Source organism: Rattus norvegicus, chromosome 5, assembly GCF_021556685.1.
Source record: "Rattus norvegicus strain SHRSP/BbbUtx chromosome 5, alternate assembly SHRSP_T2T, whole genome shotgun sequence".
Classification (NCBI taxonomy): domain Eukaryota; kingdom Metazoa; phylum Chordata; class Mammalia; order Rodentia; family Muridae; genus Rattus; species Rattus norvegicus.
In genome coordinates this window covers 148,384,417-148,525,124 of record NC_141538.1, presented here as the reverse complement: position 1 = coordinate 148,525,124, position 140,708 = coordinate 148,384,417, and the positions used below count along the sequence as shown (strand labels likewise).

General features: G+C 51.6%; 3 protein-coding genes and 3 long non-coding RNA genes across 29 annotated transcripts; 4 read left to right on the top strand and 2 right to left on the bottom strand.

The window, feature by feature from the left end:
- Positions 1 to 26,799: 26,799 nt before the first annotated feature.
- Hcrtr1 (hypocretin receptor 1) lies at positions 26,800 to 36,579 on the top strand. 11 transcript variants are annotated; one of them, XM_087660488.1, is made up of 10 exons: positions 27,207 to 27,331; positions 28,191 to 28,308; positions 28,646 to 28,875; positions 29,036 to 29,214; positions 30,260 to 30,312; positions 30,437 to 30,680; positions 30,965 to 31,080; positions 31,960 to 32,186; positions 33,146 to 33,267; positions 36,283 to 36,579. In XM_087660488.1, the coding sequence occupies exons 6-10, from the start codon at positions 30,584 to 30,586 to the stop codon at positions 36,393 to 36,395; spliced, it is 675 nt and encodes a 224-aa protein (XP_087516614.1). In that variant the 5' UTR covers positions 27,207 to 27,331; positions 28,191 to 28,308; positions 28,646 to 28,875; positions 29,036 to 29,214; positions 30,260 to 30,312; positions 30,437 to 30,583; the 3' UTR covers positions 36,396 to 36,579.
- A 164-nt stretch (positions 36,580 to 36,743) lies between these two features.
- On the top strand, positions 36,744 to 37,795 carry LOC148006069 (uncharacterized). The gene is made up of 2 exons (XR_015620503.1): positions 36,744 to 36,821; positions 36,917 to 37,795. It is a non-coding gene; the product is annotated as an uncharacterized LOC148006069 (long non-coding RNA).
- Positions 37,796 to 38,737: 942 nt separating this feature from the next.
- Pef1 (penta-EF hand domain containing 1) lies at positions 38,738 to 62,004 on the bottom strand. Its single transcript, NM_001007651.1, is given in 5 exon segments — positions 38,738 to 39,601; positions 40,989 to 41,132; positions 41,560 to 41,715; positions 45,284 to 45,581; positions 61,969 to 62,004. Coding segments are annotated over 5 exon segments (852 nt in total). The 5' UTR covers positions 61,993 to 62,004; the 3' UTR covers positions 38,738 to 39,371.
- Positions 62,005 to 70,978: 8,974 nt separating this feature from the next.
- Col16a1 (collagen type XVI alpha 1 chain) lies at positions 70,979 to 124,353 on the bottom strand. Of its 12 annotated transcripts, none has more exons than XM_087550224.1 (71): positions 124,150 to 124,342; positions 122,510 to 122,616; positions 120,425 to 120,517; positions 120,224 to 120,341; positions 119,229 to 119,352; positions 118,694 to 118,960; positions 117,673 to 117,753; positions 117,423 to 117,548; positions 116,681 to 116,734; positions 116,361 to 116,387; positions 115,846 to 115,881; positions 114,905 to 114,931; positions 113,883 to 113,945; positions 113,610 to 113,651; positions 113,484 to 113,528; positions 113,368 to 113,403; positions 112,953 to 113,015; positions 112,605 to 112,649; positions 112,422 to 112,517; positions 112,050 to 112,088; positions 111,545 to 111,589; positions 111,348 to 111,383; positions 110,772 to 110,882; positions 110,387 to 110,422; positions 110,120 to 110,155; positions 109,934 to 110,044; positions 109,655 to 109,699; positions 106,377 to 106,412; positions 106,245 to 106,289; positions 105,834 to 105,965; positions 105,137 to 105,172; positions 104,677 to 104,784; positions 104,293 to 104,415; positions 104,139 to 104,192; positions 103,558 to 103,599; positions 103,045 to 103,080; positions 102,908 to 102,961; positions 102,695 to 102,763; positions 98,793 to 98,819; positions 98,130 to 98,189; positions 97,943 to 97,990; positions 97,759 to 97,812; positions 93,729 to 93,782; positions 93,517 to 93,549; positions 91,433 to 91,549; positions 91,200 to 91,241; positions 91,019 to 91,105; positions 90,154 to 90,198; positions 89,359 to 89,403; positions 87,616 to 87,669; positions 87,067 to 87,120; positions 86,509 to 86,562; positions 85,048 to 85,092; positions 84,891 to 84,944; positions 84,688 to 84,723; positions 84,368 to 84,430; positions 82,210 to 82,281; positions 81,998 to 82,051; positions 81,343 to 81,387; positions 81,153 to 81,197; positions 80,805 to 80,858; positions 80,396 to 80,449; positions 78,603 to 78,653; positions 78,195 to 78,284; positions 76,347 to 76,382; positions 75,027 to 75,071; positions 74,089 to 74,277; positions 73,552 to 73,618; positions 72,779 to 72,955; positions 72,064 to 72,141; positions 70,979 to 71,376 (listed from the first exon to the last, which is right to left on the bottom strand). In XM_087550224.1, exons 2-71 carry the CDS (start codon positions 122,580 to 122,582, stop codon positions 71,174 to 71,176), a joined length of 4,842 nt encoding a protein of 1,613 aa, XP_087406350.1. In that variant the 5' UTR covers positions 122,583 to 122,616; positions 124,150 to 124,342; the 3' UTR covers positions 70,979 to 71,173.
- On the top strand, positions 77,079 to 86,441 carry LOC120102987 (uncharacterized). 2 transcript variants are annotated; one of them, XR_015620499.1, is made up of 4 exons: positions 77,079 to 77,196; positions 79,055 to 79,168; positions 80,109 to 80,212; positions 86,281 to 86,441. It is a non-coding gene; the product is annotated as an uncharacterized LOC120102987 (long non-coding RNA). The 2 variants fall into 2 exon arrangements; XR_015620500.1 differs by lacking the exon at positions 79,055 to 79,168 and having other exon boundaries at positions 77,091 to 77,196.
- On the top strand, positions 112,057 to 113,653 carry LOC148006068 (uncharacterized). 2 transcript variants are annotated; one of them, XR_015620502.1, is made up of 3 exons: positions 112,057 to 112,133; positions 113,133 to 113,212; positions 113,538 to 113,653. It is a non-coding gene; the product is annotated as an uncharacterized LOC148006068 (long non-coding RNA). The 2 variants fall into 2 exon arrangements; XR_015620501.1 differs by lacking the exon at positions 112,057 to 112,133 and adding an exon at positions 112,633 to 112,713.
- Positions 124,354 to 140,708: the final 16,355 nt, after the last annotated feature.

Sequence of the window (140,708 nt, the reverse complement as noted above, 5' to 3'; positions counted from 1 at the left end):
CTAAGAACAAGGGTACAAGCTTGCACTCCCAGCGCTTGGGTGGTGGAAGCACAGGGATCTGAGTTCTAGGTTATCATTGGATGAGGTAGCAAACTTGAGGACAGCCTTGGGGTGTGTGAGACCCTGACAGAAAGGGAAGGGGAGAGGTGGGAGAGAAGTGCATATCACTGGGTGGCAGGCAGGGGTGGGTAAACAAGAAATCTTAGTGTCCCTCCCATTACAATCCTCAGTGCCCAGGCACTTGCAGCAGGGACATGGATGGCATGACCTTTGACCTCCGGAGAATGTCTGCCCTGGCTTGGACCTCTCAGATGCTGAGTCAGCACTGCAGTCACACACACACACACACACACACACACACACACACACACACACACACACACAAAATGAGAAAGTGTGGCTCAGCCTTACAATTAACAGAAGTAATCCAGTAGGCAGAGACTGACCCTGGCCTTTCCCTACTCCTGAGACATACTGGCCTGCCTGACAGCCCTCTCTCTACTGTACATCCCCAGGTTCCCAGTGCCTAATAGATGGTGGTAGGCAACCCTTCCCTCCCCTCCCCCTTCCCGCCTCTCCCCTTTTCCCCTTCCCTTCCCCTCCCCATTCCTCCCTTCTCCCTTCCCTTCCTCTTCCCCTTCCCTCCTCTCCCCCTTCCTTTCCCTCCCCTCCCCCCCTTCTCTTGTCCTTCTTAACCTCTCTCCTCTTTCTGTCAGGGTCTCCTATGATCAGAGCTGTTCTCCTGTCCCCAGTCCCAGCCCAATTTCAAGGACCCAGGGACCTGCGTGACCAGCCTCCTACCCTGTGCCTCAGTGGTACACACCTGCAATCACAGTACTTGGTGGATACATGAGGCCACAGAGCAAATTCAAGGCCAGCCTGGCCTATGTGAAACTGTCAGAATATGACAGCCCCAGGTCCTCTCTGCTCCTCAAATGATGAGTTTGTACCCTGGTTTATAGGAGATTTCTCTGGGGTCCTCCCAGGGACCTAGCCATTGAGGCTACTAACTGTGACCAGCAGGTATGGGTGACAAAAATGTAAAAGAACTGTTCTCCGTGGCCACGCCAGATGGCTCTCTCTCGTCCTCTCTGTTCCCACATCTCCCTGCCTGGTTCACCCCCACCCCCATTTTCTGTCTGTCCTTTCCTTCCTTCTCCGTCCCCACTTCTCTGCCCGCATGGCTCTGCTCCCTCTGTGCCTCTGCCCCTTCTCCAGGCCTGCACTCCCCTCCCTTCCCCCAAATAAACCTCGTTTATACCAGGTCTGCTGCATGGAGTGGCTTCTCAGAGAACACCTTAGCATGGGCCTGCCAGGCACCCACACCCCATCATATTTCAAGACACAGACTACAGTCACTGTCTGGTCCCCAGTCCAGACCCCTCTCCTGCCACTTACCTCTGCCCTACTCTTACTTCAGAGCCAGGTCCTGGATTTTTTATTCACATGGTACCTATAAAGGTTGACTGACTGACAGGGTGCTGCTGAGCAAGGGAAAACACCCGTCCAACACACGGGTTAGACACCACCTCCCACAGCTCTTCTCTGCCTGTCCTTTCACTGAATACTTGCCTGTGTGTCTGCACTAGAAGCCCCAAGACTAGGCCCTAGAGGGAGGCCAGGCCTGGATAGTGAGTTGGGTCCTTGTTCTTCCACGGGTAGGGTCTCACGTAGCAAGTACCCCAGGCAAGTACCCCATGAACTCTCTGTGGATATTGACTTTGAACAGATCCTCCTGCCTCTCCTCCCAAATACTAAAATCAGCGTCAAGCACCACTGCACCCTTCTGACTTTCTAGTTTGCTCTTTCACCCCGCCCCTTTCCTTTTCAAAAAAACGAGCCTTGGGTCCCTCTGAGTTTTGACGCATGGAGCTGTCTGGAGGACGGGGAAAGGAGTCCCCGAATCACCCACGAGGTCCTCATAGGGGTCCTGGCAGGCCCAGGCCCAGGTCTTCCAGGCATCACCTGAAAGGAATGCTGCGGGGCAGCCCGATAAGCGGTTGCCTTTGTCTCATTTCCTGTTTGCTAGGACGTCCCGAACCCTGGCCCTGGCCGGTTAGCTGAACTCAAGGCCCAGGGCAACCTTGGAACAGCACAAGTCGGGAGTCCCAAGGGGGCGAGCAGGCCTTGTCCTCCTGTCTGCAGCCGCAGCCCAAGAGGCACCCCGATGGAAAAACCCCTGTCCGGGGAGAGGCTGGAAATTTCTGCCAAAGGTCCTTTTGGCGGAAACCGCGGGGGGGGGGGGGGGTAGGGAAGGAAAGGGGACCCGAGAGGGAAATCGGATGTGGCCTGGTCTGCAGGCTGAGGCTCTGGTTGTGCCCCACGAACCCCTGAGAATTCGACCCAGCCCTACTTGAACCTCTTTTGAACTGCAGGAGGGCGTGGGGGCTGGAGGTATGGATGAGGGAGACCTCGCCAGGTGTCCTGTGCCCACCAGTCCAAAGTTACCCCTGTTCTCTGCACTACTGATGGGTGTATTGCTACGCTGAGGCAAGCCTTGTCCCCCACCCCCACCCCATGCCCCCTGGACCTCTGTCCTTAAGTCTAAAGAATCCCTTCCAACCCCATCCCCCACCCTTCACTGTGTATTCTGAGGCTAATCACACCCTCTCTGTTCTGGCCAACACTCTTTAAACAAAGAGTCTAAAAAGTCTGTATCTGATCCACATAGCTGGGTGTAACTTACGTCAGGTTTGTCTGACGTAAGAAAACAGTGGACGGACAGACTGCTCAGTGCTTAGAATTTTTGGTTTTGATCAGGGTCTCACAAAGCCCGGGCTGGCCTCAAACTCTCTCTATTGCTAAGAATGACCGCAACTTCCTCCTACCCAGTTGATGAGGTGTTGAGGATCAAACCTTGAGCTGTGCCTGCACGTGTGCTCTGTGAATGCTTGACTAACCGAGCTTCGAAGCTCAGGAAAGAGTAACAGCCACAATCACTCGAAGGACTCGGACGTGACCATGTAAAAGATTCTCATAATGAGCTATACATTTGCTGAGTGCTTTGCCCACAGATGTCTGCAAACAGGCTGTTTGGGATATTTTACATATATTACCTCATTTAAGTCTTTAAAATAAACAGTTTCTGGGGCTGGGTAGATGGCTTAGTACTTAAGAGCGAAGTGACTCGTGCTCTCGCAGACGCCCGGGTTCTGTTCCCAGCATCCTCGTTAGAGCAGCTCGCAACCACCTGTAACTCTAGCTCCAGAGGACCCAATATCCTCTTCTTACGTTGGGCACCCACACACTTGTGGCATATACAACACACACACACACACACACACACACACACACACACACACACGCACTCTAAATAAATTTTAGAGTTTCTTTTGCATTTAAACAGAGAGTGGAGGTTAGTGACGGCCTTGAGCTTAGTAAGTCGGGGAGGAAGGGTGGTGGGGAGGCAGGATCCAATCGGGGTGGGTGTGGTCTCAATCCTCAGACCAAATTAGGTCTGGACTAATTTGTAGCTAAGATGGGTAGAGAGGCTGGGGAAGATGGCTTAGTTCATAAAGCCCTTACCACACAAACATAAAGACTGGAACTCTGGGGGCTGGAGAGTTGGCTCAGCGGTTAAGAGCACTGTCTGCTCTTCCAGCGGTCCTGAGTTCAATTCCCAGCAACCACATGGTGGCTCACAACCATCTGAAATGGGATCCGATGCTCTCTTCTGGTGTGTCTGAAGACAGCTACAGTGTACTCATATAAATAAAATAAATCTTAAAAAAAAAAAAAAGACTGGAACTCTGATGCCAGGCACCCACATAAGAGCCAGGAAGCATGATGGCCTGCCTGGGACCCCAGCTCTCCAGGGGTGCAGGCAGAGACAGGGATCCCAGAGGGCTAACTGGCTAGCATTAGGGAAATCATTGAGTTTCTGAGCTTAGGGCTCAGCACGAGTCCTTGCCTCCAGAAAGTGGGGAGTGCTGGAGTAACACACCCTATGTCAGCCTCTGGCCACACACACCACACACATGTAAACACACATACACATGTGCATAGAGATATGCACGCGCGCGCGCACACACACACACACACACACACACACACACACACACGAGTACACACTGCATATACACAGAGTATCAAGAGTCCAACAGCCTTTCCCAGTCTCTTTATGTGCCTGGAACATTCTTGCTCATCCTTGAAAACCTAGCTTACATGTCCCTCCTCTTCCCTCTTCAGCAACACCTGTCCTGACTGCCCCCTTCTGGGTCACATCTGAGTCCCCTTCTGGGTCACATCTGATATAAGCTGCCAGACACGGAGGATGCACTTTCTGACAACACCAACGACACATGGAACAAGATCTCTAAGATCTCATCTCTAACCTCTGCAGCTCCCAGTATGGTGCTTGGGTTTCATTCTGGTCTCCTGAGGGACTTGGCAGGGTTCGGGGCACCTGACTCTAATCCCAGCATCCTTTGTAAGGCTCTGTCTCTTCAAGGGAAGGGAAGCTCCGTACCCCCCTGATAACTTGCCAAACCCTATCCCTGCCCCGTGCCCATTTAGGGAAAGGAATTCGTGTGGCCTGAGCTGCAGTGCGGGCCAGTCCTTGGGACTAAGCACTGGCTCATTAGCTCTCCGGGTCCTGTCCATGCTGGGGAGGAAGCATAGCTCTTGAAATCCAAAGCCAACCAGTGAGGGACTCCAGGAACCAACATCCCAATACTATTGGATGATTCTCATTCTCTCTCTTTCCCTCTAGCTTTTAATTTACATTTATCTAACTGTGTGTGTGTGTGTGTGTGTGTGTGTGTGTGTGTGTGTGTGTGTGTGTCCCCATATGCAGGGCAGAGGACATCCTGTGAGACTTGATTCCTTGTTCCTGTGTGGGTCCTGGAATTCATATTAGCAGGTTTGGTGGCGATCAGCAAGCACCTTTACCTGCTGAGCCATTTTGCAATTAGCTGCCTTCTCCTTTCTAAGTTTTTTTTTTTTTCTTTTTTTTTCGGAGCTGGGGACCAAACCCAGGGCCTTGCGCTTGCTAGGCAAGAACTCTACCACTGAGCTAAATCCCCAACCCCTCTCCTTTCTCTTTAGAACAGTCTTCCAAGAAGAAGAGCAAGGGGCCAGGGACCATTCCTGAGCCTCTAGCCCAAAGCCATTCTCTTTGGATTCGTTTAGCTCTAGCCCAGTGTCTGCTGATAGTCCCATCACATAGCACAAAGGACCAGGTCACAGACCCTTAGAGAATCACCACGATCAGGGGAGAGCTCCAGGGACAGAGAAGTCTATTGTCCCCTGGAGTACTGCACAAAGGGCAGAGTGTGTCCACAACAGTCATGAACGACTCTTGTGATGCCATAACTCGATGGGAGATGAAATGGAGACTCAGGAGAATGTGGCTTGGCAAACATTGCCAGGAGTGGACCACGCTGACTTCTGCTGAACTTGAAGTTCAATTCAGAGAGATGATTCCTGCCTGATGATTCCTGCCTCAGTTTCTCCCAGACAATCCCCCAGGCCCATGATGGGTCCACATGGTGAAATCACTGTGCTGAGAGAGAGAGAGAGAGAGAGAGAGAGAGAGAGAGAGAGGCTTTATCGGGAGCGTCCGTCCACTTTCTTCTCCGTGATCCTCCGCCGTGAGGTGAGGTGGTTATCAGGCTATAGAATGTCCACCATACCTTCCTGAGGACATGTGTGCTATAGATAGGACTATTGGTCCTTTCTGTACGCGGAGGAAACTGAGGCAGGGGTGGAAATAGGGGACGGTGAAGTGATGTGCCAAGGCCACAGAGCTCAGAAGGAATAGATGTGATATTGTGACACATCCTGTTTTGTCCTGGTCTATGACCCCTGTCCTACTGGCTAGTCACAGAAACCAATCTCTTCCCGCAAGGCATTTGAATTTTTTCCCCACCTCCTGGTCTTGGGGCTAGCCCTAAAGGAATTCTTTAACCTACCCTTATCCAAAAGAAGGTCATAAGACTCTCATTCCTGCCTCAAACTCTGGAGCAAGACGTGCGACACAGAGAGGCCAAGAACAAACAGGCAATCAGGTCCGGCTGGCTCTCAGCACGTAATCTCACAGCATCAGATACGCAGTGAAGGCTCTAGAAACCTGAAAGGTCAGAGATCCAGTCAGCTCCCCTCCGAGAGCTTCTTTCTTACATGCCTCACCTTGAGCGTCTCCTCGTTCCTGTCTGCTGTGACGATATTTGTAATAGTTTGCTCAAGGTGTTTCCCTGGACTGGGGAGATGGCTCTGTCAATAAAGGGCTTTCCGTGCTAGCACAGGGACTGGAGTTCAAACCCTCAGCTCCCACACAAACAGCTGAGAACTAGCATTGAAGAAGCAGAGATAGGTAAGTTCTAGAGCTCACAGGCCAGCCAGCTTGGCTGAATCCATGATCTCCAGGTTCGGCAAGACACCCTGCCTCAAAAAGTAAGATGGACAGCAGTTGACGAAGATACCTGGTGCCAACTTCTGCTGCACGTACGTGTGCACACATGCACACACAACCACACACACACATGCACACACTCACATGCACACAAACGCGCACACACACGCGTGCATACACACTGTGTTCCAAGTTCTGTTCTTGCTGGGGGAGAGGAGGTTGGCGTACTACCCAAGTACTCTACCACTGAGCTACGTTCCAGCCGTTGGTGACAGCCCTGATAGGAAGACTGACTTGGTCTCCTGCTTCAGACTTCTGCATGCTGATGTGTGCCAGCAGGTTCTGCTGCATGGACCTCGTAAGCAAATTAACTGAACTTAGGGATGGGGTCGTAGGAACCCTGCCTCTGAGCCTGCCCATCTAAAGCACAGATGAATGTTGGGTCATGGAGAATGAAGGGTTAGGAATTCAAGGTCATTCTTGGCTAGTAGTGAGTTCAAAGCCAGCTGGGGCTACATAAGACTTTGTTTCAAAAAACAGCAACAAAGAAACAAAACCACAAAGATACAAGGAACACAGAAGCACAGAGATTGCAGTGGGATTGGTCATAAACATCTAAAGTGGAATGCCGTGCCCTCAAGGGGACACTTTCTGTAGGTGTCAGGTCGAACAAATCGGAGAACACCCAAAGGGTATTTCTCCTGAAGATCAGCTTTCTCTGGTGGTAGGCAAAGCCCCCACACCTTTAAAATTTTTATTTTAAAATAATAATTTATTTAAATTAATGATTAAATAATTTATTTTAAAAATAATATTTTGTTATCTTGTGTGCATGAGTGCTTTGCTTGTATGTATGTATGCATGTATACATGTATATGTGTGTGTACCATGTGTGTGTATGTTTGTATGTATGTGTACCATATGTATGCCTGGTCCCTGTGGGGGTCAGAAGAAGGCATTGGATTCCCTGGGACTGGAGTTACAGATGGTTCTGAGCCGCCATGTGGGTGCTAAGAATCAAACTTGGATTCTCTTGCAAGAGCAACAAATTCTCTTAACCACTGACCCATCTCTTCAGCCTACCCCTCCAGCTTTGAGATTACAGAGTCCTGTGTTGGTCGCTCTGCTGGGAGTGTGCAGGTAGGGGAAACTGAGTCAGCCCAAGCTTTTTATTTCTATAGTAGGGAAATCTCATTTGTCACACTTCAAAGCCTGAACGACATCCCACCCCAATAACGGACCAAGCAGGTGCTTTGGCTCCCAGCTGTAAACAGCTGTGGTTCAGCTCGGACCAAGCAGGTGCTTTGGTCTCCAGCTGTGCAGATTCCAAAGCCTGAAACCTGTGCCTCGGGGATGCTCTACCCACCGTGCTACTTGTAGAAAGGCAGCTGTGGTTCAGCTCGGACCAAGCAGGTGCTTTGGTCTCCAGCTGTGCAGATTCCAAAGCCTGAAACCTGTGCCTCGGGGATGCTCTACCCACCGTGCTACTTGTAGAAAGGGTGGTGGCCTTGATTGAGCTGGGGCTGCAGGGAGCTGAAACAGCCCCTCCTCCAAGAAGCACCCCCTCCCACTCTCCCGCACACACCTGTTAACCATTCTTGGCTACATGTACCAACTTCCCCTACCACAGGAGAACTGCCCTCCTACAGCCCTTTTCCTGATAGTTTCCAGGACACCATCTCTGCATTTAAGATTCATATTTAAAGTAAGGCAGCAGTACTATTTTCTTTTCCTTTTTTAAACATAATTTATTTTTATTTTATGTTTGTGCATGGCTGTGTGAGGGGATCAGAAATCCTGGAACTGGGGTCACAGTTGTGAGCTGCCATGTAGATGCTGGGAATTGAACCTGGGTCCTCTGGAAGAGCAGCCAGTGCTCCTAACCACTAAGCCATCTTTCCAGGACCCTGGTTTTTTTTTAATTTAATTTAATTTTTTAAAAAATTTTATGTGTATGTATTTTGCATGCATGTGTGTCTTTGTACCACATATGTGCCTGGTGAGAGCAGAGACCAGAAGAGGGTATCAGATACTTGGAATTAGAGTTATGAGGGGACCAAGATTTGAACTGAGGTCCTCTGGAAGAGCAGTCAGTCTCATAACTGCTGAGCCATCTCTTCAGCCCAAACGGCACTGTTTTGTAAGACAGCAGGAGAGAGGAAATACTACAACTCATACCAGAAAGCCAGGGGCATGTGATCCCAAAGCAGTGCCTTTTGGCAGCTAAGTCCACTCCTCACTGCCACAGCAGAGGGGGGCAGTGCAGAAGTCACCTGTTCAGGGTTCCAGAACGGAGTACAGACTGTTCACCATGCTTCACACGTCTTCCTGGTTGAGTCATAGCCGCTCAGAGAGGCCAGGGCACTGACACACAGGAAAACAGGAAGGGGCAGGACTGACAATGAGTCTCAGCCTGTGTGAGCACTAAAGGCAGAACATAGCCAAGATATCATTCTGTTGCGCTTGCTAAGATGTTGTGCTCCAGCCTGACCAGAGAGGGTCTGTGTTTGGTCCTGAGGGTTCTTCCTCCTATGGCACTGTTCAATGTCCTCATCCTTGTCCCCTCTGTGTCCCCAGAAAACTTCTGAAGTCCAGGCAGGCCCGTGCTGCAGCTCCAGCTGTACTCGAGCTCACTTTTCACTCCAAGTTCCCAGCCAATAAGGTAGGAGCAGCATCTCTGCTGTCCCTGCATGGGAGTGGCCCTAGACTGGGGCTCTACTGAAGGATGAGGAGACCTAAAGAAGGAAAGTCAAGCCCAGTATGGTGACATGCTCCTGCATGTAGCCCCAGTGCTCAATGGGAGGATCAGGTGTCCAAGGCCATCCTCCACCATAGAATGAGTTTCAGGCTAGCCTGGGCTAACCAACCATAACAATGAAGAATGAGAACAGAGATGGATCAACTTACCGAGGGGGGTCAGGCTTAATCTGGAGCCTGAAAAGCTGCAGAGGCCCATCTATAGCATCTGTGACAAAGGTAAGTCACCAGGATATGGAGGAGTAAGAGACATTCCAGGCCAGCAGAACAGTGGCCATTGTAGGGCCTTGGTTCTGATGGACACAGGGAAGGGCTTTGAGCAGTTCTTTTCCTCATTGCTGGATGGAGCTCTGGAGACCAGGATGTGGTGGGTTCTCTAGGTGAGGGTCTCAGCCTCAGATGCCTTGGGATCAGGCTGAGAACAAGGACGAGCTTGGGGGTTTGGAGCAGAGAGTGGTGAGGTCCATGTCCAGGTTGTCAGAGACTACATATTTACCCGAAGTCATTCAAAGCTACAGACTTTTAAAAAACACCACACCAGCCTGTATCACTCAAGGGCCTCTACAGGAAACAGATGGTGAGGTCTAATTAGGAGAATTGGGGCAGAATTTATTTCAAAACATCTCAACAAAGCAGGGTGTCGGAGTTGCGCCGGGGACGCAGGGCTCTGAGACTAACAGTAGCCACTTAGTGTAGAGCTGCAGGGCAGAGGGAACATGATGTCATTGGACTCTGAAAGGACAGTGCAAGCAAGAGTTCACCTGCTCAAGGAGCTGGGGAAGGAACATTTCACAATCTCCCTGCCCTCTTGCTCACTTCCTGCTGAACTCCCCCATGACTAAATCTCAGATCTCACAGGAAGCTGGAGGGCAGGGGACTATGTCTGTGGACCAATAAATAGAACAAGAAATAAATTCTGTGCGTGCGTGTTCGTGTGTGTGTGAATGTGTGTATACATATGGAGAGAGGTGTATGCGTACATGTATGTGTTGTGTGTGTATGTATGGGGGAGATGTGTATATGTACATGTGTGTGTTGTGTGTGTTACATGTGTATGTGTGTGTCTATGGGGGAGAGGTCTAGGTGTACATGAGTGTGTGTTGTGTGTATATGTGTATGTGTACACGTGTGTTTATGTAGATATTCGTACCTACAGCACCCAGAAGACATTGTGTATCATCCTGTATCACTGTCCACCTTGTTTCTTTGAGGCACGATCTCTCCATGAACCTGGAGCTCATATATGTTCACTAGGCTGGAGCCAGCAGACGGCAAGCATCTTCTGACTCCACCTCCCTCTGTGCTAGGGTTGCTGGCCTGCACAGGGGCACACCCAGCTTTGACTGGGTGCTGGGATCCTGACCTCATGCTATGCTCTCTCAACAGCTGAGCCATCTCTGCGGTCCCAGGAAATAAATTACTTTCCCATTTAAACCACTGTTTCCTTTCAGGCCTTTGGTAGCAATCGTCTAACCCATAGCATAAACCCTCTAGGAAACGCCTGCCAAGAAGCTGTAACGGTCATGAGTTGATATGTTCCTGGCAGCGCTAACCTAGCTCGCTGAGACATCGAAAGCAGATCTGGCAGAACCACAAGGAGAAAGTCAGGAATCTCCAAAGTGGAAACGCCACTTTGGGCTTTCTTAAGGCTGATGAGTCAAGGACTGGAGAGATGGCTCGGTGGTTAGGAGCACGGTCTGTTCTTCCAAAGGACCTAGGTTTGATTCCCATTACCACAGTTGTGGTAGCTCACAACTGTCTGTAACTCCGGATCTAGGAAATCTGACACCTTTCCATAGACATGCATGCAGGCAAGATCAACGCCCTTAGAATGTAAAACAAACACATGAAACAAAACCACCAGTGTGTCAAGTAGCACTCGGTAGTGTAGTGGGGAGTGCAAAGGTGTGAAGCCTGCAAGGAAGGTGCTCGAACTATCGGGGTCATTTGCACCAGCAGAAAACCCATCATTTATGCACTCCATGAATTATATAATAATAATAATAAATATTGATACTTGGAGCCCAGCTTGGAGGCTAATGTCGCTAACAGGAGGTGGTGAGTTCAAGGTCAGCCTGAATGGGAAGATCATCTTAATAAGCCAAACCAACTGAACAACTAAACAAGACTGGATACTTAGAAATAAAAGAAGTTAAAAAAATTTTCAGGGGCTGGGGATTTAGCTCAGTGGTAGAGCGCTTACCTAGGATGCGCAAGGCCCTGGGTTCGGTCCCCAGCTCCGAAAAAAAGAAAAAAAAATTTTTTCAAATTACTAACATGGGGCCAAGGGTGTAGTTCGGAGGCAGAATGACTGTTCAGCCCTGCTTAGCATGTTCTGGGTTCAGTGCCCAGTGCTGCAAACACAATAAAGGAACAGTAAAAGAAGGAATCGATACCATCTGGCCGCGTTTTCTAATCCCAATACAACAAAGTTAGAAATCACCCCTGAAATGTTCGCTGAAGAAAATTCAATATGTGTGGTGACTTACAAACTCATTTCCAAATAATGCATGGGGAAAAGCGGATATTATAATGGAAGCTGCAAGGTACTTAAAACGGAATGACAATAAGCTAAAGTGGAACTTGGAGGAAAAATTATAGCCTTCCCCGTGTTTATTAAAAAACACAAAGAATTGGCAACGAATGAATTAAGCTACCAACTTGAGACACTGGGAAGAGCTGATCAGGAAACCCAGAGAGGGAAAAGGAGAGGGAGAGGGAGAGGGAGAGGGAGAGGGAGAGGGAGAGGGAGAGGGAGAGGGAGAGAGAGAGAGAGAGAGAGAGAGAGAGAGAGAGAGAGAGAGCAGAGATGGAGGCTGCAGCTGAGACTTGAGCCTGTTCTTAAAACCTTAATAAAACAAGCAAATCACAAGTGCAGAAGGCAGGCTCCTGGGAGTCTGAAGATGCAGATAATTAGGGACATTACCTATGTTGCTAAAACAAAACAAAACAAAAAAACGAAAAAACCCAAGAAACAAAAACAACAACAACAAAAACCCACTAGAATATATTCTGGGGTCTTCAGGCCTTGGCAAGACATCAGATTAAGAGAACCAAACCCCAGGAATTATAATCAGAAGAAGCAGCCGGAAGGAGGAGATGGAGAACAATGGATTACTAAACTTGGGAGAGTCGTGCAAGTTCAGACTTGACAGAAAGCATTTAAAGGCTGTTTTAAAGGAGAATGGTGATTCTAGCACATGGGGGCCTGAAACAGGAAGATCTTGAGTTGACTGAGGCAGCCTGAGCTACATAGGGACACCGTTTGAAACAACAAAACAAGGCTATGTGGTGTCACCTTGCTCCTGAGGCTGAAGTGGGAGCGTTGTAAGTTCAAGGCTAGCCTGAGCCACTCAATGGGCTCTGTCTCAAAATAACAATCAAAATGGGTGGGCTGGGGTAGTCAGCAGTGGGGCGATTGCCTAGCTTATGCCAGATCCCGAGTTTAGTCCTGGGACAACAAAAACAAATCTAATTAAGACTAAACATCTGGAAAACAATTAACACTAGAGGTAGGAGGCCATGGTCAGAGTTCAAAGGCATTCTACAACTGCTCTAGATGTGGGCCCACACTCTGAAGAGGAGACCCAAGGATGGCTGGTGACAGAGAGGAACGATTCTAAACTCTCAGGGAGGAAAGAGAGAAAGTGAAGAAAATCCAGTCGGAAACGAGCCAGCCGAGCAAGGCAGAACCTGGTGTCAACATTCTTCTCTCAGAACTAGCTGGCTGGGAGCATGCCGTTTCTTCCACGAAATACAATAGCACAAAAGGCACAAGGGTGTGTCAGCCGCTTCTGAGTGGGGCTGGATTTCTGGATTCCATCCTTACAAGGCTCCCGTGTCCAGCTTAATGGCGACATACCCCACCTGAAATTCTTATTTATAAATTGTTTTAGTTTCTGAGGCAGAGTCTCATGTAGCCCAGTCTGTGCAGCTCTGGATGGCCCTGAACTCCTAAATTTCCTGCATCGTTGGCTGAGTGATGAGATTTCAAGTATGTGCCAGCACCCCTGGCAGTGGTTTTAAGTCCCTGAGCACAGTTTCCCTCTACAGTATTGAGAACGGAGCCCAGGCGTGCTTGCTAAAGTGTTCTATCACCGAGCCACATCCATAAACTATTCATTCATTCATTCATTCATTCATTCATTCATTCATTCATTCATAGACAGGGTTTCTCTGTGTAGCCCTGGCTACTTTGGAACTTGCTCTGTAGACCAGGCTGGCCTTCAAAGTCAGAGATCTGCCTGTCTCTGCCTCCTGAGGTTTGGAATTAAACTCTCAGCAATTTTTTTTTCTTTTTTTCGGAGCTGGGGATCGAACCCAGGGCCTTGTGCTCGCTAGGCAAGCGCTCTACCGCTGAGCTAAATCCCCAACCCCAACTCTCAGCAATTTTTATTTAAAATTTTTTCATCCTTTATTTTGTATCGTTTTACGCTATGAGTGTTTTGCTGTCCAGGCACCACACGCATGCTTGATACCCTCAGAGACCAGAAGAGGGCACCAGAGAGCCCCGGAGTTACCACCAGCTATGGCCACATTTTAATGCTGGGAATCAAACCCGGGTCCTCTGGTGGAGCTGACAGTGCCCTTGCCTGTGCCACCTCTCAATACCCTCTTTTATTTTAATGGGGTTCCTGTTGTAGACCCCCCTTTCATTTCTTTCCTTTTCTTTTTCTTCCAAGACAGGGTTTCTCCGTGCAGCCCTGGCTGGACTGGACCTTGATCTGTAGAGCCAACTGGCTTTGAACTCAGAGATCACCTGCTTCTGCCTCCCGAGTACTGGGATTAAGGTGTCACCGCCGCCACCTGGCTTCCCATTGGCTTTCTCCGTAGGTCATATGATTGAGAACTTGTGATAGCTGAGTACTTGAGACGGGGTCTCGGCTGCCGCAGTTAACTTTAAAGTAGCTCGGTAGACAAGTTTGATCTTGAACGTCTGGTCCTCCTGTCCTAGCTCAGTGCTGGGATTCCATGGGGGAGGGGGTCCGCCATACCGAGTTTTATAATGATGCTGATACTGGGGGTCCCGTTCAGGGCTTCATATTAAGTAAACACTCTACCAACTAAGCCACGATACCCAGATGCCTAATTTTATCCAATTTTTCTTCCCAAATGCTCCCCCCACCTCCCTCATGGAAGCAGAGTAGGTTTGTCTGTTATTCTGTTGATGTCATAGCTTAAATGTGACCATTTCTAATGTTAAACTTTCTCAAACCCGCAGAAGAAGTACAACCTGGTCCTTAAGCATTTGTAATAGTTTGCATCTGTCACCGTCATTGAGACTGACCTACATACATTCTTGTCCCACGAGGTCATCATCCTGGTTGGATATCCAGGTTTCAGTCCCCACATAAAACATGGCAAGTGCTTTCCCCTCGTTTTCTGTCATTTGAAGCAATTTGTGTAAGATATGGACTCTCTCCTACCTACCTGAATATGTACCCGAGTCTGTGGCATTCCGTTGTCATAGCTACGTGCAATTCCCCCAAACCTTTCCTTTCTGATGACAAGATTTGCCAACAGATCAAGTTCCCAGTGTCCTTCTGCCTGGTCTGTGGGAGGACTCTCTCCCAGGAGGCTTCTTGGCTCCTAAAATCACTTCCCTGACACCACAGACACACCAGAACAGCCAGAGTGGGTGGAAGAGGGGAGAGGGAGATCATGGCTCAGTACAGGAGAGAACAGGTCGAGCCTGTGACTGAGGCTCCCGCAGTGTTCTCTCCCTCACTGTCAGCTAGGTCTCCCGCTTTAGAACAGTGATAACAACAGAGACATCCTGTCTTCTGTCATTGCTCATTCGCTGTATTTTCCAGTGTGTCAGAATCTGGGTGAGGGAAGGGCTATTTAAAGACGATGGTCTGTGGACCTCAAGCCAGAAGGCACGAAGAAAATCTGCCACGTCGTCAGGCAACTGATCAGAAGACAACCCGATCGACACAGTACACAACCAGAGCTATTCCCTCACAGGAACGGCATGAGGGTAGCCTTTCCTGCAAGATGCACGAACTCTGCTCTTCAGAGAGTTGGATTATGATTTCGGTGTGGACTGAAAGATACAGGTTATAGCTTAGGCGGCGGAGGACCTGCGGAGCGTGCAGGAGGTACTGACCCACAGTTCTAATCCCAGTGCAGATAGGAAGATCAGAAGTTCAGCGTCATCCTTACCAGCATAGGGAATTTAAGGCCCACGTGGGGTACATGGCACTTTGTTTCAAAAAGGGGAGGGTGGGGGCGGGGCTGGAGAGATGTCCCAGCACTGAAATACATTTGTCTCTTCCAGAGGACCCGTGTTCCATTCCTAGAACCCACATGGTGCCTCACAACCATTGGTAACTCCAGATCCAGTGGATGTGACCCCATCTTCTAGCCTCTGTGCTACTGAAGTCTCAAGAAACACAGACATATATGCAGGCAAGACACCCATACACATAAAAATACATATACATGTATATATATTCATACATACATACATACATACATACATACATATATTCTAACTACATACATACTGGGGACATGGGAGATGGCTCGTTGGTAAGGTTCTTGCCACATATGTATGAGGACTTGAGTTTGGATTCCCATAAGCCATGTTAAAAAAAAACACAAAAAACAAAAAGCAAAACCAGACAGAGCAGTGTATGCTTGTAAATCCCCAGCTGGGAAGACACAAATGGGATTATGGCCGGGGCTTCCTGGCAGCTGATGTAGCTGGACAGGTGAATTCCCTGTCTCAGAAACTAAGCTGGAAGGCAGCAGAAAAAGATGGCCGCCTCCACATACACCCGCATATCTGTGTGTACATATGAGCAAGTACCTCTCAGAGAGAGAGATGACAGACAGACAGACGGATGGACGGACAGAGGATATAGCTATAGCCAAGTATTCTAGACTTTCAGAGGTGGAGCCAAGAAGATCAGGAATTCAGTCATCTTCAGGTGCATAACTGGCCTAGCCTATATGAGATAGGAGAGAGAGAGAGAGAGAGAGAGAGAGAGAGAGAGAGAGAGAGAGAGAGAGAGAGAGAGAACAGCTATGAAGATGTAGCTTCAGTATAACATCAGATGTCCAGATCATAGGAGGAATGGGACAGTTAATCTTAAAGAAAAATAATACAATGGGAAAGGAGCAAGAAAGACGTGGCCAATGCTAAGACACGGTATGAGGATAAACACAGTCTGGGGCTGATGAAATAGTTCAGAGAATAAAGGTGCTTGCTGCCAAGCATAAAGACCGGAGTTCAACCCCCAGGATCCACACATTGGAAGGAGAGCCCTGACTCCCCAAAGTTGTCCTCTGATGGCACGGACCCTGTGGCAAAAGCATGCTGACACACAGACATGCACACGTGCCCACACAATAAACAATTTTGTAAAGAGAAAAGTTTGGGAGATTGTCTTGTCAAAGTCTGTTTGGCACCTATTAAGTAAATATGAGCCTCCAACTTCCCCCACCCTAAACACAAGAGAAAAAAACGCACATACACAGACAGGGACACGGACATGTTCTAAGATGAGACAGACCCCCTTATACCAGGGTCTTTTCTCATGATGGTGGTGCTCCTAGGGTGGATGTTGGTATCTACAACGAGTCCCTCTTCACCTTGACCCACGTGGTAACCTGGGCACTTACCTGTGTGCTCTGTGCAAGCTGGTGCCCTATGCCCTCGTCTGCTATGGATCCTCCCCGACTTGGGCAGCTAAGGGTGTGTAAAGCCATTTGCTCGCACACAAAGATTCGGGCGGCCTTCCTTCCATGTATGCATCTTTAAATGCTATTTGAAGAGGTAGGTAGCAAAGCAGACAATCCAAGAATGAGAGACTTCCTAGGTTTCCAAAGTTGGAATTGACCCAAGAGTCAACAACTCGAAATACCAGAGGTCCTCAGGGCCATCCGTCAAAATTTAGAACAGGAAGTCTGGGGATCTAGAGAAGAAAGTCTTCAAGACAGAAGTGGGCGTCGTACAACAAATACTGCAATTAAGACGTGGGAACGTCTCAGTGTCTCGATTTAAAAGGGCAAATGTTTCTTTTCTGAAGAAGAAAAGAGAAATACAATTAGGATCTCTGAGAGAGCAGGAAGCTGCATGAGGACGCACAGCGGAAGTAGGAAAGGAACAACCAAGTAGGGTTTGGGAGAGAAAGTGGGAGAGTACGCGTGAACTCAGTGCCTCGAGCGTGTCCCTTCGAATGGCACTTACACGGGAAGATCGTAGGTCCCGACGTGCTGCTCAGCTCCATGACTGTTCCTAAAATGCCGTACTGACTGTCAATAATTGAAATCCAAGGTTAGATGTGTTAAGTGTGGATACAGAACCAGACGCAGACGTAGAGGTGCGAATGGGGTGGACAGGAAAGTGATGAACGGTGGCTCATTTTAGACACCCGGGAGTCCAGAAATACTTCATAAAACTAATGGTGCGGAGGACCTGCTCCAGGGGGAGCACACTTGGTTAGTGTCTGAGGGGCCTTGGGATCCACACCCAGCACCACAATGAAGCAAAATGAAATGAGCATCACCAGAAAGAAGGGTGGGGACGTGTGTGTAACCAAACTCGGGAGGAAGTCACCACTGGAAGGTTGTCACCAGCCCGGACACTGTAGCTCTTCAGTAATTGCCTGATTTCCTGAGTCATAAAACACTTAAGCCAGCGCATCATCAGCTGAAATGTCTCTCTGGAGAAAACACACATTTCCCAGCATCCCTTACAGCCACATTCCTTCAGGTAATCAAATTCAGGTTACCTGGATATATGGAGAAATGACACTCCTTTTCATTACTTTGAAGAGGAGTGTGACAAGCCTTCTCTGGCCCAGGCTGAGTCTTGCTATAAGTTACAGTGGACAACACACACATGTGCATGCATGCGTACTTGCACGCTCACACACATACACACACACGCGCATGCACACACACACATGCACACACACAGGCACTCGCACACGCACACATGTGCATGCACGCAGGCACGCACACACACGTGCACGTGCACACACACACTGACTACATGTCAGGCACTTTCCTGAGGCCTCTGCACATTTTAACTCACCTAACCTGCTGGTGTGTCTTCCTTCCCTATGGCTACTACAACAAAGGACAGCAAGCTCGGGCTCCGGCTGCATCTGTTCACTGTGCGTGCATGTAGGCACCTGTGTGCACCTGAGAACTGACCTCAGGCTATCAGGCTTGGTGGAAGGGACCTTTACCCACGGAGCCATCTTGCTGCCCTGTGCTGCGGTTTTAAAATGGACCTGCCTGGAGGGCAGATGTCTAAAAACACTGTTAGCTGGGAACCCTTCCTTCTTCAGGCTCGGGAAACATCACTTGCCTTCCCCAGCTCACAGTACTTTCCCCGGGATCTCTACATCCATGTGCTTCCAACAGCAAAACCTGACTAGTCAGATTTCCAGTCTTCCCCTCGAAGGGCCCTTAGGATTGCATTAGGCTCACCAAGGCCATCTAAAATAACACCCACGCCCCTCTACCAGGCCGCACTCGAGATGGGGCAGAGGCAGGGATAGGCACATCTCTGTGAGTTCCGGGCCAGCCTGGTTTATAAATAGAAACCTTGTCTCAAATAAAAACAAAAACTGTTTTAAAACTGGGCTCTCATGTAGCCCAGGTTGCCCTTGAACTTGCTATGTAGCTGAGGATGACTTTGAACTTCCGATGGTCCAACCTCTACCTTCCAGGTGCTGGCGTTGCAGGTATGCGTCACCAAGCCCAGTTTATGCAGTAGCCCTTGGGATCAAACCGAAAGGCTTTGTGAGTGCCTAATCATTTCTGCAAATCCCATCTGCTGTAGATTCTAGCAATCAGGATGTAGACACCCAAGGGGGGACATTATTCTTTTGCCACAGTTTGGTACAATGCTGTTCCCATTTAAAGACGACGAAACCCAAGCACAGGGAAGCGAAGTAGTGCGTCAGAGTCACACAGCAGGAAAGAAGCTGATCCATGATTTAAATCCAGTGTGGCTCCGGGCTCTCTGCACACAATCCGACTCCCCTCTATCCTAGCTGAGTGCTGGTGTCCTGGTAACGGCAGAGCTGCCTCGCCAGTCCCGATGGCCTACAGAGAGAGACAAGCTGTCGTCTTTCGACACCGATGTCATCTGTTACAGTAGCTATGCTCGAATTCGAGGATCATCCCTAACAACTCTACGCAGTTAAACTTACTTTCCCCAAACAATTTATTTTGAAAGAAGAGAGTGTGTTCTTGGTTCATTTCAAAAGTCCTGAAGTTCCACACCCTGCTGAAGCCTGGCAGAGACTGTACTGCCTCTACCGTGGGGCAGAATCCAAACTCTTCAGTCCATGCTGGAGGCCAGGCCTTAAGCCACCCCCCCACTCCCTGTTCCCGTGTCTCTGTCTCTCTCTCTATCTCTCTCTGTGTCTCTGTCTCTCTATGTCTCTGTCTCTGTCTCTCTGTAGCTTTCTGTCTCTGTCTGTCTCTCTATCTCTGTCTCTGTCTCTCTAGCTTTCTGTCTCTGTCTCTCTGTCTCTCTATCTCTGTCTCTGTCTCTCTGTCTCTCTTTGTCTGTCTCTGTCTCTCTGTAGCTTTCTGTCTCTGTCTCCCTGTGTCTTTCTGTCTGTCTCTCTGTCTCTCTATCTCTGTCTCTGTCTCTCTGTCTCTCTTTGTCTGTCTCTGTCTCTCTGTAGCTTTCTGTCTCTGTCTCCCTGTGTCTTTCTGTCTCTGTCTCTTTGTCTCTCTATCTCTGTCTATCTCTGTCTCTCTCTGTCTCTCTGTCTATATCTCTGTCTCTATCTCTGTCTCTCTCTGTTTCTCTGTCTCTCTGTCTCTCTCTCTCTATACACACACACACACACACACACACACACACACACACACACACACATATATATATATATATATATATATATATATATATATATATATATATATATATATCTTGTTTCTCTATGTACCCGTGGCTGGCCTGGAACTCCCCATGTACAACAACAGGCAGGCCTTGAACTCACAGAGATCTGCCTACCTCTTCGTCCTGAGTACTGGGGTACAGCCTGATTCATCTTTCTATGTTGTTCCTTTTGGGAACACCTGGGCCAAACAAAATGTTGCTTTGGTCGCCTTGAACCATCCCTGTTCCTCACCTCTGTTCATGCTGTCCCAGGCTGGACCACCTCCTCTCTTCCTCCCTCACTCTTGCTCACCATTGCTGTCTTACTTTCTTCCCTATGGCCATGGCAAAATACCACGGTCAAGACAACCTGTAAGGAAACATTTATTGGATGCCTACATTTTAGAGGATGAGTCCATGGTTACCATGGCAGCAGGCTGGCAGGCTGGCAGGCACGGCACTATAGCTGAGAACTCACACCTCGAGCAATGAGCATGAGGCAGAGACACTAGGGATGAATAGCATTGATGTTTGAAACCTTAAAGCCCCACCCACCCCTGTGCTGTACCTCCCCCTACAAGGCCACACCTCCTATCCTTCCTGAACAGTTCCACCACCTGTGGACCAAATATTTGAATATGTGAGCCATTCTCATCCAAACCCCTCAACATCTCACTCAAAGAACAAACACAAAACCAAAAGCACAAACCTGCAAATTCCTATTCAGCCCAAGTTGTTTCTGCAATAATTTTTGTCTTTCTCTCCTGTTTAAGATTTTTCTCAAATACCTGGTTAGTCAATTGTTCTGACTCCTGCCCACCCCCTACCTCTTCTGACCTTTCCCACCTAGACCACCCCAGGGAAACAAGCCATTTATTTCTTGGTTTTGTTCCTTCTGTTTTTCTGGGTCAGAATAACCACACCCATACACAGTCACGACGACTGCTGTTCACTAATTGTGCTGACTAGCTTTATGTCAACTTGACACAAGACAAACTATAGTCATCTGAGAGGAGGGAGCCTCAGCTGAGAAAATGTCTCCAGGCTGTGGGGCTGAAAACAGTCCTGTGGGGCATTTTCTTTTCTTTTCTTTCTTTCTTTTTTTTTTTTTTTTTCGGAGCTGGGGACCGAACCCAGGGCCTTGCGCTTCCTAGGCAAGCGCTCTACCACTGAGCTAAATCCCCAACCCTGGGGCATTTTCTTAATTACTGGTCAGTGCGGGGAGAGTCCAGACCACTGTGGGAGGCGACACAACTGGACTGGTGGTTCTGGGTTCTACAATAAAAGCAGGAGGAAGAAGCCAGTAAACAGCATGACTCCTCCATGACCTCCCCACCAGCTCCTGCCTCCAGATTCCTGATCAGTTTGAGTGCCTGTCTTGGTTTCCCTCAATGGACGGTGACTTGGGAGGTATAAGCCATAGAAAAGCTTTTCTCCCCAAGTCCCTTTGGTCATAGTGTTTCATTAAATCAGACAAAATCCTAAGATATTAATATTAATGTCATTTAATAATTTGGAGCCCTCACAGTCCCCAGGCACTAACCTATGCTCAAAATATATGCAACACCAAACCACAAGTTAAGCAGAAGCCTGTCTGACAGGGTTAATTCTTCCCCCATGACCGCTGTGGTTTTAAACTGTAAGGCTGATATTGAGAGATCATGTACCCAAGGTTGTCGTTCCTCACCTTGCTGATGTCTACCCCTACACACTCCACACCTGCCTGGTCTCAGGAAGTCCTTCCACAAGCCTCCCTATGGAAAAGGCTACTGGTGTTTGATTTTAACCAGCAGCGTGCATGCGTGCGTGCGTGTGTATGTGTGTGTGTATGTATGTGTGTATATGTGTATGTGTGTATGTGTGTATGTGTGTGTGTATGTGTGTGTATGTGTGTGTATGTGTGTGTATGTGTGTGTGTATGTGTGTGTGTACATGTGCACTTGCACAGTACAGCAACAATGTAAGCTGATCTCCAGTGCTGAGGGCCCACATCTTGATGAATTCTCAAGGAGGAAGACCAAGGGAGAGGCAGGGCTGTACTCCTATGACAGGCTCTGGGGAGTGACTCCCTCACTTTTCCAGATTCACAGACTGTCCTTGGGGTGCAGCTGTGGTCACTTTCCACACTCAGCCAGGGCCTCCTTCTTCATCAGCCCTGTCTGAGGCTCCTAATTCACTCTTAGATGCCACCTGGGTATTCAGCATAATCTTCCCACCTCAAGGGCTTTATAATGTAGTCGCATCTGCAGAGTTTTCCTGACTGCGGGACTCATGGTCTGATTCTAGGGATAGTGAAGTCTTGGGTTTTGTTTTTGTCTATAAAGCGTTGGTATAGAACCCCTGTAACTTTAATTTTTCAAATCCTATTTTTGATGATGGTTCTTAAACGCTTTAATCTCCCTTGTAGCCCACCATCCACTAGAGATAATGGAAAAGAGAGGAAATGGGGGGGGTGGACCTGTTAAAAAGGTTCTTTGGAGCAACACCTATCTGTTTTGTCTGGAAATCGTCAGTTCAATTCCCAGGTCAGCTGCAGCAGCTCGATCCCCTCACAAACACTTCACGACCACACCAGCAGTCCAGTTTGACTAGCAACAGTGGTAACTTGATCTAGCAGAGACAGCCAGGCTTCAGACTTGGCTTGAGTCAGCAGGAGGAACTGGGAGGAACACCAGAAGAGGTTCTCGGCTGTGCCTCTCTCAGGAAGCGAAGATCAGCGAAGACACAAGACCAACAAGCCTTGCACAGCTAGTTCAATAAGTCAGCTTAGCTCAGCCTGCCACTGTCTGATAAGCCCTTTTTATACTCTTTCCAAACATCACCCGTTCTCCATGGGTCTTGCCTGAGCACATGCCTCTGCCAATCAGCCCGAGTCTGTGAAGGTGGCAAGAAACTGCAGCACACCACCACAAGTTTTTTGGTGTGGTTCTCTCTATGGCGTCCTGACAAATGCAGCTCAACTATGCAATGTAAGGCGGACCAATACATGCGTGTGGTTAACGAAGAATCCTGCATCACATGTCCTTTCACATGCTTGCTTCAACAGAAGAACAACTTTCCATTTGTCTGCTTCAGTGAAACACTCCTTCGTGAGTCTGCCTCAGCCTTTCACCTGTTCTGCTTCAGCTAAATGTTCCTTCGTGTGTTTGCACCAGCGAAACACCATCCAACCAATTTCCTGAAGAACCCTGAAGTTTCCACTTTAACCCCTCAGGGTCTTGTGCATGATAAGCAAGGACTCCGCCTCTGAGCTACATCCTCAGACTCCAGACCTCAAATTTGACCACCTTAACCCTACATCCCCTTGATCGGTGTTAGCGATAGAACCCAAAGCCTTGCACATACTCCCAACTGCTCAACTCTATATCAGATTAGCGCCCTTTTGAGGTATTATCTAAACCATTACAGAGTTCTAGGGACACAGAAGTGACTCTTCAGGAGTACCTATCAGAGAGCACTGAGCTGGCAGCTAAGCCAGGCCTTTCTGGCCCCAGAGCCTGTGCCCCTGATCTCCTCTCAACAACCCCTTGACTATAAGGGTAGGCTTTCTTCCTGGGCTCACATTATGTTTCCTAAACTCATTCCACCAGCGTCTGTCTCCTTACAATAACCTCCCTTGCATTTGAGTCCTCCCGACCACCTCTATGACCCCACCTCCCTCCCCAGCCTAAGCTGCAGGGTCTGCTCTGCTGCGGCATGGCCCTCAGGGTTTCTTGAGTGAGTAGCTGGGTGACAGAGCCCCTTCTCCTGCCCCACCCCTGTGTGGAAGATGCTGTCTAAGTGTCTGAGGGTCCTGATTCCAGACCTAGTATGCCTCCGCTCTTGGTGCACATTGATCCCTCCAGGCCTCCAGGTCTGACACAATGGAGCTCTTCCTCCAGGGGATAAGGATATCCTACGTTGATGCTGAAGGGATGAGGCGTCTGGGTACCACTCTGGGGCATGAATATTTGACTAACCTTCCCTAGAAGTCATTGCCATTGAACCCAGGGACCAAAAACTTCACAGCTACCTCAGTGACTTCCCTACTCCCTGACCTTGGAACCCCCTTCCCAGAGCACAGTAGAGCTCTGCACCCCAAACTACACTCTGTTTCCTGACTTAGAGCCTTCTAAACAACAACTTTGCCCCCTGGCCATAACTGCCCATCGACAGTCAGGCCTGAGGCATCCACAAATTGCAAAACCAATTACTGTTCAATGGCTCTAGTCCTAGCCAGACAGAGGTTACTGTAAGTCGAATTGGCATTGGAGGAGGGGGAGGGAGGGAGGGAGGGCGAAGCAGCACCTTAGGACAGTGCCTGGGCTGACACTTGAAGATAGATGTGACAGGGACCTGTGGCTCGGAGGCTTAGGATTAGATCAACAAGGCTGGGGCTGGCTGGTTCCAGGAAAAAGGTCAGGTGGACACAGTTTGACAGACAGCACAAGTGAAGCCAAGGCTTCAGGCTGGCCTTCCCTGAGCAGAGGAGGCACCAGGGTTTGTGGGCCCAGTCCGAAGATGGAAAGACTGGAGTCCTTTGTTCCTTCTTGGGCATTGCCATTTTGCCAGGAGCTCCCAGAAGCTAGTACCATCGTGCCCAAGAGCTAAACAACAGCAGCTCCTGCCAGTCTTCCAGAGTGTGCCCATCTCAGGAGTCTCCTAAGCAGACATTCAAGGCCTTTCTCGCCCATGTTTCTCCAGGCACCTGTAGCTGAACTGGGGTACCCAACTCAGGACCAGAGAGTCCTGGGTCCTATAGTCTCCTGCTGATCAGGGTCAGCTAGGTGAACAGAGATCTGTCACCTTTAGGAGTCCCTCATGACTCTCGTCTGAGAGAGCAGCCATCTCTGGGGTACAGAGGAATAAAGGGGTAGAAAGGGGCAACTGGGGATTCCTGGTCAGTAGGGCTGGGGACTGGAACCAAGATGCCAAGACACTGCATGTTCTCAGTGGTTTAAAGGAATAGCAGCCAGTTTCCCTCCACACACATAGACAAAGGCACTCCCCCTCCCCTGTGTACACTGACTTGAGACAATGGAGGCTGTTGGTTCACTCCAACCTAGAGTGTCTAGGAGGCTTGGAATCCACAGCTCTGAGCTGCAGAATCAGTGCAGAGTCTAGGCTGCCCACCGCCCACGCAGGGTTCTGCACCTTCCACAGCCCCGACTGCACCTTGCCTGCAGCAGCTGCTACTTGAATGTCCTTGCATGATCTGCCTCCCATCCCCCACATGCTGCAGCCTCCTCTGGGACCCCTACATGGCAAATGGTCGAAGCTCCAGATTGGTGTGTGTGTGTGTGTGTGGTAAGGGGGGGCGTGCAGGCAGAATGTAGAAGGATGAATCATCACCATGGGAGCAGACTCCCAAGTTCCACATCCACACACTTACAGAGCTGTAGACACAAAGGCATGCCCACACACACATTCCCACACTCACAGGGAGACACACCGAGAGGCCAATGCTGGTCAAAACCACAGATGCACATTGAGATCCAGACAGGAACCGCCCTACACAACTGATGTGTGTGTGTGCATGCACTTGCACACGTGCACACACCACACACCACACACACACACACACACACACACACACACACACACACAGTCCTTAGACACAGATACCAAAACACAGGGACAAATCAAGACCCACACAGACATATCTTACCCAGGGGAAGCCAGTCATCATCCAAGATCCCGCTCTCATACAGAGACACACAAATACCCATAGCCATGGTCTAGAGTCTTTAGACACAACCTAACCACTCTTCGTGAATACACAAGCGCTCGCTCTCTCTCTCTCCCTCTCTCTTTCTCTCTCTCTCTCTCTCTTTCTCACACACACACACACACACACTCACTCACGCACACGCACACGCACACCACAGTCCCTCTTCTCTGGAGTCCTTCATCCATCCCCTGCCTGAGGCAGCACTCAGAGCAGACATGACAGTTTTAGAATCCTAGAGATCTATGACCCACATTCTTGCACACCACAGCTACCCAAGGACAGAGTTTCTGCCTTGGGTCCAGCCACTTCCATTCTTCCAGAGTGGAGGTCACCAGACCCACAAGGGTGATGCCCTAGTTGTCTCTTGACAGACTCCCTGGTTGAATCCCCAGTGCCTTGGAAGAGAGTCTGGCTGCAAAGGGAAGATGGTGGTTCCTTCCCAGGAAGGAAGGGATGTGAGAGCAAAGAGAGTTGCTTGGATGACCCTGTCTTGAGGCAAGAGGTGGACAAAATCCCCACCCACCTGCTAGGATTCCCAGGAGACCCCACCCAATTATGTGCACCTGCTATTGTCAACCTTAGAGACACCTCCTACACTCTCCACCTTAGCCTGAGGGCTTGGTCATGCTTCGTGGTTCAGAGATGGTGTTCGTGCTGTAGGAAGCCCTGGGTGAGCTCTCCTGCCCTGTTGTGACTCTCAGCCCCCTAGATCTCTCCTGGCTTTGTGGACACTATAGGGAAATGCCTTACTTCCGGAAGCCTACATCCTTTGCAGGAACTGGAGGGAGGGAAAGCTGAGTGTGGAACACAGGTTCGAACCTCAGCTCCACCTCTGACCTTGGGCAAAACCCTGAGCTGTGTATATCCAAGGACTTATCTGTAAAATGGGGACAATAATAACTATCTTACCAGGCTGACATGGGGGATTAAATGAGATCGTGCATTGCGTATCCTGTGGAAATGGCGGCCGTATTATAGGTTCGTTGCTAGCCACAGAGCTTGGTAAATATTGAATTAACGAACGCCTCCAGCTTCCCTTCTTCTGCCTCTACCTCACGTCCGTGCTTTAGGAGGGGGGAAAAATAAGTGCGAACAAGAAGGATTTGGGGGCAGAGAGAACCGGGAGAGATCAGGGCTTTCTGACGTCTTTGGACACTAGCTGCTCTAGGCGTCCTGAGCTTGCTTGGAGGTGGCACTGGCATCCTCTTACCCTTGTGCCACCCACCTGTGTCACCCCCCTAATCGGTCAGGTGAGGCAGCAAGTAGAGATAGGGTCCATCCCTGCTCTGTGGGCCCCCCACCTCAGGTGCGCGCTGAATGCGAGGTGGCGGGAGCGTAAGTGTCGAAAGGATGCTCAGGATGTGAATGAGCCAGCGGACGCGTGAATGGAGGTGGATGGAAGCGTGAAGTACAAGGCGGGGCTCCAGCTGGGTGACCTCGAGGCAGACAGGCCGGGGCTCCCTCCCCTCTCCTCCCAGCCTCCCACTCCGCTCCCCTCCCCGCGGCGCGCAGACCTTCCGAGCCCTCCCGAGCTACCGCGGGCAACAGAGACGGGACCACGCAGCCACCGAGCGGACAGCGCCTCCTCAGGAGGGGGCTACCCCGCCGCGTCTCCAGCTCTGCCCTAAGGCGAAGTCCCGCGAGCGAGGTCCAGGTACGAGCAACCGAGGATGCCCCGGGCCCGGAGCCAACAGGTGCGGGGGGGTAGGGGACCCCCAGGACTGACCTGGGGATTCCAGAGGAGCAGCGGCAGGTGATGGAGGGAACTGGAGTCTCTGGGGAGGAGGAGTGACCTGGGTGCTAGGAGACTGCGCCACCACCCACCCACTCCGCTCACCTTCGGGCGGCTCCCGCGTACCCTTTAGCGCACTTGCTGCCCCTTCTGGGAATCCTCCCAGACTCCCTAAGGAGCAAGGAGGTCCCGCTGGGAAATCGGTAGGCCAGTGTCTCTGCCCCTTTCCCTAGGGCTTTCAGGGGGACTGTCCATCCTCCTACACCAGTCTGGGGTTGTCCCTATCCAGCCGAGGGAAGAAGGGGTCTGAGCATGGGAGGAGGGAGCGGCCTGAGCCAGGCTGGATTTATGAATGGAGAGCGGCCTGCGCACCGACTCAGCGACCCCTGGCGGTCGTCGGGGAGCATCGCGGCCCCGGGGATTCCAGGAGAATTAGCAAGGGGGTCTTGAGAAGCCCATTTCTTGGCGTGAGGATCTTTCCTCTCTCCTAGGAAGGAGCCTACCCTCACTCCTGTTCGCGGGTGTGTACGCTCCCGCGCGTGTACGCGCACTGAGGACGATCTGGCAGGTCTAGTGGGCGGGACCTAGGTCTTCAGTATCTCCCTGAACCCTTTCCCAACCCTTCACCAAGACTGACTCAAGAGAGAATATTTGCCATTGGGAATGGGTTTCCTTCCTAAATCTTTGATGGCTGGAGAACTCAGACAGACCTGGATTGGCTTCGTGACCTTGAACAAGGGACTCAACCTCTTAGCCTCCGGTCTCTCCATCCACACAGCAGGGCTCACTAGTAATGACACGGGACACTGACTGGAGGGCCGGCATCTGGGTGTACCAGGCTCTGGGTGAAGTAGTTCCCAAATCTTAGAGCTCAATACTCCTCATCGTGACACTGAAAGGTAGGTACCTTTAACACTCCCTTAGACCATTGGGTGGGGAAACCGAGGCTGAATGAGGGAGGTAAGGTGACTAATTCCACCATTCCCATCCTATGACTAAGAATAAAGAGAAAGAAGGTAAACGAAGTCTCTGATGTTCCCTCCTTCCTTCCCTCTTTCTTTTCTCCCTTCCTTCCTTCCTTCCTTCCTTCCTTCCTTCCTTCCTTCCTTCCTTCCTTCCCTTCCTTCCTTCTCTCCTTCAGGAAGTTTGTTCTGGGACCATAAAGACCTGAGTGCAAGACCAGGGCCTTTGAAAGGAGTGGGCTGAGGGCTTGTGGGAGTTTCTCTTCCTCCACAGAGCCCAGGATGCTCCTCAGCTGAAGTGGCTCATGGAACCCTCAGCCACGCCTGGGGCCCAGCCCGGAGTCCCCACTAGCAGTGGGGAACCCTTCCACCTGCCTCCAGACTATGAGGACGAGTTCCTCCGCTACCTGTGGCGCGATTATCTCTATCCGAAGCAGTACGAGTGGGTTCTCATCGCGGCCTACGTGGCCGTGTTTCTCATAGCCTTGGTGGGCAACACTCTGGGTAGGTGTCTGTCTTCTGAGGAGTAGAGGGAATCCTGGGCCTTCTCTTCTTCATACCCATTCCTGCTGGTGAGGTCGGGGTGGGGCCTTGGCCTCCCAGCAGAGCCTGAATGGGTGTGGCTCTGCTAACTGGCTTTACCTCACCTTGCTGCTCCTTGCAGTCTGCCTGGCTGTGTGGCGGAACCACCACATGAGGACAGTCACCAACTACTTCATTGTCAACCTGTCCCTGGCAGATGTGCTGGTGACTGCCATCTGCCTGCCTGCCAGCCTGTTAGTGGACATCACCGAATCATGGCTCTTCGGCCATGCCTTGTGCAAGGTCATCCCCTATCTCCAGGTTAGCTCTCCCATGGCTCTCAGCACCCGCTACCACATCTGTCCAAAACCTATGACCTTGGTGGCTCTCAGTAACCTTAAGTCTTGCCTTTTAGTCAAGTCACGGGGGCTTGGGACTCTCATGGGGTCACTCAGGCCACCAGGCTGGACACTTGGGAACACAGACACAGCCCCGCACACACACAGACTTCCCCTCCTGGAGACAGGTACAAACTTGGCCATGTGTATCTCTCTGCGCGCGCGCGCGCACACACACACACACACACACACACACACACACACACACACAGTTACTTCTAGGTCCACAGCACATGCATAGAGGAGACGGGAGCCCACAGAGACAGAACTGCCCTCACCAGGACTGCTCCCTGACCCCAGTGGGGACCAAGAGAGTCAAACAGAATTCTCTCTTTAGTCTCCATCCCCAACACTGGACACCAGGACGCCCAGATAGCATCAGTGGAATGGGAGGAGGGTTGACCAGAGACCACCATGGCCTCTCAGTAGCCCTTGGTCCTCTTCCTGAATCCTGGGAAACCCTGGAGGCAACACCTGCCTATGCTACCAGCAGATTCATCTGTGCCTCGTGGACCAAGAGAGCTTTCCCAAAAGCACAGGGGTGACCTTCCAGGGTGACAGAGATGTCCCATGGACTTCTCACTGCTTTAAGGTTTTCTACTCAGAGGATCCCCTCTGTGGAGGAAATCATGTGTCTCCTCTCCTCACCTGCAGCACAGCACCTACCTCACAGGTCGTAAAAGTAGAGAAAGGAGGGGATGGAGAGGTAGCTCAGGGGTTAAGAGCACTGACTGCTCTTCTTAGAGGTCTTGAGTTCAATTCCCAGCAGCCACATGGCATCTCACAACTGTCTGTAACTCCTGTTCCAGGGAATCCGACTCCCTCACACTGACATACACGCAGGCAAAACATCAGGGTACACAAAAAAAATGAATAGATTATTTAGAAAAAAATAGGAAGAGTCTCATCGTGTGTATCAGGTCTCCAACTGGACATTTTCCATACATGGTTTCATTTATTCTCACCAGCATCCTGCCAGATACATGCTATATTCCCATTCTGCAGATGAGGCTCAGAGAGGGTGAGTGACTTGCCCAAATCACACAGCACAAAGGGGTGGAGTCATAATTGGCTGCATTGGTAGCTCTGGGCTGTGAACTGTTCCCTCCGCCCCACGCCTCTGATGTTGTGTCCCCATGGGGCAGGCCGTGTCGGTGTCAGTGGCAGTGCTGACTCTCAGCTTCATCGCCCTGGACCGCTGGTATGCCATCTGCCACCCTCTGCTGTTCAAGAGCACAGCTCGCCGTGCCCGTGGCTCCATCCTGGGCATCTGGGCTGTGTCGCTGGCTGTCATGGTGCCCCAGGCCGCTGTCATGGAATGCAGCAGTGTTCTGCCCGAGCTAGCCAATCGCACACGGCTCTTCTCTGTCTGTGATGAGCGCTGGGCAGGTAATGGGCACCTCTGGGGGGGGTGTATACCCCCAGGGCTGGGGATTTTCAAGGTGGGTACCCCCAGGGCAGGTATGTCCTCTAGTGTGGGCATCAGTTAGGGATCCCTTTAAGATGGCTCCGCTAGACTGGGCAGTTCTAGGCTCTCTCCCTCCCAGAGTGCCTAAGGTGAAATTCGGTTGCCCCCAGGTCTTGCTTTGGTTATGTGGGGACACGGTGGCATTGCTGAGACAGACTGTGACCCCCAGGGGAGACTGTGACCCCTTGCATCTTCCTTCCTACAGATGAACTCTACCCTAAGATCTACCACAGCTGCTTCTTCTTTGTCACCTACCTGGCCCCGCTGGGCCTCATGGGCATGGCCTATTTCCAGATCTTCCGCAAGCTCTGGGGCCCCCAGGTGAGGCTCGTCTGCTGTCGAAGGGGAAGGTTTGGTTTGGTTTTGTTTTTTTTCTGAGGGAGTAGATGGTCCCTGACATTGGAACATATTATCCTACGCTGCGACTATAGCAAGGCCAGGCTCAGGGACATAGGGAGCTGGAGGCCCCAAAATGACTTCCAGCCTCTTTTAATTAATCAATTAACTTCCAGGGCCTTGGCATATGCTAGACAAGTGTTCCAGCACTGAAGAATATGCCCAGAGCTTTGCTCCCTGATCCAAGTTCCCTCCTTCCTTTTTTTTTTTTTTTTTAAATGTTGAGGCAGGGTCTTGCTAAGTTGGCCTGACTAGACTGAACTTAATAATTCTCCTGCTTCAGTCTCCGGTGTAACTAGGATTATAGAGCCAGCTTTAACCACCATATCTTATTCCCTTCTCCCCTAAATATGTGAGAAAACAGACCCAGAGAAGCAACACAATGTGCCCCCTGCCCCCCAAGCACTCAGCTGGCCAGCAGAGAATCAGCTCACGAATGTCTGTGCGCTCTCTGAACTCTAATGTCTTGCATTCTGGTTCCAGGCCCCTTGGTTGTGGGGTGGTTGCAAGGCATTTACCTAGGTGGAGAGCTGGTGTCCAGGCCTTTTCCGAGGCCCTCCTGATTCCCAGGCCTCCCCACACTGTGGCGTGGACATCTCTTCATGACTCAGCTTTTCACCCTGTCCCAAAGTTGTAGCTGCAGATCTCAGGAAGATGGGAGAGCAGCTAGGAAGGTGTTCAAATCCCACAGTGTGGCAGTCTCCTTGTATGTCCCCGCCTTGCTCACCAGACCCTAGGAGTGACATCCACCTTTCCCTCCTGTGTGTGTGTGTGTGTGTGTGTGTGTGTGTGTGTGTTGGATAGATCCCGGGTACCACATCGGCCTTGGTGCGGAACTGGAAGCGACCCTCAGAGCAACTGGAAGCTCAGCACCAGGGCCTGTGTACAGAGCCCCAACCCCGGGCCCGAGCCTTCCTGGCCGAGGTGAAGCAGATGCGAGCTCGGAGGAAGACTGCCAAGATGCTGATGGTGGTTCTGCTGGTTTTTGCACTCTGTTATCTGCCCATCAGTGTCCTCAATGTCCTTAAAAGGTGAGGACACATGGGGAGCACGGGGGTAGGGGGGGAACTTCGGGGCCTGAGAGAGACAACCGCTCACTGCACATCTCTCCAGCCTGGGACAGGCAACTCTCCTGTTTCTCCATCTTCTCTCTCTCTGCACGGGAATATCAGGTTCAGCTCCAAGGGCTAGAAAATCCTTCCTCTGTGCTATCAAGTTCTAGGATGACTGGGTACAAATGACAGACAGGAGCCCCGTCTTCATAGAGGCTGCATTCCAGCAAGAAAGACGGCAAATCGATAGAAAAAGCAGTGCGTAGCAGCCAGTGAGGGCCCTGAAGGAAAATGAAATTCCAAAGGAAAGCAGAGTGGTAACAGGCTGCTGGGTTTGGGTTTGTCTCAGATACATTGTTGTTGTCGTGGTTGCTGTTGTTAAGGCTTCTCTGAGAAGCTGGGAGGTGCCTGTCTGCAATCTCAGCACTTAGCAAGCCAAGGCAAGAGGATCGTGAGTTCAAAGTCAGGGGCGAGCTTCAAGGGGCTGGAGGATAGCGGTTTAGGCAGAAGGACACAAGGACACAGAAGATGAGGAGTCATGAGTTGTCAGTGGAAGGTCATGGAGGACTGGACAGGGTCAGTCTGGGTTTGGCCACACCCAGTCTTGTGTGATTTGGGTATGTACTTCTCTAAGCTTTACTGCTTTAACTGAAAAAACGGACGCTGTCCAGGATGTGCTGTTTGTCTTAGGTGAATGGAGTGGCTCCAGGGGACCAGCTAGCTGGAGTCTGAGTAGATCAGTGGCCGCTGTCCCAATGCCCATTCTAGTCATAATCCATGCTTGGGTACCAAAACTAGTGGTCAAGATCTCAGACCAAGTGCCCCATGGGGACTGTAGCGAGCAGTGGGGACATCTTCTAACTGGAGTTCTGTGGGCACCCCCTACCTACCGCGCGCCCACCTATCCCGCTTCTCACCATCCTTCTCCCTGGCACTAGAGTGTTTGGGATGTTTCGCCAAGCCAGCGACCGGGAAGCTGTCTACGCCTGCTTCACCTTCTCCCACTGGCTGGTGTACGCCAACAGTGCGGCCAACCCTATCATCTACAACTTCCTCAGTGGTAAGTGGACTATGGGCGTGATGACTGAGGGTGGCTGTGGTCCCATGGTCCATCCCAGGCTGGGAGGGGAGGATGCACCTGCTCTCAAGCTGTCTGTGGGAACCCTTCACTCACAGGGGAGATTCAAATACATCACCTCCCCACCCCTCCAGGAGCCATGATCTGAGCTCTGACCCATAGATGTACCCAGGATGGTGTTTGACATTCCTGCACACCAGTGCCTGTGAAGAAGGCCGGGGCCTGGGCCCACCCAGAGATCATGCTCAGTGGGGCTTCCTCCTAGTTCCTCTCTGGCTGGTGCAGACATAGCAATCTATGTTCCTAGAGGGGACCAGACCTAAGGGAAGGGGACCCTGGAGGCCCTGACTGAGGGGAAATCATATAGTCTAGCCAAGGACAGGGGTAGTCATCAGCATAGACACAGGGTAGAGTGGCTTGACTACTCCTGGATCCATGAGCCTCAAAGCAAACTTCCACTCTCTTCTGGGAGTCCAGGCCCCTTGGAACCTATTCCCACCATGTCCTGTTCCCTATCCCCATCCTGTCTCAGTGGGCCCCCTACTTTTTTGGCTTAGCAGAAGTGACACATCGGACCTCAGATTGAGGACAGGGCTTTGGAGCAGCCGTCAAGATGACTGCCCAAGCATGGACACAAATTTTTCAAAAATAGGGCATTTGAAGAAGGGTCAGAGATCACTAGCGTTAACTCTCACTGGGACTCAGGAATTACTCAGTCAGGCTGCCTGGCAGCTTCCCAGCTCAGAACAGGACAGAAGAGAGGAATATTACTGAGGAGGAAGGAACAGGCAGCCACCTAGCTGCATATGCCTGGCCTGGGCTGTGTTTGCAGAGTAACTACTCTGTGCTCTTCCCTGAGCTGGATCCTAGACAATGGCAGGTCGATAACACAGTTCCAGAAAACCTCTGTCCCTCGACATAAACACATGAGCTGGGCACAGCGCTGTGCAGTCCCTCCTTTACTCCACCTTGGCGAGGCGGGCTTGGGGTTAGAAGCCCAGGTTCAACCTCTAGCTGGGTGGCCTTGGGCAAACCAGTCTTCTGCTCCTCTCATCTGTGATGCGAAACAGTCTCAAAAGGTGTGAGGATGTCCCCGCCCCGGGCGGGCGTGGGGGATGTGGGTGGAGTCTGAGGGACTGGCACAGCCCCTGGTGCAGTGTGACTGTCACCTGCAAGGCCTGTTGCTTTCATCTCCACACCACTGGGCATGGCCGTGGGAGGTCAGCGACAGTGTAAACTTTGAGCTCCCTACACACACACACACACACACACACACACACACACACACACACACACAGGTGAGCTCCTGAGGCCAGCAACAGTGTGAACTCTGAGCCCTCCCCACCGTCACACACACACACACACACACACACACACACACACACACACGCACACACACAGGTGTGCCCCACCCACAGAGGCACACACACACACACTCTCTCTCTCACACACACACACACACACGTGTGCTCCAGTGACAGTGTAAACTCTGAGCTCCCTACACACACACACACACACACACACACACACAGGTGAGCTCCTGAGGCCAGCAACAGTGTGAACTCTGAGCCCCCCCCACCGTCACACACACACACACACACACACACACACAGAGGTGTGCCCCGCCCACAGAGGCACACACACACACACTCTCTCTCTCTCTCTCTCACACACACACACACACATACACAGGTGTGCCCCGCCCACAGAGGCAGGCACACACACACACACACACACACAGGTGTGCTCCAGTGACAGTGTAAACTCTGAGCTCCCTACACACAAACACACACACACACACACACACACACACACACAGGTGAGCTCCTGAGGCCAGCAACAGTGTGAACTCTGAGCCCCCCCCACCGTCACACACACACACACATAAGCACACACACACACACACAGGTGTGCCCTGCCCACAGAGGCACCTACACACACATGCACACTCTCTCTCACATACACACACACACACACACACACACACACAATGTGCCCCGCCCACAGAGGCACACACACACACACACAGGTGTGCCCCGCCCACAGAGGCACATACACACACACACACTCTCTCTCTCTCTCTCTCTCACACACACACACACACACACACACACACACACACAGGTGTGCTCCAGTGACAGTGTGAACTCTGAGCTCCTTACACACACACACACACACACACACACACACACACACATACACACACACACACAGGAGCTCCTGAGGCAGACACAACTTGAGCCAGGTTCCTGCCAGAGTGCAGTCAAGGAATCAAGACAATTGCATTTTGCTCCAGGAACCGGCTTGGGGCCCTTTCACCCTCTCTGGCTGGCAGGGCTGAGGTAGCCTTGGGTTCTCCCTCCCTCTCTATCCCTCCCTCTCAGCTCCACCAAGCAGCTTTAGCTGGAGTCCTGTGGGTGCTCCTTAAGCTCAAACTCCCTTCCTGCTGCATTTGTCCCTCTTATGGCTGTGTCTTTTGTCTCCCAACCAAGGCAAATTTCGGGAGCAGTTCAAGGCTGCATTCTCCTGCTGCCTGCCTGGTCTGGGTCCCAGCTCCTCTGCCAGACACAAGTCCTTGTCCTTGCAGAGCCGGTGTTCTGTCTCCAAAGTCTCTGAGCATGTTGTGCTGACCACAGTCACTACAGTGCTGTCCTGAGTGGGGCTGGCCAGGCTCTGGGAGGCTTGATCCTTTGCCTGGGGCTCACCCCACCCCCACACTCATGGAAAGACTGCTGCTGCTCAGTCCGATCCCTCAACTCCAGTCCTAGCTTTCTGCCTGAGTGACTCCGCCAGAGTCATTCCCTCTCTGAGGTTGCGTCCCCTAAGCTGAGTTGATAGGGGCTTAAGCATGCTCAAGAGAGCAGAGAGCGTTGTAAACCGTCTAGTGCTGTGGACGTGGTTACTGTCCCTGTCTCGTATGGCCCTACCCTACAGTGTCACTTCACCCTATCAGAGCTTGGCTTTCTCCCCAAAGACCTGTCTCCTACTCAATTATAGGCCCTCCCTGGCTGGAGTCCGCTCCAAGGGTCCCCACAGGCATATTCACCTGGCCTGAAGGCCACCAGAAGTCCGGACTGCACATAGCCAGCTGCACCAATGTGTCCCTGTGAACTAATTTGCGTTCAGCCCTTCTCAGTGAGCTCTGAAGCTAGGTCCACCCTCTCCAGGTGTGGACTGCACACAGCACAGGCTGGATCTCGTTGGCATTGTGGAGTGCTTAAACACTCTCCATGCGGCCGTTCGGCATGGAGGCCAACAGCCCGTGGCAACTGTAATTAAAAGCCTGGTACCGAATGTTCCCTTTCTTTGTCATTACACAAAATCTGTGCTGCTCAGGTTAGCAGTGGGAGGTGGGGCAGCAGGGGGATGGCACAAGGAGACGGCTCTGGAATGGGATTATCTGCGAAACCCTGCCCCCACCCCAGAGGAACTGACTGGGGGTCATGCTGCCTCTGGCAGGGCCCAGCCTCTGGTACCCAGGACTCCCATCTCTGACACATTTTCTGTTCCTTGCCCGATGGCCTCTGAACTGGAAGGTAAGGAGGTAGGTGGGTAGGTAGTGGGTCGACAGATTTACTGTTTGTAACCTTCTTGGAAATCAGGGCTTCGTTTATTTTCTATGACTTCACAGAATACAAAGAGTGCGCCATGAACGCAGCCAGCCAAGCTCCGGTTTCCACTGAGCTGATTACAAGGTTCCCAAAAGGCCCCAGTACTTGTTGCCAGAGCAGAAGGTGAGCTCAGTCTGGAGCGCCACTCTGCTCTGAGGAGCAGGGGACATCTGGCTGAGGCCACTGGGGGTGAGCACACCAGCAGGTGTTAACAGATCACCAGTCAGGAAGTGAGGCAGGGCCTTGGGGCTCAGCCCAGGAGTACCTGACGTCATGGCCCACTGTAGGCTTGTCCTTTTGTCCAGATCAGGTCTGTGTGTTAAGTAGCCCCTCTGATTTACAGATTCATCAGCCATAGCTGGCCAGCAGGGGGAAGCAGTCCTGACCTCTCTGCTCCCACTGGTCTTGGAATCCTACTCAAATGTGTAAGGCAAGTCTAGAGGTACAGTGTGCTTGGGACAAGTGCAGGAGGGTTGGATCCTACAGTCTTGGGCTCTCAGGGAAAAAGTAGGTTGTGACTGACACCACTCTAAGGATGGGTTTGGGTGTAGCCAGCTGGCAGAGAACTTGTCTAACACGTGAGGCACTGGGTTCCATCCACGGCACCACATAAAAAAAATAAAGATTTCCAGTGGACATGTGGATCTGCAGGAGCAGGGTTGACAGCGGCTTCCTGTAGGGGCAGAAGCCAGCACCAGCGTGGGCTTTACACCTCTCCTTGGGGAGTTCTGCCGAACTTGAGCACACCCTGGGGAAGTAGCCAAGATGCCAAGGAGTGATGCTCGGGGAGTAGCATCTGACAAGCTCAGGGTTACGTGGTATATAAGAGAACCTGGGCTGGGAATGGCAGACAGCCGAGGGCTACCTGGTGGCTGAGAGAAGTTGGGGTGGGGTTGGGGAGATTTGGTAGTAGGCTCCACTGTCCAGAAGAATGGCATGCAGAAAGGAGGGAGTTTGCTCTGGCCAGCCCAAAAGCAAACTAGGGCCAGCAGATGGTGCTTTCAAAGCTGTAGGTTAGAATAGGAAGTCACTTCTGCCAGTTGGAGATAAAACAGGCAACCTGCAACTCCCCATCCCGCTCTTCTTTTGGTTACTGGAATTGGCAAATGGAGGCTGGAGTCCTTGGGGGCCTAAGAAGGGGGCCTCCTCCAGAAATGACAGGGGCTGGCCTCTAGGATCTGGACTATTGATTCTGGGACTCCAGAGACACAGCAGCCCAGAGCTGAATGGCTGAGCCTGACAAGCCTGCTGGCCTCTGTGACCTGGAAAACAGTCCCAGCCACTGTCCACCCCCACCCTGCAGGGAGGACCGCCCTGCTGAAGGCCTCTGCACCTCAGAGTTTATCTCCATCTTCCAAAGCCAGAGGATAATCACACCATCATCTGTGATGCGGCCCCTCTAGCAAACTAGAATGTTTGTGTCTGGTGCCTTCAGCTCTGATTGAAATTCTGTCAGCTCATTACAGACGCAGTGCACACTGGGTATCATGCTGATCTAGAAATGCAACTGGCAGGTACTGGTGTCTGTGCTTAATAAAAGTAGGGGGAGAGTTATGACTTCATAAATGGAGTTTGTCTGGGAGATAAAACTCAGGCCTAAGATAATAAAAGGACCATACTGTGAGAGGTCTGAGGTGGCTGCTTTCAGCCCAGAATGGCAGCCTTAAAGCTAAGAAACACAGGCAGCCTTTTGGGAAGATCCTAGACTTCACCTTGGCAAACAAGACGGTCACTAAGGCCCCTAACACGGCTTCGTTCGCATGGCTTGGTAAGCAGTGGAGGCCTCCACAGTGAGGGAGTGGATGGCTGGATGAACACATAGCCAAGGCATCACGGTGGGAAACATGGGACTGTAGTCTTTTATTGACTCTTACAGTTTCCTGGACTTTTGGCCCCAAATGGGAAAGAAAAAAAAAGCAAATTAGAAACAACATTGGCAGTAGGATGTGACAATGCCCCTGGGGAGGGAAGCTGAGTAGAACGTGGCAGGCCAGCGAGGGGTCCAAGTTTTGGAGGTCATGAGCCTCATCAGATATGGCCAAGATGGCAGAATGCCCAAGCTTCTTGCTCAGGCAAAGCTTCAGGAAAATTAATGTTAAGATACAAGGCTTGAGGGAGCTGAAGAATCCCAGGCTCTGGTCCCAGCAAATCTCCCTCCCGCTCAGTCTGACTCCACTGTGCAGAAACTGGGCTCTTCTGACCTGGTGGTCAGTGAGAGATGACAGGTAGGCCAGCCAAGGAGCACTTAGCACTGGCATCAGGGAGAAGGGGGGAAGGCCAGAGGCCAGGACAGCTGACCAGACACTAACCCATTGCTACTCTAGGGCCCCTACTCCAGGGCCATGCCACTCCACAGCCCAGGATAGCCAACCTCTGTCCTTCCTAGCTCAGGCCAGGAAACACTTTTTGCTAGGAGAGGAGGAAAGGAGAGGCCCACATCCCCTGGTGTGCTCCACACCCTTTAGGCAGGCTGGGTCATAGCATCCTTGAAGCCGTCATGGTGACAAAGTCCTCAAAGCTGAGCCGGATGTTGCCCTGTACAGCCGTATCCTTCTCCCGGAAGGCCTCAGTCAACACCTGAAGCTGGGTACACACCTTGATGAAGCAGTCCAGCTGCATGGCGGGAATGGCAGAGCGTGTACAGTATCGGGAAACCAGGAGCTGCGTGAACTGAGGGCTCAGGTTGTAGCCCATCTGGGACAGCGCTGGAGAGGAAGGGCACAAGAAGAGGCCTGATGTGAGCCCTTCATAGGAACTGGAGCACTACAGCACAGCAAATCAGGGGACCTCGGGGAGCAGCTCAGAAACATGAAGACAGAGAGGTCTTGGGAAGCCAGTCAGATGTCAGGAGCACAGGCGCTTTCTCTGGATGGGCCCCACCTCCCATCTCTTCACTCTCAAGGTTCGTGAGAGTCCAGAGAAGCCAGTGGTCTACCTGTGACCATCTGGTGCATTTGTTCTAGAGAAGGAAGTGTACACCACTCACCACCCCTGAATGAGCTGACATCAGAGGGGGCTGCTGAGCACAGCTGTTCTGGAGGCAAGCGAGTCTTGGTCCCCTGCTTACCTCACTAGCCCCTTACTGCCATTCATGCAGGAATGATACTTAACCTGTGCTCTAATAAGGATTAAAGGCAATCATGAAGACACTTGGCACAGTGCCTTGCTCGCACACATCCCCCTATGAGGCCACAGTCTGCATGCCACTTCCTGTCTCCACTGCGATGCCTCCTGCCTCTTCTGCATTCCTTGTCTGCCTAGAAGCCATCTGAGCTCCCTGGAGTGGGAGCCCCTGAGCAAGGAACTCCGCTTCAGTTTTGCCGCTTATAAAAGGGAAAGCAGAAGGGATCCTTCCCCAGTCTGTGTGGAGTGGCAAACAGGACCGAGCCCCCAGCAAGATGGCTGTCAGGAACCCAGTGCAATGCACATCAGTGCCTGGGGCATGGCAGACAGGAAGTGCTGATTCTGTTGTGGCTATGACTTCACCAACATCCATGAAAGAAGCTGGCGAGGGAGCGATCAGTACTGACCACCCTTCCCTTCTAGCAGGGGCAGGCATGGCGTGCTCATCCCAACCACAGATTTCGGTCTGAATGAAATGCATGGCCTGGACTCTCTGGGCAGCCCCCTTCCCACTGGGTGCTTGTAGCCACATTAGCTATCTGACCCAGGCTTTGGGTGTGACCTACAGAGTCCTCTCACCCACTGCAGCTCTGAGAAGGCTTTGGTTTGGGTTGAAAATTAATGGCCTCTGGCCAAACAACAACAGAAGTGAGCTCAGACAGAGCTCTTCCCATGCGGCACGCTGAGACAAGAAAGAGCCGCACTGCTCTCCAGGGTTCCATCTCTCCGATGCAGGAGGGACTGACTGTTCCACTCAGCAGTGTCTGGAGTCCTGCCACCAGGAAGCCCAGCAGATGCAGACCACTGTTGTCTGACCCCAGAGCTTGGCTCAAGGCCCCATCCAGGTACGGAACAGTGGAATGGGTGGTACAGGCAGGTAGGGCACCGACAGAGGAACCCTTCACAGCGTTTTAAGAAATGAAGAGAGGCCGAGCTGTGCCGCAGCCCCTGTGCCCACTGTGCCCTCACCTTGCTGCAGCTCTGTGGAGCTGATGGATCCCGAGTGGTCCCGGTCATACTGCTGAAAGAGGTTCTTCCACTGCTGGAGGAACTTCCATAAGGCTGAGAAGCCGACGACATCAATTCGGCCAGTCTTGGTCTTGTCAAACATGTCTGAGTGGGAGGAGGGGAAGGAGGAAGGAAGGCTTCAAGACTGAGGGCCAAGGGACCACTGAGGAAGCCCTTCTCCCAGGCTGAAGCAAAGCCCTGTGCCCAAGTCTCAGGACCAGCCTTCTCCCTGGCCACTCAGCCCTGTCCCATCCAGATTCTGCAGGGCTGGTGGCTTAGCTCTAAGACTTGGTTCCACGCTGACCCCTTGCCTATAGTTTCTTACCCGGGAAGAGAGGGTCTACCTGCAGAATGGGAAACTGGACCAGCCTGTAACTTAGCAACCTAATTGATGACGATCCAAGAAAGGAAAGCGCATCTTGAACCCAAGCTCCCCCTTAGCTATACTTCTCTTCAGACTGCACACCTCTGCCAACTGTCAGGCAGTGTTGACCTGCCTCAAGCCTGCTTGAGAAGCCCGTGTGGAACTCACTTATCATCATGAGGCACGTCTCATCATTGAATGAGGACCAGTTGGAGTTGACCAGGGCCTGCTTCAGCTCCTTGAGTGAGATATAGCCACTGTGGTCGGCATCCACTGACTGGAACCAGGAGTAGGCCTCAGGATCGACATTGGGGGGGACACCACCTGGAGAAAGGGATGTGAACCATGGTAGTCAGACCCAGGTCAAAGAAATGCTCCGAGCCATTCTGAGAACCTCCTTTGGCTGCAGGTTTCCCCTTGTGTTCTAGTTAGCTTTAATCGCCAACTTGACATAGCCTGGGGTCATCTGAGAAAGGAGTCCAACTGAAGGGTTGAATTGCCAGATCAGACTAGCCTTCGGGGGCTGTCCTAACTGTTACCTGATGGGGGAGGTCCAATGTGTGGCTGGCACCATTCTCTGGGTAGGTGGTCCTGGCTTGTTTAAGACCACTCGGAAAGTATAAGGCTGCAAGGGGGCCAGCAAACAGTGTTTTTCCGGGTTCCTGCTTCCTAGTTCTCGTCCTGACTTCTCAATGATGGACTACAGCCTATAAGCTCAAGTAAACCTCTTCCTCCCCTAATCAGAGTTTTGCCATAGCAACAGAAAGAAATCTCAAATGCCTACCCACAAGGCCTCACTACCCGTCACCTATGCCTCCTGCAGTTGATGTCTAAAGCACGGTCCTGCAACGCTTTGTGTACTGTTACAGCAGCTTCTCGGCTATTTACACCCCGCCCCCAACACATGGAGAAAACTCTGTGAAATGCTTAAGGGACAAAGGGAAGCAGAGTCAGGCTGTCCCAGTGAAGCAGGGTTGACAGGCCACACAAGGGGTTTCTTCACACAAGAAGGATAGTATCTGAAACAGACATGCTCAGTGTGGAGGGCAGACCCAGGAGAGGCCAGAGGAAAGGTTGCCTGACTGAAGATGAAGATTTAGTAGAGGAAGCCTAGGCAGGCTTGCCCACTTAAAACAACAGTGCACTAGCTAGTGTCTACTGTTGACTGGAGGTAGAGGGGCCTCAACTGAGAACCGCCCAGACCAGAGCTAAGAAACAAGTCAGTGGAGGGAAACAAAGGACACTTAGTGTGACCACAAGTGGCAAGAGCAGACTTTGCACACTTACTGGTCTGTGAGGCTAGGGCCTCCAAACCCCACAGCTCAGCATCTGAGGGTGAGGAAAACGCGCCTGCCAAACAGGGTCTAAGAATCAGCTTTGGCAGTGGAGGGTAGGGACAGGAGGGTCTCATGAAGCCAGGCCCAGACACTCTTTTTTTCTGGATAAATGTTTTTGAAATTGCAGGGTGGGAAAGAAGTCAGACTGCCTTTCTGAAACTAGGGCTCACTTTCTGGAATTCCATGGGCAGCAGGTTCTGTGAAGTCCTGGGCCCATTTATGGTACTGGTTTTGAGGCAAGCAATTGCCTTTAAGCCTAGCCTGGGGCATGTTGGTGGGACATGGTCTTCTTGCTGGTTGATAGAGAAGCCCACTGTGGGCGGTGTCATCCCTGGCCTGGTGGGCCTGTGCTGAACAGAGAAGCTAGCTGAACATAGAGCAGGGCAAAGTCTAGGCAGTACCAGCTCTCCTCCTTGGTTTCTGCTTTAAACTTGCCGTCAGGGATGGACCAAATAAACCCTTCCTTCCTCTAAGCTGCCTTTGGTCATGGTGTTCATCAGAACAGAAACCAAACTGGAACAAGCAGGGTCACTGGGGAAGGACAGCCACCACCACTGGCAGCTAGTTTCTGTGACAACTATCGTTATGTGCTTCAACAGAAGAGCTCACTTGGCTTTAGATTCAAGTCCTGACTGGTTTTACTAGCTGTGTAATTTCAGGTGAAATAAGTTATCTCTTTGAATGCCAACTTCCTTTTTTTTTTTTTGGAGCTGGGGACCGAACCCAGGGCCTTAGCGCTCTACCACTAAGCTAAATCCCCAACCCCAACTTTCATATTTATATGAACCATGTCCAAGGGCGGCGGCAGGAATGAATTACACGAGACAACAGCAAAACTAAGTCCACAGCAAAGACTGGAGTGGGAGGGAGAGACGGCTTCCGAGAAGGGTTATTTCAGCTGTACATGAAGGGGTGAGGAGCTGTGGAGGAGGGGAAGGAGGGGAAGGCTCAGGGTGTGTGCTCGGCACTCTGAACAGTCTCTGCTGGAGGGAAGGCAAGGGCTGATGGCAGGTGAGCACCTCTGATGGCCAGCTCTGTCCTCTATAGCAGTAATCCTCTACCCTGGAGGGGAACTTCCCAGGGCTTTGAGGCAAGTGAGTGAGCATCAGTGCCATTCCCCAGAGCCGCTGGCTACCCGGAGAGGAGCAATGCAGCCAATGAGAGGAAGCAGCAAAGAGGGAGGCTGAGCATGTGACCCATGTCTGGCCTTTCCTCCCCTGCCCTAGAGATTACCGCCACTCTTGCTCCCTGGGGAGCAGGCTTGGGTCAGGGCTCCTCGGCCCTCAGACTTTCTATGAGCTCAGACACAGTGTTTTGGAGGATATGGAAATCAGTGCAGAGCTGCTGAGCTGAAAGCTAACAGCCAGAGCTTGGCTCTGAGAAGACAAATGCCACTGCTGGCAGTGCCCAGAACCCCAGAGGTTTGGGTATCTCCCTCGGGACTACCTGCCTGGGTACATCCACTCAGCTCGGCTTGCTTCCTAAGCACAACATTCCCTGGAGCCCCTTCTCACAGGGCCCAGGCAGTTCCAGGCTGCCTGGTTGGTGTTTAGCCTCCTGAGAATAGCCACTCTGGGAAGGAGCTCGCTAAAGTGAGTCCTGGAAAAGCAAGGACAGCACCCCCTCCCCGGCAACCCCTGCTCTTCAATCTCTGCCCACTTCGTCTTCCTTCCCCTTATTTTCCACAGCTACCATCCCAGTAAATGCCAATACTATTCAGCCATATAACGAGTCCTCTCACAGAATGCCGTCCGTCCGTCCATTAAACCCAGATGCTATGCCCAGTACTAAGTAAGCTGATGCTTCACATTTAACACAGCCTGAGAGGTGGGCTGTAGCACTGTCCCTATTTCACTGAGGTTTAAAAAGGCCACCTGGTCAGGTCAGCAAGTGTCTGACCTTTAAAGCTAAGCTTTCATCGATGACACCATCTTTCCTTTCTACAGATGAGGTCAGTCCCCCTCCCTCAGTAATGGAGTTTCTTCTCTTGTGGACAACATTGCTGTGGCCAGGTTATCTGCTGAGCCCCCTTCCCAGTCTAAGCACTGTACGCCCCACCCACTGCCTGTTAGCCTAAGGATCTCCCCATGAGAGGGGCACCATCTCCTCCTGGGGTCAACCTGACAGTGGCATATGCTTCAGGGAAAAGAACAGGGGTCCTTCTGAGAAGAGTCTTATGAGGTCCCCAGCCCTGCTAGCTTCTTGCTCTTTTTCTCTACCCTAAGGACAACATGTCCCCCAAATGGGATGCTCCGTTAGCCCTGATCCCAGAATGAAGACACTGAAGCAGAAGCTTAGCCGCTGACACACTCGTGAGAGTGAGCAAGCAACAGAAATGCTTGCTGAAAGCCAAGAGGATATTGGAGATGTCAGCCCTAAAAAGCTAACTGATGAACTTCACATTCTGCCAGTGCGGACGGAGCAGGAAGGGAGGGGCTGTGGTGCCAGAGGCCGGGATACTTGCACATCTACAGGAAGGATAAGGATGGGACGTGGAAAGCTTAGACCAGGTCTGGGTTCCAGGACTGGGATATGGAGCTGGAGATTCTACTTACCCTGTCCATAAGGTCCAGGCGGCTGGGTACCATAGGGACTTGGATGTGCCTGACCATAGGGGCCTCCTGGAGGTCCACCACCATAGGGGCCTCCTGGAGGTCCACCGCCATATGGTCCGCCTGGAGTTCCAGAGGGGGTTCCTCCAGCACTGGGGTAGCCATAGGGTCCTCCAGGGGCAGGAGCTCCGTAACCACCAGGGGGGAATCCACTGCCATACTGGCCCCCACCATGGGGAGGTCCAGGATAGTAGCCACCGGGGTGTGGTCCAGGTACCTGTCCTGCAGCTCCTGGGTAACTCTGTAGGAAGAACAGACAGGAGCAGGATGACAAATGAAACGACAGCACAGCACTTTACAGCTACAGAGCACCCACACAGTCGTCCTTATGACTGATTCTACAGGTGACGTTGGACTTTCAGCTCTTTGCTCAGGTGGCCTTGAGGCTTCCAGGGAAGCGACCAGTCACTCGAGGTCATGCCAAGGGCATACAGAGTCTAGGGTGGAATTTTGTCCTCCTGACTTCCTCGTTCCTGCACATCAAAGGTCCTACAAGGTCTGGCATCACACCTGGCTTGTGGCTTTATCCCTACCTTTCAGTATACAGTGGATGCTCAGTAAATGCTCATCCGAACAGGTGAAGAGTCAAGCAGAATGCTCAGCCTTTGGGACTTCCACCTCTACTCGCAGGAACTCAAAGCACAAGTCAGGTCTCTGCCCCACAGCCTGGCCCTCATCAGCCACCAGTGACGTAAGCACAGCATGCACCCTGCACAGCAGCCCTTCCTTACCTTGTTAGCTGACAATGCATGGATATTCCCTATCCTCGTGTCTTTGAGCAGACATGGAGTCTATCCCCAGGGCATTAGGGACAATGACCAAACACCACACAGTTCCGGTTTGGACCCCACTAACTCTCCTCACTAATGCATTGAGGAAGGAGATGAAATGACTTCCTCTTGGAGTGGTTAAACAAGATATAACCCAAGTATGAATCCTCCACTCTCTCTCTCCCTCTGTCTTTTGTGATACCCTAACAAAAAACAGTGTATTAGAGACAGGATGTGTACTTTTTGGAGAAAGTACACATGAAATAACAGAACTCTATAGAGTCTTTATAGGAGAGCATGAAAGGAGTTTTGACCCACTCCCCCACCCCGCCTTAGTTAAGGTTTTACTGCTGTGAACAGACACCACAACCAAAGCAACTCTTTTAAAAAGAATAATTGGGGCTGGCTTACAGGCTCAGAGGTTCAGTCCATTATCATCAAGGCAGGAGCATGGCAGTGTCCAGGCAGGCATGGTGCAGGAGGACCTGAGAGCTCTACACCTTCATCTGAAGGCTAGCAGAACACTGACTTCCAGGCAGCTAGGACTGGGGTTTTAAAGCCCACACCCACAGTGACACACCTGCTCCAACAAGGTCACGCCTCCTAATAGTACCACACCCTGGGCCAGGAATATTCAAGCCATGACCCCCCCCCCACCAAAAAAAATTAACTTCTTCTGAGGCTTGTGAAAGGAAACTGAAATTATTTTCAGATCCAGAAGGATAAAAATATCAAGGGCTTGTCCAGTGAGTTGGATAGCTCTGGGTCCGTGCAGTTAAGGAAGAGTCCCTCTGCTGGAGAGATGGCTCAGTGGTTAGTTAAGAGCACTGACTGCTTCCTCTTCCGGCAGACACGGGTTCAATTCCCAGTACCCACATGGCAGCTCATAATTATTGCGGTAAGAATTACATAAAAGATGAGCGGCTACCAGTTCCATCTCACGCTGTCCCCTGGGCAGGTTGTTACCATGCCTGACACACACATTGTGTTCCGTGGGCCCTTCTAGTCACACCACGCTAGCCTTAGGCATTGTATGGCCTAGCATGGCTTCTACAACTGAGACAGGTTTTCTCTCTGCCCCCTGGGAACTTTGTTCACATCCCCTGTAGTTCAGTAAATCAAAGGTCTAAAAACTTGTAGTCTAACAATTAGATTTATATGTTAAAATCTCAATCTACAATACATCCACACAATAAACTCACAACCAATTGATTAAGGATATAAGCTGCCCACATAGATAAGATAAATTTGCCTACAGAAATCCATCCCAGCTACTGGGCAATTCAGGACCATCCGGATCTGGGTCATCCTTCCCTATCTCCATCTTGATTCATTCTCCCTCTCCTTCTTCTCCTTCTCTCCCTACAAAAACTTTGTCCCTGTCTTATTCTTTTACTGTCCAGTCATGGCCTTGATCTAACCTGTGCCAGCCCTCACTTGCATAATACATCAACCTACACGCAACTGTCTATAACTCTAAGATCTGACACCCTCATACAGACAAAATGCCAATGCACATAAAATAAAAATAATAATTAAAAAAATAAGAGTCACTCTGTTGTTTTGGGAGAGAAAAAGTTAGGTATAGTAGAAAGAAACCACAGTTCATGACTGCGAGGGAAATGGGAGCGTTTAAGACAGACAGAGAAGGGTGAATCTAAGCATCTTCAGAAGAGCTGTCCTTGTTCCAGGACTCAAACCGTTAGCTGTAATGGAACATCTAGCCAGACTTGGCTCGGGCAAGCTATAAATGAACAAAGGTTTGTATTGAAGTTTGTAAATTCTTTAAAACCAGATTTATATCTTTAATAGGGTAGGCTAGTGGTGCCAAAGGCCAGCCTGGACTTGGGAGAGGGACCTGAGGAAGGGGTGAATGGAGTCAATGATGGGTGCAGGCCGACAGCTCTGTGCTCTGCTAGAGATATCTCCTCATGCAGCCAAAGCCCCATCTTTTTGATCATATAAGCTACTCCCTTAGGGGTTGTTTATCAGTTCAATCATTTATCCCAGGTTTTGATTATCCCACTAAATAGCATTTTATGACCTTAGTCCCTTGACACTTAGAAAAAGACAGCAAGTATACATTTTTAAAACATAGCAAGGGGTTGGGGATTTAGCTCAGTGGTAGAGCACTTGCCTAGCAAACGCAAGGCCCTGGGTTCGGTCCCCAGCTCCGAAAAAAAGAAAAAAAAAAAAAACATAGCAAGTCCTATGTGGTTCACTGGGCGCAATGTTTATGATTGCCAACTCTAGACATAGAGACAATTTTTATGTGAGAGTTAGCTTTCTGCTTCCCAACTCTTTCACTGTCTAAGCTTGGCTGACCTAGAACTTGCTCTGTAGATAGACCTTGAACTTAGAGATCTGAATGGTTCTGTCTCCTGAATGCTGGGATTAAAGGCGTGTACCACCATGCCTGGACCTAAGCTTTTCTAGAACTTGCTCTGTCCCAAGCTGGACTTGAACTCAGAGACCTGCTTGCTCTTGTTTCCTGGATTAAAAGTGTGCACCACCATGCCTGGGCCACTGTTCCTTATGATCCAAACCAAAAGCCTGTTTTCCAACCTCAAGATCTGGATCACAAGTGTGCTCTATTTCTGGATGTTAGTTTATTCCAGAATAAAAGCCCAAACTATTCCTTGTTCAACTGTAAACACAAACAATAAGTTAGCGTGGCGAGATCTTGCCCTGATGTCACCACTCTGTAAATCTACCTTCTCGGACACAGGATTCAGTTCTTTCACTTCCTGGTGCCCTTTTATAACTTGAGCCATATATTTTGTATTTAGTTTAGTGAGTTGTTTGTGCTGACGCAACCAGCATTAAGGTTTCTTTTTATAATTTTTAGTAGAATATCTGGATCAAATTTGGTTGTTGATGACTTCTGTGGAGAAGACAAGCATCTTACCACTAATATATAACCATCTATTTGAGCCTTGTTTTTAACTATTACTTTCTCTCATTATTCAGGTTTTTTCCTCTATTCATCAAAACATGTCTCCTTCCTTAACATCTTCTGGACTGACTCATTACTGTAGCTGTCTCTGTTCTTTCAGGTCCATGAAGCCCCTCATACAATTCACACTGCATCCTTATATTCTACACAGTTGAGAAATCCTGTAAAGAACAGTCCTTACACTAACTTATGTATTCTTTGTATTCTTTTTTTTTTTTTTTTTGGAGCTGAGGACCGAACCCAGGGCCTTCCGCTTGCTAGGCAAGTGCTTTATCACTGAGCTAAATCCCCAACCCCTAACTCATGTATTCTTGAACTCATGTTTTCAGAGTTCTTTCCCACAGCCTTAAGGTCTATCCTGAAGGTCACAGCATTATCATTTTGCTGGGGAACATAAGACACAGTATTGCTTCTGGGATTTGTGCTGTTTCAGATTGTTATGGCGTCATTAATCTTGGCAGGGAACATTCCCTGAAGGAGGAACATGAAGTAAAATATATACATTATCATGCAAAGAAGCCTTATTCCTACAGTAACTGTCAGTACTTGAGAAAACCCATGTCCACTTGGCCCTGCTCCTGGGACAGGAACCATGTCACACCGTCCCTTCTGCATCCATGCCAGACCTGGTATCTCCCCTTTCCCGTTTCAATTCAAGAGTGTGAACACTGATTATGAGTGTGGTTATTAAGTACTTAACTTGCTTGATGTAGATTAGAATGTGAAACAAAACCAGTAAGAATAAACTAACTTTGATTCCTCCAATCATCAGCAAAGTTGTCCAGGAAGATGAAGAAGTAAACTCATGGACAGCAGAGAAAAAGGCTGTAGACACTTCCTTAATAGAAGTGGGTCCCACTCTAGATTTACTAATATCCATGATCTCATTATATAGGGAGTCTGTATCCAAAGCCAAACTAGAATTGTTCCAAACACCCTTTAAGTGAGACTGAATTTTAGACCAGTCATGTTCAGAGGAACTAGATCCCAAGGGTGTTACACAGACCAATGAACAGTGAATGGCTTTGCATTGAGAGCCTGATCTTAAAATTTTAAATTTGATTTCCCATAAACAGAACTGCTTCCTCTAGAGCACTAAGCCTATCCTGAAGTTCCTTGCCAATATTCTCCTGAATCCTGAGTACTGACACATTTTTGGGTAATTGTTCTACATGATGTGCTGTGTGAATCTCTTTAACCAAGGATGCAGTGGATAAGGCAAAACTAGAAATCACACCTATTAAAGCTGTGGTCCCCAATATCAAGGCTGCAACAAATCTTTTCGACCCCTTGAGAGCCAAATTATCCTTATGCAAAGCCTCTATCCCAGGGTTGGAGAACCACGAGCCAGTAACATTAACAAGCAATAAAACATATGGAGGTTGTCTAAGTATAACGTAGACATCTTTGGATAAAAGTCTGCGCATCTAATAGATAGGAGCTGTGGACTGACTGCACGAGCTTCAGGTTTCCCATTCCTTGATAGTAGAGAAAGGTGCTGTGACTCGGGGCTGAGGTTTGCTTATTGGCACCTTGAGGAAGCAAAGAGTTAGCTTATGTGTGGCAGCAAACAGCCTAAACAAATCTGGTTGAGAAGGGTAATCTCTCCTGAGCAAATGTAGCTGCACCGTGAGTAAGGCCCTGCCTGGAGGATACCAGGCACTCACTGGCTATGTCTTTGGACAAGGAAGGCTTTTCATTAGTGTATTTACTACCATCCAGTTGAGTCTTATAATTGTGCTCTGGACTGCGGACAAACCAACCCAGGAGCTTAAAAGCTGTTATATTATAAGGGAAGTAATGTACAGTTTTAGCCTTAAAGCCAAAACCAAACCATAGAGGATATCTTTCCTTAGGAACTCTTTCCCAACAGATTCTAAATCCTCAGTTGGCTGACAAGGAGAAGCTTAGGGGAAGAGGATAAGTTCCTGTATAGTAATAAGTGACATTATAAAGCTTTGGCAGGAATAGTTTTAAAAAACACACATCCCAGGTTGGGGATTTAGCCCAGTGGTAGAGCACTTGCCTAGCAAGTGCAAGGCCCTGGGTTCGGTCCTTAGCTCCAAAAAAAAAAAAAAAAAAAGCAAAAAAACACACATCCCTGCTATCTTGATGGGCACCATCACCTCTTGTCTGGACCGGCGGAGAGGGAGAATCAGCAATCAATGAATGTTCTTGAAGAGAAAGCTTCTCTGCACAGCCATCCCAGTGGAAAATCAAACTGGCAAGGAGTCAGACTGGCCGTCCTAAGTAAAATTATCATTTGTCTTTCTAGTTAAGAACTAGACCCCGGCCCCCCGAACACACACACCCAGCACACTGGTACGAAGTGGTGACCTTAATAAGAGCATACGGCCAGGAAGTGGGATGAACCATCGGCAGCAGGAAAATAAGCTCAATAAGCAGCTGAAGGCTGAGCCCTGCCAATGGGAAGAGACAAGCAAACAGCAAATACAAGGCACCCTGCCTCCCACACCAAAGGAGAAGCAAGCATAGCCAAAATCGGATTTTGAGCAGTAGAGGGCAGGTGATTAGCTGCCATGGAGCTTCTGAACTTGGGGTCAAAGATTTGAGCCCAAGGTGGAATGATATTATCGCATGCAGATGCTGCACTCGGAGCAAGTGGGTCTCTCCCGAGGAGTGGGTCTTTCCCCGCCAGCCAGCAGGACATGACTGAGAACTTCCAGGATCTCCTTCGTTTTATCAGAAGAGTCAGGGATTTCTATCTGCATCATTTTTGATGACTGCTTGTGAAATTGCATCTTCACAGGAAGCAGAGCCATCTGTCTCTTCTCTCTCTGGTGTTGCCTCCTGGCCTTGAAGTGGGCAGGCACAGTTCAGGGTCTGCTGAGTCTATTAGGGACTCAGACTAGGTTTTAGCATCTTTGGGAAAAACACAAGCATAGCCTCGATGAGATGTCAAAAGGACACCCAGGCCTTTCCATTCTTACCTTAACAAGTCTCTCCATTTTACCATAGGCAGGGTGTCCCTGACCTTACAGACCAATGGGTGTTTCATAGGGCTTTAGGCCTTTAAATTTTTGAAATAATTTAAAGTAAATGGGCATGATTCAAAATGTGATGGAGAATAGTATTTGAATTCTCCTTCCTGCAATTTTATAAGTTGAGATTTTAGCATCTGATGGGATCTCTTGACAACTGCCTGTCCTTTCGGATTATAGGGAATTCCCATAGTATGAGTAATACAGAAGGTTACACAGCCAGCTTAAGGCTCTGCCTGTATAAGCAGGAATATAATCTGTCTTTATATACAGAGGAAATCCAAGGTTAAGAAAAGCAATAGTGCCTATGTTGTATCCCATCCTTAACAGCCTTCCTGTCCTGGCAGAAGCCATAATTACATGGGAACGGGTATCCCCAAAGACATGAACATATGTAAGTCTTCCAAAGGAAGGAACATAAGTCAGACCATTTGCCATAAAGAGCCAGGCTTTAGACCTCAAGGATTCAGTCCATGGGTAAAGTAACATGATGGTCGGGGCAGCTGGACATTTTCTTACATTCTGCCTTGCAGCTTCCTGGGTTAGCTGACCTGCTATCTCAGCACCTGGGAATTCTGATGATGTAAAGTGTGAGAGGCTTGGGCCTGTTGTACAGGATCTAAACTACAGGAATAATTATTTGTGTCAGGGAATCAGCATTCTGATTCTCTTCTGACAAGAGACAGGGAGATTAGTATGTGACCTTATATGAGGTATAAAATAAGAAAAATTCCTATTTTGGACCAAGTCTTGCAGGTGTTGTAGTAACACATTAATCTGACTTTTATCTACATTAATTACATGTGTTTCAACATGTGCAAACAGCCTAGCCACATATTATAACTCTATATAAACATTAATAGGGGAGTTTTCACTCATTTCAAAAGCCCAGATTACAGCTGCTACCTCAACCTTTTGAGCTGACTTAAAGTCAACCCTTTTTGAAAAGGACTTTCCATTTTTAATTGTAGCTGCTATACCATTAGAAGACCTGTCTGTAAAGATCAAGTCTGTCTGTTCAGTAGGACTTGTTCTATAACTAGTAAGAAATAGAATCCTCTGAGTGTTTAGAAAATGTAGTACTGGATGTTTAGGCAAATGAAAAGAAAGATCTGTGTAACTTGCTATACTAACTTGTCAATCTTCTGAGAAGACCACCATTTTACCACTAATATCATACAACCATCTATCTGGGCCTTGTTTTTAACTATTTCTTTTTCTCTTGTTATCCAGGGTTTTTTCCTCTACCAACAAATCATGTCTCCTTTCTTAACATCTTCTGAACTGACTCATTAGTGCAGCTGTCTCTGTTCTTTCAGCTCCATGAAGCCCCTCATACAATTCACACTGCTTCCTGCACAGTTGAGAAATCCTGTAAGTTCTCACACTAACTTATGTATTCTTGAACTCATGTTTTCAGAGTTCTTTCCCACAGCCTTAAGGTCTATCCTGAAGGTCATAGCATTATCATTTTGCTGGGGAACATGAGACACAGTATTGCCTCTGGGATTTGTGCTGTTTCAGATTCTTATGGAGTCATTAACCTTGGCAGGGAGAAGATTCCCCAATAACTTTGGCAGGGAACATTCCCTGAAGGAGGAACATTAAGTAAAATACGTACATATGCCTTACTCCTACAGCAACTGTCAGCACTTGAGAAGACTCATATCCAGTTGGCCCTATTCCAGGGGCAGGATTCACTTCACACCATCCCTTCTGTAGCCATGCCAGATCTGGCATACTAGAATATCACCCACATAGTGAGATATGTATCAGGCCAGTTTTGTCTAATAGGTGAATTCACGGTAGGTATTGCATACCTACTAGTGGCAGCTGGGCAAAGTACTTTTCATGGGAAGTGAGATAGGTGCCTGCTTACCACAGTAGGCACTGAAAACTCATATCAGGGTGTGATGAAACAGTGAAAAAAAAAAGGCAGTATTTCAAATCAGTAACTATAACACAGTGGTTCTGAGGGAACTCTAGTGGGGTGGCATCAAGGAAGGAAGACAAGCATCAGCAGCACAAAGATCATGTGAAAGCCTCCATTTAACAGACTTTTGGGAAGTACAGAAGACAGGATTATTCCAGGCACTAAATAATGCTTCTTTATGGTCCATCTGAAGTCGTTCTGGATAATTACCAGTGGATATTACCAGTTGGCAGAGGCAGTGAAGATGTAAAAGATTCACTAGGAGACATCCCTGGGACACCTCTTTTTCTTTTGGAAAGCTGTATGGCTAACCCAACCTGGTTCCAAAGGATCAAATGTTTTAGCTGAACCAGTTGTACAGAGCAATGTAATTGGTCACCGACTCTTTCCCAAGACTTCTGAATCATAGGAGTATCCTATGGTTAGGATAGCAGAGACAGTATATCTTATAGTTTATAAATCTGTCTTAGTGACATTTTAGCTCCAAACCCTTTAAGTAAAGTTTTCAATTGCTCTGTATGCCTGTGAGTTTCAGGAGACAAAATTCCCCACAGTAAGAGCTGTCTGAGAGCCAGAGAGAGAAGACAGAGGCAGCAGGCTTTTGGGAAAGTCTGCTTGCTCCTGTGACTGACTGAGAAGTGGAGCCACACTGGGCAGATGAGAGAGAAAGAAAGGAGTAAGCACAGGTGTGTCTGTGCTGCCTGGGACCTGCCTGCCAACCTAGCCGATCTAAGACGCCCTATTCCCTTGTCCTTGGGATCTGTCCATCCTGCAGGCAGACAAGGAAGGAGCTTTGGGGAGATTCCATTTGTCTCTTGTCTGTTTGGGGGACCAAGTTGTCCAAAATTAAGAATCCCTTTTTCCTAGGGCTCTTCGGATGCTCATGTGAGTTTAGACCAATCAGTCACACTGGGGGCACACACCTCATCACTATCACAGTAAGGAGTAAGGTATGGGGGCACACATGCACCTGGAATCCCAGCACGTAGGAGCAGGAGGCAGATGGGATCTCTGTGAGTTTGAGGCCAGCCTGGTCTACAGAGACTTCCAGGACAGCCAGGGCTATATAGAAAAGCCTTGCCTCAAAACAAATAACAGAACCACCACCGCCGCCGCCGCCGCCACCACCTCACCAAATAAGGAATGAGAACGGGGCAATTCTTGTTGGATTGAGTGGACCAAAAGCCCAACTGTGATGTCCCCACTTCTCCCAGTGTTTTCTGTTGGACTCAAATAGGGGTCTTTGCCCTTTATTTACTGAACAGCACAGAAAAAAAAATGGTTCAGGAAGGGAATGAAGGACATTTTTGTTTTGTTTTGAGACAGGGTTTCTCTGTGTAGCCTGGCTGCCTTGGAACTCACTCTGTAGACCAGGCTGGCTTCAAACTCAGAGATCCTGTCTGTCTCTGCCTTCTGAGTGCTGGGATTAAAGGCTCACATCACCCTGCAGTTCTTAAGGCACACTTTTCTACAGAGACTTTAGCAGGATTTTACAAGGAAGAAGTTACTTCACTGACCCAGAACAGTGCTTAAAACCTTGCACTGCAGCTGCAAATGGCTGTGGTGCACAGCATTGCCTGGGTCAGGGGCATGGGGTGTAGAACTAACCATGAAGCCCTGCATTTAGCTTGGGTTGTAAAAGCTGACTGCGTGGGGAATCCAAGACAGGTAAGGTTGGTTATGTAGTTCTCTTAAAGGCAGGTTAACCTTACACAGGCTGAGTACATAGTAGGACAGCAGATAGAGTACCCAGGCTTTATTGCTCTCAAGGGATATTAACTTCTCTGCTAGTTCTGGAAAATGTCCATTCTCTTTGAATGAAAGAGGTATTTTTAGGAAAAGGTATCAGCACACTGAGACTCACCTTCACTAAACCTCAGGAGAACAGCTAACAGTGCCTGCTACAGGAATGAAGTGAGGCTCGTCCTGTGAAGCCTGGTGGAACTAGATCTTGGCAAGCAGTAACTATGACAGTGCCCCTCTAGAGGAAAGGAAACCTGAATTCAGAGAAGTCACACTTAGACTATGTGGAGCGGGGGCAGAAGCTAGGTCCCTGGAAGAGGGACACACTCCCTCTCTTGTCCACCTCTGTGCACTACTAGCTAGGGGCTCTGGAGGCTCAGAGTGTCCCATGTCCCATCCCTACATCAGTTTGGAAGAGCACAAACCAAATAAAAAGCAAGCATGTGCATTACTTATCTATTTTTATTAATTAATCTATCGCAGAGGTATTCTCTACCAAAAGAAGACAGAGGGACACTGTACACACAGGCAGACAGAGGGACACTGTACACACAGACAGACAAAGCAGACTTATGAGTGAGCATGGTGTGGGCAGGGAATGGCAAGAGCACATCATGAACCCAGAAAGGAAGGTTCTTCACACCCTCCCTGACCAAGCACCACTCTGCTGTCTCAGTAGGTGGGTGAGCTATCTGTGCCTGCCCAAAGTCTCCCTCACCCAGCAGAAAGTTCCCTAGGGCAGGCAGGGCTTCTTTCATCATCATCACCACCACCACCACCACCATCACTACCACCACCATCACTACCACCACCACCACTATCACCACCACCACTACCACCATTACTACCACCACCATCATCATCATCATCATCATCACCATCACCACCACCACCACCACCACCATCCGCAGTCCCAGCACAGTGCCTGGTATGTGCACACCTCCATACACGTGTGAACAAATCAGCACTCTGCAGAGCTGCGCTGCAGAAGGCAGAGCACCACAGAAGGGTTTCCAGTGGAGGAGGGATGTGCTGTGAGCCTTGTTTGGAGACTCGGCCAATGTGTGTTTGGAGGATGAGCTGGGGTCAGGGACAGCAGCCCGGGTGCTGGGCAGGCGGGGCAGAAACCAGACAGCAGACGCGGGGATGGAAAGAGCGGGTGGATTCTGAAGCTATTTCAGAGGTAGACTAGACATGACTTGGCAACTAATTGGATTAGGCAAGAGAAGGGGGTGGGGTGGGGTGAAGCCAAATGTCTAGAATGACTCAGGGTTCAGCTTGCACATGATGAACCAGGCAGAGCCATCAACTAAGACACAACAGGCTGGGGAGGAAGCTTGTGTAAAGCTTTGGGTTGGTCCCAGGGTCACCGAATTGCAAGTTAAGGTCTGAACCAGAAATGAGAGCCAGATCTTTGACTCCATGCTCCCCTCCCAAGCCTTTGCAGACATTTTCCAGCGGCATTTCAGACCCATAAAAATAAACTGGGGGTGGGGGGCAAAAGACAAGAAGAGTTTAGTAACCATGGTTTCTGAAGCATCACAGAAAAATTATCTCTAGGTCCTAGCTGATGAAAATAGGCTATGTTTGGTAATTTTCGGGGTTTGAGGCTCTGCAAGGTAATCAGCTTTTGCTGGTTCCCTGATCCTGAGAGCTAAGTGTGCACCCCACCTTAGAGATGAGAAAATGAAGATGCCCAACGTTTAGTATAGTTTATCATGCAGCTAAGATGAGAAATGGACTCAAAACAGCACCTGCACACATGAGGGCCCAGCACGTCTGTGCCAGGAGCTGTGCTAAACTTAACATGCCAGGTCTCCAGGCTTTCCACTGGACACAGGTAGTGGGAAAGGCTGGAGGTGATCTTTCAGCACCCAGGAAAGAGGACCCCCCAGATCCCATTCGTTTTCCACTGTGGCACCAAGACCTCAAGCTAGTTCAGTTCAACCTCACAGTAATGGTCTCTATTGCACTCCAGCAGGTGACAAGAGAGCTCAGACCCTCCCGATTCAGAAATTCCTGCATGCTTTTAGCAACAAGGGCTCCTTCTTCTACCTCCAAGCCTTTGAGAGGCTCGAAGGTATCAAAGCAGGTACATACTGACTCCTTATGAGGAAAGGAAGAGGTTGCCTGCTCAGAGCTACCTTTCAAGTGCCTGATGGGAGAGGAAGGAGCCTGAGCTAAGAGTAAACAGCCACAAGACACAAGAAATGGTCTGGCAATCACCAGCAGGGCCTCCTAAAATATTTAAAGGACAGAGACATGCAACCAATGAACAGCAAGCCAAGAGCTGTCCCAAGACTTTAATTACCACCTCTGTGCTGACACTCCAAAATCTCTCTCCAGTTTCATCCCCCATGAGCTGCAGACCCACATACCCAACAGCCTCCTGACCTTCCCTCCCTCCGTATGCTTTGTTCTGATCTCCAAGTACCTCCTGCCACCAAGTCATACAAATCAAAGCCTTGACGACCTCTCAAGGGCCTTTCCTTCCTTTCTCTGTCACTTGAATTAAACGTGTTCTTTCAGCTCTTCCTTCCAACAGCTTATCACAGCAGCCTTTACCAGGTCATCGTCCTATTTCGTCAAGAGGGTTTCTATAGCTCTGAAACCTACCCCCTTGCCTCACCCTCTCCCGTTTCCACCTCTGCTTTCAAGGCCCCATAGTTAGAGCTCTGAGAGACAAAAAATGTTATAAACCCTTCACCAGCTCCCCTCCCTCAATACTCTTGGGAGGCAATCAGTCCCCTCAAAATGACATACAAGACCCTTTGGGATTTGGCCCTTGCTTTTATTTCTGGTCTTGTTTTCTTGTCTCCTGGCCCCTCATTATTAAAACCAGACTAATCTTAAAACTGCTCCCCAAATGCTGGACTTTCTTATTCTCTAAACACATGCTCAGGCATTCTGATACAAACAAGGCAGTAAGAAAAATGTACTATGGAATGTACGGTCTTGCTTCCTGGTCTTTGTAAAATCATTTCCTTGGCTGGACTAGAACTCTTGTCTTCCCCCAGCTTATAGTTCCTGCCCCACCCCTGGGCTGGCCCTGCTGTATGCCCCGAGCACCTTAAACGCACTCCTACTTAACAGTCTACATTTCTGCACTCCTCTCTCAAGCAGAGTATTTACTACATGTCCACTTGACACTTATCTCACTTCTGGTGAGTCTGGTGTGGGTACTGCTACGACCCCATTCTACAGAACAGGAAACTGAGCTTCGGGTCTTTACAACAAATTTCTGTAAGCAAGTTGGCCAAGTAGGGATATGCAAAACAATCCCTCTGGCTCAGAAACCAAACTCTTAAGCACTGAGTTCCATCAAGTAGGCTCCCCCCCCCCCCCCCGAAACAAACAGTACTTGACTCTTGCTACTCCAACACCAAGGCAGCTCTTGAGCACCCTGGGCTGGAGGCAATGGAAAATTACAGGACCCGAGACTCCCACCAACGGCTGTAATCCTCCAGAACTATCCAGTGGGTGGAAGGGAGGTAGCACTGCCTGAGCCTTTGCATGATTTCAAACAACCAGGTTTCCTTTCTTAGAACACCTGGGATGAGGAGGCGGACAATAGAAGGTGGGGATAAAAGCTACCTTTCTTCTTCTATTCCAGACATTTTCTCCTAGTGCTCCCTTTCAGTATTCTGCCCTAAACACGCCCAGGCAGCATAGCAGCGAGTGTCCCACTGTGCCACAGCCCATGCACCAGTGACATGCAGAGCTAACTCCCTCCATACTCTGCTGCATCCCACCCTTCCTGTACCCTTTCCACGGGTCCTAGTTCTCTCTTTCCGTGGTAAGGGACTTAAAGCCCCAAGCCCTTAAAGGATGAATCCAAGGGCATGTAACACTTATTAAGTGGGGAGAGCTGGTCTGTCTGCCACTGCTTCTAGTGTATATGAATCATTCCCAGAACTTAAAACGTAGATTACTGGGGCCAGGAGGATAGCTCCATTGGTATACTGTTTGCCATGCAAGCAAGATGACCTACTTGCATGGATGTCAGCACCTCAGTAAAAAGCCAGATGTGGCCAAGCATGCCCAGGAAGACGGAGGCAGTGAGGATCCCTGGAATCTCTCGAGCTCACTGGCCAGGTAATGGAGCTCAGTGAGTTCCCTGTTTAGTGAGAGGTTGCCTCAAAACATAAGTTGGGGAACAACTGAAGCAGCTACTCAACTGTCAGCCTTTGGTTTCCAGATGCTCAACACCCCCCACAGGTAAGCACACACCCCCCTCTCACAATTGGGGGTGGGATCTGTGCCATCTAAGCTCAGAGATCTTAGACAGGACCCAAATCTGTCCTTTAAACAAGCTCTCGGGTAATTCTGATACAAACCAGCCACTAAAAATATGTACTATGGGAATGTTTTCCCAACCTGAGCTCCTCTGGAACACCAACACACAAAAAAATGAGCAGACATAATGCAAACCAATGGAGTTCCCTGGCTAAGACATATTCTATGCCTTTCTGGAAGGTTTATAGTGAACATCACCTTGCTGTATTAACAGAGCAGTTCCCAAGCTTGCCTAACCACAGAATCCTCCTCTATTAACAGCAACCACTAGCATCTCACAGAAGCCAGCAAGTGGAACGGGGTCTGGGAAGCATGGCTGTGGCGCTTCTTTCTACTCTGAGCCCACCCTGGCCTCTTTACTCACTTCTGCTGAGAGTGCAAGAAAAGGAATCCAAAGCTCTAACCCCGGCCTCACCCTCCCTTGCTAGGTGTGACCTTTAAGCCTCTCTGGGTTTGCTCCACAGGTGTAAGTCAAGAGAGTAGGCCCTGCGTGCCTACAGGGTCTTCATATGGGCACAATGGGGGCCCAACTGCTGTGTAGGGGCCAGCAAGATGACACTGTGGACAAAGGAGCTTGTTACCAGGTCCAAGATGTTTGATTTCCCAAGACCCGTTCCCGTTCGTGTGTGTATGTGTAGCCACCACCACCCCCAACACACACAAAAAATTTAAGAAATGCTGTAAGAACTGCACAGGGCTTTAAACATCTTTTGGTCTGTGACTATGGTCAATCAAAGCTTGAAAATATCCCATTTCGGGGCTGGAGAGAGGGAGAGATGGTTAAGAGCACTGACTGCTCTTCCAGAGGTCCTGAGTTCAAATCCCAGCAACCACATGGTAGCTCATAACCATCTGTAATGAGATCCAATGCCCTCTTCTGGTGTGTCTGAAGACAGCTACAGTGTACTTATATATAATAAATAATTCTTTTTCTAAAAAAAGAAAGAAAATATCCCATTTGATTTTTGCCTTCCACTTTCTTTACATGAGATTAATCTCTTAAAACTACTCTGTGATCAGGGCAATTCTTTGGTCCAAATTATTTCGAAGTGTGGGGTCTGCTTTGAAAAACCCTACAAACTGATGTTACACTTTCCTGTATAGGCTTACGAGAGTCACATCGTTCTTCCTAATAACTCTGTGAGGGGTGGACTTTACTACTGATCCATTTTATAAGAGGAAACTGGTTCAGAAAAACGACTTAAAACTAACGCGGCAAAGACATGGTTCCACTTTTAATTCAAAACTGTATTTAGCCACTTCACCACACTGTCACCTAATTCTGGCCATAAAAATCACACTGCAATAATGTTCCCGGCTGGTTCAAGGCAGACTAGAAAGTAAGGAAAAAGCATTTGCAGACAACCCAGGTTATGACCTTGGCTCTGCTGCCAAACTACCTGGTAACTTAGATAAACTCCGTATCTTCTCTGGGTTTCACTTTTCCTACCTGTGAAATAAGACTCTGGACTACCGTGAGTGGTGTAATCTAACTTCTGGCACCACCTACCACTGTTTGTCCTGATTATTCTGTCGCAGTACGTGCTGAGTGAGTCGGGAAAACTGTTTTTAGCCTACGCCCAGAAAGACTCCTAGGGAAACAGAGCTTTAAACGCCTCCAGAGCACAGAGGACTCCGCCCCACTGGAGACCTGAGATGTGCATCCAGGTCTAGTCCAGCCCCGATCTATTCTGTGCAAAACCCCCAAAGCAAGGCTTGCGCAAGACAGACAACCCCTTGAGTGGTCCTCGGTGACGTAAAACGAGCGCGACGGACTGGTCCTCGTTTCTCGCTCACGCAGGGCATTGTTCAGGTGAACCTCTGCGTGGGAAGGGCGCGGATCAAGTGGGGAGAAAGAGCCAAAAAAGAAGAGCGGTATTGGATTTATAGACAAAGCCCAGATATTGACGCAGGGGCCTATAACTCACCTGCCCGTCTGGATAGCTGGCCATGGCGGTTATGACGTCATACAATTGTGGTGGGCTGAACTTCCTGTTCTCAACATCTCTCGTTGGGCTTTGGGTCAGTTCCGCTTGTAATTGGACATCCAGGCTGTCAATCTACCGGTTAACAAACGGAAGTCACAGGCGGTGGGTGGGTACCTAACAGGGGAACAGGAGAGATGGAGGGTCCGGTAGGAGTGTACGGAAGTGTTGTTGGCGGTAGTGGCGCGTTTGGTTTTGTTTTTCTTGACCTGGAGCAGACCTCGGACCTAGTCAGATCTGGTTATCTAATGGAGAGACTAGGGCCGTTGTTTCTGCGGTGGCCATATTATAACCTGGCAAGTCGGACGCATGTTAGTTACGTCACTTTTTGTGATCGCTTTATTTTTAACTCCTAGGCGATTGCCATGGCTACTGGGAACTAACCCTCTCCTGGAATGCAGGTGCCATTTAGAACTTGGATGCTAAACAGATCTTTGGACGGTGGAGAAAGGTCATACCGCCAAAGTAGAAGGAAAATTAAGATGACATGGCGCTTCTTTCTTTATAAATGGGGAAACTGAGGCTCAGAAAGGCAATGACTTATTTGCCTAAATTCACAGTGAGTTCACAGCAGAATAGGGCCTAGAACCAGTGTTAGTAGATGGCTAGGTCTCAACAAGAGACCCCTCTGTAGGTCAAATCCCAGCTCCTAAATTACCAAACATCCGGGCTTAGGTTCTAAACTTGTTTGCATGCTTATTTGATTAGTTACAGTCCCATGTGACTGGGCATGGTGACACATGCCTTTAGTCTCAGCAGGCAGAAGCAAGCATATCTACATAGACAGTTCCAGGCTAGCCAGGGCTGCATAATGAGGCCCTGCCGCAAACAATGACAGAAACTCTCATGTGGACAAAGAACTGTGTCTGGCTTATTTATAATTGTGTCCCCAGTATCTACGGCGCCAAAACACTATACTTTTTAAATAAAAAAGAGTTCTGAGCTGTTACCCAGCCAGGCTCTTTCCAAACCCCCAGTACTGATCGTGTTACATCCCTCATCCATACCTGCAGAAGAAGACAAGCATTTTCACTCTAATGCTCCAGGCCCTTAGTGATCTGGCTTAGCCTTACCCAGTCAGTAGCCCACTGTCTTATTTCTATGCTCACTTTCCCCCTTCAGCACTCGCATTAGTGAGCAGATCCTGTTGTTCGTCTTCTTTTTTAAATGGTTTCTAGTTATATGATCTGAGGAAGTGAGTTAACCTGAGTCACAGTTTTCTCCAATCCGAGTTAAAACAATGCTAATTTAGAAATGAACTAATCACAGCCTCTCACGCTCAGGTTTTGGGTTACGCCACCCTTTCATAAAGACCAATGGTCTCTCACATCCAGTCCTTCTGTGACACCCTCCCTTTAACCCCTTCATTGCTCCCAGCTCATTAACCACTCCTCTCAGTCCCCTTCCCACAGTTCTGCCACTGTGTCACAGTCTAGCCCAGCATAAGAATTTTCTGATCATTTCCACAAAACTCATCCCTTCTGCTTCAAAAGCTGCACAGTTACTCATGCCAAAGACCCAGGATCATCCTGTGTCTCTCCCCACATATCCCCTACATTTGCTTTCATTAAATATATGTGTGTGTGTGTGTGTTACACACACACACACACACACACACACACACACACACACATCTGGTTTTCCTCCATGTCACAACTATCATTGCTACCAGACCGCTCTGTAGTCTGGCCTCCCCACCAATGTCCTTTAATTGAACTCCAATGCTCCCTTCTCCACTGAGAAGCCTGAATGGTTGCCTTAAAATATGAATTAGATATTGTTGTTCTCCAAACTCCTCTGAGGGTTCTCCACCATTCTCAATACAATCTAAACTCATCCTTATGACTTTATTGACCCTCAGGATCTAGCCCCAGCCTCACTGACGCCATTGCTGTGCTTCTCAGTTCACTCCAGCCATGCTGGCTTGACCACCACCCCAAAACAAAGCGAGCTCATTCCACCTGCGACTTTTGGATCTGCTCTTCATTTAGATCGCTCTCCCCTTCATTTCCCTGTTCTTTCTTTCTTATCATCCAGGTCTCATTTGAAATACTACCTTGTAGCAGTGGCATCCTTAACATCACATCTAAGACACCTTGTCTTTCAAGTACATCCTGGTCATCAGGAGTACCACTGTATTTCGTTTTGTCATAAAATGTCCCCTTTTAGGATTTAGATGCACATCATAAAATATACATGTTTATTGCAGGTTTTTCCTGTTCCTTTGTAAAGATTTATTCATAGTTACGTGTGCTTACATGTTTCCCTTTGTGTGTGTGTGTGTGTGTGTGTGTGTGTGTGAATGCAGGTGCCTGTGGAGGCCAGTAGAGGGCATCAGATCTCTTGGAGACAGACTTTCAGGCAGTTGGGAGTCAACTGACCTGGGTGCTGAGAACTGAACTTGGGTCCTCTGGAAAAGCAGCAAACTCTCTTACCTGCTGAGCCATCTCTCCACCTCTTCTGTTTGTACTCACTACCTAGAGGAGAGCCTGGCATCAATCAAGTTTTAATGGTTATTGCTATCATCAACATGCATTGCATGCCTACTAGCTATGAGACATTGTGCTAAGTCCTGCCTATTGTTCAACTACAGCCCAGTCTTTGAGGTAAATGTTATTATCAATTTATAGAAGAGCAGAGGACTGGAGACACTACATGACGTCCCTATTATAAAAAAGATAAATGGCGATCTGGGGCATGATGGTGCATGGCTGACGTCTCAATATGTGGGAGGCTGAGGCAAGAGGATGGCTAGTTCAAGGCTAACCTGCTCCATAGCAAGATCTATGTCTACAAAAGTCTGGATCTTTCTGGAGAGATGGCTCAATAGCACTCATTGCTCTTGCAAAGGATCCCAGTACGGTTACCAGCATTCCACATGACGGCTCACACTATTCATAACTTCAGCTTCAGGGAGATGAGTTGACCCCTGACCTCCAAGAGCACCCTGCACATGTGGTACATATTCATAGACACAAGTAAAACAGTTGTGCACGTTTAATAAATAAATATAAAAAGTATTTATAGAGAAGCCAGGATTTCAGGCCAAGCTCCAAATATTTTAACAACTCAATGCTATTATGAATGTCATATTGAGTTCTAGGCCAGAAGTACGGCCTGGGAGTGGGGGGACTCAATAAATCATGCCTGGCCACTCACCCCAAAAGACAAGACAGAAAAAGTGGTTGACGCAGGAAAGAAGTTGATTTCACACAGGAGTCATGGTGAGAAAGAGGAGCCAGCCCCCTCTTTCCTCTATTCACGGAGGAACTCTGAGTTTATGTAAGCAACAACGGTGGGTGGCAAAAGCCACATGGCCAAGCAGCCTTGCTCCAGCTGTGGCTGGGTAATCATTATCCCAGGGGAGTTTATACAGAACCTTCTGCAGAACAGCAAAGGTGCCGCCGCTCAAGGCAGAGTTTTGGCTACAAACCCACGATGTTTATCAGTCGAACCTTCGAGTCCTGGAGTCCATGGTAACTGCCAGAGAGCATGACTCAGGGCAAGTCAGGAAGACAAGATGGAGTTAATCAGTCGTTGGTCCCTTCAAGCTTAAGGCAATGATTAGAGATTTGTAGGCGCCACTCTCATGGTCTAGAGCAGAGCAGTGTAAAAGCGAGGTGGCAGCCAGGTGGTGGTGGTGCTCACCTTCAATCCCAGCACTGGGGAGGCAGAGGCAGGCAGCTCTCTGAGTTATAGGCCAGCCTGGTCTACAGAGTTAGTTCCAGGACAGCCAAGGCTACACAAAGAAACCATTCCTGAAAAACAAACAAAGAACATATATTTTTTTTCTTTTTTTCGGAGCTGGGGACCGAACCCAGGGCCTTGCGCTTGCTAGGCAAGCACTCTACCACTGAGCTAAATCCCAAACCCCTAAGAACATATATTTTTAAAAGAGCCTCATCCTCCAGCCCTTGGGAGGATGAGGTAAGAGGGTGATCTGGCCTTTTCTTTGGTTCCTCATTTAGGGTCTCATACAGCCCAGGCTGCCTTCGTTGTGATGTAGTTAAGGCTGACCTTGGATTCTTGACTCTCCTGCCTCCTCTTTCCAAGTGCTTAGGTTATAGATGTGTAACACCTTTTTCCAGGAAGATTTAAAATCTGAAGCTCTCCTGGGCTACATAGTGAGGCTCCGTCTAAACACTAAAACCAAAAAGCTGGCAGTTGGCAGCTTACTAGATAACCTGAAAACCACCCCAACTCCTTCGATGAGGTAGCCTCAAGTCAGACATTTTCTAGAGCTCCTTTCCAGAAAGACCAGAGGTTGGGGAGCTTCTGAGGGAAGCAGAACACAAGGGAAGGGCAGCGCACTTTGCACGAAGGGGTGAAGCATGAGGTGGCTCAGTGGTAAGAGCACTTTCTGCTCTTCCACAGGAGCTGGGTTCAGTTCCCAGCACCCACACAGTGGCTCACAGCTGTCTGTAACTCTGGTTTGAGTAACTCTGGTAACCCAATGCCCTCTTCTGGCTTCCAAAGGCACTGCATCCATGGGGTGCACAGGCATACAGGCAAACACCCAAGTGAATGAAATGAAAAATAAACTTGTGGGGGAGGGGCAAAGCAGACACACTGCTTCCTTCAAGCCCTGCGAGTGGACGTGTGAGTGCCCCAGAATGAGATAAGCCTTAGGTTCAAACCCCCTTCTTCTGGCCGGTCAAGGAAGAGCAGCCACATACATCTATTACAGTTTCTTTAATTTTGCAGTCAAAGACACTGTTCAGAAGAACCCGGTTTGAGACAAGCAATAGCTAACTGTGTCTGTGAGTTAGCTTCCGTTAACATGGGCAAGGAAGGGAGGGCACGTTGGAATATTTACTGTTGTCTATTCACCTTTTAGTTCTGTGGTCCATTTAAAGTTCCAAAGCAGAAGATGGTTGGCTGAAGTGTTCTCATTTGATGACAGCCTCTTGGAGTATGCGCCTCCTCTCCCAGTTTCCTAAGTTTTTGTCTTCTGTGACAGTTGTTATAGCCTCTCTTCAAATCTTGAAGACACCTCAGTCACCCTTACCTTGCTGGCTTTGGTCTTGAGTGGGGAAGATTACCAGTTCTGCAGAACATTCCTTAAATAACATGTCTCCCTGCAGCGATGAGCAGGAATTTGACTCAAAGGTTTTTATTACGTTGTATTTATTTTATGGTGTGCGTGTGTTCACTCACACATGTGCAGTTGTCATGTGCATGTGGAGGTCAGAGGACAGTCAGTTCTTCCACCAGGACTGGAAAGATCAAACTCGGGCCATCGGGCTTGGTGGCACGTGTGATTCCTCGCTGAGCCATCCTGGCCCCAGACTGAAAGTTTGAAGTCCCAAAAGGAAGCTAAAATAAAAGTGGAGATGCCACATTTCCAGTGAAGAACTGGTGCTTTCACTAACACAGGTCTCCGCCAATCGTGTCTTCCAGAAACCGTTGGTGGGATTGAACCGTGAAATTTCAAAAAGGTCGAGGTTCTGAGGTATGGGGCTGAAGGTCCAGAATATTTACCGTGACACCCAGCCTGCTTCGTGAGGTCATATGACTCACCGCCTTCATTCCACTGGCACTTTAGTCTGGGTTCCTTAAGTGCCTGATGACTCACCACCTATGATAGTACTCTTATTATTGCATTTTAGTGTGTGTGTGTGTGTGTGTGTGTGTGTGCGCGCGGGTCTTAGGACAACTTCAGGGAGTCAGTTCTCTCCTTCTACCATGTGGGTCCCAGGGACAGAACCAAGTCATCCGTGTGGCCAGCAACCACTGAGCTCACCATCTCGTCCACCTCAAGAAAATTCTTTGCATTCTTTTATTCCATAAAGGGCTCAGGAGAACTCACAGTTGGAGGTCTGCATTATTCAGGGATCAGAAGGGTGCACCCAAGTCTTCTCTCAAGCAGCCAGACACCAACCAAAGCCAAATAGTGGAGGGTTGGGGGGGGAGGCTGGTGTGTTTATTTTGGAGGGGCAGATGAAAGAGATCTTTCAAAGACCGAAAAACAACCAGCTTGGTTCCAAACCTTAACCACCTGAGGCAGACAGAAGTGGGTGTGGCGTTCCTGTTATTGTCTCCGCTCTGCAGGAAGGAGAGAAAGCCTGGTTTGCGGCCTTTCTTAGAGCTCTCTGGAGGAGGTCTCAGAAGAGTGCTTGCCCATCAGAAGTGAAGCAGAGCTGGGTAATGGAAGGAGGGTCTCGCCACTGGGAAATTCTTCCTCCCCTAGAGGAAGACCTGTTTTCCCCAATGTCACCTGCCTGGGTGCCAAGCTCCCAAGTGGCAATCTGAGAAGGAGTACCAACACCCCCCTCATTATGGAATCCTCTTTGATTCCAACTAGGTCCAGGTTTGAAGTTTGGATTCCCTTTTGGATTCTGTGGACTGGAGGGAGGTTTGCAGGGGTTTTGTTTGTTTTTGTAGAGCAACAGCATACATATGTGTTTGGCCCCCTGACCCCTTAAGTTATGGCACCATGGGAACAGTTCGGAAGAGAAGAAAGAGCCTCTCTTGTGAGGGGCTAACAGACCTCGTGTGTAGGAGAATGCGGCTGAATTGTGTTAAGTGTGGTGGAAGGAAAATATTATGACAAAGGGAAGATTTCAGCTCCAAAGGCATCCAACATGGCTCCCCCCTCTCTCTCCCTCCCTCTCTGCAGAATAAATATGCAATAGCCTTGGGCTTCTCAAATTAAGGGCTCTCCAGTCCATTCTTCACACTGCAATTGGCAAACTCCCCATCAGGCAAACCTTTGTTTAAAACTCACCAGCAGCTACCCACTGTGTGACCGGTGCTCACACTCAAGCACTGTGTCCCCACTGTGTGTGTCCCCTCCTCTCCCCCTGCTGGGCTCAATCATCTCTGGGCCTAGGCACATGCTGTTCCCTGTGCCCGGATGAACTGTCTAGACAGTCAGGTCCCGCAGCGATGAACCTCCCCGGCCACCTGGTACTGTCCCACCAGCCAACTCTGTTGTAATCGCTTAATAAACTACTTGTCTCTGTTGTCGTGGTGGCTGGGCCCATATCTGTCTAGTTTGTTTCAGGTTCCCCAGAGCCTAGTGCAGCTCCTGGCACAAACTAGGAAGAGGAAATGGACCTCAAGTCAGACTTTGTCAATCTGAAGGATCTCTGGGTTGCTGTGAAACTCTGAGGAGTGGAGAGAAGAGGAGGGTGGGTGTGAGAAGCTGCCTGAGGACCGTGGCTGTGCCCCTCCTCCTTTTCCCTGCAGCTTCCCCTGCTCCTGAGCTGACTAGCAGGATGCACAGATTTTATTTTTCTGCTGACCACAGAAGAAGAGACTATAAAACTCGGCTTCCCATCTGGTTCTTCATGGTCCAAGAAAATACGGCAATTTCAAACTCCAGGGAGATAGGCACTCAAATCTGGAAAGCTTCAACGTAGCCTGTCCTAGAATCCCCAGAGAGCAGCATGGATTTGACTGAGGAAGAAAGCGAAGGAAGCCACTATTTCCAAGAGTTGACTCCCCAGCAACCCTCCAAGGTTGCTCGTTTGACGTCTCCCAAACCAGTCTCCCCCTCTGGCCTTCAGAGCCAACCTGCTTGATTCAACAGCTGGTCCTTGCTTCTCTTTCTTTCTAGGTGAGCCAACAGGCTCCTGGTCACAGGGACCCATCAGCAGTTTGCCTCATAGGCTGAGCTGAGTGGAAGCCTGCCTTCCAAGAGGAGTGCTTTAACATCTGTCCCCATCCACTGTCCAAAGCCTGACTTCAGTGCGCCACCAAGGATGTGTTTGCCTTTTAATGGTTTCTGTTAGAACCAGAGTTAACTGAGCTGCTGAGGAGAGATGCAAAGAAAACCCACTCTCCCTGAATATCTAAAAACAGCGTGGGAGGCACTTGGCGGGCCCGGGAGCATAGTCTGGCCACGGGCACACCTCTCTGTCTCAGGCAGGAAAAAAAACAAGGCAAAGGTTCTGAAGAGCCACCCAGAGGCTGGTACCCAAACCAGAGAAGGGAATGTTCAAAAGTTTGCTGAAATGCCAGCTCTGGAGAGATGTGACAGGCAGCTTGAAGGCTTCAGGCACTTTGGATAAACATCTAGACTTTGAGTACATTTCTGAGCCTGCTCTGTGATCCTTTGAAGTTTTTCCAACTTGAATAAACCCTCCAGAAAGCCAGAGCCAGTAAAATAGACTTTCTTTGGAAGTCCCCCTGGATTTGCCCTGTTGCGTCCTCCCAGGGCAGCGGGCCCATCAGGACCAGTGATCTGAGGAGCAGAGAAGAAAGACGCTCGAGACAGCGTGTTCCTATAATATTCAATCCATTGTCTTTTTCTTTTCTTCCTGCCCTTTTTACATATGGAGGGCACAGCAGATGGAAACCCCCCAGTGGACTTGGTGGACCACAGGCTTAGATCTAATCATGGCTTACCTAAGACCCCTTCTCAATGATCTAACCCCAGCTATTTCTGAAGGCCCAGCCTGAGGTGGGCATAAATGCGCGTCTGAATAACAAGCACTGTTTGAAGTCTAAAGTCTCTGCCTGAAGCTGGGAAGCTGGTGACAGAGCCGGGCGTGGGCTGGAGGTTCCATCTCCTTCCCCAGAGAAGCATCCATCCCCTGGCTGCCTAGGCAGGGGCTGAGGCTAGCCCCCCGCCCCCTCCCCGAGTCTGTGTGGGTTTTCTAGTCGTGAATTACTGGTGCGCCAAGAAGTGCCTACGTGTATCGAAGGGTGTCCAGGAAGGTGAGCCCACCTCAGCTCTGGGTGGGTGGCATCTCCCCAGGTGCAAGCTCGGCTTTAGGTCACACAAAGAAGAATGGGGTTCAGTCAGGAAGCAGATAGGGAACAGCCTTTCTGAGTGGGACACAGTCTCCAAACCTGCTTTTGGTTCGAGGCTGAGCAAGAGGGCAAATGGAGAGATAGCCTATGTGTACCCCAACACAAACCTTGGGCTTGCAGGGCCTTGAGGGACAAGGCCTTGAGGGACCCACCCTTTCATAACCCTGGGACCAAATGACAGACAAGATACAGCTGCAGCACCAGGGGAACCCCATGGAAGTGGGGTTACAGATAGTTTTCTTTCTTTATTGTTAAAAAAAATATTAACAGCAACAACAACAAAACAACAAACACAAGAATAGTACAAACATTCACAACCTGTCAGAGTCCTGTAAGCTTTGGCCATTTATTCCTAGTAGAGTCCTTCCTCTCAGTGCGAGCAGGAGCTTCAACCAAAAGGCCCCTTCATGCTTTTTATGGGCGGGTACTGCTGCTCCATTGGCATGGCCCCAAAACAGTCTGAGGGGTTGCAGTGGCCTGCCTTCCCTGGCTGGCCCATGGGCCCCGGGGGGCCAGGGATCCCAGGAATGCCTTGCTGGCCCATTGGCCCGGTTGCACCCATCTTGCCATAACCTGGAGGCCCTTGAGGACCTAAAGAGGGAAGAGCCAAAGGAGGGAAATCAGGAGACCCAGATGACAAGAAGAGACAATGGTTGTGACAAGTGACACCTTCATCCTTGCTTGTTTGCCAGGTTGAAGGATGGTTTCTCGAGACCTGCCTGCTTCCTGCATTGGTTTTGCAAGGACAGTCACACCTCTGGCTAGATTTATAGGGAGCATCTTTGTACCAGGAAAGGAGTCGAGAGCTTCTAATACACACGTCCTTGCATCCAAAAAACAGTTTTCTGAGCCTGTACCATTTCCCAAAAGCCACACGTGAATAATATCTGGGGGGCCGGGGGGTAAGGAGTGAAGCTGGCCTCAGAGCTAGGTCATCAGGATTCGACTACCCTCAACGTTCTGATGCTGAGGGTTCTGTGACCTCATCAATATCACAGGACCAGTAGGATGCCAAACAAGCTTTGGACCTGGGGTTCTGGTCCCTGTGCATGTAGTCCCCACCATACCACATCATGCATGCCTAGCTTAGGGCAGAGGTGGGGACTCGGCCTCTCTCCCTCCCTGTCAGGCCCAGCCCAGTATCTTGAATTGAGAGCATTTCTGTAAGTAGTAATTAGGGTGGCATTGTTTGGTGTTCTGTCTGATTATGTTGTCATAAAGTGTGTGTATTGGGTGGGGGGCTCTGGATTTGTGCTCTCCAAGACTGGAATCTCCTACCTGGAGGGCCAGGGAGACCATTTTCTCCTGCAATGCCAACACCAATGTCTCCCTTATCACCTTTGGTACCAGGCAATCCTGAGACAAAAGAAATAAAATTAAGTCCTGTCTCTAAGCAGAAAAATGACAGCCATGTGGATTGCTAAGCATACACACACATTCACATTCACACACACACATACACACACACATTCACACACACACATGTGCGCGCGCGCACACACACACACATTCACACATACACACATTCACACACACACATTCACACACACCACACACACACATTCACACATACACACATTCACACACACCACACACATACACACATTCACACACACACACATTCACACACACCACACACACACACCACACACCACACACACACATTCACACACACACATTCACACACACCACACACACCACACACACACACATTCACACACACCACACACACACCACACACATTCACACACACACATTCATACACACACACATTCACACACACCACACACATACCACACACACACATTCACACACACACCACACACACCACACACACACATTCACACACACATTCATACACACACACATTCACACACACCACACACACATTCACACACGCACGCACGCACGCACGCACCACCACATTCACAACAGTCAACCCTCAGAGAGATGCACATGCCCGACTCCCTGGAGACCCAGAGGGTAGAGCTACCTCTCATTCCTGGCAAACCCTGGCGTCCTTCTCGGCCTATCTGACCAGGGAGCCCAGGTGACCCTGGAGCACCTGGCCGCCCTGGGGCGCCATCCTTCCCTGGAGGCCCTGGCCGGCCTGGAGCTGCTGCCACCTCCATGGGGAACTGCATCCTAGAGGTGTAGTAAGCCATCCTCTCTGCAAGCAGAGACAAAGGCCAGGTCACTAGGTACTCAGAGCAGCTGCAGATGCTGCAGATATGCCACCAGCATGGGACAGCCTTTGGTGGAGCATCAGGACAGAGGATACAGGCTGTTCTCCTGAAGGAGGTCTTGTACCATAGCCTGCGTGTGCCTTCCCACGTAGATCTTTCAGATGCACAGATCTGATTTGGCATCTCTTTCCTCTAACCATCATCCCTGGCTTCTGAACCTGGTCTGGACTGGTCCCTTTGCCAAGCAGATGTCCGGCATCCATGTCCCCCCAGTCCACAGCACACAAGCCCGCTGCTCCCCCTCCTCCCAGAGCTCCCTCCACACAGGCTCATTTCTTAACCTCCTTTGCTCAAGTGGGGATCGGGGGCAGAAGACAACCGATTTATCTCTAAGCAGAGCAGGTGACAAGGAAGGTCTGATGGATAGGTGAGCATATGACTGTCAACCCGGCTGTCTGTAATGTGTGGGGGTGGGAAGGGGAGGACACAAAGCTTCAAGGAAACTGCAGGCAGGGCTGGGTGAGGAAGTAAATGGGAAGGGCGAGCATTACCCACCGCCACCCAGCCGGCTGCCAATTACCATCAAACAGTTTAATGATCTCTTGTCTGATAAACCTCTTGATATCATCATAATTCACCATGTCTCCCTGAGGAAAAAGAAGAAACCTGGCCTCAGTCAGACGTCCAGACTTGGCACTTACCCAGTGAATAGACTTGATTTCCAGAAATAAAGGAAGGTGAAGAGGGCAAAGGTCCTCAGAGCCTCTTGCTGGGTCTTTCTCTTTTCTCTTTTTTCTTTTTTTTTTTCCCGGAGCTGGGGACCAAACCCAGGGCCTTGAGCTTGCTAGGCAAGCGCTCTACCACTGAGCTAAATCCCCAACCGCCCCCTCTTGCTGGGTCTTAATACAACGTGCTACCAGCCCGAAATAATACACGTCTTACGCTAAAATACAGTTTGGGGTGGGAGGGACGCCTGTAGCTCCCCGCTTTCCCATGAAGAACTAGGAGTCACCCATAGTCAAGTTCTTTCCTGCAGAATGTCGGAAGGAGTTGCTAAAATAATTGTGGGCCTGTACTATGGGATGGTGTCCATCCATGGTTGCGGGCCTCCCCTTACCATAGAGCCTGGCAAACCAGGCAATCCAGGGTTCCCAGCAGGCCCTGGGGACCCAGGGTGGCCTCTCTCTCCCGCAGGACCCGGTGGTCCAATCGGTCCCATGGAGCCACTCTTGCCAGGGCCCCCAGGCATGCCAGATCTTCCCTTTTCTCCTGCTTGGCCTTTCTGTCCTGCAGGTCCTGGGTCACCCTAGGACAGGTCACAGTACACTATTACCAACTGTTTCCAAGTCTATGTCACAATGTATCAGCAACCTGCCCCTTCCCCAAGTGCCCAGCATCTCCCCCGGGGCTACAATCACAATGATGCAGGTCCCCCTGCCTCGGCACTCCCAGAGCAGTGCTTCTGGAAGGCAGTGCTTGCATCACTGGGAATGCTGGGAAATGCCCCTGGCTCCCACATGCCCTCAGTAGGAAGTACCCCTGACTCATTCAAGACCAATTACAATGTCTTCCTCATACCTTCCTCAGCCTCGTCTCCTCAGCTACCTGTCACTCTGGTTCCACCATGTTGCTTGAATCTGCTGTCTGGAATGCCCCTCCCCAGCCTTGGCACCCCAGTGAGTCCCCCTCTACTGTCCTCTGGAAACATTCCTGCCCCTTGTGCAGTCTTCCTCCCTCACTTCCTGGGGTCTCGAAGCACTGTATCCAGTCTTCCTCAAAATTTGCTGCACTCCAGTGTCATGGTGACTAAGCACAGGGAGTGTCGTTGTAGGAGGGTTTCTGGTTACCCCAGACCAACACAGAGGGGCCCTGGAGTGAGCCAGAGTGGGCGAGTAGGGGATTAAAAAGATTTCCATGCCATAGATGGGACAGTCCCAGGTGAGGTCACACCCTCTTTCCTGCCCATTGGCCACCCTAGGCCTGCCTCCTTTGTGGCTAAGTTGCAGCTTGGAGTTCCCAAATACCTCTTCCCAAACCCAGCCAGTGCCCCCTCACCTTTGGGCCGGGGGGTCCATAGAGTCCCTGCTTTCCTGGAGGTCCCTATAAAAGAACCGGAAGTTCATGGTCTGGCTGGGCAGCTTCACTGAGGCTCCCTAGGGTGGGGTGGAGGAGGTGCATTGGGAAAACCACCTTCTCCCACCCAGAGATCCCGGTTGTGTCCTGCTGGGCTGTGTGAGAAAGGATGACAGCTTCCCTACCAATCAGAGGGACTGACAGCTGGGAGGGAGGCTGATGTCCCCTGGGGCATGGCCTTGTTTGATAGTGTTGGCCTGGTCCCTCATCACAGATGTGACAAGACCTCAGAATGGGGAGGCCAGTCTGAAATAGCAGAGGGCCTGGCAGGAGCTGGGCCCAGGGAGCTTTTGTTTGGAGTTGTCGTTGTTACTGTCTCTTTCTGACTAGAAGTCGGGTCTCTTAATTCCATTAGACCAACACGAGATATCAGCTTGTTGCGTGTAATTGGCACTTGGATCTGTAGGGGATTGGTTCCAGGATTCCTATGGATCCCCAAGTGTGTCTCTGGTCCCATTTGCAAAATGGTGTGATACTTGGCTATATCCTCAATGCACCTGTCTGTGTGGTTTACATCATCTCTAATTACGTAGAAATAGTTACCACAATGTAAGTGCTACAGAGCTGTCCTGCTGTGCTGCTAAGGGAATAACGAGAGGAAGAGGAAGGGGAGGAAGAGGAGGAGGAGGAAGAGGAAGAGGAGGAGGAGAGGAAGAGGAGGAGGAGAGGAAGAGGAGGAGGAAAAGATGAAGAGGAGGAGGAAAAGGATGAAGAGGAGGAAGGGGAGGAGGAAGGGGAGGATGGGGAAGAGGAGGAAGAGGAAGAAGAGGAAAAGGATGAAGAGGAGGAAGGGGAGGAAGAAGGGGAGGAGGAGGAAGAGGAAGAGGAGGAGGAAGAAGAGGAGGAGGAGGAAGAGGAGGAGGAAGAGGGGGGAAGAAGAGGAAGAACAGGAAGAGGAGGAGGAGGAAGAAATCAAGCCAGGAGCAGTGGTACACACCTGTGATCTAGGGAGGCTAAAACAAGAGGACCATAAGTTTGAGGCCAGTTTGGGCGATCAAGTTCCAGGCCAGCCTGGGTAAAAAGTCTCACAAAACCAAAATAAAAGTTTCTGTATATTCGGTACACCTGCAAATTTTCCCTGAATATTTCCAATCGACCTGTGATTGAGTTCCTTGCTGTAGAAACTGTGGGTATAGTTTCTGTGGTCTGTGCCCACGTGGTGTGCTCACTGAGGGGATGAGGAACAGAACTCAGTGAGGACCAAGGAGTGTCCCCAAGGGACAGGGAGAAGGAGCACAGTACCTCTTTGCCAGCTGCACCATCCGAACCAGGTTCACCCTAGGAAGCAGAAAGCATTAGAAACATGATGAGCTGTCACCCAACACAGCCTCTCAGGCCACACACCCTGCCCTACTCTCGGTGGCGCCACCAGAGGAGCCCTGATCCTGCAGTTCCCACCCCCATCCCCAGCCCCGCCTGCCTGAGTTAGAGCAAGGTGCCTTTTCTTGAGAAATCTATGCATTTCCTGGCTCTGAGTGCGTTAAATGTTTGTTGAAGGACCACATGAACTGTGGGCCTCTGTCCTCAGTGAGACTGGCCAGGACAAGCTGGCCTTCCCTCCTTCCTTTCTTCCTTCCCCTCTTCTTCCCTTCTTCTTCCCTTCCCTTCCCTTCCCTTCCCTTCCCTTCCCTTCCCTTCCCTTCCCTTCCCTTCCCTTCCCTTCCCTTCCCTTCCCTTCCCTTCCCCATGACACCACAACAGAAGCTGTCCAGTCCTGAGCCCTGGCCCAGGACTTTCTGATGGGCTTCTAGAGAAGAGAAATCTGGACAAGGGGTAGCCACATCTAGGGCCTTGGCAGCTCCTGAGTCTGCAGAGGGAGAGGAAGCCTGGAAGGGAGAGCATCCTCAGGGACTGTGATGACTTGTACATGCTTGGCCCAAGGGAGTGGCACTACTAGGAGGTGTGGCCCTGTTGGAGTAGGTGTGTCACTGTGGGTGTGGGCTTTAAGACCCTCATCCTAGTTGCCTGGAGGTCAGTATCCTGCTCGCAGCCTTCAGATGAAGATGTAGAACTCTCAGCTCTGCCTGCACCAGGCCTGCCTGGATGCTGCCAAGTTCCTGCCTTGGTGATAATGGACTGAACCTCTGAGCCTGTAAGTAGCCCCAATGAAATGTTGTCCCTATAAGAGTTGTTTTGGTCATGGTGTCTGTTCACAGCAGTAAAACCCTAACTAAGACAGGGACAGTGAGTGGAGTTCAGGGTGAGCAGGAGTGCTGACCCCTGGCCCTATGGGAAATGAGCCCAGTGACCATGTGCACATGACTGGAGTTATCCACCACATCTGGGACGACCAGCCCTAGCTTGCTACTGTGTCTGTTTGGTGGGAAACCCGTCATGGAGACCCGAGTCCCCTTCCTTGGCTTCCCAGAAACTTTGCTTCCCTGAGGACAGCAATCAGCTCCACCCACTGTGGTTTGCCCATCTAGATCTACAGAGGGGATGCCTCGCAGGTTGACTGAGGAGTACAACATCTGCAATGGAGCAAGCTGGAGATCAATCTCAGCTCTCCCCTTTATTAGCTGCGTGATTCAGAGCGATCAACCCAGCCACCCTGAACCCTCACTTCCTCATCTGAGAGCCCAGGGACAACTGTCCCTCCAAACTTTGTTGCAGAACACATTAAGACAAAACACACCTCCAACGTAAGCTAAGGCTCACTTCAGCACAGTCAGTGACCAATACAGCATCGCTCTGAATGTGAAACGGTCTGAGACCAAGCCTGGCTTCTGAGGAGCTCAGAAAGTTACAGTAATAGCTCTGTATTTCTGGTTCTTGATATTTTCAAAGACTTTCTGTAGTTGCTGACAAGCTCAGCTGGGGCAGGGGCAGGGGCAACACATGGACCAAGGCTTCTCTGACACCTCGTGAAGGGACCTGCATCCGGCTGATGGTGTGTCCTCAGAAGTGCCCTTCTGTGCAGCTGGCTCAGTGCCAGCTTGCCAGGCTCCTCCTCCTGGTTACAATACAATCCCCAGATGCTAACACCCTGCTATGTTAACACCCTCTCTCCTTCTCTAACACCTCAGGAGTTGCTATGCAGAGCCAAAGGATCCTTTCCCCTGGGCTGGACTATACAATGTGAAGTCTTACCGGAGGGCCGGGGTGTCCGGGTGTGCCAGGCTGGCCTGGGAGGCCGGCCAAGCCCCTTTCTCCAGGGGATCCCCGATCTCCTTTCAGGCCCTAAAAAACAGGATGAAGATTACTAGAGAGAAGGAGAAGCAGAGGCCATAAAGCCAGATCCCCTCACCATGTTGCAGGGGCCAGCCCCACAGGAACAGATAGTATGCCTGTGCATGCTGTGACACGGCCCTAGGATGGCCTTGAGCTACTTCTCCAGCCCTTTGCCTCATCCCAGAAGAGAGATCTTTAGGACAGATGGGTGAGGAAGGGAAGGGAGTGAAAACAAGTCATCTCTTCATCCCTTTGGCTTGGTCTGGAAGGAGCCCATAGCAGAAGCGTCAATATCTTCCTTAGAGTAAGTGGTAGAGAGCCACTCACCATGGTGGAGAGCCCAGGTGGACCTGGCTGGCCTGGAGGCCCCTGTGGCCCCTAAGGAGAGGAGAGGGTGGTTAGGCAGCGGTAATATTCCTACACTGCATTAGCTTCCTTCTCTCCCGGAAACCGGTCCTTCCCTTCTCATCTTTCTACCCCATTTCTACCAGGGGGTCTTTCACAGAGCCCATCCCAATACACCCCTTCCCAGAACATTCTGGGCCAGGGCTCCTGTAAGACTTCCGGGGTGGGAGTAGTCATCGCTGGGACCAGCACAGAGCAGGGGGCCTGGGCTGAACAGAATGGGAATAGGAGGAACCCAGTAGGTCCTCATCCACAGCCCCCATGAGTCTCTACTGGGGATCTGAGCTCCCCAGAACAGGTTCTCTGAACTCCTTGAGATACATAAAAACGGGGACCTGAGCGTCCCCCCGCCTTGTTTTTTATTTGTCGTGAAGTACTTTGAATGTTCCCAAATGCCTCCTGAACACCATACAGCCCTGCTATACTAGCACACAGCGGACTCGCTTTCTCCGGAGCCCTATCAGCTTGGAGCCGTCACACTGTCACTGGTGAGAGAAGTGGATGGGAAATGCAATATTGTTTAATAAATGCTCTCTCCAATTCGCCCTAACAGTAAAAATGCCACCAGCTGCCCCAGACGATCTTCTGGGCTTCTCTCTTTCTCCCACTCAGCCCCTTCAGACCAAGGGCGCAAGCTCCCGCAAACACATCCCAGATGCCCTGAGCCCTCTGTCCCCTCTCTCTTCCACCCACCCACCACTGCCCAGCCCTTCTCTGGGTGTGCCTGCTCCAGGCTCCTGAACCTCTCCATGAGGTGTCCTTTTCCAAGCTTAGCGTTTCTGGTCCCACGTGCACTTCTCAAGCCATCCCCATGCCCAGCGTGATGGATTTCTTGAGGTCCCTCAGACGTCAGCTCCCGGCTGATTTTGGTTCTATGTGTCAGTGTCCCTTCCGCCTGGGACTCTTCTCCCTGGCTACTCAACAGCTGACCCCTCCCTTCATTGAGGCCCCAGTGCAGTAAGGGACCCGCTAAGGCAGTGAGTGGTTCTCAACCTCCCTAATGCTGGAGGGGTGTGTGTGTGTGACCCTTTTTTTTTTTTTTTTTTTTTTTGAGCTATGGGATTTTTTTTTTTAATTAACTTGAGTATTTCTTATATACATTTCGAGTGTTATTCCCTTTCCCGGTTTCCGGGCAAACATCCCCCTCCCCCCGTGTGTGACCCTTTAATGTAGTTCCACAGGCTGTGGTGACCCCAAACCATGAAATGATTTTCATTTTTAGCCCACAGTTGTAATTTTGCTGCTGTTATGAATTGGAACATAAATATCTGATAGGCAGGATATTTGATATATGACCCCCTACTAGCGGTCATGACCCACAGGTTGAGAAACACTGCCCTGAGCGTGCCCCACCCCCACCCCAAGTTCTTCCCTGTAACATTGCTTCATCCCTTGAACCCCTCATTCACTTGTTTCCTGTGCCTGCAGGGAGGTCCTGTGGGACAAGGACCCTTGACTCTCTGGCTCTGTGCTCTGGCCCTGGTTTGGAGCAGATGTTGACCGCTAATTACTGACTGACTGACTTGTGTCTGGTAAGCAAATGTTAATGTGCCCAGAAAACCCAAAAAGTGTTGGAAACAAAAGCCACTTAATTAGATGAGTCTGAAGCCCTCACACCTCACATGGTTAGGGCTCCTGTGGCCACCACCAGCTTACCACAGCCCCCGGGGGGCATCGCAGTTCATAGAAGCAGAGACAAAAACAGTTTAACTCACAAGATGCCCTGGAGGTCCTGGTCGTCCCTGGGGTCCCATGGCACCGGGCTCACCCTATAGGATTAGAAAGAAAGAGGTGACACAGAAACGGACTGACCTGCACACCTGTGGCTGCTTTTAGGAGAGAGAGGAGCAGAGCTTCTGGTGGATTCAGAGGGCTGGGCAGAGCTCTAAACTTTAGACTCTCTCTAGCCTTCCAGGGCTTAAAGGCCAGGCCTGCCTTTTGGGGGCTTGTCCAGTTGTGCGCTGAGGGAGGGGACCAGTTATAACTGTCAAGATGTGCAGCGTGGGGCAAAATTTCACACCAGAAGGCCGAGGAGAGAAGGTGGCCACTCTAATGCAGGAGAGAGGCTATATCTCAAACATAGTGGAGCCCAAGGCTGTGTGACCACAGAACCACAGTCCTTACCTCTGCACCTGGCCGGCCACTGCTGCCAGGAGGACCTGGTTTTCCACAGTCACCCTAAAAGAGAGAGGTGGTAGTATAGCTTAGTATCCACACCCCACGCTGACCCTGGATCAAGGGGGCTTTGCCATCTTGTCTTGGCTTTGGCCGGAGGCCTCTGATACCCTTCGCTGGTGGGTATCAGCATCCTGACCCAGTCTGCTGGGTGCTAGTGGCCCCAGGAAGCCAGGATGCTGGAGTAGCATCTCAGCCAGCGGTCGGGTGGCAGTCTAAACCCAGGGTGGGCCGCCATGTCTCAGGTATTGGGCCTGAAGAGAATAGGGAAGCCTGTTGAGCAAAAGTCCTCCTTACCTTAGGTCCAGGGAGACCAGGATGCCCTGTTTTCCCTTTGAAACCCTGGAAGGAAAAGCAGGGAGATGTGAGAAGCCGCCACACTTTCCTGCTCAGGCTAAATCAATGGCCTCTATAGCAGGATATGGAGGCTCTGAGAAGAGCTGGAGGGGGCTCAGAGCCCCCAGTTCCTTCCTTCAGCTCAACTTACTGGAGGTCCCATGAGTCCAGGAGGGCCAGCGGGACCTGGGTCCCCCTAGGAAAAGAAAAGGGAGCATTGAGGAGGTCTCATTCGGTCTTGACCCAGCTCACTCTCCACCCCACTCTGCTTCTCCGGTTCTAGGATTCACTGGGAACCTTAGATGGGGCAGAGGGAAAATTCTCAGCCTGACTCAGCCTCTGACTGGCTGGGCCCTGTGAACAGGTCCCAGTCACTCTGTGGGCCCTGGTTTTGTCTCTTTTGGTTAAGGATGGGAAATAACCTTGATAGCCTCCCCCACCCCATCCCCTTGGCCTTGTTCCCATGTCTCTGATTGCCCAGACAAAACTCAACCAAGGAGCCAGGGCCTGCTCAGGCCTACATAGCTACAGCCTTATTCTCTCCAGAATACAGTCTACTTTCTCCAGCTATCCGGGTTTGGAGATCTAAGTGGTATATCTGTTACCATCCTGAATTTGGTGAGACCAATTCACTTAGCCTGGCTAGGTCTATCAGGAGAAGCGAGAGACCAGCGGGGTCTGATGCCAGCTGGGAGGAGGAGCGGCATGAGAGGAGAGTCAGATACCCTGACCAAAGGGTGACTGTCTCCTCAGCTTGCCTCCTCAGGAGGAGAGGGCTCCTGCCTCCTGTTCCAGCCCCATCTTACCCTCAGGCCCGGTTTGCCGTCTTTCCCATCCAGTCCATCCAGTCCAGCAGGGCCCTGCACACAAGAGAAAGGCGTTGCTAAATGCTGCTCTGGAGTAGGACCCAGCCCCAGGGCTCTCTCCACCTCTTACCCTACTCACACTGTTACCACAACATGCATACTCACCGGTTCTCTGTCCCACATACCATTGGGACCAGAGGGGACAAACTCACCTGAATCCCAGGAGGGCCTGGTGGTCCAGGGGAACCAGGCAAGCCTGAGGGACCTCGCATCCCTTCACTGCCCTGAAACAGAAGCACCCAATAAAATCAGGGCCACAGGTGCCCAGGGTCCCTGGGAGTCAGGACACTTGGCTCTGGCTCTGGTTCCACCCTGGCTAACTGATGTATTCCACACGCTGTCTTCCTCAGAGCCTATGTCCTCGTCGGCTAAGGCTCCCTTTCCCTCATGGCTTTATGGGGAGAGAGAGCTTGCTTAAACCAGCCCCTTCTCAGGGTTGTCCCAGAGGCTGGTACGTGTGTGTGTGTGTGTGTGTGTGTGTGTGTGTGTTTAATTGATATCGCTCCAATAGCATGCCATGTATGTGGGCTTTGATGCCCTGAGGTGGAAAAGGTGTAGACGTCTGTACTCCGGGGTCTCGTGGTCCCCCGAGGGCCATGGCTTGCTGGAGTAATTGGCAATGCCACACCACCTCAGCGTTGCAAGGATGGAGCTGCAGAGCTCAGGGATCGGGAGTGGAGGCCCATGACGGCCAGGGCTTAGGGAAAATGTCACAGGAGTGTTGCCAATGGTGGACTCTGAAGGAGGTCTGGGACGTGGCAGGAGGGAAGCAAAAGGGAACCTAGGACAGAGGGAGAGATTTGAAAGTGGTCCCATGCCTGCCTGACCTGGGTGTCAGGGCCCTTAAGGTAGGTGGATTGGGAGATGAGGCTGGGGAGGTGGGCACCGGACTGGCAGGGGCCCCTAGTAACATGTGGCCCACAGTCAAGAAACAGACAGGTGGCTTTGAAATTGCTTCTCAGTATCCTTGGAGTTGTTGGGGAAAGTCTTGACACTGGGAGCATAGAGTAGGTTTCTGGCCCAGAGGGCAAGATTCCAGAATTTTCTTCTAGGTCTTATCCAGAGCCTCCTCACTTGTGTCAGTTTCGATGAGGTTGCACATGAACTTTTGTCTAATAAAAGGCTCGGGGACTGTAAAACGACCTGCAAACACAGCCATATAGCCACCCAAAGTAGGGCAGTGATGAGAATAGGCGTGAGGACTGGAAGGAAGGAAAGGTTACAATTTCCCTAGGGCAGAGGAGAAGCTCCGCCCCGATGGGGGTGGGGGCTGCAGAAAGAAAACGGACACAGCTACAGGGCAGAAAGTCAGAGGCATTGCAATACCACCATCTGCCAGGAGGGGCCAGCATAGTTCCAGCCAATGTCAGCCCGGCTGAGAGTTGGGATGAAGCGCTTCCTTACCGCAGTTTGGGATTCTCTGCAATGACCTGTCTAAGCAGGGCTTGGCTAACACCTCCTGGGAAGGAAGGCACGAGAGGAAGCTGACAGCCACCTACGTCTGATGGGTGCTAGCTTGGGGAGGCGGCAGAGGGACTTGTCTCTCACAGTTGGACACGCATCTCTGATGCTAAGATTCTGTGTGCTAAGACTCTGTGTGTGCCCTGAGTGGCTCCCACCTCTTGGGTCTCCCAACTGGTTTTTTCTCACTTGTACAGTGAGAGGGTGGTGTGTGGCTTCAGAAAAAAGAGGCTCCCAGAAACTACAGACCATAACAGCTCCCTGTAAACCTCTCCTCCATCCAGTGCTTAGAAATCAAGCTTGGGGTCTCCTACAGCTCCTACCCAGTACACAGGGAGCCCCAGCTTCTGCCAAACAGGGATGTCATCTCCAAACCACAGCAGGGCTATGAGTCTCGCTTATCTATGTGGTTTTGGGGTCCACCCTGCGGCACTCCAAGGCTGCTTCCCTAGATTATCACAAAATTACAGGTGACCCTGTGTCTTCTGGGTCCTTGGAGACAGCCTACAGGGTGAGGCACTCCCCTCCTCCAGGTATGCCTCCATTCAAGGGCTGCAGTTCATCCATCCCCTGGCTCCTTGTCCTTCTTCCCTTGAGAAATAAAGCTGGCTGAAGCTGGCCTGTCACAGTCTAGTTATCTGTCTCTACCATTCCTGTGCCTCTGTCCCCATCTTGCTTGTACCAGTCTCCTGGCAAACGGGAGCCCAGGCTATTCAAGGGGGCAGGCGGTATAGAGGATTATGAGAGGGTATGGGACCAGCCACAGAGCCATCTGTTGGTGAGCACAGAGTCACACGGGAGCTGCGTGGCTCCAATCTGCGACATTGACAGATGTGGGGTTCGGCTTACCTTCTCTGCTTGGGGGCCAGGTGGGCCAGGAGCTCCAGCTTTGCCTGGGAATCCCGGGGGACCCTGCATCAACGAAGAAGTGGGCAGGAATGAAAGTAGGGCTCCTTTCCCCTTCCTTCCGGGTGGGTTCCATCTAGCTGCCTCTCTCTGTGGCTATCCATCAGACCTTTCTCCTAAGGTCTGGCACCTGAAATCTATCATAGCCACCGAGACTGTTTGTCCCACCTCCTGCCTCCCTGTCCCAGGTTCATCTTCATCCGGCAGGCCCTGCTTCTCCCAGTGGGCCCACCATGCAGGGAGCTGCTTGGGTCTTTACTCACCGGTGGGCCAGGGAAACCTGGCTGGCCTTGAAATCCCTAGGGGAAGAAGTGAGGAGGTCAGTCCTCTGCCTGCACACTCAGGTGGAAAGAGGAACAGGTCAGGGTAGCCTCAAGTCTACAAGCTATGTCCTTCTGTCTGTCCAGATGGCCAGCAGGCGAGGCTCTGGGCCACGCCCCCCCACAACATCCCAGACAATGCTTACCTGATCACCCTTCTCTCCCGAGCTCCCTTGGGGACCTCGCTCTCCTCGGGGACCCTGCCACCAAAGATAAAAATGCAGATGGAACCCGATCTTCCTGTCCTCAGGCCACAGGGAGGGACCAGGACACCCCCGCCCTCCATGCCCTGCTCACACTCACCGCTGGACCTTGGGGACCTGGAAGGCCTTCAGATCCTGGTGGGCCCTGGGGACCCAAAGGAACAGAACCAATCACTCAGAAACATGAGGAATGAGGACCCAGGGTAGGCGGAGCCTGAGGTGGGAGTGTCCTCTCCACCAGGCCCTTCAGTTCTCTGGAACCAGCTGCTAACTAATCCTGCTACCTCCTGGCCTAGCCAATCTGGCCAACAAATATCAGCTAATCTCTCTCTCTTCTGCCTGGCTCTGACACAAAAGCCTGCCTGCCATGGCTCCCCTCTGTCTAATGAATGAGGTGTACGCCTTCCACTCATGCTGGATTTACAGGCATCCTGTAGTCTGTCACCAACCACCCTTTCCTGCTTTCCACCCTTCTCCCAGCCTCCTCCTCTGCTGGGCTTTGCTCTGTGCAGACTGCTGTTCTCTGAACATGCTCTATGGGGTCACACCCTCAGGCTTGTGCATTACTATTCCCCTGCCTGCGATGCCCACCGTTCATCACCGGAACCCTTAGGGAACCGAAGCTGCTCCTGCCAGGACCCACCCATCACCTCCAGCTCTTTATGGGCACAGCACAGCTCCTTTCTCCCCTGTTCCTCCTTGGGGACCCCCTCTCCCTCTTCTACAGCATCCTCAGACCACCCCAGCCCCCCAGTCCCCACCCCCACTCTGCTCAGGACTCTCCACTCTCATCGTTCTTCTCTCTCTCTCTCGCTCTCGCTCTCTCTCGCGCTCTCTCCCCTCCCCCATCCATCCATCCACCCATGTTTTATCTGCTTCATGCTACAGGGCAAGTCTCATAGGGCCTTTGCCCAGTCCACCCCCCACCAGGGACTCGCAGCACCCAGCATGCCTAGGAGACCATTCAGTGGCAGAGTAGAGGGTGGCAGGGTTGGCAGAGTCCCATGGGGCCTTGCTGACGTTTGTGAGAGGGAGAGTTAAGGCTCCAGTTCTGCTTGGCAGGTCCCGGGTATGAGGGGTGAGGTTCCTCACCAGAGAGACACAGGCTCCAGCCCAGGCTCCCCCACCACTAACTCCCCAGCTGGTTAAAGGACTCTGGGAGAATGATGTCACCCAGGAGCCTGTGACCTCACATGCTAGCAGTCCTCAGCTCCTTCCTTCAGCGTAGGACCCCCATGAAGGTGGCCTCAATAGAAAAAAGAAGCCCCTGGCCCTGATCTGGCAGGAGAGGGGAATTCTGCCAGCTGACTGGGCCCCCCCTTCCCCTCCTCAGTCGCCTTCTCTGCAAGAAGCCTGCTGGGATCTCCTCACAGCCTCCGCCTCCACAGCCACAGCCACCAGCCTGTGCAGAGCCCCAGCTGGAGTGACTCGGGCAGGGGCAGCAGGGGTCGCGGGCTCCTCCTCGTGGGAAGATCTCCAGTCCAGTTGATGAAGGTGGCGGGGTGGGGACACCCCGTTTGAAGCTCTCCTTACACCCACACCCACTGCAGCTGCAGCTTACCGACTCCCCCTTCTCTCCCGCAGGGCCAGCATATCCTCTTTCTCCCTTGATGCCCTGAGGAGCAACAGCAGAATTAGCTCTGTGGCTGCCTTTGGTGGTGTTAATGCAAGACATGGGGCTGAGGCCGGTACCCAGACTGGCACCTGAAGGCTGAGGGCACCAAAACAGGGGACTAGAGAGAAGAGACGGTGGCCAGTAGAGCCTCCCACCTGCCACTGTGGCCGATGCTGGAAAGTGGGACACACCCACCCTGAGGCTTTTGCAAGGGTGTCTCCCTCTCTCTCCCAAAACCCCCTGGGAAGCAAATCTCAGTTCTTCCCAAACCTGGGACTCAAAGTGTGTTCCGAGAGTGTCTCCGTCCTTCCCTCCATCAAAATGGTGGGGGCAGCCATATTACCAAAGGAGCCAAAGTGGGGTAAGGGTCTACATGGATGGCCTGGCAGAGACTGTATGTTCTTCAGGAACCCAGTTGAGGGGCACCCTGCTTGGCCCTGTCCTCGCCACCAGTCATTCCCTGCTCTCCTCCTGTACCCCCAGAACCAGAGCTCTCTTACTCACAGGCAGTCCTGGGGGACCCATGGCACCCGGGTAGCCAGGCTGTCCTGGGGGACCCTACAAAGAAAGAAAGACATGATGATGGGCCAGCCCTCAGCAGTTCTGTGACCCAAGCCAGAACACCTGGCTCTGCCGTCCAACAGGTGCCCGCCCACCTGTGCACAGTTCCCACTCTGGGCCATTTCCCAAACCCAGGTCCTCTCCACTAGGTGACAAGCCCCAGGCTCACCGGAGCCCTGGGAGCAGAGCAGAAAAAGAAGCTCAGAGTGAGGTGGGGAGGAGCAGGCATACATAGAGGGCTCACCAGCGCTACGGGCTGAGGGAAGGAGAGGTTCCTGGGCAATGGGATACAGGAACTGGAGCTGTATGTGCTCCTCCCAGGGTGTAGCGGTGTACGGACACCCAGTTTCTCAGATCCAAGGGCTGTGAAGCCCTTTCTTTTGTAGCCCTCAGCCCTTCTAGATTGGGGCTGAGGATTTCAAAAGAAGGCACCTCCCTACTTCTACTCAGTGGCCGCCCCTCAAGCTAACTCCACCAGGCTCCTCTTCTTACCGGTTCTCCCTTGTCTCCAGTCAGGCCTGTGGGGCCTCGCTCCCCTTGAAGACCCTTAGAGAGAGAAACCATGAGAAACCGCAGAGGAGGTTAATCCCTACCTAGCCCAGGCTCTTCCCTGCCATGTGCCTCTCTTTCCATTCTGCACGAAGGTCACAAGTGGCAACCAGTGCCCCTGGCAGAGTGACTGTCTGTGGTGTACCCAGGGTACAGTCCAAACATATGGATGCCTCTCAGGGGCATGGCTTCCAGAGAGGCAGCAGCAGAGACACACAATTCCAGTGAGCAGCAGACAGGGTACCCCTGTCACCAACGCTGCTGTGTCCCACTGTGGAGGCCGTCTGGGATGCACCTTTAGGGACATGCGTGCTCCTTCGGGTGGCCATCAGGATAGGTGTCCCCGCAAAGGATGTTCTGTGTCACCATGTCACTTACCTGTCCCAGTTCCCACCCAAGTGCAAATCACCATCTTTAGGGATACAAGGGACAGGCACAAGAGGGCTCTCTCCAGAACAATTCCATGTCACTCAGTAACAGGGAATGGGGACATGGGTTTCGATCAAAGCCCCTCATTCCTCGCCCTGACCTCCACAGCTCCCACACTGAAGACATCTCGGCCACCCCCTTCTCCCTCGTACCTGCTAGAAGTGCTACCCAAACCTCTCCATGACACAAGACAGATGGCTAGACAGACAGATGGCCCCTTCACCCAAGCAAGCAGAAACAGACATGGTCCGGCCAGGGATGAAGACGTGGGAACAGATGGAAATGTGACAAAGGCAGGGGGCGGGGATGCCTGGCCCCTGGCCTCAACCACCACTCCTGGGAGGGCAGGAGGCAGCCCGGGAAACACAAATCCAACAAACAAGGGGTTTAGCTTCCATGACCCAGGAGAGAGCAACAATGAGGATGGGGAGGGGGTTTATGATTTAAACACACCTGTGACAATGACTGTGACAAGACAGAGCAGTTAACGACACCTGGCAGAAGGATCAGCCTGAGGCCTTAGGCACAGTGGGGCAGGGCCCTAACACCAGAAACCCAGCAGGCTGGCACCACATGCCCAGCCTTGGAGCAGACTCGGCATGGAGCCAAGGAAGAGGGACGAAGAGGAGGCCCTGGGTTTCCTCTCGCTGCAGGGAAGGGTGCACACAGAGCTGCCCGTGAATCCCCAGAGCGCCTCTGGACAGCCCTACCAGGCAGCAGGGCGGCTGACCTGTGCCAGCCTGCAGTGCGAAGCCCTAAAGCTTTGGCGTCTCTGCTGGGCACAGAGCCAGGTGCCTGGCAGGGCCCCAAGGACTACTTTCAGCAAATCTTCAATCCACACAGCGTGGTGGGAAGCAGGAGGCAGGAGCGAGACGGGAGAGATAAAGTGGCTCCCTTTCTAGAGGCACCAACTTCCAGCCAGAAGGTAAAAGAGGCTTTGGGGGGCAGAGGGGAAGTGACGTGTGGGCTTGGAGGGAAAGGAAAAGGAAAATGGAGGGTATGAAGGTAGGAGAAAAAGAGTGCTGGAGCGGCTGAGGGAGCGTAGAAAGAAGTCAGAGACCAGAGAGCCAAATCTGGAGACTTAAGGGACCCTGTGTCGTTAGCTACCATGCCTGCAGGGGGTGGGGGTGGGGGACAATGACCAGCACACCAGGACACGGAATGGGTAGAGGAGGTGGCACAACAGGAGGGGGGACAAGCAGAAGCCACAGAGACCTGGCTGGCAGGAAAGGGGACGGAGTGCTGCTAGGTTCTTACAGGCAATCCGGGGGAGCCAACAGCACCAGGAAAACCTGGGGGGCCCTGGTGGGAGAAACAGGCAGGTCACATCTCACAAGAGCAGTCACTCTGGGGAGCTTTGGCGGGGAGTTTTTTTTTTGAGGTCACGGAGAAGGAACCTTAGCAGAAGGTGGCCACTGTGACCCTAAGCAGGATCCTCCACAGGCAGAGATAGCAGCAGCCTCCCAGCCAGGAAACCCTTCCCAGGGCTCCCCATGGCTTCATTTTGGTTTTGCACCCCTGCCCCACCACCTGACTACCAAGGCCCCTCAGGCGAGTAGCCCCATGGCCTCCATTTTTCTTCTCCAGAGAACATATTACTGTCCCTTTTCATCTCTCTAGTCACATCTTTCCCGCTTCCCTAACATCCCTGTGGGTTCTGGATAGAGACCCCCAGCCTGGTGCTTATAGACTTCCTAGAGACCCCCTGCCCCCGAGCTATGAAGGGCACCATCCCAGACCCTTGGAGGAACGAGTGTTAAGGTGAGTGGAGAGATCTGGCTGTGCACTAGATACCATGCTGGCTGTGGGGCTACCTGGGTCCCTAGTGTGGTACTAAATGCAACAGGGAGGAGGAGGGACACAAACGCATGCCCCTGAGGGCAGAGCAGGGTGCCTCAGGGTATTCCAAGTTGGAGGAGACCACAGCCCCAAAAAATGCTCTCATGAGGGGAAGGTAAGGGCAGTGGGTGTCCCTGCCTGGCTACAGAGTGGTGTGTGGGTTAGGAGTTTCTGAGACCTGTTCAAACAGACCAGGATACCAGAGATACTTACAACAGGGCCTGGAAGACCAGGAGAGCCCCTCATGCCAGGTGGACCCTGTGGAAGAGACCAAAGGAAGTAGATGAAGAGGAGGAGGAGGTTTTGTGATAGCCATGTTTCTGCACCTCTTTCCGACTCCCTGCAGTTGCACATAGAGAATTGCTGATGTCGAAGCAGAACCACTTAGCTGATGCTAAAATGGTCTTTCATTCAGTTCATTCAGTCATCCAACAAACATTTATTGAGCAGCTATTATGTGCCCGGGCACAAGCCCAGGGGCTGGAAACATAGCCATAAACAAAACATTAAAATCCCCGCTTCATGGCACTTATGTCCTAGAGGCGAGGTGAACAGTTACAAATGGAACACGGCTGCCGCATAGTCGGTGCTCAGTTCATACCTGTGGAATGTTCCTGAAGGAAGTAGATACGCCCAGTGTTGGCCGTCGAGGAGGGCAATGAAGGCAAAGAGGCTTGGGGATGCGTGGGGTGTGGGAGCTTGAGAGGGGGCGCACAGGGTGTGGAGCTTGGAGTATGTGGGCAGTGGTAGTTTTGGGGGTGCATGGGGTATAGGAGCTTGGGGGGGTGTACAGGGGTGTGGGAGCTTGGGGAGCTTCCATTTTAGAAAGGGTAGTACATGAAGGCCTCACTGAGAAGCTAACACGTGATCTAACTGCTGAGTGGGGAAGCAGGCCTGGAGAAGAGGGGTGCCAAGAGGGGAAGCAGCCAGGAACCAGCATGCCGGGGAACCAAGAGAGGCTGAGAGGTGGGGGACTCCAGGTCATGGGGAACCCAGAGGAGTAGGGAGTGTTCCGGGCATACATGGACCCCATGTCTCTGAGACCCTACCTGGGTGAAGGCTTGCTCTTCAGTCTTACCTCTTCTCCTCTTTGGCCAGGCATCCCTGGAGGACCAGGCAGGCCAGGGCTCCCAGGACAGCCAGGTTCTCCCTCACTGTTGTCTCCCTGAGGGTGGGGACGGACATGGTGTGTATGAATTTGAGGAAAGAAGGAGGTCAGGGCAGGAGGGAGGGATGAGGGGAAGCAAGGATCCACTCACCCTGGCCTCCTCAGCTCTCGGGCGCTCCCTCTCTATGAAGCACTGTAGTAGACAAGAGAGGCTCTGTTAGGTAAGGCTGGTCAGGAGGCCTCTGGCACGCACACGATACCACACCAGGCTTGCCAGCTATCCCAGCCCAGTGTCTACCAGATGGTGATGGCAGGGCCTGCACCAGGGAGCCCTCCTACACCAGGGAGCCCTCCTGTACCAGTCTGCCTCTGCCCAGTTCCTACCCTGGCACAGTCGTTGAAACCCGGCACACCAGGGACACCCTGGTCCCCCTTTTCTCCTTTCACCAGAAGGGAGGCTGAATGGGCTGCCTGGCCCTGGGCACAGTCACCACAGATGCTCTGATGAGGAAAGTGGGAAGGGCAGAAGACGGTCAGATGGACAGGAAAAGCATCCTGGGGAATGCCCTCACAGAATGCAGGGCTCAGACACCCTGCCCAGCAGTCCTTCACCCTCACACACTCCCTCCCCAGCCACACCCCTGCAGCAGCTTTGCAATGTCCTCAGGGGACCCGATCACAGCCATTGGCTCTGAGTCTCCTCCAGGAAGAGGCTCAGGTAGGGCCAAGCCAGAGCGCTTTCCAGACAGGCGTGTGGGAGGAGGCTGAGGGACCCGCAGAGGGACCATCTGTCCCGCCTGTTCCTGCAACCTGCACCCGCGGCGAGGACAAGCCCCAAGGATCTAGGATGAAAAGGCTGGCCCTCAGTGCCAGCACCTCTGCCTGGGCACACCAGGAGACCGCCACAGGAGGGGCAGGCCCTCTGTGGATATTCCTGGGGCAGGCCTGCAGCTCACCAACTGTCACAAGCTCCACAGGTCCCTGGGTCTGAACTGTCCTTCTTGTAGGAAAGGCCTCCTCTGGATCAGGCTCTGCCTTGTTTGGTCATAGACTCTCTGAGAGACTGATGGAAGCGATTGGTCCTCTCCATCAAAACTAGTGAAGCTAGTCTCTTGTTCCAGTTGGGAGCCTGGAGCTTCCCTGTCAGGGGTGGTGCTGGGACCCAGGGCAGGAGCCTCAAGCTCACTTTTGCAGTTCGTAGCAACACTTAATACTAATGACCACTTCCACAGCACCCCTAAGGCCACAGATTATAGTGGGCCTTGGTGCATTCAGTCACCAGGGCACAGTGAGCCGCTTATGTTAAACGCATAGCAGAGGGCTGGAGAGATGGCTCAGCAATTAGGAGTACTGGCTGCTCTTCCAGAGGTCCTGAGTTCAATTCCCAGCAACCACATGGTGGCTCACAACCATCTGTAATGGGATCTGATGTTCTCTTCTGGTGCGTCTGAAGACAGTGACAGTGTACTTATATAAATAAAAAAAATCTTTAAAAAAAACATAGTAGATATAAGTAAGCTGATATTCAAATGAGGCAGTGATCTGTCCAGGTAAACCTGGATTGGTCCCTGCCTTTCTATCTAGAGTCATCACTTTCTCTGGGCTGTGGACATGGTGGCCACTGTCTCCTGGCCCACTCCCCTGGCTGTCATCTGACCTCTATTACAGGCTGAGTTCAGTTCCTGCGTTTGACCTTTTGTGGAGCCCTAGATCACAAAGCCAACATGTAAGATGTTAGAAGTGTGATCCATCTGGGGTTGGAGTCACGCCATCACTGCCTGGAGGGCAGGACCCTGAGACCAGGAGAGAAGAGCTGGAGTCTCCTTCCCACAACCTCACTGTGCCACAGCTCAGGGCTGCTGCTAGGTTAACCCAACCACCTCCACCAGTGGCTTCTGGAAACACCCATGGTTCAAAGAGGGGCAGGGCAGGCAGCCCTTATACTGTGCCCTGACCAAAGCTCAGTGGAGTGACATATTGTCTACGACTCTGACAAGCCTGTGCCCAAGAGAGCCGTTAGAGGAGGATTCATGGGCAAAGGTATCCTGAGGGTGCTGTGCTCTTGAGAGAGCCCCAGGAACTTGAAGTCAGCCTGCAGGAATGAATGGCCCAGCTCATGTCATTTCTGGAGGTGCCTAAGAAAGGGCAAGAGGAGGCTCTACAGGAAGCTTGGGGCTCCTGAGAACTCAGTCAGCCAGACCAGACCACAGCCCTTTAGCAGGACTACAGTTCGACTCTCCTCGGCGGCTGGGCATTTGTGGCCTTCCTTTAAGCATTCGTTCAGCAAAGGTTGCCTAGAGGATTCCAGCCAGGCCCTCTTAGACAGCTGCTTAGAAAGCACTTTCCCCCACAGCGAGGGACGAGAGACAGCAGGCTCAGCCTGCTACTGGTGGTGGCAGACAACTGAGCACCTGCTGTGGGAATCCCCTTTGGTGACACCTGCCAGAGGCCTCTCTGTGCCCTCTTACCTTGAGGAGATGCTGCTCGATGGGTAAGGATCCCTGCAAGAGACAGAAGCAGGTTCTAGCTGGTCAGGAGGGGAAGCTCATACGGCGTAGAGGAGCAGCCAGCCTCAAGATCCGGGAGTGAAGGAGGACACCCCCCACCCCCAGCGCCTGGCCAGCTCATCCCCGGGAAGGACAAGAAGGACGATGGCCAGTGCGTCCTGGCTGATACCCACCAGCTCGGCAGTGAGCCCAGGCTGTCCTGGCAAACCGTTGTGTCCAGGCACTCCCTGAGGCAGAAAAGAAACAAGAGATCGGACTCTTCTTCCAGCCTAGTGATCTCCTTGCTGGGGCTCACAGCCCTGCCACCTGTCACAGGCTCTTGCATGGGTGGCAGCTCTGGCTACCCTCAGCCTCAAGGTCTCCCACGGCTGGGGACTGCGGGGAGCCAAGGAGGCACAGAGTAGTTCCCCTACTCAAAAGTAGTTCCTCTGGGAGCATTTCCTTGTGCGGCAGGTCAGAAGCTGGGCAGAGGGTCTTCTATAGGGTGACTGCTGTGGGCTATCCTAAGTCACTTCCCCATACTCTCTCATTAATCACCATCGGAGTTTACTGGAAATGAAGGGCCTGGGAGAAGCTCGTAGGTTGAGTGAGACATATGAGAGTCCGAGAGAGGGCCACCGGCTCCCAACCTCCTTTGTCCACTAAGCGTGCCCCATCCCTTAAAGGTGTCCCGGCAGTATTGGATGCTTGCCAACTGAACCATCTAGGTGCAAGTCCTCACCACCCTCTGTGCCTCCGTTTCCTTCTCTGTAAGACAGTCATCATGTACAGACGGCTTCAGGAGACCGTGCTGTGAGAGACACAGCACAGCCCAGAGGTAGGATGTACCGGGACTCTCCTGCTAAGGGTTTGCCACCCAGCCTCTGGCTCTCTTGCATGTTCACAACGCACATTTGCATATTAGATACTCTGCTGATGCAGGGAAGGCGTTCGATTTCGAATCCCTAGCACCCCATGAGGAGCAGCAGCACATTAGATATGTGTTGAATGAACGCATCGCTGCCCAGCCTGCTCTTCCTGGGACGGGATTTCCTGGGCCTGCTCTGAGATCTGACCTCCCCTTCAAGACCCAGCTTCCGGCACTGGAACAGGTCAGCTGCCCCTGAGTAGCCCCCTCTCCTATCCACTGCAGGTGCTTCCACTGCGGGGTCACCGCCCAGCCTCCTCTAGTCCACAGTACCTGACATGTGGGTAATGCTTGGAATATTTTTGTTCAGATAATTGGTCTCATGCACGCCTTACACTCACTATGTAGCTGAGGACGGTTTTGAACTTCCGATCCCACTGCCTGTACTGCCTGAGGGCTGGGATTACAGGCATGTGCCACCTCGATCATTTTATGGGGCACTGGGGATCCAACCCAGGGCTTCTTGTATACTAGACAAGCATCCGGCCAACCGAGCCACACCCCAGCAGTTACTACACCGCTCCACTCTCGGTGCTGCGCTGCTGGCTCCAGCCTGAGGGTGTGATCCTTTCTTAGCCTGATAGAATTACATATCCATGTTCTCCTGTACAAGTAGGGTATGCAGCCGAGTTTGACTGCTACCTGCCAGTTATTAAAGATCTTGGGCACATTTTTAGCCTCTGTGTCTCAGGCACCTCATCTGGAAATCGGATCAAGATGAATGCCGTATGAAGGCACCGGGACAACGCAGTCTCGAGCAAATAAGTGTCAGCCATCTCCGACCCCACCGCCCTGCACAGGGAAGCCTGGCACAGGGCAGGTGCCTGTTTGTGGCAGCCCCGGGTTGGTCGCAGGCACTGGCATCAGATAGGATTCCGGGTCCTGGGATTACACTCAGCGCTTTCTCCATTCCTTGTTCCCCCAGTGTGGCTTGGCACAGTTCACGCTATGTCTGCTCCCCCTGGTTAATGGGTCACTTTGAAATGACTCAGCCTCCCCAAGCGAACTCCATGCCCGCTGCTGACAGATCACTGAATGCTGCTGGCACTGCATGGGAAGCCTGGACACTTCTCATCAGGCACGGGGACTGCCAAGTGCGTGGTGTGGGCTCTGGGCCCTGGGGAGGAAGCCCCTCCCCCAGGGACTGTCCTGAAATGCAGAGGAAGAGAGGAGGAAGTGCTCCACTAGGGAAAGCCCTGAGCTATAATACCTGGCCGGGTGACCTGGGACAAGACACGGCACCTCTCAGAGCTTAAGCTGTCCCAGGTGTGACATAGGGGCAGCAGTACCATCTTCCTCTTGGGGTTGACATAAAGCCCCAACAGAACGAGAATGGTTGTAATAGTTGTAAACATTGTAGGGATAGCTAACCCTTCGGGGCATTTACGGTGTGCCAGGGAAGATGTCACATGCATTACACACAAAAGCTTATTTAATACCCACAAGGAGCCCACTGAGGCAGGTGCTATAATTATCTATATTTCATAGATAAAGGAATGGAGACGAGGCTAAGTAACTTGCCCAGTGTCACAGAGAACATGGCAGAAAGGAGACTCAAACTGAGGCTGCCTAGCTCTGAGGACGGAAGTGTGACACAGATCTCGGCCCCTCCTGATATTCTTTCCTTACTATCTCTGGCCTCTGTGTTCCTGAGGACATCGTGGACATTATCATTGATAGGCCTCTGCACCTACTGCTTTCCCTGCTAGGCGTGCTCCTGCCCGGGGGTGCTCCTGCCCGGGGGTGCTCCTGCCTGGGGGTGCTCCTGCCTGGGGGTGCTCCTCCCCAGGGGTGCTCCTCCCCGGGGGTGCTCCTCCCTGGGGGTGCTCCTGCCCGGGGGTGCTCCTCCCCAGGGGTGCTCCTCCCCAGGGGTGCTCCTCCCCAGGGGTGCTCCTCCTCAGGGGTGCTCCTCCTCAGGGATCCTCCTCCTCAGGAGTGCTCCTCCTCAGGGGTGCTCCTCCCCAGGAGTGCTCCTCCCCAGGGGTGCTCCTGCCCGGGGGTGCTTTCTCCTCAACAGGTCCACTTGCATTTCCTTTATATTTTGATTCAAATGTCACCTTTTATTTGCATGTGTGTACATGTTCATGCCTACGTGCACGTGTGTGTGCAAGTCATGTACATGTATGGGCACACATGTGCAAGTTAAGACCAGATGTTAACACTGGGTCTCTTCCTCAGTTGCTCTCCACCTTATTTTAATTTAATCTGTGTGTGCACGTATGTGTTTGTGTGTGTGTATGTGCATGAGTGAGTGTGTGCATGTGTGCTGTGTATGTGAATGCATGCCTCCGTGTGTGTGTGTGTGTGTGTGTGTGTGTGTGTGTACAGGCACACAGGCACACAATGCCACAGCAAGTGTGTAGAAGTCAGAAGACAACTGAGGATTTCCTTCTCTCGTACCTTGTGGGATCTGGGGATGGGAGACAGGTCAGCAGGCCCGCATGTGAGCGCCTTTATTGGTGGACCCATCTCACCAGCTTCCCACCTTAATTTTGGGGACAGGGTTTCTTGCTGAAGCTGAAGCTTACCAATTCTGTTAGTCAGGCTGACCAGGAAGCCCCCAGCAGGGATCCACTTTTCTCTGCTTCTCCAGCACTGGGGTTACAGGCACAGGATGTCATGCCTGGCTTTTTACATGGATGCTAGGGACCTGATTCAGGTCTTTATAGTCATATGGCGAGCACTTTATTGACTAGGTCATCTTCCCTTGTTTTTCTTTAATATTTTTCACAAATGGCTCCCTGTTTTCCCACCATCCATTCCCAGACACCTAGTATTATCGTCCTCTTATTATTATTATTGTTATTACATTATTATTATTATTATTATTATTACTTATTGTCTGTCTCTCTCGCAGGGATACTAATGCTTGGTCCACCCCTATATCCCAGCATCTAAAACAGTGCATGGAAATGATCACATAGGCAGAAATGCACGTCCCACCGGCACATACTGACTGCTGTTCCAGCAGTGCACTCTGAACCAATCAGCATAAAGCTTGGCCTTGGAGCCTGGGCTTCTGCCAGGCCTGGGCTTGGATCCTATTAGTGGGGTGCCTGGTCTAAAACACAATAGGACATTCCTCAAAATGAGGCTGGGCGTCAACGAGCCAAAACCAGGGGTCTGTGAGCCCCCCACACCGTGCTAGGAAGCCATGGCACTAAGAAAGCACAGCACACGTGTGTGAGTAGAGGAAACAGTGCACCGGGGTCCAGCACGGTGGAGACCCAACCACTGCTTGGTCCCTGCCCTCGCTCCAAATCTCCAAACGCTCTTCTAGTCCCTAGTACTTTTACCTGCAATCCAGGCATTCCGGGGGGACCTGGTGGTCCGGGGACACCTGGGGGACCCTGTGGGAGAGAAGACAAAAATCAGGGTTGGGGGGGGGGGGAGAGAGCTCTCTGCCACCATGGACGGCAGTAGTGTCAGGGCGGGAAAGCCGCGACAGGAGGCCAGACAAAGGACACAAGCCACACAGACCTGCGGGCCCGGCTGCGAGGAGCTGCCCATCCACAGTCCCGGAGCACCCTGGGTAGGAGTTGGGGCAGCAAAAGAAGGGGAGAGGTTATAGGCAACGTCTACACCAAGCAGAGCTGCATGGGAACGGGGCTGGCTGGGACATAAAACAGGGCAGGGAAGGCAAGAAAAGAAGTTCAGCCCCACTCACCGGCATGCCGGAGAAGATGGGCTCTCCTCGAGAAGGACAGGAACACTCTCCTGGTTCACCCTGGCAAGACAAGAGCCTTGGTTTGAGTGGCAAAGACGAGAGTCCTCTGAAAACCTCACCTGGGAGGTGGCATGGGCTTTAGGGACAGAGAGGTCTGGGTCAGCCTCCTATGTCATTTCTTCGGGTAACCCAGAGGCTCCTAGCTGCCCAGTGTGGATGGTCAGAGCTTTGACTCGGCAGAGTGCCAGGGGACTGAACGTGTACGGTGTGTAGTGGTCATCTGCTTAAGTCACCATCAGCTGCTACCCACATAATCTCACTGTAGTACTCACAGTTCCATTCTGAGCAGCCCTACTGTCCAAGGTACCCTCTGTCCTGGTCCCCCATCCCTCTGCCTTGCCTCATCTTCTGACACAGCTTCCCTGTGAAAGGACAGCCGTCCGCTAAAGGGGCCTTGGTGTTCTCTGGTCTCCTGGGATCATGGTTGAATTCTGAGTCATCGTCATCTACATGAAGTCAGGGAGTACCCACAGTTCCTGGAATCAGGAAGCTTGTGAACAGCAAGACGACTCCACCCAGCCTCCACCCTGAACAGCTACTATAGGGCTATGGAACTCTAGGAACCCATTCCCCGAAAGCAGCAGCCCGGGCCCTGAGACTTACTTTCTCTCCTCGTGATCCCTTTTGGCCCTGCAGAGAAAAAATACACAGAGGTGAGTGGGTGGGAGCGGGAAGTGGGTCCAGCCACAGAACCCTGCTACCCGGGCACTGTACTCGGTGATGCTCCTGAAGTCCAGTCTGTCCTCTCAGCCCCTCATGGCCCCAAAGGGAAAGGGCCCAGAGTCAGCAGGTGAGGCTGTGTGGCAGTGGTCATTTGGTCATTTGGCCTAAACACAAACAACAGCACAAACAGAGGTAGCCCCAGGCTCCCTGGTGACCATATTCCAGGGGAGAGATCCTGGTCAGGAGTTGAGGAGAGGAGGCTGGAGGGAGGGAGGAAAGGGTGTGACCCTCCCCCGTAAGGTCTGCAACTACCAGAGATCAGTGAATGGGACCCCCAAGACCGGCCCTTGCAGGGCAGTGGTATTCTGTTTTGCAGATGAGGAAACTGAGGCTAGAAGAAATTTCAGATCACATGACCAAGCACACAAACCTGGTCCCAGATCTGTAGGCCCAGTGTCCCCACTCGCTGCTTTTTCTCTTTGCACACATTCTCCCTATCGCTGTGACCCGAAATGGGAGAGCGGAAGTTCAGAGCTTGCTTTATCAACTCTGAGACACTGTCACATGCCTAAAGTCACACAACTAGTGAGTGTGATACATAGCTGGTGAGTGTGACACACAGCTGGTGAGTGTAACACACAGCTGGTGAGTGTAACATATAGCTGGTATGACACAATGAGTGTGACACACAGCTGGTATGACACAATTAGTGAGTGTGACACAGTGAGTGTGACACACAGCTGGTATGACACAATGAGTGTGACACACAGCTGGTATGACACAATTAATGTGACACACAGCTGGTATGACACAATTAGTGAGTGTGACACACAGCTGGTATGACACAATTAATGAGTGTGACACAGTGAGTGTGACACACAGCTGGTATGACACAATGAGTGAGTGTGACACACAATGAGTGTGACACACAGTTGGTGAGGGTGACACACAGTTGGTGAGGGTGACACACAGCTAGTGAGTGTGGGGCAGACCAGGAGACCTCCTGGGCGAGGTAGAACAGGAGAGGTCTGTCAATACTTCTGATTTGGAACCAAGCTCGAGCAAACACACAGATGTGCTGTGGCCCCGAGAGGGGTGGCTTTGCTGCAGACATCCCCGTGACTGCCTTCCTGGAGGACAAGTCTACCTTTACATTCCGGGCTCAAAGCCTCCCTGGGACAATTCTCCAACTCCACCTTTACCCTGGGGCTCCCTGGGACAGGCAGGGATTCTGACTGTCTAGTTCTGTTGGGCACAGCCGACCGGTCCATATAGGTTGGGGCAAATCCCTGCACCCCGCAGGCTTTGGCACACCCCCAGGCAGAATCTATCAATGCCCTCCAAACTCAAACAACAATTTCTCTAGGGATCTACAAAGGAAAGGGAAAGGATAAGGCTCAGTGGGCCTTCCCAGCGTTACCAAAAGCTCAGGAAAATTATACATTTGCCCATGGCCCAGCATGGCACGGGCTGGCTGAAAGGTGGCATTTCTTTGATTCTGGCTAAAATTATCATTTTGTAAAATTCTAGTTGGTTCACGTGGAGCAGAAGCTGACTACTAGACAGGTCTTTGATGACTAAAATGAGAAAATACACTTATTATTACTTAATCTATGCAATTTGCTCAATGGTCTGTTAAGCACGGGAGTCATTGTCTTGGACAGAGTAGAATAGAGCATTTCCATCCCTTTAGACACTCAGTGGATGGTCCGGGGTTTTACAGAAAGGGGTGGGCTTCAAATTCCCAGCTCCAGCATCTGCTCTCTGGCCTTCGCTCTCCTTGGGTATGGATATGAAAAATCCCAGCTCATACCTGCAACCCCAGCACTTAGGACGCTGAGAAAGGAGGGTTGCCAAAAGTTCAGTATGAGCCTGGGCTACACAGCTGAGATCCAGGAAAGTCTGACTTAGAGCGTCAGTCCCTGTCTCTAGAAACAATAAAAATCATCACAACAGCGCCCCTTCTGTAGGCTCAGAGCTGACTGGACACAGGGCCTCAGCAGGCCATTGCTCCAAAAATTGGTATGACCATATTCTCTTTATTCAGAAGCTAAAACTGTGGATCTCCAAGCAGAGCGGTGTGTGTGTGTGTGTGTGTGTGTGTGTGTGTGTGTGTGTGTGTGTGTGTGCGGTGATTCCTAGAGGCTGAGGGGAAGGGAGAAACCGAGGCAGCTGGATAATGGTAACCAGATTTCTATTAGTTTGGATAAACAATTTCTAGACTTCTACAGAACAGGAAGGTGACCCCAGTTTACAAACAGCAGAGTGGCTGAGGGCTCTGGACACAAAGCAATGATCAGAAGATGAAATGCTAATCATGGAGATTGATTCGGCGCGCCTCGAGTGAATGTGCTCTGGTAATACGGATAATTACTACAGCGGACCTGAAAAGTAAAATACTGGGCTGGAGAGAAGGCTCAGCAGTTAAAAGCACTTATTGCTCTTGCAAAGGACCCAGGTCAGAGTGCCGGCACCTACATGGTAGTTCAGGACCATTAGCAACTGTAGACCCCAGGGATCTGACGCCCCCTTCTGACCTCTGCAGGCACCAGAGGCATACGTGAGCAAAACATTCATACGCATAAAATAAAAATAAAGGAAAATGCTCTGTGTGTGTGTGTGTGTGTGTGTGTGTGTGTGCGCGCGCACTGTGTGTGAGCGCGTGCACATCTGCACATCTGCAGGTATGTATATGGGTATGCACGTATGTGTGCATGCATGTGGAGAGGTCATAAGTCAACTTTGACTGTCGTTCCACAGGAACCATCTACCTTGGCTTATGTTTGTTTGTTTGTTTGTTTGTTTGTTTGTTTGTTTGTTTTTAAGAGATGGCTCAATGGTTAAGAGCACTGACTGTTCTTCCAGAGGTCCTGAGTTCAAATCCCAGCAACCACATGGTGGCTCACAACCATCTGTAGTGGGATCCGATGCCCTCTTCTGGTGTGTGCTACAGTGCACTTATATATAATAAATAAATAAACATTTTAAAAAAGAGAGAGAGAAGAGAAAGAGAGAGAGATGGTCTCTCTTGGGTATCTGGGACTTTCCAGTTAGTCTAGGCTGCCTGGCCAGTGAGCCCTAGGGATTACAGGATTGGGGTTACAGGCGCATGCAGTCACATCTGACCGTTGCTTGTTGTTATTGGTGATGGTAATAGAGGGTTTTTGAGCAGGATGACTCTATGCAGCTCCAGCTGTCCTAGAACTTACTCTGTAGATCAGGCTAGCCTGGAACTCAGAGATCCACCTGCCTCTATCTCCTGAATTGGTTGTTTTTGAGACAGGATTTCTCTATATAACTCTGGCTGTCCTGAAACAGGCTATGTAGACTAAGCTGGCCTTGAACTTGAAGAGCTCCAGCTGCCCCTGTCTCCTGAATGATGGAATTAAAGGCATTTGCCCCCATACCTGGCCACATCTGACTTTTTAAGTGGATGTGGGGACTCTTTATATATATATATATACATACATATATGTGTGGTGTGTGTGTATATATATATATATATATATATATATATATAATACTAAGAGATGACTCAGCAGTTAAGAGCACTTACTGCTCTTCCAGAGGACTGGGGTTCAGTACCTAGCACCTAAACACACAGAGAGAGAGAGAGAGAGAGAGAGAGAGAGAGAGAGAGGAGGAAAGTAAAGGAAACAACATGGTGGAGATATATTATGATATTATCATTTAAAGTCCTTCCCTGAGGACAGCCCAGAAGGCTTGCCTCCTCCCACCCCAGGCTGCTGAGACAGGAGCCTCAGCTCGGTGCCCTGTCCCCAGCAGCAGTGTCATGGGCCCAAGAACAGCTTCCTCAGAGGCTGTTTAGGAAAGGCTCTTACCGGAGGCCCAGAGATACTAGCACCAGGAGGTCCCATGGGTCCTGTGGCTCCTTTGGGCCCTGGAGGTCCCTGTGGGGAGTGGACAGGGTGCTGAGGCACGATCTGAAGCCAGCAGTGAGCTGTACGTGTGGATCTCAGGCAGCCCTCTGACCGGCGTCACTTAGCCTCAGGTCCTATGCTGCGGTGCCAACAACCACAGCGGAAGAGACTCACCTGGGCACCGTGTTCGCCGGTTGAGCCAGGTGGTCCCCGAGGTCCGGGGGGCCCCTGCAGATGGAAACACATCTGGTTATCTCTTCTGTAAAATGGCCCCTTCCCCTGTCAGCCACCTCCAGGCCTAGGAGACCTACCTGAATGCCAGGCAAACCTGGGGTTCCAGGCTCCCCCTGCAAGTCAGAATGGGCAGTCTGAGGCACAGTGGCCAAAGGCCTGCCCCTTGTACCTGTGTCCCTGGCAGATCTGGGAGGGTGCCTGCCGACCCCAACTCAAGAGAGCTCCCCAAGAAGACTCAAGGGTTAAGGCAATAAGGGCAAAGACAAGCTCCGGCAGACATGGTGGCATACGCCTTTCTTTAATCCCAACACTCAGGAGGCAGAGGCACTGGCAGATCTATGTGAGTTCAAGGGCAGCCTGGTCTACATAGTGAGTTCCAGGATAGACAGGGCTATGTAGAGAGAGCCTATCTCCATTTAAAAAAAGAAAAGAAAAAGAAAAAGACCAATACAGATACCAGGCCAAGGCTGCTGTGTGACCCCTGGCCACAGAGCTGTGCCCTTAGCATCTCGTGGCCCTGGATTGGGGAGCTGGCAGCTATGGCAGTATTGGAAGCAAGCAGGAAGGCAAGAGTGAAGCAAGACACTCACCTGGGGTCCCTCAGCACCGGTGCCTGGAGGTCCAGGCTCTCCCTGAAGAGGTAAAACAACCCCTGGCTGGAAATTCTCAGCCCATCCCCCAACCTCTTTGAAGCCTTCTCTACTTTCACCTTTCACCGTGAGTCTGGAATCCCTCATTTGTCCCACAGTCCCTATCCTCCTCCCCCTCCCCTCCCCCTCCCCCTCTTCCTCCTCTTCCTCCTCTTCCTCCTCTCATTCCTCCTCTCCCTCCTCCTCCCCTTCTCCTACTCCTCCTCCCCTTCCCCTTCTCCTCTCCTTCCTCTTCCCCTCCTCTTCCCCCTCCTCCTCCCCCTCCTCCTTCCCTCTTCCTCCTCTTCCTCCTCCTCTTCCTCTTCTTCCTCCTCTCCCTCCTCCTCCCTTTCTCCTACTCCTCCCCCCATCCCCCTTCTCCTCCCCCTCTTCCTCCTCTTCCTCCTCTTCCTCCTTCCCCTCCTCCTACCCCTCCTTCTTCTTCTTCCTTCCCCTCTCCTCATCCCCCCTCCCCCTCCTCCTCCTTCTCCTCCCAGAGAAGCACCCTGGGGGTGGGGGTGGGGCTCCATTCCCATACAAACCTGAGTGCCCTTCAGTCCTGGAGGCCCTTGAACTCCTGGTAGACCAGGCTGGCCCTGAAAGGTACAAGGAAAGCCATGGATACCGTTAGTGTGTTGGGCAGATAGAGAACACACAGGCAGGGAAGGGTGAGAGGTTTGAGCCGATGGCACTTACTGGTTTACCGGGCCGACCCACACCTTCAGGACCTGGCTCTCCTTTGGGACCTGGTTTCCCAGGCAGTCCCGATACATCTGTCAACGCCCCCTGCAGGCTAGGGCAGGCAGTGCATCCATCGCCCTGGTCAGAGATAAGGGGAGCCTGTGAGCTGGGACTGGTTGCCAGGCCTGGGGGCATTGCAAAGCCAGCGCCCCACCCCCACGCCCCCAGCCCTCCACCCCATTCTCTGAGAGCCCCACCCCTACTCCAAGCTGCAGTAAAGCGCCTGAGGAATCTGGTACCCTGGGTTCCCTGAGGCTCCCTGTAGTACCACTCATTAATTGCCTCTTGATTTCTGTTTGCCCACACAACAACCTCCTCACGCAGGGCTAGCCGACCGACCTTTTCTCCTTTTGGTCCTGCAGGACCCCGAACCCCAGGCTCTCCAGACATTCCAGGCTGCCCTGTGATGCCTGGCGTTCCAGGGTCTCCTGGATTCCCAGCATCCCCCTGTAAGGAGTCATGTTTAAGGAGGACAGGTGTCGCCCAGTTGCGGGCAGGGTGCCCCTGAGAACTGTAGGAAATCACAGTCCCTTCTGGGGCCTGGGGGCTAAGAAGGGAGTGGAGATTGGTATGAGCAATCGAGGAAAGGGGGCAGTTTGTTTCAGAGAGAGGCAGGGTGGGGTTGGGAGGGTCACATGGAGCTGGATAGGTGGGGAGGTGGAGAGGATCTGAGAGGAGTTGGGGGGAATATATTCCATTAAAAGTATTTCGATTAAGGAAGGAAGGAAGGAGGGGGGCAGAGAGGCCTGTACAGTGACCAGGTACCCACACACCTCAATGCCCAGTCACATTCTCTCACCTTCTGCCCCTTGAGTCCACGCTCTCCAGCTCTACCCTGAGGAGAAAATGGTCTCAGCACCGGTTCCCTCAGGACGAACACCTCTGGGTACCCAGCACTGTGGGAGACCCAGGGGATGTGGCCGCAGTGCTAGGGAACCTGTCTACCACTGGAGATATTTCCGCCTATATGACCTAGACAGGTTACCTTGTCTATCCCCTCATCTAGCCTCAGTTTCCCCATCTGTCAAACGAGGGTGAAAACACAGTGTAGACATCTGCACCACAGAGCTCTTGTGAGACTATTCTTCAGCTGGGCCAGTGTTTGCTGTCACAATTAGAGCAGCAGCTGTCATACCACAGCCACTCTGCCATTTCTCCAGCGTCTCTCGTGCGCCGCTCAGGGCTTCGCGCAAGTCATGACTGAGCTTCACCTCTAAGGTCAGGACCCAGAGGGATGGAGAACAAAAGTGACTTGCCCAAGTCAAAGATCTTATTAAAAAAAAAAAAAAAATCGGACCCAGCTTGGAACCCAGCTCTGCTGAGGCGGTGCCGTGCTATGTCCCAGGACGGAAGCTTATATACAGGATGCAAGCAGACCGCGCTAGACGCAGAGGTGCTGATCTCATCCCACTCTGCCCGTCTACCCAGGAAGTCTAGAGAGGCTGCGGGGACCATTGCTTTCTTGCATCCTGCCAATGACCATCTCCAGAGTTTACCTGCTTCCCAGGCAGCCCGGAGCCCGGGGGCCCAGGCTCTCCCTTCTCTCCAGCTGGGCCGGGCAGGTGAACCACTTGAGTGTCCCCATCTTGGAGCTTGGACAAAGATGCACAGGGCTCACACGGCTCCCCCTGCAGAGCAAGGATATTGGGTTAAGGGGGTTCCTGCGGCCTGAGGCTTGGGATCTGGAGCTGCAGGATGTAGCCAGCTCTGATGTGGCACCCTCTGCCAAGGGAAGGATGTCCCAGGAGAGCAGGGGACGAAGCAAAGACAGAAGCAAGGCCTTACTGTAAGAGCCAGGATTTACCCCATAGACTGTAGGGGACCCAGGATTTGGAGTAGAATGGACCAGAACAGAGACATCTTCAGAGGCGTGCCCTGGCAACAAGCAAGGGATGCCCCAGACTGACCTTTGCCCCTTTGATACCAGCCGGTCCCACTGGTCCTGGTGGTCCCTGCATGAGAAGTCACATAAGACACTGCTCAGCACCAACCTAGCCTGTGCAGACACAGCCCGAGCCTCTCGGTTCCCCTATACCTACCGCAACTCCAGCCGGCCCAGCATCGCCAAAACTACCCTGAGGGCCAAGCAGAAAGCAGAGTTAAAGAGGAAACAGGGGTGGGGGCTGGAGAGATGGCTCAGTGGTTAAGAGCACTGACTGCTCTTCCAGAGGTCCTGAGTTCAAATCTCAGCAACCACTTGGTGGCTCACAACCATCTGTAATGGGATCTGATGTTCTCTTCTGGTGTGTCTGAAGATAGTGACTGTACTCATATACATTAAATAAATAAATCTTTTTTTTTCTTTTTTTTTCTTTTTTCTTTTTCTTTTTCTTTTTCTTTTTTTTTTTTTTTTTTGGAGCTGGGGACCGAACCCAGGGCCTTGCAGTTGCTAGGCAAGCGCTCTACCACTGAGCTAAATCCCCAACCCCAATAAATCTTTTTTAAAAAGTAATAATACAGTTTTTTTAAAAAGCTATTGAGTGTGCAAGGCCTAGGAGGAATTTTTGTCTGTGATGTTCACTTCATAGCACCTAGCCCAGTGTTCAGGGCCAAAAGGCATTTGATGAACAGCTCTTGGAGAAAAGACTCTGTGATCTCAGCCTGGCTAGCGTGAGGCTGGGCCTGGGCTTCTGGGATGGGAGCTGGTTTTAGAAACTTAGCTTGTGACTGTTCAGGGCCTCCCTGGGGAGTTGGGAGGAGTCCCAGTCCCAGAGTCTCACTTTCCCTTGCCAGTGGACACCCCAAAGGTCCGCCTAGGTACCTGCAGGCCTTCCCTGTTTCCTCTTTTTTTTTTTAAGATTTATTCATTTATTATATATAAATACACTGTAGCTGTCTTCAGACACACCGGAAGAGGGCATCGGATCTCTTTACAGATGGTTGTGAGCCACCATGTGGTTGCTGGGAATTGAAAAGCTTTTTTATCAAAAGAAAAAGTAACCCTATGCTATGTAGTTCAAGTTCTGACCCTTGAACTTCTGACCCTCCTGCCTCAGGTGTGCATCGCCATGCCCAGTTTATGTTGTGCTGGGGATCCAGCTCAGGGCTTTAAGCCAGGCAAGCACTCTACCAACTGAAGTATATTCTCAGCTCTGTGTGTGTGCGTGTATTCACGTGTGTGTGTGTATGCTCGTGCACGTGTGTTGACATCAGCCATCTTCCTCAATCACTCTCCAAATGCTTTTTTAAAATTATATTTTTATTTTATGTGCCTGAATGTATGCCTGTGTAAGGGTGTCAGATCCCTTGGAACTGGAGTTACAAACAGTTATGAGCTGCCATGCGCATGCTGGGAATTGAACCAGGGTCCTCTAGGAACAGCAGCCAGTGCTCTTGACCACTGAACCGTCTCTCCCGCCCCTTTCCTCACTGACCCCAAAGCCCATCGATTCAGTTGGCTGACTTCAGGGTTGAATTTTTAGGTGGTTGCCGGGAATTCGGGTCCTCACACTTGCAAGGCAAACACTTTATGGCTGGAGCTTTTAAAAGAGTAACCTTAAGCGGTGATGAGTGCTATGAAGGAAATGAGGTAATGATGTAGACAAGAAGGGATGCCATTTATACTGGGTGGTCAGAAGTAGGACCACGATCATCCGAAAGAAGTTAATGAGGCCAGCCATTGAAAGGTGGTGGGAGGAAGCCCTCTGTGTTTCTATGGGGGTGAAGTCTGGAGGTGGGAACAGTCGCCACATATTCCAGAGTGGAAGGAGGGTCTGATGGCTAGAGCAAAGGAAGGCACAGAGAGGAGGGAGGATGGTCAGAATGAGAGCCAGCAGGACTGTGGCACGGAGTCAAGTCCCAGAAGGCATGTAAGCAGGAAGTTCTGTCATTACAGTTCTCTCTACAAAGGCACACTAACTGCTCCGTGATAAATGGGTTGTCGAAGGGCCTCAGTAGACACATGCAAGCCAGAGGAGGTCACTGTCATCGGGAGTGAGACCATGGAGACCCAGTGGCACACATGGAGAGAAGCAGGGAGAGCCGAGGGAGACGTGGGCAGAACCATCAGGAGTTGCATCTGGGCTGGACAAAGGGGGAAATGATGTGGGGAAAGGAGGAGTGAAGGACGATGGCGGCTTTGGGGATTCGGGTTATGCTATTTGCTGCGATGGGAAAGGCTGGTCACGCTTGGTGGCATGGGCCTCTAAGACAGCTACTTAAGGAGGGATAGAGGGTTGGGGATTTAGCTCAGTGGCAGAGCGCTTGCCTAGCAAGCGCAAGGCCCTGAGTTCGGTCCCCAGCTCCGAAAAAAAGGAAAAAAAAAAAAAAGGAGGGATAGGTAAGAGGATCACAGGTCAAGGCCTGTCTGAGGTACATTGTGAGTTCAAAGCCAGCCTGGGCAACTTAGTGAGACCCTCTCTCATAATAAAGAGTAAAGTAAGGGTTCCTCAGGTCTCTTTGGAGCAGGGGATGTCACTCGGTGTAGAGTGCTTGCAAAGCATACGCTAGATCCTGGTTCACTCTCAGTAACATGCACGAACACATAGGCACACACACGCACATACTACACACGAGCGGAAGGAGAGCAGGCGTTGGGAGGGGAACTACAACTCCATTTGAGAAATACCTTGTGAGTCTGAACACACCCCAATGTGTCTCCCACTTGGGCACTCTCACATCCACAGAGCCCCTCATCTGAGCAAGCCTCTATTAGAGATCCAATGCTTCTGTCTCCGGCACAATCACGAACACAAATGTGAACACCGGCATCAGAATCTAGCCAACAGGCCGGTGGAGATCATTGACTCTGGGGCCAGACTTCCCCATGCTCAAATACCCACGAGGCATTGGGAGAGTCTCTGGGCCTTTTTTTTTTTTTTTTGGTTCTTTTTTTCGGAGCTGGGGACCGAACCCAGGGCCTTGCGCTTCCTAGGTAAGCGCTCTACCACTGAGCTAAATCCCCAGCCCCGTCTCTGGGCCTTTTGAATGTCTCCTTTTCCTCACCCAGACAATGGGAAGAGTAGAGAAATGTACTCCACTAAAGCTTGGGAGGATGAAACGAGATTAAAGCATGCACAAGGCTTGGAACAGTGCCTGGCACGTGATAAGTAGAAAAGGAGAGTTAAATATTATTTTGCTTTAAGGTAGTCTTGGATGTGCCTAATCGTTTTAGATTATTATTAAATTAAGAATACAACACCAAGGAATTCTCTGGGAGAACATGAGGTTCTTGGATCTAAATTCCTTGCCTCTGCTCGGGGAAGCCCTGGTGGATGGCTCTCTCTGTGAAGCTGCAGTTTGACCCCTGCCTCGCTTGCCTTCCAGGGCTGTCTCCCCCTGCCTTGCCTGTGCCCCTGATGTCTAGCCCAGGCCTCACCTTCTCTCCTTTCATGCCTCTTGGCCCGGGAATTCCAGGTTTGCCCTTAAAACGAAACAAAACCCCAAGATGGAGTTATGGCACCTTTGCCTGACACCCCTCCAAGCTCCCAGCATCCAATCAACAAGAGAAAGGAACGAGGGACTGCTAGGCGGTTGCTAGCACAGGGATGGAGGAAAACACCAGGATGTAGGCTGCTTCATGGCTTCCTCTTGGTCCCTGCCCCAAAACATGGGACCCAAAGAGCCAGGACCAGTATGCCCAGGGCAGATCACTCACCGGAAGGCCAGGTAAACCATGGACAGGGGAGCCCATGTCTTCATTGACCCCAGTGGAGGGCCCAAGATGCTGGGCCCCAACACCTGAACTGCAGGATGAGCAGGGTTCCCCCTAGGGAAGGAAGAGAGCAATCAAAATTCTCTCAGGTGGACGGAAGGCGAGGACCAGGGCACAGGGGCCCCTCACCTTCTCTCCTTTCATTCCTTGGATGCCTGGATCTCCCTGCAAGGAAAAGAAATGATTTGTGGGCTAAGATGAGACATATTGGGACAGCCCAAATGCTCTAGCTGTATTTAAGGATAGCAGTGTGACACACCACATACATTTTCTTTAAACTGCCCCATTCCTGAGGGATTCAAAGCCAGCATCCCAGAGGCAGTGCCCATCAACCCATATAACAAAAAGGGAAATAAATTTAACCTAAATGTCCACATTAGAAAGTTCTTTACACACCCGGTCACCTTTCAGTCCAACAGTTCCTAGGCCCTCCTGAAAGACAGGGTATATGAAGGAGTCAGGTGAGGAGGCTGAGGACCTTAACCCTTGCCCTGACTACTTTCTTTCATTTTCTCTACCCAATACCCGAACCCAGCCAACCTTCACTCACAGTGAGATGGTTCTACCCTATCTAGTCCAAAAGATACTGTAGAGTCTCTTGGGGGGGAAAGTGCTGGGAGGTTGCCATGGAAACCTGGGATGACACTCTAGCCCCACCCCAAGCTCTATGGTTCAAATCTCATCTAGGCAACTCTGGGCCTAATCTTGGTGGTACTGAGAAGCACCCATTTCCTCGGGGTCTGTCTTGTGTATGTTTCTCAGTGGCCACTTGGGCACTCACCCTGGCTGGAGCAGGATCACCTGGTTCTCCTTTAGGCCCTGGCTTTCCAGGGAGCCCCACAAAGTTCTGGAACCCTTCGGGCAGCGTTGGACACACTTCACAGGGGTCACCCTAGCAGAAGACAAGAACCACAAGTGGTTAGGGTGGGGCTGAGTCCTCAGGAAAGATAAAGCCTTTCCTGTCACACCCGTTTTTGGTGTTTCCCATCATCAAAGTGGACAGACAGCAGGACAACTGCAGGGGCTGCCTGTCCAAGTGATTCATTCATTCAGGAAAGGAGTCCCCAACATCCTGAAACTATGTCCTCAAAGCAAGCCAGGTGAGATACATGTGTTCCATTGACAGATATGAGACTTGGGCTGAGAGAGAAGCTAAATGGCGCTCCATGCTCATAGACCATGCAGATGCCTGAGGTAGGGTCTAGATCTGGCTGACCCCCCAGGTAAGCTCCTGATCTGATCACAAACCTTCCTTCCACAGTAATAAGTGTCACCTGAGGTGGGGGCAGAGTGTCCCTGCTACTCAGAGTAGAACCTGCTCCCACCCCAACCTAGGGCCACCAGACATGGAGCCTACCTTTTCTCCCTTAGTCCCGGGTACTCCTGGCTTCCCCTATTGGGAAAGTGAAAAAAAGCATGGGGCATTAATACCAGGCACAGGGATTGCTATGGCGGGAAGGAGCTGAGGACCCAAGCCCTTCACCATGGAGGCTTTGGAGGAACAGATCTGAGCATGGTGAGCAAGAAGGCCCTCCCCTGTTTGTGGTCACTCACCGGCTTCCCTCCTGGGCCTTCCTTTCCTGGTATTCCAGAGCTGCCCTGTAATCAGACGGGTTAAAGGGGAGACTCCCACTGATGTGACCTCTGCCCATCTGTCCCTTCATTCTGACCCTCAGCTTAGCCTCCCATCTCTGTCAGGACCACTCACTGGATAAACCCTCTCTTCCTAACGCCTGTCTTCCTGCGTGCCTAGCTCTGGAAAAAGATAAGAGATGACAAGGGCTCTGAGTACCCTTCCCTAGTACAATAAGGAGGAGGTGACATACATACATACATACATACAGACAGACAGACAGACAGACAGACAGACAGACAGTTCCAGTACTAGCTGCTCACCAAGGTCCCCACTCCAGCTAGTACTGGAGTAGAGACAGTCCCCTACCCCATAAACCCTGGTTGAACTGGGCCTCTCTCAGCCCAGTGCCTGGTCACCTCCTGACATGCACGCTGCATAATCACACATCCCTCCCCACCATGTCCACAACACTCCTGCGCCTACCTTTGCTCCTTTAGGGCCTGGTGGGCCACCTGGATCTCCCTGATGGCAGAAACGGGGTGATACAAGTTTTCTCTCTATAGCATGGTGAGTGGTTTTGTCTCTTTTTTCTTCCATTTTTATTAACTTGGGTATTTCTTATTTAAATTTCAAATGTTATTCCCTTTCCCAGTTCACTGTCCATCAGCCCCCTAGCCCCTTCCCCTCCCCTTCTATATGGCTGTTCTCCTCCCCATCCACCCCTCTGAGTGCTTTTGTCTTAAGTCACCCTCCAAACTGCACTCCTGGTACTGGGTCTTATCCCCAACTCAGCCCCACCCTGGGGGGAACAAAGGTCTCAGGAGAGGGTGGCAGGACAGGTGAGGGGACACTTACAGGAGTCCCAGGCAGTCCTATCCCAGGTGGTCCGGGTAGGCCAGGGGGCCCAGGCTCTCCTGCCAATCCCTCAGGCCCAACAAAGCCAGGGTCTCCCTGGCACACACACACATAAATAGGTATGAGAGAGGCACCACCTTACCCCTACTGAACGCCCTTCCCACACCCAGGCCTGCAACTCACTTTCTGCCCTTTGGGCCCAATGACACAGATCTCTCCTGGCCGACCCTGTGGGAAAGAGGGCTGAGGTAGGGACGACCAGGATCCTGGCACCTGCCCCCCTGAGACAGCGGTAATTATCCTCCTGTACCCCCTCACCTGCCCTCCCCCAATGCCAGACCCCAACCTGGTGCCCTGAGGTTGAAAATCAAGAGGCCCGGGTTCAGCACCTGAACCCCTTTGCTGTGCCTCCTGGGACACAGTGCCTCCTGGGGACACAGTGCCTCGCTTCCTTGGCCAGGAGGAGGAGGGTGGATCTGAGTTAGAAGTCTAGCATTCTGGGCCCTAGGGGGAGGGTTCCCAGCAACATACATCTCGCCCCGGCTTTCCCGGCAGTCCTTTGAGGCCTCCATCGCCCTTCTCCCCTTTCTGGCCCTGGAGAAGGAAGAGAGGGGGAGCTGGACTGAGGAAAAGAAACCTCACAGTTTCTGTGGGGGAGGGGCAAGGGCCTTCCAGAGTCTCCCTCCCTGACTCTGCCTCTTCTTTCCACAGGAGGGCAGACAACAGAAAGAACTTCCAAACCAGCCAGGCCACTCATACAACAAGCGTGGGGACATTTCCTTCTAGATGTGGTGGGTATCTGGACAGGGCAGGAGGTTAGAAGGGCTGGGGAAGGGCAGTCAATTCTGCCAACTGTCACCATCCTGCAGGAAGGCCTCAGCTACTTCCCTCCTCTTGAATGTACGGCCACCGGGTAACCTACCCCTCCAAACATAAGCCTATTTACCTTCTGGCCTGTTGGGCCCGGGAGTCCTGAGGGTCCCTAAGATGAGGAGGGGACACAAATGAATGATGAGGCCTAGCCCAGGATGCATCCTGCCCTGTGGCGGGTCCCAGGCTTACCAAGTCTCCTGATTCTCCCTTCTCTCCTTTCGGACCTTCTGCACACTGACAAAGGAGAAGGGGTCAAATGACCAGAATGGCCCTGCCTGAGCCTTGAAACAAGCCTGCCCTCGCAGTCAATCTTACCTGAAGTGGGCCATCTGGGGAGATTCGAACACAGTCATTGCCCTGTGAGTAAGGAACGGGTCAGGGCTAGGACCTTCTGGGGGAGTCAACAAAAACCTGCTGCTAGGAAAGGCCCAGGTGTCCCTAGAATATTAAGCTTTTGCACATTAGCCCCACCAGCACCCTGTCCAAGTGGCCAGACTCCCCGTTGAGATGAGGGGGTGCGAGCTTACATCCCACCAAGCCCTGGCTAGGCGGGAGAGGCCCTGATCGGGAGCTGGTTAGGGCACTTACCCGTGCTCCCTTCTCTCCCTTGGGGCCTGATGGTCCAGTCAGGCCTTGGTCACCTTTCCCTCCCTGTGGGTAAAACCAGAATGATGACTGTGCCTCAAGGGAGCCTCCAAAAAGTGCTCCCCACTCCTGGTTGCCTCCACCCATCTAATATGCAAGTGCACGCACACACACACACACACACACACACACACTCTCACACATTCACACACACACTCCCTCCTCCTACCCCCTCCCCCACCGTGCACTTATCACACATGGCGCATGGGAAGGGGTCTCACACAGGGAGTATCCCCTCCCCCACACCCACAGGCATGCACATTAGCAAACACACAGCATGTCCTCGGCACGTGAACATGCTGCATAGACCCTCGGGATGACATAAACCCATGACAGCTAATTGTCAGGTCTCCTGAGCTCAAGCCTTGTGCTTGCTACCACAGGACTCGGGGCAGAGTCAGGTCACCTCCCTGATTCTTCACCAATAAAGGTAGAATGGATGCAATGGCCGTCTCCAGACAGAAGCAAAGCAGACAGGGGGTGCCGTAGGCACCACAACCGGCAGAGCCCGCACGCTCACAGCGGGCAAAGGAAGCACGGCATTCGCCTACATGAGCCATGCCCACCCGTCATTCACAAGCTTGGGGCCCATGAGGCCCGCAGGTGTATATGGGTTCAACATTCAGCCTGTGGTCACATGGGCACAGACATGTGTTCCAGAACATACAGGTACACCCACACACGATCACTCCAACCTATGACTGACACAATGAGTCCTCAGTCTCCCCTGACGCTCAAGGGGAGCACTTGCCTTTTAGGATGGGTCACAGGGCACAAGACCTGGTACACAGAGGGTCTCAGCAGAGGGTAGCTCTGGACCCTATACACACAACCCACTGGTTCCAACACGTGCTTAAGCACACTGGAGTAGTCCTGCTATAAACACAGTACTATAGAGGCTCACAAGGTGGGAAGGACCAAGGTCACCAAGGAAGATGAGAATTCTGTTCTCTTCTAGGTCTTACCTTGAGGCCAGGGGGACCAAGTGTGACCTAAGGGAACAGAAGAAGGAAGAGAATATTAACTTTAGGGAGCAACCAGCTGCCCAGAGAGAGCAAGCAAGTCAGCTGGGTTCACACAGCATGATGGCAGGGCCAGAGTCCCACCCCCAACTCTGCCTCCTTGGCCAATTAGCATGCTGTACTCTGCTTTTCAAGGCAATAAAGCCAACATAGGGGTCGACTTTCTCCAACCTGCCTGCTTTTGGCCAGCCCCACCTCAAATTGTTAGGCTAACATGGTCACTCGGTTGCCATGGCAACCCCAGCACATCTGGGATTTGATGGGAGAATGAGAGGCAGGCAGGCAGGAAGAAGTGTGGGTACTTCTAAGTCCCCCCAGAATTAGGGGGTTCATGCCCTTTATGAATAGATGAAGCTCAACAGCTGAAAACAAGGTAACTCTTGCTGCCTACAGAAGGGGCACAGTAGGTACCAAACGGCTCATGGAACCCTGTCCTCCCAACTCCCAGTGGGAAGGCTGGGCTAGGCTAGCTTTCGAGGAGGACAGGAGAATGCCCAGGCTCTGAGCTGTGTGGCACTGGGCTGTTCCTCCCCTGCTCTAAGTCCCCAAGGTGGCATATGGTACCTTCCAATCAAAGTGGATCTAAGACCTGGAGGGCAACTGCACAGCTGAAACCAGCAACCAAGGTCTTGAGTCCTGTACTCCACCCCACCCCATCCCCTAAGCAAGCCACCACTCTGGATCACAACACTGCATTGAGATTTCAATGCCTAGAAGGCAGCCCTGGCTCGGTGGGCTTAAGGGTGGGGACAAGCACGGCTCTGGGAAACAGGCAGGGGAGTGATGGGAAATTGAACAAAGCCCCCTTGTCCTCTACCAGGAAGCTCCAGTCCACTCCAGGCAACACCCACTCCCAGACTGGCTGTGCTCCTTCATTCACTCACATTGCTCTCCCGGGCGCTGCGGGCACAGGGCGGACACTGAAAAGAAAGAACAGACCCGCAGATCAACTCTGAGCCTCTGAGATTAGCCCTGCCCAGCACAAGTGTCACACACACACACACACACACACACACACACACACACACACACACCCTCAAGGCCCAAACACCACCTCTTCAAAAGGAACAAAAGAAAGTGAGACAGAAACAGTAAAACAGCTAGAAGCCCAAGGCTACACAGTCTGTCACTGAAGAAGGGTTTCACAGCAAAGACTTAGGTTTTCCCCAAGATGACCACGGCCATTGACCTCTAAATCAGCAGGAATGGCTTCCTGGACTTCCACCCAACAATCCAGGGCAGACAAGGCCTAGAGTTGGACCCTTAGGGATGTTGGGTGCTTCACAGTTATCCATCACCCCTACACTTTAGGCTCCATGCTGCAAACCTTTATCCAAAGAGTTAGCATTGACACCTCCCTCCCCACAGTCCTAGAGACCAACCCAGACAAAAGGCTCACCTCGCTGGCTCCAGTCTCCTGGTGGGCCTGAGGAAAAGGAGGCATGGGGGTAGAAGAGGAGCCTGGGACCAAACATTGCTTTAACCCCACCCCCTCCTCACCCCTGCATAAGAGCAGGCAGAAGCCAGCTCTCTAGAGAGAGAATGCCCAGTACTGTGTCCCGTCCAATCTCTTTCCTTCTCAGAGCTGGCACCAGAAGCCGAGCTCTGTCTGGGCAGGAAGAGAGTGGGAGTACAGCATCTTTTCCAGGGGTTTTATAGAGGGAATGCAGGGCAGACGGAGGGTAACCGTGGGCTCACCCCCTCAGCCACTGTCTCTACCTTTGTCCCCCTTTCTGCCTTCTGGCTGCTTCTTCCCATCAGCTGTGCGTCCACCTGGGCAGACAGAAAGACAGTTCTGGGGTCCATGCTGGAGTGGGGCATCCAGGCAGAGCACACGGATGCCAGGAACCCCCTCAGTTTGGCATCTGGCACCTCCCAGATCATGAAGGGTTTGCTCAGGCCCCTGAGGCTGCCCCATGGCTACCCCTTCCCCCCCTCCCATGTGATGACATAGAAAACAGGCATTGAATCAATGGGATCTTGTGTTTCTGCAGCCAAAGGCTGGGCACACTGCCTGGGTAGGCAGGGACACTGCCCAGCCTGAGGGTGGGGCTGAGGGAAGGAGGAAGTGTCCCTGCCATCTCCTAAGAACCTGAGCGTGGACAGGGCAGCTGGCCATGGTGCTGGGAAAATGAGGGAGCCCAGAATCCAGTGCATCCTGGCCTCGGGGCCCAGATATCCATGTATAAGAGAAACTGCAAATGGGGTCCTGCCCACCACAGGATGGTCTAGCCAGAGTGAGGAATACAGCAGAATAATGCTCAGTGACAACAAGTAGAAGGCACAGGGTTACCCTATGGGTCCTCTCTCTGTCTCCCTGAGTTCCATCAGGTAAGACCTACAGTGAGTCCATCTTCAGGGGTCTTCCCCCAGCCTAGGCACATGCTCAGCTGAACCTGGTGCAGGCCTCAGCCAGGTTAGGGGTGGAACAGTCTCCCCTGCGTCTCCCCTGCTCACCCACCTTGCTGTTATGAGGTTCTTCCAAGCAGAAGCAGCGGGTGTAGACCTTGCCCTCGGTCTGAGGATTGATCTCAATGAGCTCATTACTCTGGGTGTCCCGGCGTGACTTGGAGGTCTCTGGGGGACACTGCTCAATATGGGAGAAAGGCAGTCGGGGTCAGTACAGAGGCAGATGCATCCTCAGACCTCTGCCATCCCTGTGCAGGCTGCCCCCTCTCCAGCACAGCGTGTGCTAGGAGCCAGCTACTCACCCCTCCCGGTAAGATCTCACAGCAGCCTTCCTCCAGCACCAGCTCCGGGTCACAGTAGATGTGTGCCTGCTGAAGGTCAAACTGCAGGGGACACACAAGTTCATCTTATTTCAGATGATCAAATAGTTCTTCCACGGTCCCCAAAGAAGCTCAAAGACGTCTTCGCCCCAGGATTGGACTTTAGGGTCTTTCCAGGTTGGTTGGGGGGGAGGCCATCAAGAATAGAGCTGTTGCCAAAAGTAGAGAGAGGAGGGAGGGAGGAAGGGAAGGAATGGAAAGAGATGGAGAGAGAGAGAGAGAGAGAGAGAGAGAGAGAGAGAGAGAGAGAGAGAGAAGGAGGAGCAGGAGGAGGTGGGGAGGGGAGGGGAGGGAAAGAGAGAGGTGGAGAGAGAGAGAGGTGGAGAGGAAGAGAGAGAAGGAGGGAGAGGGAGAAGGAAAGGGAGAGGGAGAAGGAGAGGGAGGGAAGGGGAAAGGGAGAGGGAGAGGGAGAGGGAGAGAGAAGGAGGAGGAGGAGGAGGGGAGGGAGGGAGAGGTAGAGAGAGAGGTGGAAAGAGAGAGGTGGAGAGAGAGAGAAGGAGGAGGGGAGAGGGATGGGGAGGGGAGAGGGAGGGGGAGGAGGGAGAGGGAGAGGGGGGAGGGAGAGGGAAGGGAGGGGAGGGGGAGACTATATTCCCAGAGGAAGATGGAAGAGGTAGGAAGAGGGGGCTCCATTCAAACTGAGCCCATCCTGCAAATGAATGTACAAGGAAAAGCATTGCAAGTAAAAGGGAAAGCATGAGCAAAGGTGCAAATATGCAAATTTAGTAGGCGACCATCAGACTTGACCACAGTGCTCAGTAGAGAGATGAGAGGAATATGCTGGAGACCTATAGAACCCAGATGGCAGAGGGCTTCGAATGTCGGGTTAGCTTGGTTAGGCTACCTAGAAAGGCGATGGCTCCAAATGAGGCCTCTGAAGTACACCCTCAGGAGCTCAAGGCTCCCTGAGAGGCGGGAGCAGAAACTAGGACCCAGTACTCACTGAAACCGGCTTGCCCTGCTCAGCGTCCAAGCCCAGAAACACATGTCCCCCAGGCCGGATGGGCTGCCGGGGCCCCAGAGGCTGGGAGGAAGCCGAGACGCAGTCCACATGCACAGAGGCCACACGGCTTGCCACGCTCAGCATCAGCTTGTGCCAACGCAGATCGAAGAGCTGAGGCACTGGGAAGATGCAGGACACAAAGTCACCATCTTGGCCCTGTGCCCGGAGCTCTAGAGTCCGCTCCTGGCTGTTGACTTCCAAGGAGACCTGTGACAAATTGGAAAAGAGAAAGGACAGAGATTCAGAACTCCAGAGACATAGCTTGGCCAAGCTGGGGCCTCAAGCTCGTCTCACAGGAGGGGAGAAAGCTAGCTGGGTCACAGCGGAGGGCATTCTGAGAGCGTGTGTCGGGCGCTGGGGGTAGGCGGTCTCTCGATGGAGCAGAGAAGCCCAGGAACCACAAGTTCGAATAGAAGCTGAGTTAGACTAATAGAACCATTGCCCGAGGACTGGGGGAAGGAAGGGGTGGACTCACCTGTGGGTACCCATTTGCGTCAGTCACTTGGAATAAGTACCATGTGTTCCGGAAGGTGTGTTTCTTCAGAAGGACCGTCAGGACCAGGGCAAACTCCTCGGGGAGGCCCCGAGGGAACACTCGTCTATAGTGGAGAAGAGAGGGCACTCTGAGGATTGATGAGCCTGCTGAGTTCTCACGCCCCAAACATACACACATTCATCCTAGCATATTCACTGAGCACCTTCTGGGTGCTAAGGGTTGGCCGCCTGCTGGGAAAGCCAGTGGTGGGAAAGCTTGTCCCCGTGAAGTCTCCTGGGGTCCAGTGGGGCAGAGGAGCATGAACAGAATTGAATTATCATCTCAGAGGACTGGAGAGATGGCTCGGTCATTAAGAGCCTGAAAACCAGGGTTCGATCACCAGCACCCACAGAGCATCTTGTAACCATCTGTAACTGGAGCCTCAGGAGATCTAATGCCCCCTTCTGGCCTCTATAGGCAGTGCATGCATGTGGCGCACAGACATAACATGCAGGCACAACACATACGCATAATAAATAACTTAAATCTTTTTCTATCTCAGCATTACATTCCAACTTTGGCAAAGGGGGCTCCTGAAGAAACCAGCCTGGGCTGCACAGGCCTGGCGTGAAGGAATAATGCTGAGAAAAAGACCAAGGGTTCTGTATGAACACAGCTACAAGGAGACATTGGCCAGCAGGAGCCAGACTTACATAGACACAGGCTCTTGATACCACCCTGGGGTTCTCATGGTGACCGTGAGATTTAAACATGGCTTTGCCATTACCAGCGAGAGCCAGGCTGGGTTTCCAGACACCGCACACACACACAAAGCCAACCCTGCAAGCCCAATGGAGGACAATAGGCAGACTTTTGGCAGGGAAGTGCCCAAAACAGCCTCTAGAGAGGCCCTGGCCTTGGACCTCACACCCAGAGTCGCAGGGGGTTATGGCTGTGGTCAGTATGAACTCCAGCGGCCTCCCAGAGTCCTTTACCGAGTTGCTTGGGTCAGTGGGGCAGCCCCCAGTCGCAAGATGAGAGGCCCCTTGGGGTTGCGGATCTTTTTGATGGCGGATGTCTTCATAAGGTTCAGCCTGCGGATTAGGTTGAAGCCTTCGGGACATCAGAGGAGAAGCAGGTAAGGGGCACGGGAGACTCCAGGAAGTGGGTCAGGGCTGGCAAGGGGCCGCACTCACCAGTCACGTTGGTTGACGGGTCACTGCTGTGTTCCAGCTTGAGTCCTTCTTCCTGTGAAGTTGGGCAGCGCTCACCTGGGACAGAGTTGGCCCCTAGCATTAGGAACGCAGGAGGGTGACTGCCCAGCAGGGCTCCTGGGGATCTCAGGAGGGGACATGTCCATAGTTTTCCTTCTGCACCTTTAACCTAGTCTGCCTTGAGGCTATGCTCACACTTGGCCTCTGACCCTGGCTACACAGGAAGCCCCCCCCCCCCCCGCACATAGCAGGGAGGGCTGAGATCTGTGGCTACACAGGAAGACCCCCGCACATAGCAGGGAGGGCTGAGATCTGTGGCTACACAGGAAGACCCCCCCACACATAGCAGGGAGGGCTGAGATCTGTGACTGCCCCAAAGCCACTGAGTGAATCAACAGCAGAACGTGTCCAGAGCCCCGGGAGCCAGGTCTCCCAGTGCCCCCAGTTGGGGCAGGAGCCGTGACAGGTAGTGAAAGAAACAAGAAATGTTAGGTGGTTCAGAGCCCAGACAGTGGGGAGCCGTGCACATGTACACGTTCCTCCTAGTATTATGCCTGGGTAGGGACAGAGGAAGTGAGCTTTGGGCACCTTGGTGTTACACGCACAGTGTATACATGACTACACTCGCATGAACTATGCATACCCGTGCCCCCGGGGCTGCCACGTGCACTAGGCAATGGGTGGTGTTCTACGCCCCACATTCAAAGTAGAAATTCCAATGGCTTCCCCTCCACCCCTGCATACCCAGCTAGTGACAGGACAAAAAGAACCGGAGAGACTGAGGGGCTCACAGGTCAAGGACACCACCAAGCTTAGGCTCCAGGCAAAGCGTATTAAAGTGGTGCCAGCTTTTGAACCAGGGCACAAGTTTAAAGTCCCAAAGGGACAGCTTAGTGGCTTCTCCCTGAGGCTGTGTCCCCAGAAATGTTGATGGGGGTGCTACGTCAAACAGACAGGAGCTAAGATCAAACGGCCCTCCCAGCAAAGCTGATGGGAAAGCTGGACCAAGTCGATCAAGTCACCTTCCAACTCCCTGCCCAGCCCAGTTGAAAGATAGAGCTCCGTGTCCCTGGGCACAGTGACCCACAGGAATCTCCACCCCCAAGTCTGGCCGGAAAGACCATCACTGTCTTGAGCATCTCCAAGGCAATGGGTGACTCACCCTTGGCAATGGGCCCAGATTCCTTACAGATGTTGAAATTCTCTGCCCGAGGCCCTCTAGGGGACCCAGTGAGGGAGAGGAGGGAAAAACTCTCAACATACACACAGAAAAACACGTATACACACACACACACACACACACACACACAGAAAAACATGTACACACATACACAGACACACACGGGTGTACACACACACACATACATGTACATACACTAGCAGTCCTACACACCCTGGATACCTGGACATGGGCCCTAGCAGTCCGGCTCCTTCCTGGCTAGGTGGTGCAGCTACCGCCGAGCCCAGAGGGCACCCAGCAAGGCCAGGCAGATTGCCTGGTCAATTTCCCTTGGCTTTGGGCCCTGGAAAGCTGCACCCTCTCCCTGTCCAGAGGCTGAGCCTCGGGGTGGGCAGTGATCAGAGACCCAGGCTGATGCAAAGGAGGAGCCTCTGGCTGGAGGATGGAGCCGTTACCGTGAGAAAGAACAGAGAGGCTGGGCAGCTTCAGGGAAGTGGAAGTGTTGCCTTTTGTAGAGAGAGTATAGTTCCTGCTCTTTCCCATCTTGCTAATTAGCAAGAAATACAAGGATGTGCTGAGGAGGGAGAGCTCCCCACTGCCCAGAGACCCAAGAGTACATACATGCAAATGCATGTACAGAGCTTCTCAAGTTGCAAAACTAGAGATACACACACACACACACACACACACACACACACACACACACATACACACACACACACACACCAGCTCACTCACACAGGCTCAAGTATGCAAACACCACCTGAGCTAACCTGAGCTCCTCCCCCACACTTGCCCATAAGTGCCACATGACTAAGCTATACATGGTCACATGTGTAAAGACCCCAGCACCTCAGCGAGCCAGATGTAGGTCTGTGTCAACTCACCTATATTTGTTCCATGGCTGAAGGTGGCCCAGAGCCCAAGCACCCATAGGCCGGGAGCCCAGGATACCAACATGTTGGTCCAGAGAGATCAGCTACAGCCTCAGCACCTGACAAAACAGAGACATGGACATGGAGGGGGGGGATAGCTTCAGTGTGCCCAATAGTGTGGGTAAGTGACAGCCTTCTATGGGGCCCACACACCAGGCACTGCAGGGGTAAGGGCTTGGCCTCAGTTCCTCTCAGGGGCCCCACACAGGCCTGGGGTGAGAATCTGGGCAGTGGTAATAAAGGAAATATTTAACCACCGGTATGCCCCAGACACCCACCAGCCTGGGAGGAAGAATGACTGAAACACAGAAGCAAGTTCCAGGCAGCTTCTGGCTGTGTGGAGAGCTTTGGCGCTGGGTTGAGAAGAGGTCTAGAGGGTTCTAAAAGACCACAGAGGCAGAGAGAGAGAGGGGCCTTGAGCATGGGCAATTTATCAAAATGCTCGGACGAACCCCGGAGCTCTGACGGCTGCGTTCTGCCCTGGCGCACAGTGGCCCAGGACCTGGAGCCCTGAGCTCAGCTAAGCACAGGTAGCCCTGCCAGGCACCCACAAGGTCAGGGGCTGAAGACTGGACGGAGTCTCTTGGCAGGGATCACAGGGCTCTGTAGGGGCCAAGAAAGTTTCCCCTTGTGTGCACAGGGGCGGGAGAGCAGGTCACCCAGGCTCAGGACCTTGTTGCCAACCTTTCCCGCTGATGGATGCTCGTCTTTTCGTTTTATTAAACCCTGATGGATGGGCACAGATAAATCAATGCAGGCTCAGCAAGTGGCCAGCAGAGCCATATATCATCTGGCCCCTTCCAGGACAGGCAGATCACGAGTACACGGAGCCATGTGTGTCGGCACAATACACGTAGGCGCACAGGCACATAGGTGCCGGGACTCTGCACTCAAACCTAGCTGCAGACAGGCATGCTAAGAGACATGAGAACTGATGAGCCCAGAGTTTACATACACATCGCTGTCCAGAGCCAGCCTGTGAGCACTGCAAGTCCGATTTTCTACAGTGCCATGCTAACTTGTCTCCCTTATGGCTGGATACAGAATAAAAGCTCCCTTCACACACACACACACACACACACACACACACACACACACACACACACATGGGAGTGGGTTCTTCTTCCCTCCTCCTTGGGATGGATCTGTGCCCCCACCCCAGTCATCTCCATCCTAGGGGTATGCATCTCCCACTCTCCAGTCCCAGCCTGACCATCCTTTCCTGACAGCCAATGGAAAGGTAGCCGGTTATAAGCAGCATGTGGGTGCATGTGGGTGCGTGTGGAGGCGTCAACATAGATGTGCTCAACATGTTCGCTTCTGGCTCCCACTCCCAGGCCTCAGACTGAGTGGAGGGCCATAGTTGGATAAGCTAGAAAGATGCTTCCAAGGAGACCCCGCCCCCCTCCACACAGACACAGATGGAGGCAGAGACAGCAGGACCAGCATGACGTTTCCAGACCGCCCCACCGTAGAGCAGAGCACTGAAGCCCTCAGAGAGGGTTTGCCACTTGAAGATCACATAGCAAGTCAGTAGCAGAAAATGCCCTTTCAGCTCAGAGGAAGAAGCAGTCCAGTGCTGGCCCACTTACCAACGGCCCGGGGAGCCTTTCACTGAGCAATCCTGGCAGCCCCAAGGCCGCCAGCTATGGGAAGCAGGGCCAGGGGTCCAGACCCATAGGGGAATCCTCGATCTCTCCCTGCCAGTCTGCGGTGTCCCCAGCTTTTCCGCGTCCCGAGTTCTCTAGACTGAGTGCCGCACCGCAGCGCACGCCTGCCGGGACTGCCGGGCGCTCCTGGAGAGGGAAGAGGGCGGTTCCAAGGGGCTGGGGGCCTGCCAAGAGGCTAATGGAACACAGCTGGGCCAGCCCGCCAGGCTGGAGGAGGAGGGAGGCCGCGAGGGCTCGGCGGCTGCGGAGGCGCTGGCCACTGGACTGCACCGCCGCACTCCTGGCCTGGCCCTGCGCCCGGGCCCGCCCGTCCCGCTTCCCCAGCCAGGTGAGCCCGCGGGTGAGCGGGGCAAGGCGGGACCTTGCGTGCCCAGAGCTGCCCTGGAAGGGGCGCCTGCGGCTGGCTGGCGGGAGGGAGGCCAGGCTAGGCGCGCCCAGAATCAGGCCTGGGGTTTACGGGACCTCGTTCGTGTCCCCACCCCCCTATTTCCTTGGCTGAGACCCCAGAAAGCTGGAGAGAGCTAGGGACCCTCCTCCATAGTCGTGGAGCCCGCGACGTGGCTACTGACCAAGCCTCAGTGGTCAGCTTTTTCCAGTGCCTGGGCCTAGCATTCCTAGGCTGTAGAACCTCTGTCTGCACTGGGAGGAGGGGATAGAACACCACTCCCCAACCCTGTGCTAAATTAACTCCTTCTGCTCTGTCCTCGTTTCTACAGAAGTAGAATCAGTGAGTCCTCTTGCACTCCAGGAGGCTGGAAAGGCTCAGATCCCTGCTCCCTCTCTCTGCTCCCTGCTCCCTGCTCCAGCTTTATAACTTTAAGTAGACTTTTAAGAAACTTAATTTGTTTGTATGCATGTGTGCGGGGCGTGTACACAGGCATAGTTGTAAATGCCGCGGTGAATGTGTGGAACTCAGAGAACAATTCATGGAGTTACTTATCTCCTTCCACAGCATGGGTTTTGAGGGACTCAAACTAAGATTGTCCGTCTTGGTGGTAAGCACCTTTACCCTCTGAGCCATCCCTCCATGGCCCTCCAACATTTTTTAAAAAAATAGATATTGAACCTAGAGTTTGTATATTCTAGGCTAATGCTCTTCCACTGAGCCACACTTCCAGAAAATGTGGTGGTGGTGGTGGTGGTGGTGGTGGTGGTGTGTGTGTGTGTGTGTGTGTGTGTGTGTGTATGTTTATGTATGTGTGTGTATGTGTGTGCGATATGTAAATTTGTGCAGGTGTACACACACATGCCTGGTGGTGGAGGCCTGTGGCCTTTAATCCCAGCACTCAGGAGGCAGGGCCAAGTGGATCGCTATGAGTTGAGGCCAGCCTGCTCTACAGAGTGAGTTCTAGGACAGCCACGGCTACACAGAGAAACCTTGCCTCAAAACAAAACAAAAACCAGACCACATCTCACTAAGTTGCTCAGGCTGGCCCATAGCAGAAGCAGACCTAGAACTTTCTTTTATAAAGATAGGTTCTCAACTATGTAGCCCCGGCTGTCTTGGAACTCCCTGTGTAGACCAGGCCGGCTTTGAACTCAGAGATCCCCCTTGCCTCTGCTTACTGAGACCGTCCTCCAGTCTCGGCCTCCTGGGCATCTGAACACAGCAGGCCTGGTTCAAATCTACTTCTTATCTCTAATCCCATTAGCACATCTGCGAGGTGAGATGCGGCAGCTGCATCTGTAGCTTTGTTAAAGGAGAGTCATCAACATCTGTGAGAATGCTTAGCCGAGGTCTGGCACATGAGAGGAGAGAGATTTGCTGCTATTTTCATTATTGGGATCCGTAGCAGAGGACAGGGTCTGTAGGGAGTGGGGGTGGGCATTAAGGGATGGAAAGGTTTGCTTTATATTCAGGGTCTAAAGGGGCAAAAACAATTGAGTTCGGATGAACTTCAGAGGAGGAAGCAAAGGGCTGTAGGGTATGTTGGGGTTAGAAAGGAAGCAGCTTAAGACCCTCCGTCCGTGAGGATGGGCTTCCCCTTGGAGTAGGTATTGTAGCCATAGACCTGTGGCCCCATCTAACCCGGGATGAGCCTGGGATTTCCCACCTCCACCCCTGGAGATGCTGAGTCAGTGGAAATGCTAACCACGCAGGCGCCCACTGTGGTCCCCTCACGGAGCCTGAGCCCAGATGTGTGGTGGCAGCGGTGGGGCCTGCAAGGCGAGGCGCTGAGCTCAGCAGGCAGGAAGTGCAGGAGGAGGTGGGGCTTTCAGAAGCTCTGTCAGGAGGGTTGGACAGGCACAGTCAGGGTTGCTAATGGAGTACTGCCAGGCTCTGGGCAGGAAAAGGAAGGAACATACTTATAGCAGTCAGGTTCACAGAACGTTACAGGGGGCAGTGTTCACACCTCACCTCAGCCGCTGAAGGGAAACCCAGGGTACAGGAACAACACAAGCTGCCTGGCATCACATAGCTCATTGGCAGTAGAGTGGAGACCATGACCACCAATCCTGAACAGCACAAATGTTCACACCCCGAGCCATGCCCAGCCTTCACCCACTTGTGTCCCCCTGCACCCGGGCTCTCAGAGTTGATGATGCAGGAACCTGAGAGAGTGATATCCAGAGATCGATCTTTCTTTCTTTCTTTCTTTTAAAGATTTATTTATTTTATTTTATATAAGTACACTGTAGCTGTCTTCAGACACACCAGAAGAGGACAATCCGGTCACATTACAGATGGTTGTGAGCCGCCATGTGGTTTCTGGGAATTGAACTCAGGACCTCTGGAAGAGCAGTCAGTGCTCTTAACTGCTAAACCATCTCTCCAGCCCCAGAGACCTTTCTTTTTTTTTTTTTTTTTTTTCAGAGCTGGGGACCGAACCCAGGACCTTGCGCTTGCTAGGCAAGTGCTCTACCACTGAGCTAAACCCCCAACCCCCCCCCCAGAGACCTTTCTATAGCATCCCAGAGGTGCTCATAAGAACAACTAGGGGTTGGAGAGACAGCTCAGCGGTTAAGAGCACCGACTGCTCTTCCAGAGGTCCTGAGTTCAATTCCCAGCAAACACATGGTGGCTCACAACCATCTGTAATGGGATCTGATGACCTACCTCTTCTGGTGTGTCTGAGGACAACCACAGTGTACTTATATATAATAAATAAATACACAAATAAATACATAAATAAATAAATCTTTAAAACAAAACAAAACAAAACAAAAACAAAAACAAACAAACAAAAAAAACCCGACCAAACCAGCCAGGCAGTGGCGGTACATGCCTTTAATCCCAGCACTCGGAGGCAGAAGCAGGGGATCTCTGTGAGTTCGAGACCAATCTGCACTGCAGAGCAAGTTCCAGGACAGTCAGGGCTACAGAGAGGAACCCTGTGTCAAACAAAAGAAAACAAACAAACAGAAAAATAAAACAATGACAAGACGAACAACCAAACCTAGGGAGCACGCTCTGACTGGGCCGGCCGTCACCGTGAATGAATGAGCTGTACTCACAGATCTCTTCACTCTGACACGTGCACACAACCCCTGTGTGTGCTCACTCCACTGCACCCATAGATACTCATGTCCATACAGACCCGAGCACACACCCAGAATTAGATTCCTAGACATATCCAAACACAGAGAGGTGCCTCTCCTCAGAGTATATATGGTTTCGGGCGGAGTAGTATATACCTGTAATCTCCGGCTACCCCGGAGTGTGATGCAGAAAGACTGTGAGTTCAAGGCCAGAACTTGTCCCAAAGTTTTTTAAAGGGCTGGGGACAGCAGCAGAGCAGTTTCGTACACAAGGCTAGACTCACTCCCCAGGACTAAAAAACAAACAAACAAACAGGTACATATATGTACATAGACATGTATGTACACAGACATATACATAAAAACACAGACATGTCCACTGTGCCTGCAGAGATAATCTGTAGAATTGTGGCACACACAGCTATGCACATACGCCCAGATGTATATGCAGCTATGCCGACACATTCATATGCAGTCGGCCCCAGAAAGCCCCACACATGAGCAAGTAGGGTATCCCATGGGACTGGGCTCGGTGCCCTCACCCCAGATGGCATCGCCACGAGGTAATCAATGCTGCTAATCGCCACCAGCTGCCCTGGAGCCTGCTTGCCGCTGCCGGGTGGGGCTACCGCAGCCTCCTGGGCCTAGGGTAATGTGCGCAGATGTTGGTAAAGCTCAAGGGCCTTTCTATTACCCCGGCTTGCTACTGGGGCTCCCCACCTGGCAGGGGCTCCCCACCTGGCAGGGGCAACCCTTGGGGCTAGGGGAGGGTTAAGGGCCAAGATAGAGCTTGCTCCCAGGACGGACGGACCCAGGAGCCCCCAGACATCTAAGCAGAAGTGACCCAGATGTCTTAGGCTCGCTCAGGGGTCCTGACCACACACGCACACCTAGATTTTGGCGTAGACGAGCACAGATGTATGCTCACCCTGAGACACATCACACCTGATGGATTGCTCATCGGAGATCCGCTTCTGCTTCTTCCTCCCAGTAAATGCCACCATAATTCATGTGGAGGCTCAGGCTGCAGTCTACGCTTGGCTCCTGCCTCCCATCCCTATCCCCTCCTCCTCCCCCACATCCACCTGTCACCTCCACCCCCACAGTACAGGTCACATTCAAGGCTTGCACTGTTACCACCCTTGCCCAAGCCACCAGCACTTTTTACCAGAATCGATGCAAAGGCTCCCGAGTGCTCCAGCCCGCTACTCTCAGCCCACTAACCCCACCCGGGCCCCTAGCCCAGCAAACAGGTAGCCCCCTCTATCAGCTGCTGCTCAGCTCTCATCAGACCTAGAATAAAACCCCAGTCCTGGGGCTGGGAAGAGGACGGCTCAGCAGTTCAGCGCACTGGCCGCCCTCCCAGAGGACCTGGGTTTAATTCCTGGCACCCACGTGGTGGTTTACAACCATCAGTAACTATAGTTCCAGGGGATCAGATGTCCTTTTCTGACCTCCATGGGAACCAGGCAAACAGACACATATGCAGGCAGGACACTCACACACATAAAATAATAATAGTTTTTAGAAAATTAAAGGCCCTTTCCAAATGCTTCATGATCTGGCCTCTACTTCTGGCCTTTCACCTTACCCCACAAGCTGACTCCCACTTTCTTTCCCAACCATGAACCCCTATGTTGGCTTGGCTCAGGGATTTTTTGCACTAGTCCTCTTTCTTTTTTTTTTTTTTTTTTTTTTTTTTTTGGTTCTTTTTTTCGGAGCTGGGGACCGAACCCAGGGCCTTGCGCTTCCTAGGCAAGCGCTCTACCACTGAGCTAAATCCCCAACCCCACTAGTCCTCTTTCTTCTTGGAGGGGTCTGCCCTAGACTTTGCAGACTGGCCCTTTGATGCTTAGGTCTCTGCTGAGTGCCCTCCTTGACTTCCCAGTGTGGAAGCGTCCCAGTGGGCCTTTGTCACATGGCCCCTGTGGAGAGCTCTGCAAGGCTTCAGTTTGTGTCTACATATTATCTTTCTGACCGTGTCTGCCATTTCTAGCACACCGTGGCTGAACCTGATGCCTCATAGATACACATGGGCAATTGAGTGGGTTATACTTGTACCGTGTCCACCCTGCGCCTAGGCAGACTGCATTTTCATGAGGTACCACACACACACATACACGGGGCGGGGGCATGTACTGACACATGCATACACATGTGGACACACACACATGCACACGTGGGGAGTGCTCACGTGCTCACACATGCACACATCCGCAGGGATGCCATGTGCTGATACATGCATATGAACACACACATGGTGGGTGGTGCCCATGTGCACACACATGCACATATACACACATGGGAGATGTCATGTGATGAAACGAGCACACACCCACACAGCGGGGAGTGCCATGCAATGACACATGCATACAAACATACATACATACATACATACAGTGGGGGTACCATGTGCTAACACATGCATACACATGCACACACACACACACAGAGCATACCATTGCAGACACATGCACACATACATGTGGGGTTGCCATGGCTGACACACGCGCACGCACACACGCACGCACACACATACACACACGGTGGGAGGTCCCTATGTGCATTCACATGCACACACACATACTCGTGCGTGCACACAGCTTCTGAATCAGGGAGAGGAGACTGTGAACTGACAAGCCTCTTCGTCCTCCCATGTCTCTGGTGTCTCTGCCCTGTCTTACGGTGCCTTTCATCTCTTCCCTCCTTCACAGTGACTTGGTCCCCGTCTCTCTTCACTGTCACCTCTTCTTCAAACTCTCCCATGTGCCTCTGCCTCGAGATCTGACTCTCTAAACCTGCATCTCTCTCTTATGTCTCTGTTTTTCTGTCTTTCTCGTGTTCCTGGTGTTTGTATCCCCGCCTCCTGTCCCTGTTGCTGACACCCATACTAGTGTTTCTCTGCCTCTTTCTCTCTCTCTCTCTCTCTCTCAGTCCTGTCTCTCTTACTTTTCATCTCCCTCTAGCTCTAATATACCTACCTGCAGCGTTCTCCCCGACCCCACCTTCACCAGGGTCTTCCTCTGTAGTCAATCCAATCCTTGAACTCACCATCCTCCTGCCTAAGTCTGCCTACTACCCCACTACCACGTACAGCCATGACTGTTTCTAGGTCTGGCTTTCTATCTTTGACTGTTTCTGTCTTTCATTCTCCATGCTCCTCCCTGTCCTAAGTCAGCAGCAGCACCGTGTCCCCACAGCGGCCTGCATTCCTGTGGCAGGGAGACCTATCTTTCACCACTGGCTGTCAGCTTCATTATGGTCCTGGTGGGAGAGCCAGAGCTCCATGCTGCTGATGCCCACCCGCCCTACAGCACCACAGCAAACTAAGGTCTCCCACCGCCCAGGCCGGGCCAGAGCATTCGGGGCATGACTATCCTTTTGCTCGATCGTCTGGAAAAGAGAGTCCAGATCCCAGGAGGCTAAGCTGTAGACGTGTCTACAGCTCGAGCGAATGAATGATTGAAAAGGGAGACCCTGGCAGTTTCCTGGGCTCCAGCCCTGCCAGCTCTTTGGGTTCTTCCTCCTTCTTCTGAATGAATCATGGAGCACTGGCAGGTGCAAAAATCTCACCTCTATCTTTTCTCCAACACTAGTCCTCGGTTCCCATTGTAACATAAGGTAAACTGTCAGTCACACCTTGGCTGGTGTGAAAGCAGCTACGAGAACTTTACCTGACTGCTCTAAGCCTGTGGGCCTCAGCAGAGGAGCAATTTCACACAGCCCCTCCAGACACACATGGACAACGTATGAGACATCGTCACAGTAGAAGAAAACATGCCACTGGCATCTAGAGTAGAAGCCAGGGTTGTTACTAAACACCCTCTGGTGTCCAGGACATTCCTCCCAATAAAGAAGCGTCTGGCCCCAAGGTCAAGAGTAGAAAACTAAGAAATCCTCCCTGCCTCCCAAGGCCAGTGCGGCTCTGCAGAATCCCATGACCTCCTTTAAACTCTGACCAGGGATGGGAGTCTTTAGTAGACCCAAGACTCTAGAAGAGTTTGACCCTTCTCCTGCCTTTAATAAACTCCGCTAACATTTATTGAGCCCGTATCAAGCACCGGCTGGTACTATCTATGGAAAACTCAATTTAGTCTCACAACACCACGGGAGGTCCCAGCGCTCCGTTCTAAGGGTGAGGAAGCAGGCGGAGAGAGGAGAGTAATCAGCACCAGGTCTCGCAAAGGACACAGATGGAACGTGGATTTGAACTGGTCATTGGGGACAAGTCCAAAGGACAGAGAGCTATCCAAGGAAGAGCCCACATGACAGGAGTCCCAGCAAATCCTTTCTTCCTTTTACTCCTTTGTCAAAAAGGACGTGGTACATCATTGAAAGCTGCAGTAGTTCTAGGCAATATGGCTTTACCACCGTTGCTGCCTAAGGACAGCAGGGATTCAGATTTAACTCTCAGAGTGAGGGCTGATCACTCAGCTCTGCTCATGACTCCCGTGTGTCAGGCCGTCACAGCCCCTGTGAAGGAGGTGCAGTTGTCCCATGGGAAAGGCGGGGTACACAGAGATAGGCTTCTAACTCCATAAAGTCCTCCAAGTTCCCAGGTGTCATGACCCAGAGAACCACGCTGAGAAGCCGCTGAGAACCCCGGGCGGGCGTGATGTCAGAGTCTGGGCCTGGGCTTCCACTCAGCTCTGCCTCTTACTGACTGTAACTTGGGGCTATCAATGGACTCTTCTCAAAGCACGGCCTCATCTGTCACTCATGGTTACTGTTAGAGGACCTGGACTCCCAGACACTTGGGAGGTGAAGTGGGTCACAAGTTCAAGGTTAGCTTAGGCTACACAGTGAGACTGTGTTTAAAAGGAAAAAAAAGTTTATTTACTTATAAAAATCAAGTAAGACTTGACCCTGGGATAAATGGATTCCACCCCTACCATCTATTTAGCAATGAGTTTTGACAAGCTGCTCCCCCACCCCATGGTGTGGGTATCCCTTTTTTGTTGGCAAAATAGAATCGTCCACACTTCACAAGGAGGGTTGCTAAGAGGGTGCCTGTAAAATACTGAGCATAGTTCCCGGAACCCAATAAACATTAGTCATTCCAGACATACAACGAGTGTTTGCAACCTCAGTACCACAGCACACATGTGCTCCTGGCGGCCCTCCCCCTCCCCCCTTCTGCTTCCCTCTCAGCATTAACTTGAGATTTGTTTTTCTTCCTTCTCACTTGGGGATAGGGAAAGCAATTGGGACTAGTGTCCCAGGTGGGTATATCCGAGCAAATGCTTAGAGGAGAGAGGACAGAGAGGAGGTCCAGGAGAGATGCTTGGTAACCAGTAAGCAGCCATCACTGATTGGCCTAGATACCAGGCCTTGAAGGACCTGGTTTGGATACCATTTCCCCAAAGCCAGTGGCAGAGCCCAAGTGTTTTTTTGTTTGTTTTTGTGTAAAGGAGGCACCCCACCTCTTGCTGAGAACCAGAGCAAACCAGTCAATATCTTGACGAGGCAAGAGAGGGTGGGAGTAGCCAGAGACTTCCCCCACATTCTTCCTTCGCATGCAATGGTCTCAGAGAGTTGGGCTCATAGAGCCACACATTCGTAAGATCCTGGCATTTCTGGGTAGAGAGAAGCTCTGACTGATGTTGGCCTCACTTCCTTCCAATGGTGCCCATGGCGAGGCTGTGGAGGCTTGACAGCTTGGCTCGCAAGAGAAGCCGCAGCAGAGAGGCAGGCAGGCATCCAACTTCTCCATCAAGAAAGAGAATAAAAGATCAGTAAGGCTCTGCCCCTGGTTCTGCTGTTTCCGGGCATTGTTCTGTAGGTCAGGGGTTCTCACCCTTCCTGACGCAGCGACCCTTTCATACAGTGCCTCATGTTGTGGTGATTTCCAACCATAAAGTTATTTCATTGCTGCTTCATAACTGCCATCTCGCTACCGTTCTGAGTCATAATGTAAATATCTGACGAGCAGGATACCTGACAGGTGACCCCCAAGGGCTCATGACCCACAGGTTTAGAACTGCTGTCTTAGGCTAAATCTTTCGGTTCTCTGAGGCACAACCTCCATCTCTGTTGAACGGGATGATCTATTGAGAGGATTAAATGAGACCACTTGTGAGATCGAGCCAAGTCCACAGGAAAACACTCACATAGGTTAATTATCACAGTCATTACTGAGGGCGCTGGGAATGTACCCAGGACTCCGGTCCCAAACCTCACAGTCGGGTTCATCTGACATTTCCCCAAGCTCCTCTCTGTCTTACTTTATTACTTACCTGGCTGCCTTTATTAAGAGGCCGATGATATTTCTGACCAATACGATAGCTTTTTCTGTGAAAAGATCTAAATAACATGTAAAGAAATAAAAACTGACTTAGGGATTTATTGGCCTTGGCCTTCAGTCAAGGAGGCTTGACCCTGGAATTTGGGAACAGAGAGGACAGTGGTTGGAGTGGTAGTATGTGTTTGGGTTCAAGGCCAGGACTTTTGGGTACATTTAGCTTTAGGTGGCTCCGTGACCTTTGGCCCAGAGGGAAGGCTGAACTTGGGGACTCAGAGCCTATCCATCCCCTGAGTCTGGAATCTTTTTTTTATTCCAATCATGTTACTATTCAGATTTACTTATTTACTTTATATGTGTGAGTACACTGTCACTGTCTTCAGACACACCAGAAGAGGGCATCAGATCTCATTACAGATGCTTGCGAGCCACCATGTGGTTGCTGGGACTTGAACTCAGGACCTCTGGAAGAGCAGTCAGTGTTCTTAACCACCAAGCCATCTCTCCAGTCCTCCCACCCAAGTCTGGAATCTTTTTTTATTATTATTATTATTGGTTATTTTATTTATTCACATTTCAAATACTATCCCTCTCCCCAGTTTCCCCTTCACAAGCCCACTATCACCTTCTCCCCATCCCCAAGTCTGGAATTTTTTTTTGTTGGAATTTTTTTTTAATTGGATATGTTTTATTTACATTTCAAATGTTATTCCCTTTCCTGGTTTCCCATCCATGAACCCCCACCCTCTCCCTTTCCCCTTCTTTTCCCCCTCCCCAATCACCCCCCTTCCCACCTCCCCACCCTGATATTTCCCTACACTGGGGGGGGTCCAGCCTTGGCAGGACCAAGGGCTTCTCCTCCCATTGGTGCCCAACAAGGCCATCCTCTGCTACATATGCAGCTGGAGCCATGGGTCTGTCCATGTGTAGTCTAGAATCTTAAGGGCCCAAATATGCTCTCTACTCAGGACAGAGAACGGGCTGAAGATTCAGACCTGTGTGAGTCCCCGTGTCCCTCTGCTTGCATTTAGACCCAGGACATGCCCCAGTGTAGCAGCTGCTCCATATCCATCCAAGGGCCCCACGCCACTCTAGCCCGTGCCACACAGAGGAGGAAAGAGACACAAATGACAGACAGGGCAGCTAACTGGCTGAGCTGGGATCACACCAAGCTCTGCTCCCAATCTGTCACTGCTACTTAACAATTTTCATTTATTCCTGTGTGTGACAGAGGGGCAGATGCTCATAGCCCAGCACTCATACGAGGTCACAGGACATCGTTGTGGAGATGGTTCTCCCACTTTGACAGGGGCCTGGGATTCGAACTGGGGTCGTCAGTCTTGTGCAGCAAGAGCTTGTCCAGCTGAGCCATCTTGCCAGCCCCTACTACTGCTTTTTAAAAATTACTCTCAGGAGCAGCATATACTGAGGAAGTCTCCTTGTTCTCTTACAGGTGAACAAGCCACCAGACTGTGGTCATCCTAGGTGAGAATGATTTACTGAACAGACCCCACAAGAAGCCGGGCAACTCATCAGCTAAGAGTAGAACAAAGACCAGGCTCTCACTCACTGGTGCTGGCCCCCTCTTGCACTTGTAACTCAGTTTTCTCATCTGTAGAATGGGCAGTGCCTCTACTGCCCCAAATAGGCCATTTGTCTAGACCAGGTCCACACCCAGAATACCAGAACAGCCTAATGAACTTGGGTGGTGAGGGGCAGGTGCAGACGTGACTGTCCAGCCAGGGATGGGCGCAACAGACAGATGCGCAAAAACAACCAAATAAATCAGGCCAAGGAACTCCTAATCCTTCCCGGCTGTGGCTGCTACTGCTCACAGGGCCTGGAAGCAGGGCACGGATTGGCCAAGAGCACAGTCTGGCCAAGAGACTCCGAGTGATGCCTAGCCATCAAGACTGACTCTGCTCCCTCAGGGGATGCAAGGAGAGGCCCTCAGGACTGGTGACTCAGACCTCCCTGACCCCCTCCTGGGTGGGCACTTTCCAGTGCCTATGTCTATTTTTAGACCTGGCTCCAGGTCTGAGCATAGAATAGCAGGAAGGTGGGGGAAGCTTGAGACGCCCGTGCCTGAGTAGCTCCTCCTCTGGGGCTCAAGCCTTGAGGCCCTCCAGCTGTCCACCTAGAAATGAATAGAAGCACGAGGGTGCAAGCGTCATCACCTACGTAGGGGGTGCATTGCAGGCACAGGGCCTGGCAGCTCTAGAGAGCTGGGTGTGGCCTCTGTTAAGTGAGGCCAGGAGCCTCCGGTTGCTGAAGTGTTTGTTTATTGGACTGAAGGCCAGGGCTGGAGGGGCCCTGGCTACTGAGCGGGAGAGATTGGGAGCTGAGATTGCTTCCAGGTTCAGGAACCCAGATCCCACCTAGTTCTCTGCCCCGCCCCCAAGACTACTGTAGCCAGGCCCTTACCGACCACGCCCTGAATTGCTTTTGTCCTCCTTTATAGAAGGCGAGTCTTCCTTTCCACAACCCCACGCAAGCTCCCCACCCCACGCCCCACCACACCCCGGCTTCCAACTTGGCCTGTCCACCCCTGAGTAGCTATCCACACTGTCTTAAGGCTTAGAGGGCCTGGGTACCGGGACATGGGGCAGATGTGAGAGAAATGAGCCCCTACCTTTAGCCCCTGCCCCAACCCCTCCTCTCTGGCATTAGATCAGAGAGCAAAGGCGTTGGGGCTGGGGGATAGGAAGTCAGCGGTGGTGAGGTTGGAGCCCCTGCCCCAACCCCTCCTCTCTGGCATTAGATCAGAGAGCAAAGGCGTTGGGGCTGGGGGATAGGAAGTCAGCGGTGGTGAGGCCTTTGGATGCCTAAGGACACATCTGCTTGAGCTAGATAGACAGAGAAGCTAGAAGGGCTGAGATGGCTCTGAGTACCGGAAGAAGCTTGTAGAGACAGAGCCGGGGCTGCACGATGTCTCTTAGGCAGAGAGCGGTCCTTAGGCCAATGCCCCACCACTAAGCCCCAGAGGGATGAAGAAAGCTGAACACATGTGGGACCTGTGTTTTTGGGAGGTCCAAGTCGAGGGCCATCCTCCTGGGGTGAGGGGCGGATGATGGGAGGTGGAGCCCGTTCTCCCGGCACCATCTAGTGGGAAGCTGAGGAATCGCAAAGAACAGAGGGGGTGGGGGAGAACTAAGGCTCCTCCCTCCCTATCCATGTTCCTCCAAGACCTGTACACCACCATTCTGGGGGATATCCACAAGGTTTCCCTCACTGGAAACAGGAGCCGTTCTTATGGCTGTCTTCCAGCTCCAGGCCCTGCCTGTCTCTTGTTACTCAGGATCACTTCCAAGCTGGGTTCTGTCTCAGTCACTGGTCCCTGAAGCACCTGCCAGCTGCTGCCTCCTGTCTTTCTCTTGGCCCATCTATCCCTGATAGACAGGCGACGTCTCTACAACAGATATCCAGCAGTATAACTCTCATGATTAAAATATCCCCATAGCTTCTCAGGGTCCAGAGAAACTTCACACTCGGTCTCTTTCCCGTGAGCCTCCCTTTCTGTGGACTTCATCCCATCTGAACCCTCACTGACAGTGACCAAATGCTTACCATTTGTGTGTGTGTGGTGGGGGAGCTCTCATGGCCCCCAGAACACCTCTACTGCTTACAGACCAGCCTAGGACTCTAGCTGTCGGTCATTCTCCAGGACAGCTTATGGAGTCATTAACCGCTTTCCTCTTCCTGCCTCTCTCCTCCCACTTCCAAGCTGGTAGCCAAGGCCTTTGATTTTCCTAGCCTGGAGGAACTGTACTGGGTAGCACACGAGAGCTGCTTGAAGTCTGATGGCTCCTGTCTACTTTTGAAAAAGGAACCTTCTGGAAGCCGCTGTGCCAGGTGCTCTCAAGGGAGGAGCGGAATAGGACAAAGGGGGAAGAGATTGGCAACTGGTTGTTTGGGGAGCAGCAGTGGGGGGTGCTGAGAGTGGAGATGTCCTTAATAGATGACCGGATCTATGGGGCGTGTGGTAGTGCACCCGGGAAACCGGAACCTGGGTATTGAGGGACCGGCCTCGCTTTCCCCATGCGAGGACAGGAAGAGCTGGGTCAGTGAATCTCAAGAATTCCACAGGGACCAGCAAAGCAGGCCTCTCCATGGGGGTAAGGTGGACCAGGACAGGAGGCAGCTCTTCTATGATCTAAGAAGGCACCTCAGATCCTTGCACCAGTCTATGGAAGAAGGAGGGAGTCCAGGAACGGCTGAGATGTAATTCTCTGCAAACTCACAGGAAAGAGCTTAGAGTGGATCAGGAGGTTTTTAGACACTACGGACACAGGGTAGTGTCTTGGGCCAAGATCCCTACCTGCTACACCTGCCTATGTGCATCTCAGACACAGAGCCGAGAGCTCCCGTTTCCTCAGAATTGCCGCCTCGGGGTCCAGCGTGGGGTCTGACTCAAAATACGCATTCAAAAAAACTGTTTTTTGTTGAATTCACTTTTCCTCAATGGAGTCAAAAAGTCGAGTCTGTTTCAGTGCTGTACACAAGGGCGTCCCTATAACCCTGCAAATAAACTAATACTTAATCCCCTCTCAGAGCCCACAAAGGCTTCTCACCCTCACAGCCTTGTCTCTGCAACCCACCCTCCACGCAGGCTCCTCTCCAGCCAAACGGCACTGTTTGTAATTCTCCAAACCTGCCAGGTTTGTTTCATGCCTCCCCGCCTTTGCTTACTCGGCACCTCCGATTCCGGTGCCCTTTCCCCTCTCTCTGCCCGCTGAGCTTTCAATTAGTATAAGTTCAGCGCAAGTCTTCCCTTCCTGGTCTTCTCTGACGGCTCGCCTCTTCCCTGCAAGGCAGAACACCCCCCCCCCCCGCCTCTGGAACTGATTGCTCACATCTGTGTTTGTCCTCCCCCTAGGCTGTACCCCAGAATTCTCTGGTGTAACAAGCCACCTATGCCCAGCAGTGTAAAAATGGCTTTCTGCCCCCCTTGGGTTAGCGGTGCAACCTCGGTAACCCTTCCGGCCTCGGTTTCCCTCTCTCACAAAATGGAGGGAACGGAACTCAATGGTCCCTGGGTTCCCTCCTTCCACCGTTGGAGCTTGTCGGGCAATGGCAGGTAAAACACAATTCACCTGTGTCCCTACCGACCAACAGAAAGCAGTGCTTGCTCAGACACGTAGATGCCCGTAGCAAGGCACACAGCCACCAGGTGCAAGCCCCTGCTAAGCGCTTGCGTGTGACCCACACATAAAAGGATGGAGCCTTCTGGATGCAGATGCTTGGCCCTCCCAACCCCCCATCCCCAGTCAGCCACTGGCCTTGACAGTGAAAAATTCAGAAGCAGTCAGGGCTGCCGGTCCAGCATCGAGTTAATATTCAAGGAACGAACCTTCTGCAATATGCATGCCCCGAGGCTGGTGTCCTGTGGGGCTCCCCCTTTCTCAGGCCTGCACAGGCTTCAGCCTCCTATCCCACCCACCCCAGCTGTAGGCACAGACACAGCCTGCCTGCAGCAGACCAGCAGCCACCAAGCTCAGACCCTCAGTACCGTTTGTTCTCTGGGCACTTCCCTCCCAGTGTCTTCACTCAGGTTTATCTCTGAAGTTCTTATGGTGTGCCTGCCGGGCGGCCAGCATTCATGGCGGTGTCGATGACCCTGTTCTGGACTCAGTGCTCACAGGCCAGAGCGGGAGGCATATTTGATATACCTTCACATAAAAATAAATAGCACTAGGGAAAGATTAATATGATGTGATTTGGGGAAAAAAAATGATTCCGGGCTAGTGAAATGGCTCAGTTGGTGAGGGCATTCATTGCAAAACCCAAATACCTAGTCCAATCCTGGAAACCATATGTGGAAAGAGAGAACTGGTTCCCACGATTGCTCTCTGACCTCCACATACACATAAATGATATGCACATGTCCATAAACGGGTGTATGCTTACACACACATAATATGTTATATATACATACGTGTACATTGTTGTTTAATGATTCAAAGATGATAAGATATAACCATAGCCCTTCTGGGGTTCACTGTAGCAGGCATTAAGAGTCAGTTAGGGGGCTTGAGAAATGGCTTAGTAGTTAAGAAAAAAATTTTGTTTTGTTTTTGTTTTTTTGAGGCAGGGTCTTTCTGTGTAACCCTGGCTGTCCTAGAACTCCCTCTGCAGACCAGGCTGGTCTCAAATTCAGAGATCCACTTGCCTCTGCCTCTGCCTCTGCCTCTGCCTCTGCCTCTGCCTCTGCCTCTGCCTCTGCCTCTGCCTCTGCCTCTGCCTCTGCCTCTGCCTCTCTGCCTCTCTGCCTCTCTGCCTCTCTGCCTCTCTGCCTCTCTGCCTCTCTGCCTCTCTGCCTCTCTGCCTCTCTGCCTCTCTGCCTCTCTGCCTCTTGATTAAAGGCCTGTGCCACTAGCCATGGCAATAACGCTTATTCTTATAGAGGACCCTGGTTTGGTTCCCAGTACCCACATGGTGTTTCACAACCACCTGTAACTCCGGTTCCAGGGTATCCAGAGCCCTCTTCTGACCTCCATGGGCACCAGGCATACACATAACACACACATACACACACACACACACACACACACACACACACACACACACCCCACATACATAACCAAAAGCAATCACGTTTTTCCTCCCCCAGTTCCTTCCAGATCCTCCCTACCTCTCTACCCACCTGACTTTGTTCTGTTCTCTTTAAAAGCAAACAAAAACAAAACAACAACAAAACAAAAACAGGAAACACAAAAATCCTACAGAAATAAAGATAAACACAAACAAACAAGGGGAAGGA

Bases quoted from the DNA above. Each gene is read 5' to 3' on its own strand.
- Hcrtr1 (XM_087660478.1), top strand. From the start codon at position 28,677: ATGGAACCCTCAGCCACGCCTGGGGCCCAGCCCGGAGTCCCCACTAGC. The intron at 30,681-30,964 runs GTAATGGGCACC...TCCTTCCTACAG, and splicing joins CTGTGATGAGCGCTGGGCAG to ATGAACTCTACCCTAAGATC. The intron at 31,081-31,959 runs GTGAGGCTCGTC...TGTGTTGGATAG, and splicing joins GCAAGCTCTGGGGCCCCCAG to ATCCCGGGTACCACATCGGC.
- Col16a1 (XM_087550224.1), bottom strand. From the start codon at position 122,582: ATGTTGGTATCCTGGGCTCCCGGCCTATGGGTGCTTGGGCTCTGGGCC. The intron at 110,883-111,347 runs GTAGGCTCCATG...GTCTTCTGCTAG, and splicing joins CCGGGACTAAGGGAGAAAAG to GGTGACCCCTGTGAAGTGTG. The intron at 85,093-86,508 runs GTAAGCTGCAGC...TTGGGTCCCCAG, and splicing joins CGGGAGAGAAGGGGGAGTCG to GGCCCACCAGGATCTGAAGG.